We start from the raw sequence: 144179 nt of genomic DNA, 5'->3' as shown, positions 1-144179 counted from the left end.
AGTAACAAACACAATTGACAGTCTTCTCAGGAGTAGATACCAAGGTCTTCTGGGCCAAGTGGAAGAATGGTCATCATGTCCATCCTTGACAATAAGATCCCTTGCAGGACTCTCAATATTATCCATACTGGAGGAAAGATGTAAGCAAACAGACCCTCCCAACTCTGGGAGAAGGCATCAAGTGCCACAGTCCCACACAAGGGACTCTGAAGAGGAAGATCTGAAGATTGGAGTTCAGATCTATCACCATCATATTCAGCTCTGGACAGTCCCAATAGATGCTGGCTGAGATAATCTGCCTCAAGATATTGCACTCCTGGAATGTACAGAGCATTTAAATCTTGAAGGTGGATCTAAACCCATTCCATGATTGGGACAGTCTGCATTTAAGAACTTGCTCCTTGTTCCCCTTGATTTCTAAAATAAGCTGCAGCCACTGCATTGTCTGATCTTCACTGCAGTCCCTAGGAGAACCACAGTGAGCTCCAGGATATTGGTCAGTATCTAGGAAAAGGTCTTCTACCTGCCCCTGAGGCATCTGTGAACACCTATCCAAGCTGGTTTCCGAAGGGGAAACGCCTTGCAGGGATTGTTGGGTATTTTCCACCAGGCTAGATGTCTCTTGCACTCTTGTGTTGACCTGAATTGCCAGTTTCAAGCTATAGGATCCTACTACCTGAAAAAATAACTGAATAGACCTCATCCTCCATTTGGTCCATTTCACCAAGTTTATAGTTGAAATCAGAAGGCCCAGATTGATCACGAATTACTTCGCAGATGTGAATGACTTCTCCCAAAATTGCGTTACCTGAAGGACAGGTGTCAATTTGAGCTCCAAGGTATGCCATTTTCTGGCATGGTATCATCTGACTTTTGGCTACCTTATGATCCAGCCAAACTTCTCTAAAACCTCCTTTTTATGAGATGGATGGTGATGTGGCTGGTTCACTCACCCCTAAAGTAAATCATCCAGGTAATGGTAGATCTCTATGTTCTCCTGCCCTTTAGCTTGGCTATTATCACAACAAGAACTTAGGTAAAAGTTCTGGGAGAAGTAGCATGGTCAATGCGAAGACAGCAAAATTGGAAATGTTGGTCTTAGAGACAAAATTGTAGAAATCTGTGATGTTCTAAAGCAATGGACACATGCAAATAAACATCTTTAATCTAAAGAGGCTAGCCAATCTCTTGGACAAACTACAAACTTTATGGTAGCAAGGGTTAAAGTTTGGCTCTTCGGGAAACTGTTATTCCTCAAGGTCTAATATGGGACATAAGTCTCCAGTAGCAAATAGCAGAGAATAGAAAACTCTTCCTTCTTCCTGAGATGGAACCACTGAAATTGCTCTCTTAACAACAGCCCTGAAAACACTGGCAAGAAATGTCCTTTTCCCTACGTCTTGAGGAACCTTTCTAGCCGAGACTTCCTGAAAGGTGAGCAACCTGGGGTAGGCTAGACGGAGTGACTGTAAATGAGCTTTTGAGGAAGGTTTGGGAGATCTTGGGACTCCAACTCTGGACCTGAAAGAACCTTGTCCTGATCGCCAAGATGAAAATCTAAATTATTCTCCGGATTGGAAATTTTTGGAGTCCCGCCTTCTTCTGGAGAAGACCTACAAACGTTCCTGTAATTGTCATGGAACTGCCTTGCTTGGGAAAGAAAAGTACTCTTCCCCCTGAAGACTTGGAGACCATGTCACCTAAGGCTTTCCCAAATAATCCTTTCCCTTCAAAAGGCATCTTGCAAATAAATTCCTGGAGCCAGTATCTGCAAACCATGTTTCAACCCAAAGGGCTCTGTGCTGCAACTTCAATGACAAAGATCAAGCTGACAGCTGGACAAGCTCTAGAGAGGCTTATTCTGAAGTCATCCAGACCTTTTAAGTTTTATTAAATATTTTTTTTTTTTTCTGGGAACTTTATCCTCAATGACTTGTTACAGATTATTTGCCCACATAGAAAGGGCCTTTGTAACTGCCACAGAGCTACAGTAGGCTATAGGCCATCCAGAAGACATATAACATTTCTTTAATTCCTGGGATGTTTCAGTGCTGAAATGTCAACTATTGGTAAAGCCGCCTTCTTAGCTAATCTAGCCATTGGAGTCTGCCATCATATCGACTCGTCTCACCTGAAAAAAAAAAGGATACAGCTCTTACACTTAGCTCTCAACCAGAACTCTTTTGGAGATTTTAAACTACTCTGCCTGAATAAAATCTGGCACTTAAGTATTCATCAAAGGATCACAGCCGGTATTCAAACTCAAAGCTCCACAGCCGTAAACCAGGCGCTGTGCAACAAGGACTGAGCTCTTGGAAAAAGAAGAGAAGTGGTTAGATGGTCAAACTCCTCCAGGTTGAGGGTACATTTAACAGTCTTAAGGCGATTAAAAGCTTTTGGTCAAATAGCGAGATCTCTCTCTCAGCCCCTCTTCATAAGCTGTATAAAAGGTGCATCTTTGATTTTTCTACAAGGCAAATGAGTACAGCTGTAGGCTTTCTTTAATAGCTGACCATGTCACTGAGCTTAGCTGCTGGCCCTATATTAAAGGAAATTTACTAGATAGAGAAAACCTTGATAAGCACAGAGAGATCTTAAAGGGGACCCGTCACCCAAGAAAAATTATCCAAATCCTATTTTATCATGTTAGTCAAGCAAAATGAACTTTAATTACACTGTATAAATTAATGAATATTGTTTCCATCAGTCTGGGAACTCATAATTATAGCAACCAGGAAGGAGCCATTTTGTGGACACTGTTATTAAGGCAAGCCTTGTATCATCTCAGAATCTTGTTTGTGCACCAGGGGACAGGGACCCAATGTCTATCCCCATGCCCTGGCTACACAATTAAATCGTTAAGAGAGCTGGGGGAATGTAGGGAGAGCGGTGACATCTTGGAAGTTCTGAATGGAAAGTGAAAGTAATTGCTTGCCCCGCCTCTATGCCTAAGGCATAGAGGCGGGGTAGGCAATACTTGATTGACAGCTGATATTTTTAAATGAGTTTACAACAGCTATGAATGCTTTAATAAAAAAAAAAAATTGGATTTCATATTTAATTTAAGAAGGACTTTTATGATACAGATTTTTATGTCTGGGTGACGGGTCCACTTTAAGCAGATGCACTGTCTCTTTAAGAGTTTGGGATACTGCACTCTTAATTAAAGACTCCTGATCTGGCAAGGAGTTGGAAGGAATGGCTGCATGATTTGATACAATTCACCTTCTTAGAAAGATATTCAATGAAAATGTATTACAAATTCTATGCCCTTCATTGCAGACTTGTTAAATGCTTCTGAATCTCACTTACCCACTTTTACTGGGCTCTTCAGAAGGAGCAGAGGCACTTAAACCAGTAGGAGAATGCATAATAAGCATAACACTCTGGAGGTTCTTATTTTTTCAAAGTGCACATCATGGTACTCACTCGGCAGCTTTTGGAGCGGCTCTTTTAGATGCAGCCAGATCCCTCATAGTGCAGATTGGTGCCAGGCAGGCACTGCAAAGCAGCAGCAATAATACCCCAGCCGCACAGGGTCCCCTTCCTGACAACAGCGGCTACAGGTGGAGAAAGAACCTCCAGAAACAAAACTGCACCGGTAATCTACAACTTGACAAATAAGTGAGTACTTTCTTGTCCTGTAAAATAAAGAAAAGAGAGTTAGTTTAAACTGTTAACCCTCTCACACTATGCCCAGACTGTGACAGAAGAAAAAGACTGACGTGAGCCAGGAGGGGATGAGCTTTGTGGTTTCTTAAAATTAACTATCTTCTGTCCAGGCTGGGAGTAGCAGGAGATCAACCCATTAGTGAATTTTCATGTTGACGGGGGATGGCCAGGAAATAAAAATCTCTCTAATGATTTATTTACCAGTAGGTCTTTCCAGCTGACACAAGGTCACCCATTCTGATTAGAAGAAAAGAGGTTCCGCCTAAATATTGTGGAAATTGCTAAAATGACTCCTGCCTAAGTGTATAGGCCACACAGCTTGGAAGGGACTTGGGCTATTGTAGCTCCATGAGAAGCTTCTCCTGGCAGAGACACTTTAATATGGAGGTGTGAGAGGTCACATTTTCTAGCTCCTGTGTGGGGTAGTTTCAGCTATAACTTTACTATTTATTTTGTTTCTTTGCTCCATTTGTTGTTGAACCTTTGCAGTGGTCAATAAATCCTCTTTCTGGCACCCAGTCGTTTTATACCATGCTGCATCGTTGAGAGTTACAGTTCAGCTTTTTTAAAGACCTTCCTCCACTCATTTGTGAGGACCCAGCTGAGAAAGAGGGTTGCAAATGTATTAGTGTTCTGCCTAGAAGCAACCAAAAAGTTACATGCAGTATCTGTTCCTTATTTTTGAATCAGCCTTGTGTTAGCCACTCAGCTTTCTATGAAGTCACAGCTAGGGGGCCTCTCCCAAGTATTTATCACAAGAAGAAGATCCTATAAGAAGTGAACTGTAGTATGATGTACAGTATTGTATCTCCTACTTCAATTAATTCAGCCTTCAGACTGTCACTCAACAGCATCTACTGGTGTATATTAAATATATAGTGAATAAAGTACCCCCTCTTGTAAATTATAAGGATCTTATAAGTTACCGAGGAGTTTCATGAGGTAACTTCTAATATCCTCATATTTTGCAACAGGGGGTACTTTATTTATTCTAATACACAAGTTTCAGTGAGTCATGTGACAGAAATGACATCCCTACCACCGTTTATAAGTGATGACATCACTACTCACTTTTATAAGGATATAATTTACACGATATTCATGGCTTTTGTGTATTATATTAAATATACACAATAGCCCACTGCTATGTAGACACCTAACCAAAGGCTTTAATATAAAGTTGCCCCTCCTGCTGCTGTAACTGCCCCATCTCTTCTGAGAAGGTCCCACTAGATGTTGGAATATTGTTAGTTGCATTTTCTTCCATTCAACTACAAGAACATTAACAAGGTTGGGCACTGATGTTGGGGGTTGGCCTCACATTGGAGTTCCAATTTCTATCACAGGGGTTCAGTTTGGTTGAGGTCAGAGATATATTCTTATGGATGATGCCTTATGAATCAGCCTTGTGTTACCCACTCAGCTTTCCATGAAGCCACAGCTAGGGGGCCTCTCCCAAGTATTTATTTATTGATGATGATGTAATCCTTTTCGTTATTATGTCTGGTTCCACCTGCAGGTCTGGTGGGGCCTTTACTCTCATGTGGAACCAGACATAATAACGAAAAGGATTACATCATCCATAAGAATATATCTTTGAACATTTCCGCAACGGGTAAAGTATCCAAATACTATCATGTCGTTTGACACTATTGCTGGATTAACCCAAGAAAGAGCCTCAACGTTTGGCTATACTGATGATGATATAATGAAAATCATAACCACAGCAGACACTAATGCTGGTCTACATATGTTACAAACTAATACGGAACTGCAAAATCAACTGATGAATCTATCACGAAAAGAGATATCACTAACACTACATAGTACAACGCTAATAGAATATGTGAAGGGGAAACGCATCCCAAGAGGTTTGCGGAGTGGACTACAAGCCCTGTATTGCCTTACTGATCAAGAGTTTCAAGACAAATGGGAAGGCATCTGGAACAAAGCCAGTTTGGATGCAATGGTCCTCACAGTACAATATCTACAGCCTGAGATTGCCAAAGTACAGAAGGAGATCGCTACTGTTAAAGAGCGCATGCAACCACAATATACAGATCAAGCCGCATTGGAAAAAACACTAAGCAGTGTCCAGTCAGCCATGGATAAGTTTAAAACAGACTTTCTTGGCAAGAAACTTCGGAAATTTTAACGTGATACAAGAGATTATGCAGCCGGCAAAGTCTATGCCCGGAAGGAAGGTTCCCCGAAGCAGCAACGCGCTACTGAGTTTGGAGTGCCGGGATACCGTAGACCACGTGACTCGCAGGCAGCAAGACGCCATTTTGGAAGGTCCCAATGGAGCTCCGGTGGAAGCGAGTTGGATGACTACTCCTACAGCGATCTCGAGGACCGCAACCAATGACCACATCCTTTTTCCAGCCGTGGCAGGCAGGGGAGAGATGCGGGCGGCGGAGGGGAGCCCTTGTACACGCAGGAATGTACCATCACAGGGGCTACCGGCGCAGAGGAAGGCATGCTGCGGAAATCTCAAAGGAAACAAACACAGAGGCAGTTCTACCGTCCCTAACTTCAGGGAACTACGATTCTAAGGTAACTAACTCTGATGTAACATCGCTGTGTACTGGTAACAGTGTGGACTTGATCATTAATTTATCCAATCATGTTCTTAGTGAAGGTGAGAAAGATCTTATTAACAAGGGGTTAGGATATATCCCCACTTATAAAACGGATTTTGTTGATTGGAAAATTGACTTTTTCAAATTTACACGCAGGCTGAAACTTAAGCTTTTTTTTGAAAAATCTGCAGATACAACTGTAGTGAATTACGATAATCCTGGACTGAAATTTAAACCTAAAAGTGCCTTTACACCTGATGTAACCAATAACGCCCTTGAACTGTTTGAAAATATTGTGTTACATGAAGCAGGGAATAAGTGGCGTAATGACTTCTGCAATATACGTAATAATGTTACTAAACAGAACCGGGAAGCATTGAGGGACTTAGAAAATAATGCAGCTATTGTTATTAAAAAAGCTGACAAGGGGGATGGCATTGTGGTTTTAAACAAATGTGACTATGTATCTGAAGCACACCGACAACTGAATAATACTGCACATTATGACTAATTGCAGAATGACCCTACTTGGCAGATAAAAAAATTAATTGACGATGTAGTACTGGGAGCGTTTGAATCAGGGATTATTACAAAAAAAAATAAAGATTTTTTAATTACTACACATCCCCGTACACCTGTATTATACTTACTCCCTAAGGTACACAAAAGCCTAGTTAACCCACCAGGGAGACCTATAGTCTCAGGAATGGGGTCGGTATTACAACCACTTTCGCAATACGTTGATTCTTACCTTCAGAACATAGTTAAAACAATCCCTGAATGCCTTAAAGACACTACCGACTTTTTATGTAAGTTACAAGATTTGACACACGTGGGGGAGGACTGGGTACTATGCAGTATCGATGTCCAATCTCTGTAACCTCAATACCACATGAGGAGGGCATACACTTTATTGAGGAGGCACTACTTACCACTAATATTCCACACAATATGATATATTTCTTATTAACTCTGGTTCTGAAGAAAAACTATTTTAGATTTAATGATGAATTTTTCATCCAAACACAAGGCACTGCCATGGGCAGCAATCTTGCGCCCAGTTGTGCAAATATTTTTATGCACTTTATTGAACAAAAGATCATTTTGGGTCATGATGAATACAGCACACATATTAAATGCTATCTACGATATGTGGATGATTGATTTCTATTGTGGGGGTCGACTGATGAAGCAAAACTCTGTGAATTTATTGATTACATTAACACACAACATCCAACTATTAAGTTTACAGCTGAGTATAATACTAAAATGGTGCATTATCTGGATGTAAATGTGATTACAGAAGGTAACAAACTGACAACTGACTTGTACAACGTAACAATATGTTGCTTAGGACTAGCTACCATACACCTAGCACCCTTAAAGGTATACCTAAGGGACAATTTTTGAGGATAAGAAGGATAGCGTCTGATGACCTAAAGTACCTCAATAGTGCCAATGGGTTAATAGAAGAATTTGTAGCTAGAGGTTATGAAAGAAAGTTATTAACCCAAATACGTGACAAAGTCCTGATGGTTACTAGGGATTCCTTACTTCAAAGAAAGGTCGGTAAAAAAGAAACAAACCGTTTCCCCTTCGTTACTACATATGGCCCTAATAGCAAGACTTTGCAAAACCTAATCTATCAATTTTGGCCCATAATTCAGAAAGATCCCTCTTTGGGCAAATACTGTAAGGACCCTCCTATCTTTTCGTATAAACGGGGAAGAAATCTGGCTGACAGACTGGTTAAGTCTGACATAAGAGGCAAACAAAAAACGACAAGATTTCTAAGCACTCCCAAATTAGGTACTTTCCCCTGCTTAAACTGCGGATGCTGTAACTCCATTATTAAGGGTGAAAATATAACTCATCCATTACGGGGAAATAAAATAAAGGTAAAACAATATGCTACTTGTAATACAGAATTTGTCATTTACGGTTTGAAATGCCCTTGTGGCAAGATGTATGTGGGGCAGACATCTAGAAAGGTACGGGTGAGGTTCAACGAACACAAAAGGTCCATAACAAATTACGATCCAAATGAAATCAAAACCCATACACCAGTGGGGAAACATTTTTTTGAAAATAAGCACAATAGTGCTAGCCTGAGATGGCAGGTGTTGGATGAGGTCCCTGCTTCCAGTAGAGGTGGGGATAGAAAAAAACTGTTACTCCAGCGTGAAGTGAAATGGATAGATGCATTGAATACACTGGAACCATTGGGATTAAATGATGCGTTGAGTTATAAATGCTTTTTGTAAAATAATATAACAAACTTCTTGTCCTTACAGTTTAACAATACTGCAGGGACTGTTTTACTTGAAGGTAGGAGGCTGCCTGCAACCATAATGTTGTATCTCATAATGATTGCTGACATGTATAACAGTATTGTATTCATGGTGTAATATCGGAGTAGGCCACAAGATGGCAGTACTCTGCAGGTAAAATTTGTTACAATGTAATTGAATGTGTCTAGCCACATGGGAATGGACATGTTGTTTGTTTTTGATGTTTTTAAAGAGTTTGGGTTACCCACAGCATTTGTATAAGCACCTGAGGAAGAGCTAGTTGGCTCGAAACATGTCGTGCACTGTATGAATAAAAGGAATCACTGAATCTATATTTTGGTTCTCCAGAGTCCTATGTTATAATTGGTTTAGGTCAGGGCTCTTTGTCATCAGGTTGTTCCCAACCCAACAACCCCATTCTGTATGGACCTGGCTCTGTGCATGGGTCAATTTGCAGCCCCCCCCCCCCTTGAAATTGTGTCCACAAAATAGGAAGCACAGAATTGTCAGGAATGTCATTGTATGATGTAAGTGCAACTGTTTTGGAAATGATGTCTGTGGCTTAACAATCCAATTCCTATAATTAGAAGGTATAGTTTTGGTCATCTAGTGTGTTTTAAATCAATATATCCAGTAGGAAGGACAACTTACAGCAATGATAAACAGGAGAGTTGGAGGAAACAGTTCACTTTAATTCCATAAAAACACAAAGAAAGTCACAATGATTACAGTTTTATTGAGCAATTAATAACAAGTTAATTTTACACCTAGATAAGAATATCTTCCACTGCCATAACCAGTGCCGATTCTGGGGCTGCTGCCCCCCTCCTCTCCCACTCCGCGCTTAAAAATTAGCGTCGGAGCGGTTTTAAGGGGGCAGTATCGCTAGGGCATTGAGCGCAATGGTGCTCTTTGCACTAGCGGAGCCGAATTTCCAGGTTAAAACCTGGACGTTCGGCTCTTAACGTTACAAGAGGTGGCTTTTTGCCGCCCCAAATACTGAAATTCACAGCAATCGCATTTGTACAGTATGAATTATACAGGATAAGGACTCATGTTGTAACTACAGGAAAATTAACTTTATTATAGTTAAGAAGGGAAACCTATTTATTCTGTTTAAATAAGTCTACCTTTATGTGAAGTAAAATTCTTATTAGCCTTGTCACAGGCCTAAACAAATACACATTTGCTCCAAAATAGCAAAATAAATAGGAATCAAGTGCAGGGCCAGATTTACATAGTAGGCACCCCTAGGCCCACTGCCATTCGTCGCCTGTGTCCCCTCCCCTTTATTCAGGCAAATTTTTATCATCTGGACAGGAGCAATGGGGATTGCTGCATGGGAAACTAAAAAGGAATGTATCACAAATTCAAGAAGTGAACATATTTTAGTGTAAAAAAACACTTCTATCTGTTGCGATGGTGATCCTCAGTTTTAAAGAGTTACTGGCATAGAAAAAAATTTACAAAACAGAACAATAGGCAGTGGTTTTAGGCAAGTTTCACCGCAAAAATGATGCCCATAGATTCCAATGGGTGAAAAAAATTGTTGTGCGTCAAACAAATTTGTCAAAAAATGTTTTGTCGCCCATAGACTTCAATGCATTTTGGCAAACTGTCGCTGTTTTGCAAATTTTTAGCAAAGTGAAACAATCAGATTCACCAATCACTACTCGCCAGTTTACCAGATAGCAGTTCCCTGACACTTGCATTGCTAAAAAAGCTCTCATGCCCCACCTAGTGGTAGATAGGAGAACATCACTCAATATTGAAAATCCAAGTCCAGCTAACATAAGTCACAACTCAATTAAATTGAGTAGGAAAAACAACAGCTTATCTGAAAGCAGTTCCATTGTGAAGTGCTGGCTCTTTCTGAAAGCACATGACCAGCCATAATAACCTGAGATGGCGCTTATATTACAATTAGAAAAATGTTAGAATAAATGACTTGCAATGTACATAGTGTAATTTAGTATTAAACCATATAAAACACCATATACTATAGATATACCATAAAATATAGAGTGAATGTAGCACAATGATAATAGATATAAGAGCTTTATGCAGTCTACTATTAGGAAATGGAAACTATAAGACTCACATTAAAAGCTCTTGTTTCTATAGTTTTTATGTTAAATTCAACCTCCCATAAACACCTGTTTCACAAAGCTCCAGAAAAGTACCAGAGAGTAACCATGTCTAGTGCTGGTGAAAACATATGTCATTTAGTCTGACTTCAATTTATAATGAAATAAAAAAGAGAAAGTAATGAGTGAACAAGGGTTAAACTGTATGCTCCACAGTGGCCTGTCTGCTGGAAGAGGTTCATCAGCCTTTGTACAGATTTAATGATACAGGTATTGGACCTAGAGTTAAATAGAGAGAAGATCTAACTATTGGTTCCTTACAGTTGATTAAAGAGAGGGATCTGACTTGTGTCAGTGAGTTGAGGATTAGTACTTAAAGGAAAACTATACCCCCCAAACAATGTAGGTCTCTATAAAAAGATATTGCATAAAACAGCTCATATGTAAAATCCTGCTTCATGTAAATAAACCATTTTCATAATAATATACTTTTCTAGTAGTATGTGCCATTGGGTAATCATAAATAGAAAATGGCCATTTTAAAAAATAAGGGCCGCCCCTGGGATCGTAGGATTCACTGTACTCACAAACATACCAACAAACCATACATGTTAGGTCACATGAGCCAATTAACAGACAGAGTTGTATCTTTTGCTTCCTCACTTCTTCCTGTTACAGTTAGTTAGTTGAAGTATTTCTGGTCAGGTGATCTCTTCCTGTTACAGTTAGAGCTGCAGTATTTCTGGTCAGGTGATCTCTTCCTGTTACAGTTAGAGCTGCAGTATTTCTGGTCAGGTGATCTCTTCCTGTTACAGTTAGAGCTGCAGTATTTCTGGTCAGGTGATCTCTTCCTGTTACAGTTAGAGCTGCAGTATTTCTGGTCAGGTGATCTCTGAGGCAGCACACAGACCATCACGAAATGGTGGCTCAAGGCAAGAGATGTAAAAGGTCAATATTTACTTAAATATATATTACAGTTTGGTAAGATTCTTTAATATGCCACTTAATATGATATGAACTATCTGTTGCTTAAGTGTTCATTTTGGGGGTATAGTTTTCCTTTAAAACAAAGAGATATCCCTGCCTGATTTATATAGATGGGTTGTGCCATTTTTATAGAAACCTTGGGGTTTTTTTAACAATCTTTCTGAAAGTGATCCTTTCTTTGCTTTTGCTCAGAAATCGTGTCTACAATTTCTTTAATCTGTTTTCTCTCTTAAGTTCTCTGAGATTTGTGGTTTTATAGGGACATTAGCTCTTACAATAGACAGACAAGGTAAAACTTGAGAGCACAGTCTCAAAAGTGCTGACTTCTCCATGTTTGTGGGGTCCTGAAGATAGAAAAAATTAAGATAGTAATAACGGGACTTCTCCACCTCCTTACAATTCCTTTTCTTACTCATCTATGAAATCTGAGCAATTACATTAATTATACTGGATGAACTGTTACATTGGCACTTATTCACTTTATAATTTATTAACTGGATATTTAATCCAACCCAGCATCATTTAAAAGTTATATACAACTGTGGGAATTAATTACCAGTGATTGGAAAGTTTATAATTAATTCTGATTTATTTATTAATTTAGCACTTCAAACAGAGCACTTTGTAACTTTAAAGCAAAGGAGAGTATCGCCATTACAATTTTTGCACTAGCACTTTACAAACAATACATAGGTTTTTGAAGTATTGCGCATGGAGGCCGATTTTCTGGTTGGAAGAGCAAACATGACAATGAGTGGTTTGTACAGATGCACCCGACAAGTGAAGGACGGTGTCATAAATTATAATTATACTAGTGAAGAACAAATTGCTGTAAAAGGTAAACTTAAATAATTACAATTTTAATTTGTATTTATTTGGGTCAAAATCCCTAATAAAACTAATGACCATTTCATAAAAACTTTTGAACTAATAAAATCTGAAAGACTTCTGGCCATAGAACATAATGGTTTATGCCTTCTCATTTCAACCCACAAGTGAAATAAAAAAAAGTTTATAAATAAATATTGGGAGAATGTGTTTTTGGGAAAAAAAAACTGTGAGCCAGGAAAAGTATTCAACCAATCTGGCCCATGAGAAAATTTTATTTTATGCTTTATCACGTGAAAAATGATGGGCGAGATTCAGTGAGGAGAGAAAACTTTTGATCTATGTAGTTCAGGTCCAGTTTTTTCTATGGATACACCAAATCCAAGCAATTTTTCACAGGATTCGGATTTGGCCAGATCCAAGAGCCTGGCTGAACAGAATCGGAACCTACATGACTTAATAAATTTGCTGTGTGTGCTTCGCATATGTATATTTTATTTACCGCAGTGTGTTGGAAATGTATGCCAGTCACAAGGGTTTGTATTTGGTTTGGTATTTGGCTAAATCCATACTGGAGAATGTGGGGAATCAGCTGAACCCTGAAAAGCAGGATTCAGTAAAGTTTTTTCCCATAGACTTCCAAAGGACGTTATATAGGAAGGCTGGTATTTTTTTCTAGAAAAGGTGGCAATTAGGGTTGCCACCTTTTCTAGAAAAAAATACCAGCCTTCCTATATTCTTATTGTTTTTTTCCTATTAATAACATTGGCATCAAACATCATTTTTTACCAGCCAGACCAGTAAAATACCGGCCAGGTGGCAACCCTATATGCGATAAACAGTTTTCCTCACTGAATTGCATCTGGCTTTATGAGAAAATCTGAAATTGAACTAGGAGATGTCTTTCTCATCTAATTGAATCACCCTTTTGGGCCAGATTAAATTCAATGAGAAAAAGGTTTATCACGTGAAAACTCAATATGGGATGCAATTCAATTCCGAAAAACTTATCTCACTGTTAATCACATGAAAACTCAATTTAAGTCTAAGGGAAAAAAACAGAAGCATTAAAAAAAAAAAAACATGTTTTCCCACAACAGTATCCCTTTAAGTGGGTGCTATACCTGAGGTGCTTGTTTATATCAATGGCAGTAATAAGGCATAATAATTTGTATTTCACATTATTATTTGATACTTTTTTTTCTAGAGCTGTTCTCCAAACCAGTGATGAAAGTGAATCCCAATCATCTGACAGAAGGAGATCACATGACCATAACATGTGACGCAAAGCTCAGCCCATGCAGGAGCATTTACGACTGGCATTAATATCAAAGCATATTGGGATCTTAAGATCTACATTTCTACATCTGTTTGCTATTGGATTTGGAGTGGATGAAACTGATGGACATTTTTTCAGCCGTTATTGTGCTTTTGTTTTTTGATATCAATAGATGGGAGTGAAATCTAAAGGGGTGGTTTGTGTGCCCTTCCCATTTCAACCCAGATCCAGTGGAAAAATTCACAAACTGGCAAAATTTTTGCCAAAATTTGCAAATGCATTAAAGTCAATTTGCTTTTTTTTCCCCCTCAAATTAATTGGAGCCAATGGGTGTTTTTTTCTCAAGTTGGCTTTAAGTCCTATTTCAACCCAAATCCCGTGTAAAAGGCCACCACATCCGTTTATCAGGGAATGAAGATGCCCCAATAGCCCCTGATCTTATTTTCTGCTGACTCCCAGCACATGCTCTGGGTTGCTGTCACTTACCTGTTCTTATGGACCGACTCATTATATACTGTGTATATAGAATATAACAGTCCCAATCATGGCATTGGTAATTAATACAGATTCTCATTACATGGCAGCTCAAACACCAGCATCAGAATTTAATATTCAGCCAGGTAGCATTAATTATGATTTCTTGATTATTTCCCACACTGCCTAAGCTTAGATTCCACATAGCTGGCCAGGGCACATGGAGCAAGTGATGGCTCCTGTGTACAACGGTGAAGACCTGGTTCATTACTGTTATAGAAGTGCTGCGCTTTTAGGCTGGTGCATTTCTAGCCTTATTTTCTTTTAGGGTTTAGTTCTCCTTTACAAACTCCTTTTTTTACACATGAGCCACATTCAAATGTAGAAAGTTGGAGAGAAACTCAAGCATGAAAAAATGTTCCTGGGGTGCCAAATAAGGACTGGGACTGGGTATTTGGTAGCCCCTATGTTAGAGTCCTCCATCGGTGCCCGTGGAATACACGCAAGGTTGTCGAGTTTTGGGCAGAAAGATTGCTGTCCCCTCACAATGCAGGCTGTCGGTGAGTACCCAGGCTGATTGCAGGCTACATTCCCCCCACTATCTGTTGTTAAAAAAAAGGATTCCCCCCTGACCTGGTTAATATGTGCTCTTCCACCTACCAGTGATGTCACTTCCAGTTCTTGCGGGCCCTGGGTCTGGCCTAAGATTGGGGCATTGCCAGTAGGTTCCGGCACTTGGAAAAGTGGGATTTTTAGATGGCCAACAGTTCTGGGTTTGGCTCTCACCTAGTAGGTCTGGGGTGGGCGCGGGACCCACACAGAACTCTACCCTATGTGAAATTGCAGCCTAAAGGAGGTTGTGTTTGGCAGTGTAGGCAACCAAGTCTTGTTTTCAAAAATAAGCAACTGCTTTGAGGCTACTGGGAGCAACATTCAAGGGATTGGTGAAAAACATGTTGCTCGCTAGCCACTGTATGAGGACCACTAGTTTAAAGCAAGATTGGGCCCATAACCATCGTATGGTAGGAGGGACCAACTGAGTGATGTGACTTTTGAGTTATTTTTTCTTCTCTTCTTCTTTCGTTTTTTTTTAAACCCCCCCTTTGAATTACAACTACCTATTGTATCATAATCAGTGTCGGACTGGCCCACTGGGATACCAGGAAAAGTCCCGGTGGGCCCTTATGCTGCTAAACATTTGGCCTATTTCATGATCATTCCCTGTTTCTATGAGATCAAAGAGGCTAAATAGGTGGAATGGAGTATAGTATGAAAGGAGACTTGGAGAATAGAGGTGAATGAGGAGAGGAAGAATAGCAGTACTAAGATTGGTCCCTGATCTAAGATTAATTGGTGAACCCCTGGTCAAAGGTTTTTGGGTGGGTCCCTGGTGTTCCAGTCTAACACTGATCATAACTGACTAACAATGTTTTACTTTCTTTTAATAGAGAGAAGCTTTGAACCAATAGGAGTAGAAATCACTATGGCTTTGCTGATGTCCTTTCTCACTGTGGGGCTCCTTGTCTTTGTGTTCAAAAGTAAAGTTGCCTTATCCTTCTTCAACCATCACTCTTACCCAACAAGCTCAGGTAACACTGCATCGTCATCATCATCAACATCCTAGATGTAATGAAATGAGTGATAATAAAATAGCTGAGCAAGCACTCTTAACTGCACTCACACAGTGAAACAAACTTTGTCTTAAAGTCTTTATGTGCCCACTAATCCCTATGGCACAACAACAACATTTATTTTAAAAGGTGGGTTAAGGTGGGGCACTTAAGCTAAATATTTAGTTTGTGTACACATTGTATCAACAAAAAAATAATGAAGATTTTTTCCTTTAAAAATACTCAGGGATATTAATGGAGACTCCCTGTAGATGTTGACTGGTCCTTGTCTGTGTTTCAAATGAGGGGTGGGCATGTTCTATCGATCCCTGTCAGAAGAACAGTGGGAGGGGGACAGCCAATCACAGCCCTGCAGTCACAAAAGCAAAGCCAGGCTTCAGTTCCCTATCAGGTTCAGCTAGCTGCTGATTGGTTCCTGTCCTATAGTGCAGTGAGCTGAGTGCTGCACAGCCTGGGAAAGGAGGCAGCAGGAAGAGGAAGAGATGGGCGGGACTAGTAGGGTTTCTGCAGAAAGTTTCAATAAAGTAGCCAGAAACACAACTTTTTCAAGCACATTCCTTTTATATCCAAATGAGTAAAATGCACTCGTACATTCTTGTTTTGCACAAAAAATTGCACCTTTAAGAAAAAAAATAAATAAACAATATTTGACCATATTGATTACTGCCTGATTGACCCTCAAAAAAAAGAAAGAAATGAAATGGTTAATGTGAGAAAGATTTTGACAACAAGTAGGTACTATCTCCTCACCTTTTTCAGAAAACGCCAGTCGGTCCCAATAAGTATTAGCCTGAAATTTTGGATTCCATGTCTGTATATGTAGAATAATTCAGCAGCATCCTAAATCTAAATGCAAATACAGGTGAAAATGTATTGGGTGCCAGACAATATTGTCACGTTTATACATGTTATACTTCTGAATTATTCTACATACTGTCAATCTGAAATGTCAAATGGGTCGATATCCTGCTTACATATACAGGTATCCCAACGGATCACCCATTCCTAATATTCCCACTAGTGATGGGCGAATAAATTCTCCTGTCATAAATTCACTGATTCGCAAATTCTGCGGCAAAGCTGGAGAAATTCGCCCCCATCACTGATTCCCACCTCCCAGTTGGTAATGACATTGTGTAATGAAGTCTCACCCTGGTGGTCTAGTGGGGGGACGGCAGGGACGCCTGCCGCCCCCTCGGCGGGGACGCCCGCCGCGCTGCGCCGATCCTCTTCTTGTGCCGGCTCTCTCCTAGTGCGCGCGCATGCGCACTTCCGGATTTAAAGGCGCATGCGCGCTGACGTAATGACGTCAGCGCGCAATGGTGCCAAATTCAAAAGTATTACAGGGGCATTCCCACAGTTTGTCATTGCCCGTGATAGGATTTGTTCCTGGTTCTATTAGCTATTGCTATTCCGTTTGAATCTGTTCCTGATTATCTGTTTTGACCCCTGCCTGCCTGTTTGACTATTCTGATCTCTGGAACCTGACCCTTGCCTGCCTTCGACAACTCTTCCTGCTAAATCCCTTGATTGACAACCCGGTTTGACCCTTGCCTGTCTGACGATTCTCGATATCTGCCTGCCTCGATCCTGCCTGTCTGACGATTCTCTTGCCTGCTCCATTTGTACCGTGACCATTGGCCTAACTGACTTTTACAACAGTGGTGCCCCTTTGCTTGCCAGAACTCCTCGCTTTGCTTCTCTCGAAAAGTCCAGGTGGCATCTGAGTACGCTGAGGGCTCCTCCCGAAGCCAAAGGCGGTCACACTACTGGTGAAGCTGAGCCGAGACCAGGGAGCTTGGCATTTGTTCTGGTTTAGGGTGCCGAACGTGACACATTGGCACAGAGAATTTCCACATTTTGGCACTGGCAAATAAATCTGTGAATCTCCCGCGAAAATTCACCTGTGTTGAAAAAAAAATTGGACGCACGTCCGAAAAGTCGCTTTCGTCAAAATCGCAGCGCATCAACTCGACACCCATTGACTTTAACGCTAGTGTCAAAAATGATGCAATCGATTTTATGGACGCAAGTCCAATTTTCAATTTCTATTTTCATGATTTTTTTCGCGAATTTTTTGCTGTTTCAAGAGTTTTGCGGGAAATTCACAAATTTTTCAGCAAAGCTGGAGAAATTCGCCCCCATCACTGATTCCCACCTCACAGTTGGTAATGACATTGGCACAGCGAATTTCCACATTTTGGCACTGGCGAATAAATCTGTGAATCTCCAGCGAAAATCCACCTGCGTCAAAACAAAAAATTGGATGCACGTCCGAAAAGTCGCTTGCGTCAAAATCGCAGCACATCAACTCAACACCTATTGACTTTAACGCCAGTGTCAAAAATGATGCGATGGATTTTATGGACGCAAGTCCAATTTTCAATTTCTATTTTCATGATTTTTTTCGCGAATTTTTCGCTGTTTCAAGAGTTTTGCGGGAAATTCACAAATTTTTCGGCAAAGCTGGAGAAATTCGCCCCCATCACTGATTCCCACCTCCCAGTTGGTAATGACATTGGCATAATAAAGACTGTTGAGTTGATTAGGAGAAAATCTCCAACCTGGCTGAGGATTTCTGTTTCAATTGTCCCATGACCTAAAACTGAACCAAAACTCAATCTGATAATATCTGAACACAGGATGAGCTTTAGAAAACTCCGCTTCTCACAATGCATTTAGGAAAACATCATCTTACCTATAAAATAAGGATAACATTAAAATTCTCACTGCTATTAAATTTCAGAAAAATTCCAGATGATTCATTGAAGGTTTAAAATGATTGTATTAATTGTGTCCATCCATAGGAATGAATATTCTTTACTAGACCTGGAGATGAGAGAAAAATATTCCATTAAAACAGTGAGGAATGACCCAAATGGGCAGAACAGAAATACACTTATGGCAGATTTTAATTAAAAAACAAAACAAATAAACCCATGAAATTTGACAACATACGGTATTTTAGCCTTTCAGAAAGGACCTGATTGGTTTTCAATTTCAAACAGAGGCTGAGGCAGGTGTCCTATTGGCTGGTGCATTATTAGAAGATGTGCAAGGGCTACAATAAACTTGACTTTGATCTCTTAACCTGTGTGTTGTACCTCTCTACCTTATTTTTAGCATCAGTGGAATCCAGTGGAAACAAAAAGGATATGAGTTACAAGTACATAGATGTCTAACCAGCTCCAAAAGGTCAGTCCAAGTCAAGTTCTGTACAGGAATGGGACTTGTTATCCAGAATCCTCGGCACCTGAGGTTTTAGGGATAATTTCCTTAATTTGGATCTTCATACCTTAAGTCTACTAGAAAATCATGTAAAGATTAAATAAAGCCAATAGGCTGGGTTTGTTCCGATAAAGATTAATTGTATCTTAGGTGGGATCAAGTATAGGTATAGGACCTGTTATCCAGAATGCCTGGGGTTTTCCAGATAACAGATCTTTCAGTAATTTGGATTTTCATACCTTAAGTCTACTAGAAAATCATGTAAACATTAAATAAACCCAATAGGCTGGTTTTACTTCCAATAAGGATTAATTATATCTTAGTTGGGATCAAGTACAAGTTACTGTTTTATTATTACAGAGAAAGAGGAAATCATGTTTAACAAATGTAGATTATTTGGATATAACAGAGTCGCTTTTCCATAATTCCGAGCTTTCTGGATAACGAGTTCCGGATAACAGATCCCATAAATGTATAGTATATTTATGAATCTCCATTGTGCCCTCAGTAGGGTAGATGAAGTGGGGTTTTACATGTGAGCTGTTTTATGTGATACTTTCACGGATACACCGAATCCAGGATTCGGTTTGGGATTTGCTTCTGCCCGACTGAACTGAATCCAAATCTTAATTTGCAAATTAGGGGGGGGAATCACGTGACTTGTAACAAAACAAGGAAGTAACGCATATGCAAATTAGGATTCAGATTCGGTTCGGTATTCTGCCAAATCTTTCGCAAAGGATTTGGGGATTCGGCTGAATCCAAAATAATGGATTCGGTGCATCCCAAGATATTTTAGAGAGGCCTACATTGCTAAGGGTATAGTTTCCCTTTGATAAAGTTTGTGGTGGGGGTCAAAGCCTTTAATAGTATAAGAATATTAACATTATTTTTATACACTTCCAATTAGTGCTGAGCAGTTATATGAATTGTCTGTTATATAGTGTAGATCGTTAGTAGATCGTTAGCAGTGCTGATACCTGAGCTCTTAGATATACTCTACATTTTAAGTAAATTTAAAGGACTTTCTATTAAATTAAAAGAATGTTTCTTTTGTTTTACATATAATTTTGCTTTTTGTTTGTTGCAGGATGAGAACAGGGTGTTGTTTATGCCCCAGTGAAGAGAGAGAAATACCTGCACAATATCCACAACAAGAGACTTTTGACCTTTTGCCTTCATTTTCTCTGTCCTCCCAGGAGACTCAGGGTTTATTCTTTTTCATTTTCTTCTTTGTTTTTAACTTAGAGTAAATCATTTCAATGTGTTTTTCTATGAGAAACTGTAATAAAAATAAAATGCTTTTCCTTATACCCTAAAAGAATGTGTAATATTATAGAATTCAGTCCAGTTGTACAACATCAGTTCATTATTAATTCATTTCTGATAAGAAGTCACTGAGGGGTTGTTCTGTGACCATATAAAGGCACAAGGCTGCAGGCTGAGTTATACAGGGAACTCTGAGTATCACTCATGTATTATAAGGGATAATGTACCCCCTACTGTAAATGATAAGGATATTAGAAGTCACTGAGGGGTTGTTCTGTGACCATATAAAGGCACAAGGCTGCAGGCTGAGTTATACAGGGAACTCTGAGTATCACTCATGTATTATAAGGGATAATGTACCCCCTACTGTAAATGATAAGGATATTAGAAGTCATTGGGGGGTTCTGCGACCATATAAAGGCACAAGGCTGCAGGCTGAGTTATACAGGGAACTCTGAGTATCACTTATGTATTATAAGGGATAATGTACCCCCTACTGTAAATGATAAGGATATTAGCAGTCACTGAGTGGTTCTGTGACCATATAAAGGCACAAGGCTGCAGGCTGAGTTATACAGGGAACTCTGAGTATCACTCATGTATTATAAGGGATAATGTACCCCCTACTGTAAATGATAAGGATATTAGAAGTCACTGAGGGGTTGTTCTGTGACCATATAAAGGCACAAGGCTGCAGGCTGAGTTATACAGGGAACTCTGAGTATCACTCATGTATTATAAGGGATAATGTACCCCCTACTGTAAATGATAAGGATATTAGAAGTCATTGGGGGGTTCTGCGACCATATAAAGGCACAAGGCTGCAGGCTGAGTTATACAGGGAACTCTGAGTATCACTTATGTATTATAAGGGATAATGTACCCCCTACTGTAAATGATAAGGATATTAGCAGTCACTGAGTGGTTCTGTGACCATATAAAGGCACAAGGCTGCAGGCTGAGTTATACAGGGAACTCTGAGTATCACTCATGTATTATAAGGGATAATGTACCCCCTACTGTAAATGATAAGGATATTAGAAGTCACTGAAGGGTTGTTCTGTGACCATATTAAGGCACAAGGCTGCAGGCTGAGTTATACAGGGAACTCTGAGTATCACTCATGTATTATAAGGGATAATGTACCCCCTACTGTAAATGATAAGGATATTAGAAGTCACTGAGGGGTTGTTCTGTGACCATATAAAGACACAAGGCTGCAGGCTGAGTTATACAGGGAACTCTGAGTATCACTCATGTATTATAAGGGATAATGAGAGGTTCTGTGGCAATATAAAGGCACTATTCCAGATGTTTAAATAGAGCCAGACACAATTCAGTGAGAAGTTATTCTCAATGTTTATTGAAGACTGAAACAAAACTGAAACTGAATTAGGAGAAAAGTTTAAAAAAAAGGATGAAATGGAGAAATATGGATTTAATAATCTCATTTAAAATGGACTGAGTTCCCGAATTGGGAAGCAGATGAAATCCTCTATCAGTTCCCAAATGATAAACAAGAGAGGGTGCAACACAGCGGGAAACATGGCCCTTGTCTAACATGTTACTCAATATGTCTCAGTTTCAACTTTTGATCATTTTGGCAAATTTCCGCCATTTTGCAAATTTTCAGTGAAGTGAAATGGGTTAGATTCGCCCTGCACTAGTAGCTGAATAGTTTTAAGTTAATTTAAAGGGATACTGTCACAGGAAAAAAATTTTTTTTCAAAATGAATCAGTTAATAGTGCTGCTCCAGCAGAATTCTGCACTGAAATCCATTTCTCAAAAGAGCAAACAGATTTTTTTATATTCAATTTTAGAAATCCGACATGGGGCTAGACATTTTGCAAATTTCCCAGCTGCCCCAAGTCATGTGACTTGTGCTCTGATAAACTTCAATCACTCTTTACTGCTGTACTGCAAGTTGGAGTGATATCACCCCCTTTCCTTCACCCCCCCCAGCAGCCAAACAACAGAACAATGGGAAGGTAACCAGATAGCAGCTCCCTAACACAAGATAACAGCTGCCTGGTAGATCTAAGAACAACACTCAGTAGTAAAAACCCATGTCCCACTGAGACACATTCAGTTACATTGAGAAGGAAAAACAGCAGCCTGCCAGAAAGCATTTCTCTCCTAAAGTGCAGGCACAAGTCACATGACCAGGGGCAGCTGGGAAATTGACAATATGTCTAGCCCCATGTCAGATTTCAAACTTGAATATAAAAAAATCTGTTTGCTCTTTTGAGAAATGGATTTCAGTGCAGAATTCTGCTGGAGCAGCCCTATTAACTGATGTGTTTTGAAAAAAACCTGTTTTCCGATGACAGGATCCCTTTAAGGACCTTCACCAGTGCACTTGTTTTTTTGTGGTGCTAAATGTATATCAATACAATGTATATTGCTGAGCATAATCCAATATCTCATCTTAATAATGTATAATATGTATTTATTCTCTGTACCTTCAACAGTTACGGTGACTATGGAAAATGCAGGTGAGTCTCACATTATTTGGTTTCTTCTTTTGGCATTATGAAAACCTGGGGTTTATTGCATGATTTTAGCAGTGTAAGAAGGGCTAATATCTTGAAATACTTTGGTTATATGTCTCTTTAATGTCTTTTATGGGTAACCATCACTACTGTTCTGGATTAGTAAAAATGTCCCAACACAGTATTTATGCTTTTGTTTTTTCTTACTCCTTATCCAGAAATTTTGAAATTACAAGAAGACCATTCCCCATAGACTCCATATTAAAGGAGAAGGAAAGTGATTGTATACTTGGGGTGCCAAATGTTAAGTACCCCCAAGTGATTGTATTTACTTATCTGACACTCGGGGTCACTGCTCCTTTCAGCAGAAAACTGCACCAGTCCGGGGTTTTTCCAGTGAGTGATCTTCTTCTTCTTCTTCTTCTTCTTTTTTCAAATTTCCTGGGAAAGTTGCCTAACGTTTGGCACCCCAAGTCTAAAATGACTTTCCTTCCCCTTTTAAGCAATTAATTCTAATTCTTTAAAATGATTTCCTTTTTCTCTGTAATAATAAAACAGAACATTGTACTTGATGGGAACTAAGCTGTATGAATCCATACTGGTGGCAAAACCAGCCTATTGGGTTTAATTCTTCTTTAAATGACTTTCAACAGACTTAAGGTATGGTGATCCAAATTATAGAAAAATCCCGTATCTGGTCCCAAGTATTCCAGATATTATATTCTATACTTGTATTTAACAAGTATAACCAGAACTCTACAAATTATATAATGGTCGTCCATATACTCCATTTTATCCAAATAATCAACATTTTTAATTGATTTCCTTTTTCTATATAATAATAAAACAGTATCTTGTACTTGATCCCAACTAAGATATAATTAATCCTTATTGGAAGCAAAACCAGCCTATTGGGTTTATTTAATATTTATATGATTTTCTAGCAGACTTAAGGTATGAAGATCCAAATTACAGAAAGATCCATTATACAGAAAACCCCAGGTCCTGAGCATTCTGGATAACAGGTGCCATACCTGTAATAGAAAAAAGTGTTAGGGTTGGGAAAAACCCAACCTAAAACTATGATAAAAAACTGAAAATGATTTGGAGAAAATGATTCAACATTCAGTACAGTTTGGGTGCATGTTTATATCAATGTCATTTTGTCTTTAAATTAAAATGAGTTGAATAGTGCATTACTGCTCATAATAACTTTGCAGCTTATAGGAATCTAAATCAGTATATGGAAAAAAGATCACTCCATCTACTGAATATATGTATCATCCTTAAATGGATACTGTCATGGGGAAAAAGTTTTTTTTCAAAATGAATCAGTTAATAGTGCTGCTCCAGCAGAATTCTGCACTGAAATCCATTTCTCAAAAGAGCAAACAGATTTTTTTATATTCAATTTTGAAATCTGACATGGGGCTAGACATATTGTCAATTTCCCAGCTGCCCCCAGTCATGTGACTGGTGCTCTGATAAACTTCAATCACTTTTTACTGCTGTTCTGCAAGTTGGAGCGATTATCACCCCCTCCCTTTCTCCCCCCCCAGCAGCCAAACAAAAGAACAATGGGAAGGTAACCAGATAGCAGCTCCCTAACACAAGATAACAGCTGCCTGGTAGATCTAAGAACAACACTCAATAGTAAAATCCAGGTCCCACTGAGACACATTCAGTTACATTGAGAAGGAAAAACAGCAGCCTGCCAGAAAGCATTTCTCTCCTGAAGTGCAGGCACAAGTCACATGACATGGGGCAGCTGGGAAATTGACAAAATGTCTAGCCCCATGTCAGATTTCAAAATTGAATATAAAAAAATCTGTTTGCTCTTTTGAGAAATGGATTTCAGTGCAGAATTCTGCTGGAGCAGCACTATTAACTGATTCATTTTGAAAAAAATTTTTTTCCCCATGACAGTATCCCTTTAATAGAAATAATTAAGCCGGAGTTACAAAAGAACCCGGCTTTACTGATGCAGCTGATACATGGAATGCACAAAAATGAAACTCACTGGGGCAAAAGAATTCAGCCGAATCCTGGTGAAAAAAGGCAGAATCCTGGCTATATTCCGAACCGAATTCTGGATTCGGTGCATCCCTACTTTCATTTAGGGGCAGATTTATCAAGGGTCGAAGTGAATTGGAGGGAATTTTTGAAATTCAAAGTAATTTTTTGGATACTTCGACCATCGATTAAGACACTACGACTTCGAATTTTCGAATCGTTCAAATATTCGACCATTCGATAATCGCCAAATTAAACCTGCCGAAGTGCTATGTTCGCCTATGGGGACCTTCTAATGCATTTTTCAAAGTTTTTTGTAGTCGAAGTAAAATCGTTCGGTTGATCGCTGAAATCGTCCGATTTTACTTCGACCGCAAAACGGTCAAATTTGGTAAAAAAAACTATAGCCATTCGATGGTCGAATTTCTAAATATATTTCACTTCGAAATTCGACCTTTGTTAAATCTGCCCCTAAAACTTGTAACTGTTAAATACTTGTGTTTTAATATTTATTTTAAACCAATTTGAGGGTCATGACACATTTGTTTAGGACATTAGAGGATCTTTTGTCTTTATTTTGCTTCCTTGGACATGTGTAATAATAAGTGACCACTTCAAGCATTTGCACCAACATCTCTAATAAAGACATTTATATATGATCTATATGTACCCGCCCTATTCTAATTGACCTAAGTGTAAGTGAACTAACAAAGTCTCACTAGGCAGAAATGAACGTTAGCAAAAGATCACTTTGAAATGCTCCCGCTAGTGAATTAATGCTAAAGAAAGTTCGCCAGCGTTCAGCTGCCGAGACACAACTTCACATTTTGATGAATTAGCGTAGTGGTAACGAATTAACGTCTGACAAAGTGTGGCGAAAAAAATCCAAATTTTGTGAATTTGCCCAACTAAATGTGTTGTGTGGCAAAATGCTAAACTAAGTCCAGGGGGCACATTTACTAAGGGTCGAATATCGACCCTCAAATTCGACCCTCGAAGTAAAATCCTTCGACTTCGAATATCGAAGTCGAAGGATTTACCGCAAATACTTAGATTGATCGATAAAAGTAAAAATCGTTCAAATCAAACTCGAAGGATTTTAATCTAACAAACGATTTTTCTTTGATCAGAAATAGCTCTAACATTGTAGCTCGGTAAGTTTAAAGTGGCGAAGTAGGTAGTCTAAGTTTTTTTTAAAGAGACAGTACTTCGACTATCGAATGGTCGAATAGTCGACCGATTTCTAGTTCGAATCGTTCAAATCGAAATTTAAGGTCGAAGTAGCCTTTTTCGATGGTCGAAGTACCCCAAAAAAATCCTTCAAAATTCTAAGTTTTTTTTAATTCGAATTCTTCACTCGAGCTTAGTAAATGTGCCCCTATCTGTACTTTGTAATGTGTTCATCATGTATATTTGCTGTCAAACTCACATATTATTTGTTCCATTACAGGAGAGGCTTCTCACAGAGCCTCAGTTTTCACATCTGAATCTGTAACTCTGACTTGTAATGTAGATTCCTCAGCACTAGGTGATCCAGGTTATCCTTGGTATAAAGATGCAAAACCAATAAAAAAACAAGACAGGAGAAATATACAATAGTCACTGCCAAAGTGAAACATAATGGGGAATACCAATGTAAATCCCATAGCAGTGATCGGAGTGAAGCCGTTAGACCGGCGGTTAGTGACGGTGAGTTTTTAAGGACATTTTTTCTGATATCAGACAGTTCTTTGTGTTTCACCTTTTATCTAATTACTGTCTTATTACATGTTACATGTGTGGTTCCTACACATGTAACAGACGAGTACAGCATACTGGCTATTATTATGACAAAAAATAGCTTATATCTGTAAAAGGTAAAAAAAGAATTGATTTATAGTCACAAACTTGACCTTCCTGTAGACTTCAAGGCTGTACTTCAGCTCCTCACTATTGCTCCCACCCTTTGGGCCACCAATTTAGTAATAACCACTAACTTTAACTTATAGTTTAACACTAATAACTAATATCTACGCAGTAAGGAATTTGTTGGTCTTATGAGTCAAGGGTTAATACTTGATTACTAATTTTGTATATTGGTGTGTTCCTTGCATCTGGTGGAGGGCAGAATTATGGCCACAAATAGGTGCCCTCAATGTTGGGGGGCGCTAGGCACTCACCTGCTTAACCTGCGTTCCCCTAGTTCCAGCCGTTGTGTAGCTTTGGAGGCAGCCGGCTGAGGCAGTTGTGAATTTAACATTGCTCCATGGTGACGAGTGGAGGGTCGAGACTTCATCCCCTACTCCTCGCCTCGTGCAGAAGGGGAGGCGATTGAGGAGAGATTTGCCTTGGTGCTCCAATTGGTTTGGCCTTGAAACTTTTATTCTGGGGAAACACTCTAAATTAAAAGTAAAACAAAAGACAATGTTGCTCATTTTTGCACTTCCCTGAACCTTGTCTAAAGTTAGTAAATACGGCCTTGTGTCTTTACTGAATAATCAGATAGCCCTAAATCAATAATCACCATTAGCAACGTATTATAATTTAACTTGCCTCTTTCCTTTCCTAGAGCTCTTCTCAAAGCCAGGGATATCTGTTTATATGTGGTATCTTTATGAAGGGGATCACATGACCATAACATGTGACACAAAGCTCAGCCCACACAGAGAGACTACAGAGCTACAGTTTGTTTTCTACAGAAATGGGCACAATGTGCAGGGATTCAGTTTATCCAACCAATATGGAGTCCCCTCAGCTCAGCTGGAGGATTCTGGGAATTATACCTGTGAGGTACAAACTCCAACCGGCAGTGTGAGGAAGACAAGTGACTCAAAAAATATCCAGATAAAAGGTGAGCAATGCCTTGAACTGTCAAATATTTGGGTTTTCTTCTTACGGCAAAACAATTTGCTAAATAAATTTGTCATGTCATTGGAACTCATTGCCAGTCGTTTATTAAACATTTGAAGCTCTCTCTATAGGGGAATATCCTAATGGGGTTTTTAAATAAACTAAAAAACATTCGTTTTTTTTAACTAAGCTTTGTAAATCTTTTTGTGTAGTATCACATCTATAAAAGGATGCAGGGCTCTAAATAGAGATAAATATTTTTTTTCATAACATGGAGAGATTTATCATATACATTTAATTTGATGCACAAAAGTACAACTGGTATGGAAAGCCATATGTCTCCCAAGTGGACCCAAAACAAATATGTTTTATGGAGATTCCTGACTTGTAGTAAAGTACCATATCTTCAAAGAACTGCTCCAGAAAACAGTAGGTTTACCACTTTTCCAAATGTCATCTAAAATGGGTACGACTGTATTTCTACTCAAACTTAGCAAACTACTAAAGCTTGCAATTTACTGCTTCTATTCTCCCACATATCATTAAGTATCAATAGATAACACCATAAATATGAATGCCATGTGGTCTGTTCAGAAGTTTGATGCCCATTGTGCAGAGAATTATCAAAGAATACGCCCTACAGAGACACAAAATACAAAAACAGTGCATGTGAATTGTCATGATATTTTAGATGCAACCTGTATGAATATTATGTGTCACAAGACCCCACAACTGTCAGAAGTCCCCAGAAAACCATATCTTTTATCAAGTGCACACTCTGACCAATCCCAAATGAGCAAATATGTCTTTCTTCTCCACTACTCCACTACTTTGGGGAACTGAAGTAACCCTTTGTTCGGGCAATCTCCTAAATTCTGGTCAATTAAGTGGGTCCTAAGTATACATGGGAAGCTGTTTCCTTATCCTGTGTTAAAGTATATTCCCAGCATTTCAGTAACTTACCAGTTATTGTTCTATATATATAAAAAAAGGGATAGGAAAGGGCCTGTGTGGAGGTAGACCCAGTAAAACTTGTGTTAGGATAGTTATGTAATAACAGACTCCAGAAGTGAGAGATAGGATCAGGTTATATAGTGATCAGCCTGAAGCTCCATTGAGAAGATTAGAAGGAGTCCTGGGTGCATCACCCTCAGGATAGGGAAAGTGTACAGACAGTATACTGAATATTGACACTTCATCTATTGTAACTGTCCTCCAAGTAATAATTCTACTGATGATCATTTTATTGAGAGTTGTAGCTCTGCAACACTTTTCCTCCCACATTATGCAAAATGTGTTTAGATATGTGTGTGGTAAACTGTTAGCACCTGGAACAATTACACTTCCAAGTGTTATGAAAAGTACACATGCCCCCAAATCTAAAATGGGTGCACGTCTTTCTACTCCTAAATACCAAACCACCAAGCTTTTCTAATGTTGGCGATTTTGATGACATTTTTAAAAAATCAACCTATTTTGCAGCATATCTTATATTAAATGATGGTCATATATTAAAATGGTCTAAAAGACATATAGGCATATTTTAATGAAGAATTCAATTATGCTATTGAATTGAATATTCCTTTAAATATTACATAACCCTCTAAGAGTTTCACATGATAAAGTTTTATATTTATTCTCATAGGAACTGCATCTTTTTATAGCACAATGTAACAATCTTTATGTTCTAACATGGTGATCCCCAGCCAGTAGCTCCCAGTGGCTTCAAAGCAGGAGCTTATTTTTTAATTCCAGGTTTGAAGTAAAATTTTGGTTGCATAAAAACCAGTTGTATTGCCAAACAGAGCCTCCTGTAGGCTGCCAGTTCACTTAGGTTCACAATAGTTGTGCTCAACAATTTGCAATTTTAAACCATTAACTGACTGTGCAGATTTCATACATGCAATGAAAGAAAAGAGATCCACTCACCTGAACGGAACTTCTTTAAAGCAGATTTCATTAGATTAATTTGCTGAATTATTATACCACTAACATCTTCCCCTGTCCCCCAGATCTCACTCACAGTTAACAACATCACCCTTCAATTGACCACACAGGCACACTGTCTAGAAACCTCTAAAAATTAAAACTTTTGGTCAATTAGAAGAGGAAATAAAATCCAAAAACCTCTAGTGTTAAAAAAAAGGTCCAACAGGTTCAGCGCAGCTCCTAAAAACTTCTATTGGTGAAGTTTTGTATTAGAGTTTTTCCACTAATAAATCTAGAAATGTTAGCATTTTATAGAATTAAAAAAACAAGAATTTTTAGATAAAAAATAGGATTTGTGAAAAAAAGGAAATCCAAATGCTAGTAAATACCCTTAGTCTCTTATAATTTTCCACCTTGACTACTGTAACTTACTCCATGCAGGTATTCCTTTACCAACTCCAATCTGTTCTAACACTGCTGCTAGACGCATTCATCAATCTCACCTCTCCCCATCAGCTGCTTCCCTATGCATATCCCAATCCTGGCTCCCAATCTCCTCTAGTATCAAATTCAAGTCACAAACACTTAAGATTCATGGCCCTTAACAGTGAAGTCCCTCCCTATATTTGAGTTTTGATCGCAAAATACTCTCCTTTATGCAACCTACATGCTCCATCTTTTCTCCTCTCATCACATAATCCCATTCCCAACGTCAACACTCTCTAGCATCTGTTTGTCTATAGAACTCTCTGCCTTGAGCTATCAGACTCTTCTCTTCCTCCCAAACCTCTGAACACTCCATAAATACCCACCTATTTATAATAATTTAACAAACAACCCTACAGATTAAAAATAGGATCAGAAGTTCCTGCTCACAAAATCTTACAATCTAAAGAGTTTTTATAACTATTAAAACATAAGGAAGGTGGGTTATTATGAGTTGATACCTGTACAATCAATATGCAATGAATATGTTTCACTAAACAGTTGTGTCTTTTGAAAGCATTTGAAACTTTGGGTCATGTAGAAATGTGGATCTTTGAGATGTAGGAAAACATTTTTCAGGTGGTAGTAAGTGTAACTAGGGAATGTGGCCTTTAGCCATAGGGGATTATCTGAACAAAGAGGCTGGGCAAAGGCTTTATAGAGTGAGATATGATAAATCAATATTAGTTTAGATACCTTGTAATCCCAAAGGAAAATGTAAGCGTAAAGTGACCCTTGAAATTCACAGTACTAAGACAATTCATTATGGTTTTGCAAGCAACAATATTTGTTACTTTAGGACTTAGTGTCTAAAGCTTTTCTTTCCTTCAGCTTCTTCTCCTTCAATCCATAAAAATTTGAGTATTTTTACAAATTATTATTAAAAATTCAGACAGGTCTACACAGATATTCCAAAATCTGAGTGCAACCAAGGTTCTTTTTCTGTAAGTCTTTGGCTACAATTAGAGAAAGAGGGAGTGAACTTCAATCTGTGGAATTTATTTGATTATAATGGAACTAGGACAAAGAACAAAGTCAAGGTTAATCTTATAACTTTATAACTGTGAACACATACTAGAAGACAGTATGTGGCATTTTTTTAACCAAGAATGTTCCATGTGTTCTGTACTGCAATGCCAAATAGTCCAGACACTTATGCTGCCATACAGGTTCAATAACTAGTAATAGAATAATGAATTTATTACATATATAAAAACATAGACGAAAATAAGATAAGAATATAATAATTATAACTACAGAAGGAAGAGGTTTTACAAAAGTAAGTATTAAGAGCTTATTTAATTTAAGTTTTTTTCAACAAAATACATTTATCATTTGTTTGTGTTTATTTTATGTAGGTTTATTTAGGTTGATGAAGCCTCCATGGGAGGTATTTTGAGTTGAATCATATAGTAGACTGATTATCAATGGGTAAATTGTGTGGCACAGTTTCTCTAACTATGAGCTTTACCCAAATAATTTGCTCTGGATGAGACCTTAATTCCCAGTGGTTGAGCCCTTGCAACAGTGTGGAGGCAGTGTGTTGTACAACTGTAAATAGATGATGTGCACAATAATTGAGCACCAGTGGTTCTTGCAACTTAACCAGAGAACTTTTATTTATTGAATAGAGTAATCCCCAAAGGAGTTCTCATAAAGATGAGCAGGAACTTGGAACAACAGAGGATTGGTATATACTCACACGTACAGTGGTCAGCATAAATCCCAGTAGGGATGAGAACATAAGCAGCACTTGAAAAGGTACACCCAGCTTTCAGCCATTATCCTAAGTGGAACCTAGGGGAAGTACTACAATCCCTAAATCTGTATAATTAGTCTCTACTTCTGGGTAATTGGTACCTGGGATATTAATCCCACTCACACTCCTTGGTGGAGCGTCAAACTGCTCAGCTAAATAGCCTGACTATATGTCACTCCTAGAGTGACCTATGAAAGTGTGTAGCCTATCCTTACTTGATCTGACCTGTCTAGGTTCCTGCCTGCTCAGGTAAGGGAATTAACAAAATGGACACTGAGCACATGGCTGCTCAGGACTATATACTGTACTTTAGCATAGTGCCCTCTACTGGACACATTGAACCACAGGGGGCATAGTTATATGCATGATCAGGAAACAGTCCCCCCCTCCTAACTGCATTTTAGTACCCAGTTTAGGAGTCTATACCATTAGGGTAATGCCATTTAAATAATAGTGGGGCTAATTTACCAGTCCCCTACATTTAAATTCAGACATTTGACTTATCTTTAGTTTAAAAAAGTTAATGAGTGTCCTGAGTGCATGCTCAAAACTGAGTTTATCTTTGATTCACCAGGTGTCAGGAGTTAGTAGTCAAAGTTGTTAAACATTCATCAGAAATTTAAGATGGGAGTGAAAGAGCAGGACTGTGTTTGGGCATAAGTATCTTAATACATTGATCATTATGCTCTCTCCGTTGCATCCAATTTATAGTGCCCCATCCTTCACGGTGCATTTGTAAATGACCCTTACTATCAACAAGAATATATCTTAAGGATATAGGAAAAAAAATTTGGATGGTTCCAAGAATCAGTCAGTGGGGTTACAATGGTAACTTTTTCTGCTTTCCACCATCTCACCAGCTACAATTTATTCATAAACAACAAAACTTGCTGTCATAATAATTTACTCCATAGATTTAGGGGGTTATTTATTAAAATCAGAATGCCAAAAATGAAAAAAATTAGTTTGTTTTACTATAAAATCAGATTTTTTTTCATAAAACTCGAATATTTTGAGATTTATTATACTCTGAGGCTGGAAAAATTCAGATTCCGAAAATACTCCATCCCCTGGGTCCTGTAGAAGTCAATTGCAAAGGTCCTATTTCAAATTTGAAGATATCATGCTTTGCACTGAATTTTGAAGGATTTCCATGAAAAATGCAAGTGTTTCAGGCATAAACCCCCCAAAATTCTGTTTTGTTTTGTTTTTTTGCAAAAATAGAATTTCTCGAGTTTTTTTCCAAACTGATTTTATTACGTTTTTTGATAAATAAGGTCAAATAAAGTCAAATTGTGGATTCTAGTTTCGAAATCAGATTTTGATAAATAACCCCCTTAAACTCTCATGGTGCTTCATTGTGTTAAATGCATATGTGCCTTCAGGAAGTGTAAGACACATTTCTATCAGGTATCAATGTATTAAAGGATGCATGGACTTTTGAGGTACAGATTTGAGACAACTGTTCCCCTGAGGGACTATGGTTCTGCCATGCTTGTGCTGTAAGTTTTTGGCAACAAAGTGAGTGACCTGAGTCTGTGGAACTTATTTGACTATAATGGAACTACAGTAGAATAAACAATGAAGCTAAGATTAATATTATAACTTTATAATTATAATCACAGTTCAGGCATGGACTTTTGTGGTACCGACTTAAAACTATGGTTCTGCCAAATTAATAACATACATTAGACACTGAACAGAAAGCAGAATTTGCATTCATTTATTGCATTAGAAAAGGAAATGAATTATAATAAACACTTGGGTTTCTAGTTTAGTAAGGCGTAAAAATTCCAACCTCAGAGAAAAAACATGAGCCTATTTACCATGTAACAAATAACAGTTGCAAATAAGTGTTATATTGGCAATAGCCTGTCACTAACACTATATAGAAACGTTGTGAACTCTGGTGCCGGTGTGATGATGTGCTGAAATGTAAAACCATTCTACCATGTGCAGAGCTGAATTTGACCCAAAAAACAAACATTCTCAAAGCTCATCTATGGGGACCTGAAGTCAATCAAATTATTTTCCACATTACTAAGAATCTGTAATAATGCAGAAACTGATTTGTGAATCTGAACTAAATGTTCTTTTTATGATGAGCAGCAACAGTTATCACCACTACAAACACTTTATAAACCTGGCGCTGAATCTCAGTTTCTTTGTCCAGGAGGAAAATTAAACTATTGCAAAACATGAAAATTTAATATGAGCTTTATTTCATGGAAATAATGGGCTTTTTAATGAAACAATATAAACATATTACTTTTCATAGTGTCTGATTTTGATTACCTCCATTACTCCGGTCCGTGCTTTACTATAAATGTATTCGGCACAAATAAGAACCCAAATCTCCACTAACTGAACTTCAAGCTGGGCCCCCATAGCTCATAACAAGGTTACAGATATATAGAAACATTGGGGTAACAGTCACCCTGCTATAGTTCCAGGGGTACCCAGGGTACAAATAAACACTCACCCCAAAATCCCCCTAACTGGCCTTCAGGCTGGGCCCCCTTAGCTCATAGCAAGGTTACAGATATATAGAAACATTGGGGTAACAGTCACCCTGCTATAGTTCCAGGGGTACCCAGGGTACAAATAAACACTCACCCCAAATCTCCCCCTAACTGACCTTCAGACTGGGCCCCCTTAGCTCATAACAAGGTTACAGATATATAGAAACATTGGGGTAACAGTCACCCTGCTATAGTTCCAGGGGTACCCAGGGTACAAATAAATACTCACCCCAAATCTCCCCCTAACTGACCTTCAGACTGGGTCCCCTTAGCTCATAACAAGGTTACAGATATATAGAAACATTGGGGTGTCACCCTGCTATAGTTCCAGGGGTACCCAGGACACAAATAAGCACTCACCCCAAATCTCCCCCTAACTGGCTTCAGGTTGGGCCCCCTTAGCTCATAATACAAATACCAAAACAACCTGTTCCTCCTCTTCAGGCCAAGAGTCCTGTATTATACTGACTTCAGGCACAGATGTTAGTCTTGCATGAGGGTCCTAAGGCCTATCTAATCTCAGCTTCCCTTTTCACTGGGCTCTATCTGACGAGATGTCGCCGGGGTAACTGGCTCTTCTTTACTTCTTAGTAGAGCCATTTTTGATCAAATAGAGCCTACCTCTATCTCCCACCACCTACAGTGATATCTAAGGGTCAAAACCTACTACTAGCTTTCTTAATTGATTACTCAATGAGGAGGCAAGCACTTGGCTCTCAGGCATCATTCACTTTTCTGGCATCATTAACTCTTCTTCCCACTTAACTAAACTCCTGCAAAATCCCCTCTAAGTGCCACAGAAGAGACCCTGCTCTAGAAGCTCCTCAAGTGGAATAATACATAAAACTTTTTCTCAGGGCCGGGCCAGGCACACGACATGTTTCGGGCTTCAAGGACCCTTTCTCAAGTGTGTGGACATCCTAGGCAACCTGGCCGGCCTCCACACCCCCAACGGAGCAAAGGAGGGGAGGGAGGAGAACGCAATAGAGGAGAGGGGAGGGTAACAGGAGGGAGGGGAGAGTGACGGAGGGGTGGGTGACAGAAGGAAGGAAGGGAGTGAGGGGTCCAAAGCCGGCTAGGGGTAAGCAGAAGACAATTTTAGAGGTAGCTGCCAAGCGCCCACCTATCATTGCGCCCTAGGCAGCTGCCTCTTCTGCCTACCTCTAGTTCTGGCCCTGCATTCTTACAACATGGCTGCCTCTACATTATTCATGGTAGTCCTGTCTTGCTTTATGGCATACAATCCTAATTAAGACTACCAGAAGACTCCTAATAAATACACTTTGCTTGGGTTGCATTAGTAGTGTCGACCTAATAATTGTGCAAGCCTCAAATCACTCTTTTTTGGCAAATGTTTTTTTTAGTTTTTGAGTTCTTCATTGTGTATTACAGGCAGAGCCGTCATCTCAATGTGTAGTCAAGAAAATAGAATTCCAAGCTTGCAAAATAAAACATAATTGCGTATGTGCTACTAACACCTCTTTTAATCCTCAAATATAATCAGAAATTCTATAGTATCAGCAATATTCTCTCTGTGGGATTAAAATAGCGACAAGGAAGTCTGATGTATTTCACTTGTGCAAGTCACAATGTAATGTGCCAGAGGCAGAAAGGAAGTGGTTGGAACTCTAGAGATCACTTTAGGCTTTGTGGTTCCTTCACAGAAACCTGCAGTGGTTGAAGTTCCCTTTACTCTTGCCATTAACCCTTGAAGGGGGGTGTCAATCAAAAACCCACTTTTTGCATAATAAAAGCTAAGCAACTTTCTGCCTATTTTATTGTATATTGCACACTACCTTCCAATTTGATTTGCTGCAGGTTTCTTTCTTCTGTTTTGGGGCACAATGACCCAGGGTTTGACTGGGGTGTGCACCTATCCCAGGGGCACCCACACCCCCTCTTTGACCCCATCACCCACCTACTCATTTCCACCCCCCCGTGCTCTCACCTTAACTTACATGATCAGGGGAGGGAGGCCAGGAGGGTGATAGCAGAGGTCAAGTTGGGGAGTGACAGTGGAGGCTAGGCAGGGATTGGGTCTGGCTTAATCAGGCCCAAGAGTACTGGGATCCCCTGGATTTTTTCCTGATGTCCCATTGGCCCAGTCCAACCCTGGAATGATCTGTGCCCCCACATGAATACAGCACTTTCGGGATCCAGAAGCTCTGTATTCATGAAGGTCAGGACAGGAATAATGTTGGAGTCCCCCTACCCAACCCCTACCCATCACCTGACTTTTGCAGCATTCAGATGCAGTTATGAAGCAGTGATGGATATAGACTATAATGGGGCCATGTTTTAAGGACAGGACTGGCCTGTGTTCTGCAAGAAAGAATGTGCATTTAGGAATGGCCTCTTTCCCATCACCCTGAATGAGTAAACAAGTGATAAACAAACCCTATTCTTTCTGAAACGAAAGAGGAAGTTGAAAAGGGAAAATAGTTTAATTTTCTTGTTTAGAGCAATACGTAATAAAAATCATGGCTATTTCTTCTGGATAGCAGGTCTCATACCTGTAATATAATTTAATATAAGGGAACTAAAGCCACATAGAAATATGCAGGAAGTCTCAGCTCTGTAAATCCCCCCCATACCCTTAGCAGAGAAATATAAATTGGTAAATACAGAAGTTTAAAAGGGGAAGTAAAACTGAGGTTTCTGCATCTGGAGCTTTAGCTACAGACCATTACTTGGGGAGCTGCCTGCCGCTACCATGTCTCTTCTGCTGATCCTGCTCTGTAAGTAAATTGTGTTATTTTTCTACTTTATTCAATACAAGGAATGTTGCCCCATTGTAAATAATCTTCATCCTCCAATTAGCCCCTGTACTAATTTAGCAAAAATTAATTATTTAGTAACTGTGAATTAATTACAGTCACCAAATATAACAGCTCAATGTTATGATGCACTGACTGTACTTGGATTCCTAAATGTGACAGATTTTATTAGACTATTTAGATGAGTATTTGGCTGGTAACATAATAATATTAATGCTTCTGCTACTTCTAGTAACCAATCACAAGGAAGCATTTATATTTAATAATTTTTGAGTTTTGTTTCACTTGTGCTGGAAATAAAGTGCAAAAAAACAACAATCACATTATTGGAGTTTCTCCATGTATTTGCTGGAAAAAACACCCATTGACTGATTTTTTTTGCAGTTTTGTGAATGTATCCCCTACTGTAAATGATAAGGATATTAGAAGTCACTGAGGGGTTGTTCTGTGACCATATAAAGGCACAAGGCTGCAGGCTGAGTTATACAGGGAACTCTGAGTATCACTCATGTATTATAAGGGATAATGTACCCCCTACTGTAAATGATAAGGATATTAGAAGTCACTGAGGGGTTGTTCTGTGACCATATAAAGGCACAAGGCTGCAGGCTGAGTTATACAGGGAACTCTGAGTATCACTCATGTATTATAAGGGATAATGTACCCCCTACTGTAAATGATAAGGATATTAGAAGTCACTGAGGGGTTGTTCTGTGACCATATAAAGGCACAAGGCTGCAGGCTGAGTTATACAGGGAACTCTGAGTATCACTCATGTATTATAAGGGATAATGTACCCCCTACTGTAACTGAAAAGGATATTAGAAGTCACTGAGGGGTTATTCTGTGACCATATAAAGGCACAAGGCTGCAGGCTGAGTTATACAGGGAACTCTGAGTATCACTCATGTATTATAAGGGATAATGTACCCCCTACTGTAAATGATAAGGATATTAGAAGTCACTGAGTGGTTGTTCTGTGACCATATAAAGACACAAGGCTGCAGGCTGAGTTATACAGGGAACTCTGAGTATCACTCATGTATTATAAGGGATAATGTACCCCCTACTGTAAATGATAAGGATATTAGAAGTCACTGAGGGGTTGTTCTGTGACCATATAAAGACACAAGGCTGCAGGCTGAGTTATACAGGGAACTATGAGTATCACTCATGTATTAAAAGGAATAATGTACCCCCTACTGTAAATGATAAGAATATTAGATGTTACTGAGGAGTCACACGATCATAGAAATACACAACGCTAAACACTGAATAATTTTATACAGACGATGGAACTCTAAAGTGACTTTTTCTCTTTAGTACATTTTAGTAGGGATTATATCATTCATTTATTGATTTACTACATCGGATATATAATTTTAATACACAAGTTTCATCTGTCATTCAAATCACTAAGCACCATATATAAGGAAACATTTACAGGATATTCACGGCCGTTGTATTTTATAAGGGGATAATGGATTACAGAAGTCATGTGACACAATTAACATTACTTTGCACTGATTATAATCATACAGAACACTAAGCACTGTTTATAGGCTGTTATGGAGGTGATTAATGGTTTGCAGGTTTTATTCTCTGAAGAGTTCTGTAATGTGATAAAATCACATACCAAATATTAATATTAAAACAGTTCAGGCCATTTATTTTGAAACTTGCGACTGTAATTTTAAATGTAATAGGTATTTTACTGTAACCGCACTTGCAATTATCCATAACATATTTCTCACTTCTTTTTGTTTCTCTCTAGTGAGATAATCAATTGGTAGGAGGCTATTTGTGTGTATATATATATATATATATATGTGTGTGGCCATTTTATAAAATGCTGGATATAATTCTTTATTAAACTGAATTTTAGTACTTAAAATATCAATGCATAATAATTATTCTTTTCTATCCTTAGTTTTAACAGTCATGTCGACAGAAAATGCAGGTGAGTCTCTTATAATTTTTTTTTTTATATATATATATATACAGGTATGAGACCTGTTATCCAGAATACTTGGGATAGAATAGAAAAGCATTTAAAGACTAAATAAATCCTAAATGAAGACAAATTGTATCTTAGTTGGGATCATGTACAAGCTACTGATTTATTATTACAGAGTTTTCTCTTTACAGTTTTAGAAATGTTACAGTTTTAGGAATTTGAATTATTTGGATGAAATGGAGTCTTTGGGAGATCTACTGTGATTCAGAGCTTTCTGGATAACAGAAATATCTTTATATTTATATTGATATGATGATAAAATCACTGGATGGGGTATCTGTGCTTCTGTCTGCCGACACTAAGGGGCAGATTTATTGAGGTACGATTTTTTTTTTGGTGTTTTTGGGTTAAAAAAACTTGAATGATTCAAGTTTTTTTTTAAAAAAAAAACATCAGATATATGAGATTTATTATACCCAAATAGCTCAAATCCAACAATACACCATCTGAAACCTGTCAAGGTCATGTAGGAGTCAATGTCAGAGGAACCATTTGAAGATCATAACAGCCTCCATGATGTTCGAGTTTTATTCTGAGGGTTAACATTTAAATGATTCGAGCAATCAAGTTTTTTTTTTGCAGAAAACTTGATTAATTGGAGTTGCAGGTTTTTGCCATTCGAGTTTTTTCTTAAATAAGATACCATTCGAGATTCGAGGTCATTTGTATACATGAATCTCTAAGGTTTCCTACTATATTAAGAGAGACTTGTAGTAAATCTGGTACAAGATGGGAATGTGGGGGTCAGGTGTATTGTGGCCAAACATGTGTCCTCTTAGAACAGGGATCCCCAACCTTTTGAACCTGTGAGCAACATTCAGAAGTAAAAGGAGTTGGAGAGAAACACAAGCACGAAAAATGTTCTTGGGGTGCCAAATAAGTGCTGTGATTGGCTATTGGTAGCCCCTATGTGGATTGTCAACCTACATTGAGACTCTGTTTGGCAGAACATCTGGTTTTTATGAAACCAAAACTCCAAGCCTGGAATTCAAAATAGGCACCTGTTTTGAGGCCACTGGGAGCAACATCCAAGGGTTTGGAGAGCAACTGGTTGGGGATCACTGTCTTTCTATACTGCCACTTTCTATACTGCCACTTTCGTAAACAAAACATCTGCTGTAGGCTATGTTTAATATATTACATTATGTAAACATATTAGGGATGCACTGAATCCAGGATTCGGTTTGGAATACAGCCAGGATTCTGCCTTTTTCAACAGGATTCGAATTCTGCCAAATTCTTGTGCATGGCCAAACTAAATCTGAATCCTAATTTAAATTTAGTGATGGGAAGGGAAATCACGTGACTTTTCATCACAAAACAAGGATTAATACGTTTTAATCATCTTTATTTGCTACACAATAGGGTATTTTCAGATATAACTAATAATATGTTCCATTACAGGAGCGGCTGTCAGACCCATAGTGAACTTTTCACCAAACTGGGCCACAATATTCACATCCGAATCTGTAACTATGACTTGTAATGTAGATTCCACTGCACAAGGAGACCTGGGTTATTCCTGGTATAAAGATGGCAGCTTGATCGGTTCAGGTCAACAGAAATATACAATAGACACTGCCCAAGAGAGTCATAGTGGGGAATATAAATGTAAGACCCGTGACAGTGACCTGAGTGAAGCTGGTAAACTGACAGTTAGTAGCGGTGAGTATAAAAGCACATATTTACTGATTTAATTGTTAAATGTGGCTTTTTTCCTATCTATGGTCTTTATTCCTAAAAAAAAATGTAATAGTAAAACCTGTAGCATTAATCGAATCCCTCTGTTTAAACATTTCCATTATATTACCCCATTGCTGCTGATAATCCTTACTTTTACCTTTTTTTTAACCCAAATACTATTAAAAAAATGATTCTCCCTTCCAGATCTGTTAAAGGAGAAGGAAGCTACCGGAGCAGTTTATTTCCAATAGATTAGCCACAATAGTGCAAGCTATAAAACTATATTTATTTATATTTATTCTGTAAAAATGCTTTACCATACCTGAGTAAACCGCTCTAGAAGCTCTCTATTTGTTTAGGATAGCAGCTGCCATATTGGCTTGGTGTGACATCACTTCCTGCTTGAGTCTCTGCCTGCTCACTCATAGCTCTGGGCTCAGATTAGAGCAGGGAGGGGAGGAGGGAGAGAGGAGCAAACTGAGCATGCTCAAGCCCTAGCCCTGGAGGTTTAAGCTGAAAACAGGAAGTCTGATACAGAAGCCCATGAGTACACAATAGAAGGAAAGAAATGTGCTGTTTCTTTTGACAGAGGACTCAGAGCAGCATTACTTTGAGGGGTTACTTGTGTATTTATACACTTTCTGATAAAACTTACTGTACTTAGTTTTAACCTTTCCTTCCAACACCAAAAGGCACAGTCACAGGCAGGCAGTAAGGACAGGGTCCTATTTCAGGCTTCACCTCCTGCTGCTCCATAACTTGCATTTCTGAATGATGCTCTACTCATAGGATGGGTACAGTGTGTGCCTCCCAACTGCCAGCCCCTCACCAACACAGCACTAACTAATATGGTCAACAATGTATTCATGGGAGAAGCCGTTGGTCTTTGCATTTCAAAAATTTGTAGAAAAAAAAGTTGAGTTTTTAGTAAAATGTTATTGAAATGAATTGTTTGTCTGTCTACTTTATATTAGGCAGGAGGTATTTGATGAACAAATATGTCTTTTTTAATTTCCAGGTTACCTCGCCCTGAAAGTTCCACCCTTTGTGTTTGAAGGGGACATTTTGGAATTGTCCTGTGCCGCGTATCCTGGGTACAGCGCTGGGGAAGCTGAACTGCACAAAGGAGATCAGTCTATAGGTTCCTCGCACTCTGGGAATTTCAACATCGGAAGAGTAAACATGAAAACTAGTGGTTCCTACACGTGTTATAGATCAGTAAAACACCATTTAATTTATTATGGTAAAAAGAGCAGTGTGTACATTTCTGTAAAAGGTAAAAACTTTATCAGCCCCTATACCAACAATTTATTGAGGGGGTTTTAAGAATTTAAAAAACTATATTTTTGAGAATCTGTTCTTCTCTTGTGATTCAGCTCTGTCTATTTACCAAAGTTCATTGCAAAGATCAGCAGTCAGGGAACATATGATGTGTAAATGGGAACTAAGGGGAACGTTCTTGCAGCACAAGGGTTTTTTAATGACCCATTTTAGGGCAAATTCACTAAGATCCGAAGTTGCGCCAGCAACAGCTTCGCCACACTTTGCCAAGCGCAGTTTCGCCAGTGCTACGCAAATTCACTAAAAGAATTTGCGCTCAGGGAGGTGAACGGTAGTGAAGTTGAGCTAGCATTAATTCGTCAAGCAAATCGAAGTTAAGCTTGCGATGCCTAATTTGCATACGGCGCCAAGTTAAAGTACAATGGACGTATATGTTGCAGCAAATACATTACACTACACAAGCCTGGGAAAGCTTCATTAAATAAAATATAGTTGTTATATTGCCCTATACATGTGCCCACTGTATAGTTTAGGTGCCATACGTTAGGAAATGTAGGGGCGAAGGAGAATACCCCAAAAAAATTTACGATCTTTTTCAGCCTATCACCCTTAAAAAAAGAAAAGACGCCAGCGTTTTTCGGGACTTAGAAAAAATCTCAACTTGTTTTGAAGCAATCCCTATCTACTCTATTGCACTTCACCTGGTCTGAGGTGGTGAAGGCAAGTCTGGCGCAAGAGGTAACGTTCAGTAAAATGCGCAAGTTAGTGAATTAGCGTAGTTACGTCCCTTAGCATAACTTTGCCTGGCGTAAGGGTGCAAAGTAGCGCTAGAGTAGGTCCACTTCGCTAGTGAATTTACGCCAGTACCCATTAGTAAATTGGCAAAGTAATAAAAAATGACGTCACAATGGTGAATTTGCACTAGCTTTAGCCGCTTCCCACTTGAATGAATTTAGTGAATTTGCCCCTGTGTATTAACTGAATTATAAGGTCCCCTAAATCAATGGGCAGTAGTGATGGGCGAATTTATTTGGCAGGCGCAAATTCGCTGCAAATTTACCCGTTTCGCCACCCGCAACAATTAATGGACACCAATTGACTTTAATGGGCGTCACCTTCGATGCCGGCGTCAATTTTGCTGCTGGTGAATTGTCACCGGACTCAAAATTCCCGTTTCGGGAATTTTTTGCCCATTTTGTGAATTTTGCAGGAAATTCACAAATTTCGTGGTGAACCGAAACAGGACAAATTCCCCCATCACTAATGGGCAGCGTTAGATATGTTTTTTTTTTTTTAAATTAAACTTGTCTTTTTGCTTTTATAGAGCTCTTCTCAAAGCCAATAATATCTGTGAATTCAGGTCAAATTCAGATCAATGAAGGGGGTCACATGACCATAACATGTGACACAAATCTCAGCCCACACAGAGCGACTACAGAGCTACAGTTTGTTTTCTACAGAAATGGGCACAATGTACAGGGATTCAGTTTATCCAACCAATATGGAGTCTCCTCAGCTCAGCTGGAGGATTCTGGGAATTATACCTGTGAAATAAAAGATCAATCTGGGGGTGTGAAGAAGGAGAGTGACCCAAAAAGTATCCAGATAAAAGGTCAGTAAAATCTTGAACTGCCAAATATCTAATTCTTACTAAGGGAAAAAAAATCTCGGATGCATTTACTATTATTAACTTAAATGGTGCAAGATTGTCATTTTTAATTATTCAAGTATTGTTCGGCAGATATCGATTTTTGGCATATAATGTTTTTTAATTCTGTATTTTCATTTTATCCATTCAGCACAGAAGCTTTCTGGTGTGAGTGTGAGGCTTGAGTCGGCAGGAGGACAGGTTATTGCTGGGGAGAGGTTGGAGATTATCTGCTCAGTGGAAAAGGGGATGGGATTATTGAGTTATTCCTGGTGTAAACAATCCAGTCCCAGCTGTGACACCAAAGAGTCTTCAGCTTCGGAGCAACGGTTTGTGGTAGAAAGAGTTCCTGAAGATTATGGAGGAGAATATCAGTGCACCGTTACCAGAGTTGCTACTGGGAACTCCATGCGAAGTCGCAAGTTCTCCATCTCTGTCCAAGGTACCCCCTCCTATGACCTACATGTTGGTTCCCTCTCTGGGCAACAATACCCATGAGAACCAAGTCCCTCTAACATTCCTTGGTGGAGGCTAAACTGCTCAGCTACATAGTCCTGAGCATATCTGTCTCTCCTAGAGTGACTAGGAGATCGGAGATAACTCACCACTTTTATCTGGGATTCCACTCTTGATTCTAATCCCCTTAACATCAGTCTCTGGCAAAAAGCCTTTTGAAATACATGGCTTTCAAATATATATAATTTCAATACATTGCCACCTTGAAGCTAAACTGGAGAACTCTATTGGGATTATTTATTAAAAGGTTGATTTGTGTTTTCACAAAAATGTGAGCTTTTCTAGGGTAGTTTGCAGTAAAAGCTTGATTTTTTTTTTCAGGTTAATAAAAACCCCACAATGCTTTACAACTAAACTTGTAAAGCTTTATTATGCCCTGAAGCTTTAATTTAAAGCTTCAGGGCATATTAAAGCTATAGCTAGATTTTGAAAACAATCCAAAATTTATTGAGGTTGTGCAGAAGTCAAAATGCAGAGGTCCCTTGAACCATTTGCAGATGTTTGTAGCCTTCATGATGTTTGGGTTTTTTTAGTGGGTTTTGCTCGGGAAATTCGAGCGATTCAAGCTTTTTCCCCGAAAACTCACAAATTCAGTCTTTGGTAAATATCCCTTTTAAAGTCAGGAATTGACCCAGGAAAAGGAGCCCTTCTCCTTCTCCTTTGAGATCTCCTTCACAAACTTTATTATTTACCAGTCCCTTACATACAGATGAAGCCTTCTGGATTTTATCACACCATTTAGTGCCTCTAGATGGTGCTAGAGTGCAATGGCCTTAGTCCTCTAGCTCGATCTAGAGACAGTATTTAGCACTTAAAAATTATATGGTGCGACAAAATCCTGATGGCAATAAAAAAAGGTGTCTGGACAAAATCCAGATGACTTCATATGTATGTATTTAGATAATATACTCAGTAAATGCATTTACTTCACCCGAATAAGCCAAAAACAGTGTACTTAATGTTCTGCTCTGTCCCATGAGACACATTACAGTATAGGTAGAGATAGGGATAGATTTTCCAGTATTTACAATCTCATTTTAAAAATAAGAAAATTGCAACAAAAGTAGTTCCCCTTTGTGCTGTAGCACTGTCCATATAGTATATTAGACTATTTTGAGTTTCTCCTACAGTAGCATTGGTTCCAACTCTACACTGGCTAATTGTAACAAATCCTCACCCTGGTGGTCTAGTGGTGGTGCGGCAGGAAGGCCCGACGCGCCGGTCCTGCTCCTTCCATACTGGTTTCCTAGTGCGCGCCGTGCGCGCACTTCCGTATTTTATAGGCGCATGCACGCTGGCGTGATTACGTAAAATTCAAATGGTATTTAAAGGGACATTTTTTCTTTAGTCATTGCCTGTGATAGGTTTTGTTCCTGGTGCCTTGTACCTTGTGCTGAAAAGCTTCCAATCTGTTTGATTCCTGTTTTTGACCCTGCCTGGCTGTTTTGACTACTCTGATCTCTGGAACCTGACCCTTGCCTGAAACCGACCTGATTCTGCTTAACACTCCTGATTGACGTTCTGGTTTGACCTCTGCCTGTTATTTGACTCCGATTCTGCCTCATCCCATCTGATTGATTACCCAGTTTTGACCCTTGCCTACCTGACGATTCTAGCTATCTGCCTGCCTCGACCCAGCCAGTCTGACCACGAATCTGTCTTATCCTGTTGTACCGCAACCTTCGGCCTAACTGACTTTAACAACTGTCGTGCCCCTTTGCTTGCCAGAACTCCTCGCCTTGCTCCTCTCGAAAAGTCCAGGTGGCATCCAAGTACGCAGAGGGCTCCTCCCAAAGCCAAAGGCGGTCACACTACTGGTGAAGCCGAGCCGAGACCAGGGAGCTTGGCACTAGTTCTGGTTTAGGGTGCCGACCGTGACACTAATCTTTAAACATGGGTTCCTCAGATTTCAGTTTATATATACTCAGGGGTTTAGCTGTGACAGCTCTTGATCTAGCACCCACTCTGCTACTGGAAGTAATAAAAGAAAAATATGGACCACATTTCTTCCATATTTACATTGTTTATATAGGGGGACAAATAGTTTTTTCTGTCACATGGGACACTAGAAATTTCTAGACAAGATCTGACATTGCTGTACAACTATTTGTCTTAAACTCTTCCACTACTTCTATTTGTAGCACTGGCACCTGCATTCACGGTTTACCATTTTCCAATGCTGTTCATTGGTTTTGTGGTCTTATTCTGCCTTGATGACAATTTATTGGTTTTACATGCTGACCATTTGAGTGCATGTAGTATTGAATAATTTCTGCCAGATATATGAACATTTGTTTTTCTTCTCCTCTGTTAAAGTGAAGTTGGGCAAACCGGAGCTAAAACTTGGTCCTGGCAAAGTAGCTGTGGGGGATTCTGTGGATCTTTTCTGCGAGTCCAAGAGTGGATCTTTCCCAGTTGATTATGAATTCTATCACAGGAATGATTCAGTAGGGAAAGGTAAAGCTGAAAAGAAGGAAGATGCTAAATACCGGGTGACTGTCACCTCCATCACCATGACTGGACCTTACTCTTGTGCCTTGCAAACTGAGGTCTCCAGCAAAATGCAGCTCAGTGAGGGACTTGTTTTGTCTGTAATGGGTGAGTACTTTAACCTACATACTTAACAATAAACCTAAAAATACTCTTTATGAGCTTCAGTCATAAAAATTACACCATAAAACTTTCTACGTTAGGTTCGATTTAGTAGGGAAAGCCCCCTAAGCTTGCAAACAACTTGTACTGAGACCATTAAATATATCAGCTTAGCTTGTTCTCAAGGTATGTTCATAGTCTGGAAAGAAAGTATAATTATTTGTTTTTATTCAGTACAACTCAAAAATTCCAGCTTTACTGAAGGTTTTCAACCCTTTATTTAGTCATAGACTTAATAGAGAGACCCAATTCCCTAAAACTCAGATGTATGCTTGACCAATCCAAACTTAACGGTCTTGTGACCCTTATTTTATTTGCCTGATTTTGGTTCTAATATTGTTTTTAATTTTACTCGCTAAAAACAGGATTTTGGTGATAGCTCCAAGTCTTCTGTTAAAGGATGGTAGTTGCTGGTCACTGTAAGTATAGAAGTGCATTAGATTGAATAGAATACTTCTCAGCTGAAATTTTCAGTATGCCTGCAGTTAGCTTCCAGTGACCTCTTCTAATTTTATTATATTGTTTTAAACTTGGGAAACCTGATCCATTAGATGGAGAAATATTATCAGACGCAGACATTCAACAAATCTTAAAAATTTGAGTTGCTTAAAGGACATTTAAAAGGACAAGTCAATACTTATTTGTTGTGGACCAATATGTAAGATACCCTCTAGCCCCACATACTATACTTTTAAAAATGCATCATTAATGTCCCATTGTTTCTCTCACATTCCTGAATACTTCACTTGCACAAAATAAAGAGTAAAATTCCAAACATTCATTTTAGATTTTAAATTTTTACTCTACTTAGAGTTAAAGAATTAGCCGATACCAGTACATAGAGATGCTAAAATTATGGTGTGGGGATCACTCTTTTCCTGCATATCTTTAAAACGGGCACATTTTGTAGGTACTCACATTTTGTTTAGAAGTAACAAAATGACTACATCTAAAAAAATACTTTTTGTAAAAAAAAAATTGTAAATAAAAATATTTTTTGTAAATAAAAATTTTTTTGTAAAAAAAAAAATGATATATGTAAGAAGAATTCTGTACAATCAACTGTAGACACAAAGAGCTTTATGTTATAAAGTACAGTTGCAGTTCAGGGAATATGACAATCTTAATGTTCTAACAGAACCAGTGGCAGATGCCAGAATTACCCCTGGGGAAGATGAACTTGCAGTGACAGCAGAAGACAATCTGTGCTTAACCTGTTCTGTAGCAAAAGGCACTAGTCCCTCGTTCCTTTGGATTTATAATGAGACAATTGCAAATGAATCAGGACTGTTCCAGGTCCAAGAATCTGGGAAATTGCTTTGTATAGAGTCAGCACAGCTTCACCATGCTGGGACATACAGGTGTCAGGCCAGCAACCAACTTTCATCCAACAGGATCTTCTCTGTTACCAGCAACAATGTCACCATAAGCATCTCAGGTGGGTTCTGTTCATGGAAACTATCAACACTTTCCTTGTATGGAACTTCTATTCCATTAATGCCTTACTAAGTAGTAGATTGCCTACTAAGGAAGGTGGTGATGATTTTCTAGAAAGAAAGGTCAAAACAGCCATTGCTGTCCTGTGGAATGTCCAAGACAGTAACTAAGCACTAGTGATGGGCGAATTTGCGCCGTTTCGCTTCGCCGAAAAATTCGCGAATTTCGCGCGAAATTCGCGAAACTGCGAAAAATTCGCGAAACGGCGCTGGCGTCTCGTTTTTGACGCCGGCGCCCGTTTTTGACGCCGGCGCCCGTTTTCGGCGCCGGCGCCCGTTTTTGACGCCGGCGACTTTTTTCCAAAAAAATAAATTTTTTGACGCCGGCGAATTTTTACCGCGAATTTTCGCGGGCGTTTCGCGAATTTATTTGCTCGGCGCGAATCGCGCAAATTCGCCGCGAATTCGTGCATGGCGAATAAATTCGCCCATCACTACTAAGCACTCATCCCCTTGTAATGGTTGAACTATTTTGAGCAGCACTGAGGGGCTTGGGTTTTTTTCAGTATAAGTTAAAATGTAAAGTTTTTTCAAATTCTAAGTTTCTGAATTCTAATTTTCAGGATCTACCAATTGAAAAAAATTTCAAAAACTCGAATGGCAAAAAACTGCAAAGTAAAACATGTTAAGCTTCTCAAGAAGCCAATATCGGGTGTTTTTTTTTTTAATTCAAGCCAAAAATTAGTTATTGATGAATGATTAACAATAAATTGAACTATGTGCTTTTTTTCTTGTTTTTTTACAATACTTAAAAAATCTTTTTTTAATTAAGAAAAATACCACAATCACAAAAAAAGCTCATTGAATGTTTTTTTCCTAAAGAATTCTTTTAAAATTCAAAATTTCATAAATCTCTGCCTACTTTAGGTGTTAAAAAAGCATTATTTTCTAATGCATTATTATAATGCATAATTATAAAACATTAATTATATTTAATGTAATAATTACATGATAGCAGTTTGCCTATAAGGTTTCTATAGTATGATATAAGTAAAGTTGAAGAAAATAGGAAAAACATTCCATGTAAAGCTATTCTAGGAATTCTAGTATTCTAGGAAATAATATTCTAAAATTAAACCTGGCAAACATCTTTTAGTTATAAATTCAACAGTTCACAAATGATAACATAATAGGAAATAGGAAGAAACCTTTTGTTAAGCAAAAGTATTCTAAAATAAAATATTCTAAAATTAAACCTGGCAAACCTGGCAAACATTTTTTAGGTATAAATTCAACAGTTCACAAAGGATAATATAATATATTTCACCTCCTTTGGGGGGTTATTTACTAAGCTCTGAACACCCGAAATTCCAAATTTTTTGTGTTATAATAGGCTTTTTAAAAAAATCACAAATTTTTCAGAATTTATTAAACCCCGAGGGCTAAAAAGCCAGAATATAAAAACACGGCATCTCCACCCTGTCAAGATTGCATAAAAGTCAATGGGAACTGTCCCACTGATTTTTGGTTGTGTCGGGGGTTTCGGGCAATTTCACAATGTTTTCGAAGCTTTTCCGGTGAAAATTTTGAGTTTTTGAGGTAATAATAAATAAGTGTTAAAAATCCGAGCGGCTTAGATCGGAGTTTGTAGCAGCTGATATTGAGATAAATTCGGACCTTGATAAATAACCCCCTTAGTGTCAAGATACCTCAAAAAGGGGGTCATTTATAAACTTTGCGCAATGCAGATTGGTTTGCAAAGTGAAAATATTTGCCCTGTGCATGGTTATATTTATAAAGCTGAATAAGTGTGCTGCAAACAGAATTGGGAAAAAAATTTCACAATGTGAATGTCTATAAGAGCTTTTAAAATATGTAAAAAATTGCAAATTGTCAATATTTATGCGCACACTCTGCGACTGAATTACGCCACTACTTTGGTGGTGGAGAACATATTCACAAAACAGGTTTGCAAAGTGCAAATTGAAGTTACTGTCAACGCTATTTTCGTGCACAACAACCTCGCACATTGGGTGCACTCGTGCAAACTCCCGTCTCATTTGCGTGCCATTTGCGAAAATTTATTCACAATGTGAATTTGCAAAAACCGAAAGACGGGCAGAGCAGTGCAATATATTAGTGTCCAGGAAAAAACATGGGCAATACAACCGTTTGCGAAAAAATATGTGCTGCACAAATTTTATAAATGACCCCCAAAAAGTTTAGTTCTAGAAAAAAAAGTTTAATTTACATTTTTTTCACAATCAATTTTGGAAAAAAAATTGAAAAATTGATAAATATCGCTCTAACTTTGCTATTATGTATACTGAGAAAGTAATTCTAGTAAAATGTATACAGTGAAAATTTGATGTGATTTGATGTGGGTTTGAAGATTTTGCTTTTCAAATCTGCCTCTCCCTATGAAATGCAAAAAGTTATATTTTGTCTAGTGTCCCTAACCTTTTCCCCCAATCCTGGGACTAGATTTGTATTGCTTTTCTTATTCTGGGTTGCTTATCTCTATATTCATACCAATTAAATCACAGTCTGGTTTTTAATTTAAGTGAGACAAGTAGAAATTTTAGACCTGCAAAACAAAAATTTAAATAGTTAAGACAAATGATGAACTAGCTGCAACCACTATCTACATTACCATAAACGTTCCTTTAGAAGGGAATAATATTTGGAAAATATTTGGGATCCCTGTATTACTTAATTGACTAACCATGTGTTTCTCCCTAAAGAGAAGAACTATCTAGTGATGGGAATTGGAATCACAGTGGCTTTCCTGGTTCTACTTTTTGTTACTACCATTGTTGCCATTACACGCAGGAGCAACAACTGTTACCATTTCCCAAAAAGCTCAGGTAACACTACATTGTTCTAGTTGTGTTACCGCAGTACTGTCTAATTGGAGACCTCCCTATGAGTCAGATGTGGCCCTCCAAGGCATTATTCATTGGTCTTCATAGTCTAAATAATTACACAATGTACTTCTATAAATTACATTATCTGGTTGTTATAGTTCTGTTACGAGTGTGTCATAAAATTGACCAAGAACTGGCTTACTATAGTCTAAGTCCATTTTTACACTGGTGCTGTTAAAAAGTTTCCATCCTGCTTTTCTATCTCCATCTTGTGCTACTGTCTTCATCTTCTCCTACTATCTCCATCTTGTCCTACTGTTTCCATCTTTTCTTTCTGTTTCCATCTTGTCTTTCTGTCTCCATCTTGCCCTACTGTCTCCATCTTCTCCTACTATCTCCTTCTTGTCCTACTGTCTCCATCTTGTCCTACTGTCTCCATCTTCTTCTACTACCTCCATCTTGTCCTTCTGTTTCCATCTTGTCTTTCTGTCTCCATCTTGTCATATTGTCTCCATCTTGCCCTACTGTCTTCATCTCGCCATACTGTCTCCAAATTGTCCCCATCGTGTCCTAATTTCTCTATCTTGTCTTACAGTCTCTATCTTGTCCTACTTTCTTCATCTTACCCTAAAGTCTCCATCTTGCCCTACTGTCTCCACTTTGCCCTACTGTCTCCATCTTGTCCATTGTCTCCATCTTGTATTACTGTTTCCATTCTGACCTACTTCCTTTCCTGCCTACCACTGTTGACCAGCAGGATCCCACTATATTTAGGGTTTGGCAGTGGTCTATTTTTCACCCCTGCATCTTGTTTATAGTAAAGTAAGGACTAAAAATACTGCTGTCATTTGTTTACAGGTGGTTTAGTAACTAAAGATCTGGACCGGTAAGTTTTTACAAGTATCAAAATAAATTCCAATTTATACCGCTACTGTCTAAATCATACAATGAATTAATGGTTAATCATGATTTAATAGGACTGCTCCGAGACAACAAGCTCCTGACCATTACACGACAAATGATGTGACACCCCGTGCAGAACAACCAGTGTACGGCAATTGTGAGTTTATTCTAAATTTTGTCAAATACTTTCCTCAGGATACAAAGGTTTTATATTTGTCTGAAATTGTCATAAATCAATTAACGTCAAAATCATATCATTGTATATACTAGTGCCATGTCAGAAAAAAAATTTAAAACTTGAGCTACAAAAGTAGCTGCAACCTTGTGTACTGTATGTATGCAGGAGTCTAATTGATGGGACTTGTAATAGTGTGTCTCTATTTCTGTTTCCTTTTTTGGCAAGTAAGAACAGTTCTGCCATGTTTTATGGAAGGGATTTTATGAATACTGATAGGGTTACACCCACTGTCCAGCAAGATCTGAATGGCTTATTTACATTTACTGCCCTGCAGCTTGGCTATACACGTGGCTGACAGTTAAAGGACCAGTAACATCAAAAAATGTTACAAAAAAATTCGTTACAATACAACGAAAAAAAAAAATCAAGACCAATTAAAATTTAAAACAGCAAATCCTTTATTAAGATATAACTTACAGAAACTCCACTTCCTGTCTTCTACAGAAACGGGCGAAAGGGCGACCATCCATCCTGTTGTGCTTGATTGCTCTTCCCTGGCTCTTCCCTGACAGCGTGTCGATCTCCTCCAGCTCTTCAGAAGGCTGCAGCGGTGTTATTATTCCTGTCCCCACTGTAACATAGCAGACCGCCAGCATACAAGGGTAACCCAGAACCCCCTTCCCCTGCATTATTTTAACCCATGTTTGTGAATGGCAGGCCACTGCCCAATGCTGTCCAGCTCTCTCCGCACATCCCCAAGGCGAACTGCTGCCTTTGCGATGGCAATCACCTAGCAGCCTAGTTCCCTATGCCAAGACTCCGCAGCTCCAGCCTCTCGTTTCCGGATTCCTCCAGAGCGGTTACATCAGTAACAAAACCAGAGTGATTCCGGCACCAAAAGGAGAGCCTTGCACACAATAAGGAAGCCCGAGCGGGACAAAAGGCTGAGGATTGTATAACCTCCGCTCTGGAGGAATCAGGAAACGAGCGTCGGGAGTCTTGGTGCTGCTAGGTGATTGGAGCCATCGTGAAGGCAGCAGTTCACCTTGGGGATGTGCGGAGAGAGTCGGACAACATTGGGCAGGGCCCTGCCGTCCACAAACCCGCCGGCCAGCTGGTTCACCTTCCGAAGGCAGGCTCTGCAGAGACACAGCTCCCTTTAATAATCCATACATTGATTGCGCATCTCCCCAGCAGCCCACAGCAGCAGGCAGAAGGAATCCTCCCGGTGCCAGGAGGGTTGAAATAATGCAGGGGCAGGGGGTTCTGGGTTACCCTTGTATGATGGTGGTCTGCTATGTTACAGTGGGGACAGGCATAATAACACCGCTGCGGCCTTCTGAAGAACTGGAGGAGATCGACACGCTGTCAGGGAAGAGCCAGGGAAGAGCAATCAAGCACAGCAGCATGGATGGTCGCCCTTTCGCCCGTTTCTGTAGAAGACAGGAAGTGGAGTTTCTGTAAGTTATATCTTAATAAAGGATTTGCTACTTTAAATTTTAATTGGTATTGATGGTTTTTTTTTTCGTTATATTGTAACGAATTTTTTTTTTTTTAAAAAATTGATGATACTGGTCCTTTAAAGAGATAATGAGGCTTAGCTGCGGTAGGCAAACAGATACACTGAAAAATTATAATTAACATTATTAAATGCCGTTAAAATAATGACATTATTCCTTAAGTAAGTGTAATGACCGCAAATTCATGGGTTCATCGGGAGACCATGGGCAAAGACTATTTTTCGGGAGAATTTCCTGCCTCTTTTCTTTAGGTTTTCAGAATAGAATCATTTGAAGGTGCATGTGTTATTAGGTGAGTCTAATAGGGAGTAATGGAGGCAAGTTCTGATGTTTTGAAACCACTCCATGCTTCCATAATGTAACTCTCTTATTTCTTTTAGTAGGTATTGAAGATGTCACTCATGGAAAAGATGATTGTTATGGTTACTATGTTAACCATAAACCAACAGGTACGTCATTTTCTCATTGGTTATATGGCTTAAAGAATGCAAATGTCTTATCCCCTTAGGCAAACGTGGAGCTTAAGGCCCCAAAAGTGTTTAGGACACTTGCTCTTTGGCACTACCTAATTATACATATGCTGATAGGCTACATGATCACTACAGAAAATGGAGAATGAGCTAATAAACCCTAGACATGCCAGTAAGATCATTGCAGAATATGAAAAGGTTAGCATATTAACCACAGGCATGGATTATGTGCACATTAGTCCCAGACATGCCAGTTAAATCCCTGTAGAAATTAACTATGGAACTACAGAGTTAAAAGCTCTATAAAGAGTTATAGTAAATCATTTTAGTATGGGGAAATGTTCTAAGCAAAATAAATTGTATAGTGGTGCTTAAATTAGGGGGCCGATTCACTAACTTCGAGTGAAGGATTCTAAGTAAAAAAACTTCGAATTTCGAAGTGTTTTTTGGGCTACTTCGACCATCGAATGGGCTACAACTTCGACTTCGAATTGAAGGATTCGAACTAAAAATCGTTCGACTATTCGACCATTCGATAATCGAAGTACTGTCTCTTTAAAAAAAACTTCGACCCCCTAGTTCGCCATCTAAAAGCTACCGAACTCAATGTTAGCTTATGGGGAAGGTCCCCATAGGCTTTCCTAAGTTTTTTTGATCGAATGATATTCCTTCGATCGTTGGATTAAAATCCTTCGAATCGAACGATTCGAAGGATTTAATCGTTCGATCGAAGGAATAATCGTTCGACTGTACTATCTGCGATAAATCCTTCGACTTCGATATTCGAAGTCGAAGGATTTTGATTCCCAGTTGAATATCGAGGTTAATTAACCCTTGATATTCGACCCTTTGTGAATCGGCCCCTAGATGTGTAACTGCACTACGGCTACACAAGAAACATTCTGTAACTGTTTTAGGACTTGACTTCTAAAACTTTTTCTTTCAGCATCTACTTTTCCAAAGAAGAATATTGTGAGTATTTCAACAGGTCCATATTAACGTTCTTTATGGTTTGCATGTGAACACACTAGCACGTCAGCATGATTAATAGTACTCTGTGGAGTCTGGTTGGTTATGACCAAAACTTGTGAGGCCTAGAATAATACAATTCCTTTAATATTGTAAATACACAGTTGACTAAGCTAAATATTCAGTTCAATAGGCAGGGCTGTGTACTACAGATTATTCACTTAAGAATGCTTTAGGGGTCTCATTTACCACTATCATGGGCATAAGCGCTAATTGTTGAGGAGTGAAAAAAAACACAGTGCTTTGTTGCTGTATTTTACACTTCACACAAGGTCTCATTTATGAAACTTTGGGTATTCTATACATAATCAATTTGTTGGTGCTAGTGTTAAGTCTTATTATTTTATATTTTATTCAGGATGGAGCTTCTGTTAAATACACTAAGGAAAAGAATAAATCCACTATAGCTTTCCAGCATCATGAAGAACCTGATTCTTCCATCTATGAGAACTTCAGTGCCTCATAACTTCATGTAAAATTACAGCACAATCACTACTACATTTTCACAGTCACGGCCCAGGAATCTGTTCTTTTCAGCTGAATAAAAAATAGACACAATTGAACTTATTCATGAAATAATAATTACTCCCCAGCTCTAAATTAATGAAATAAGAAGGAAGTTCAGCTTTATTTCCTTTCTTTTTTTTTTTTTTAACTCATTATATTTCCTCCAAGATCTTCCCCTGTCCCTCAGATATCACTCACCGTAAACAACACCACCTTTCATTCCACCACACAGGCTGCCTAGGAGTCATCTTAGACTCTCATCTGTCTTTTTCACCACACATTCAAACACTTGCAAAATCTTGTCATATTGAACTGCGCAACATTGCTCGAATACGACCCTATCTCAGTTCAGAATCAACTAAAACACTGATTCAGTCTCTCATCATCTCCCGCCTTGATTACTGCAACTTACTCCTCACAGGTATTCCAACAAGTCACCTTTCACAACTCCAATCTGATCTAAACGTGGCCGCTAGACTCATTCATCTATCTCGCCGCTCAACATCAGCTGCTCCCATATGTATGTCCCTTCACTGGCTCCCAATCTCTTCTAGAATCAAATTCAAATTACTTACACTCACATTCAAGGCCCTTAATAATGAAACCCCTCCCTATATTTCATCTCTAATCTCCAAATACTCTCCTTCATGCAACCTTCGTTCTGCTTCTGATCTTCGCCTCACTTCTCCTCTGGTCACTTCTGCCCATTCTCACCTACAAGACTTCTCTCAGGCTTCTGCTTTTCTCTGGAAGTCTCTGCCTCCAGCTGTCAGACTTTCTCCTTCCTTCCAAACTTTCAAGCGCTCCTTAAAGACCCACCTGTTTAAAGAGGCCTATTCGTTGTACCTTAATTTATCATTGCTGTATCAAAAATGACAAAATGTTTATATAATCCTAATGTCTCAATTGTACCCTAACCTTTAGTTTGTAAACTCTAATCTCTAGGTCCTTCTAACCCTATTGTACTCTGTAATCCTTGTTTGTTATCCACCATTTATTCCCTGTTTGTTATAACTGCAGTAAAGCACTGCGTATCTTGACAGCGCTATATAAATAAATGATGATGATGATGAGGATTCTAATATATTCAAAGCTGCCAAATTAAAAGAATGAGCCCAACTGTGTGAAATGAAAACCACAATCTCGCACATTTTGACAAATCGTATGCATCTCTCCATCACAGATGAAATTACAATGGAATATGAACATTATATGCTGCACTTGCACTTGTAAATAAACCCTTAGATCTTTGTGTTCAGTTTATGGGGGTTTAGTTACAGTAAGTTTAACATTTAGATTTATGAGACAGATGAAACCTCACACTGATCATGCAGCTTTACTCTCTACTCATAAAGCAGTAAATAGCAGCGATCATACTGAGAATGGTAAGTGTCATTAACTTTAAGGGGCCCGTTCACTAAGCTCGAGTGAAGGAATAGAGGAAAAAAACTTTGATTTTCGAATGTTTTTTTTTGGCTACTTCGACCATCGAATTGGCTACTTCGACTATGACCTTCGACTTCGAATTGAACGATTCGAACTAAAAATCATTCGACTATTCGATAATCTAAGTACTGTCTCTTTAAAAAAAACTTCGACCCCCTAGTTCGCCACCTAAAACCTACCGAGGCCAATGTTAGCCTATGGGGAAGGTCCCCATAGGCTTTCCGAGGTTTTTCTGATCGAAGGATTTAATCGTTCGATCGAACGATTATTCCTTCGATCGTTCGAACTAAGGAATTGCGCAAAATCCTTCGACTTCGATATTCGAAGTCGAAGGATTTTAATTCGGCAGTCAAATATCGAGGGTTAATTAACCCTCGATATTTGACCCTAGGTAAATGTGCCCCTAACTAAGTGTTAATGATTATCAGGATTTTCCTAACAATGATGTTGTCGGTCAATGGAACTCCAACTCTTCCATCCATGAAAACTTCCATGCCAAGCAATTTCAGACACTGCTATCTCTGACATTTCCAAAGCTTATCCCACTATATCAGCTCTACTGAGACATGGTTCCAGAATAGACATAAAATTAAAATATTTCTCTCACCTTATATTCTCCAATATATAGGGGGTTATATATCAAAATCCAAAAATATCTCGTTCTTTATCAAAATCCAAAAATATCCCATTCTTCTCTGAAATCGGACCAAAAATTGTGAATGTCGAACAAAAATTCAAATCGTATAAATTTTTAGAATTTTCCACCACAAAATCTTCGGATTATTGCACAAAACCCAGCGCAGGATATCTTCCGGACTTCTTCCATTGACTTTTATACAACCTTGGCCCAACCCCCCCAGTCCTAAATGTAATTTTCTAACTGAGTTTAGATCCCAAGGCCTTTTCACAATGGAACATGTAAGTAATCAGCCAGCACTGGTCAAAGACTTAATTACCTACCCATTTAGATTGCAAGCTCTATGAGGCAGGGACATCCTTCCTTTTCTCTCATAACAGTAAGCAATTAATCTTGAATGCAATTGTATTTTTATGTTTATTTTTACTATGTTATTGTACTGATCTCTGTCTGTCCTATTATTGTACTGTTTTAATGTATGGTGTTGCGAATGAAATCGAAAAAAAAATGATATATATATATATATATATATATATATATATATATATATATATATATATATATATGCATAGAATGGACCAGCACACCGTTTTCTTCAATCAAACGTGTTTATTCAATACACACTGTGCATCCAACGTTTCGGCCCGCATCCGGGCCTTTATCAAGGATGTATATATATATATATATATATATATATATATATATATATAGTTTAAAAAGATGTTCCTATAACCCTCAGACAGATGTACATATATGGTTTAAATGGACTAAATGACCCATTATCATTTAGAAAAAGATCTAGACCGTTGGTCATACTTCATTAAGAGAAACTCAGTTATTGAGAATTAATTGCTACTTCATTTAATTTACATTGCCAGAGCACAAGTGCCAAAAATATGGAATCATTGGAGTTTCTTCAAAAAGGACAAAAAATTGCAGCACCCTTCCATCATATTGTACTTCAACATCTTGACTACCCAACCCAGCTTTCCTTGTGGTAATGTTCCTGTGGACAGTTAAAGGGATACTGTCATGGGAAAAACATTTTTTTTCAAAATGAATCAGTTAATAGTGCTGCTCCAGCAGAATTCTGCACTGAAATCCATTTCTCAAAAGAGCAAACAGATTTTTTTATATTCAATTTTGAAATCTGACATGGGGCTAGACATATTGTCAATTTCCCAGCTGCCCCAAGACATGTGACTTGTGCTCTGATAAACTTCAATCACTCTTTACTGCTGTACTGCAAGTTAGAGTGATATCACCCCCTCCCTATCCCCCCCAGCAGCCAAACAAAAGAACAATGGGAAGGTAACCAGATAACAGCTCCCTAACACAAGATAACAGCTGCCTGGTAGATCTAAGAACAACACTCAATAGTAAAAACCCATGTCCCACTGAGACACATTCAGTTACATTGAGAAGGAAAAACAGCAGCCTGCCAGAAAGCATTTCTCTCCTAAAGTGCAGGCACAAGTCACATGACCAGGGGCAGCTGGGAAATTGACAAAATGTCTAGCCCCATGTCAGATTTCAAAATTGAATATAAAAAAATCTGTTTGCTCTTTTGAGAAATGGATTTCAGTGCAGAATTCAGCTGGAGTAGCACTATTAACTGATTCATTTTGAAAAAAACATGTTTTCCGATGACAGGATCCCTTTAAGTAGAAGGTGCCTCGTCCAAAACAAATGCTTGTGCCCAGCATGGAGGGTCGACACTAGTGATGGGTGAATTTATTCGGCAGGTGCGAATTCACGTTGAATTTCCGCCAATTCGCAAATTTTTCGCCGCTTTGCGAATTTCGCGGGAAACACTGATCAAATTATCTTTTATATTTTTATGAGAAAAACAGGATTCTGATACCTATTAAAGGGGATCTAAGCCCCCACAATTAATTGGTGTACTCAGACCACTTTTGCAATTTACATTAATTTTCTATTTTAAGTATTTTTTTTAAATATTAGCTGTACATTTGCTATATACTGTACTGCTAGGCAGCCTTTCAGCTTAACAGATCTTTTTGAAGGACTAGAACAGAGTTCCTTCCAGTCTGCACTGCCTCTGCACTTGACTTGAGTTAACCCTCAGATTTCTGACTTTCAGTTGATCTAAAAGCCTGTTATTAGAAGTCTTAATTGTAAATATCTCGGGAAACACTAACAATTGCAGATGGATTTCAAAATGCTCCGAGAATTTCTCTGAGACGGTTTGTATCAATTAATTGCTTGGGTTTAGATCCCCTTTTATGAAGAATACTCACGTCTTTGGAAATGGCCAGATAACAATTGAGGAAGCAATTGACAAATTATTCAACTAAATAACTGTCGTGATGAAACAATAGATCGGTTATAATCTACAGTTTCCTTATTAGTTCTCAGTCAAAAATAGAACCTCTGGGAAAGAAATCACAGGAAATAGATTTGAAATTGGATGATCTTGAGACCATATTAACATAGTAAGTTAGTTTAAAAAATGACACACGTCCATCAAGTTCAACCTTAAGTCTATATATAACCTGCCTAACTGCCAGTTGATCCAGAGGAAGGCAAAAAAACTCATCTGAAGCCTCTCCAATTTGCCTCAGAGGGGGAAAAATTCCTTCCTGACTCCAAAATGGCAATGGGACCAGTCCCTGGATCAACTTGTACTATGAGCTATCTCCCATATCCCTGTATTCCCTCACTTGCTCAACACCATCCAACCCCTTCTTATTCCTATCTAATGTATCAGCCTGTACCCCTGATTCACTTCCCAGCTCTCCCTGTAACACCCCTTTCCCTCCCCTAATCTCATTGGCTCCATCCTGTCTGCTGGGAGGAGCTACTGGTGAATAAGGCATCCGGCCCTTCCTTGTACCTATCTAATGTATCAGCCTGTACCCCTGATTCACTTCCCAGCTCTCCCTGTAACACCCCTTTCCCTCCTCTAATCTCTTTGGCTCCCTCCTGTCTGCTGGGAGGAGCTACTGGTGAATAAGGCATCCAACCCCTTCTTATACCTATCTAATGTATCAGCCTGTACCACTGATTAACTTCCCAGCTCTCCCTGTAACACCCCTTTGCCTCCTCTAATCTCATTTGCTCCCTCCTGTCTGCTGGGAGGAGCTACTGGTGAATAAAGCATCCGACCCTTCCTTATACCTATCTAATGTATCAGCCTGTACCACTGATTCAGGGAGACAATTCCACATCTTCACAGCTCTCACTGTAACAAACCCCTTCCCAATATTTAGCCGGAACCTCTTTTCTTCTAATCGGAATGGGTGACCTTGTGTCAGCTGGAAAGACCTACTGGTAAATAAAGCATTAGAGAGATTATTATATGATCCCCTTATATATTTATACATAGTTATCATATCACCCCTTAAGTGCCTCTTCTCCAGCGTGAACATCCCCAATTTGGCCAGTCTTTCCTCATAGCTAAGATTTTCCATATTTTTCTTCTAATCTCTCTTATGGAAAGCACCCTCTAAGTGCCACAGAGGAGAACCTGTTTTAGAACCATCTTGTGAACATCACGATTCAGAACTGATCTCTCAGTCTACTAATTGGCCTGCCCCATTGATACATATCTGAAAAATGATTTTTTATCTGTTGTGCTGGTTTGAAATTGTGTTTAGAGAGGACTGCTTTGTGAAATGGAACCAAGATCTGCTCCTCTGGCAACTTTGCCGAATGAACAAATGTCATATATGTAGGCCTAGCTTAACAAAATAGTTGCAGCATGAGTTGTAAATCACCCAACAGCAGGACTAACATTTTTGCAAAGGGAAACACAACAGAGAGATGACTAATTTTATCATTTCTGGTCCGTACCACTGCGCTATGCACACAATTAAAAATAAATATGTATTTTATTGCCAGCAGAAGGCAGTCTGGATGTGAGGAACCAAATATTTTTTGGGGTGGTTTTGGATATTTTTCCAGTATCCTCAGTATGTATTATAGGGAAATTTAAAATATGTAAGAGACAATTGAGGAAATTCTGAATTACAGACATCTACAGTTAAAATAAGAGAGGGAAATAAGTCTTTCAGACTAGGAAACTGTACTTCCTGGCAATAACACAATGATAATCTTACTTTGCTGGACATATTTAGTAATACAATTTTTTTAAAGGGAGCTAAAGCCCGTAGAAAGATGTAAGTAAACTGTGCTACATCTTCTCTGTGTGGCCTTTCAGTAGGGTGAATCAGTGGGTGCACAGGATTTGCAGTACCCCCAAATATAATCAGTTTAGTGCCCTAAAGTTGACCATCATTATGTTCGTGCAACAGCAAGTTGGGATAAATAACAGTAAGATATAGGCAGGAAGTCTCGTCTTTGTAAATTTTATAGCAGAAATTGCTAACTTTAAAAGGGGAAGTAAAACTGGTGTTTCTGCATCTGGAGCTTTAGCTACAGACCATGACTTGGGGTGCTGTCTGCAGATACCATTGGGCAAATTTACTAAAGGGCGAAGTGGCTAACGCTAGTGAAAATTCGCCAGCGTGACGTCATTTCATTACTTCACCAATTTAGTAACGGGCGCTGGCATAAATTCGCTAGTGAAGTGGACCTACTCTAGCGCTACTTCACACCCTTACGCCAGGCGAAGTTGCGCTTTGGCGAAGAGACGTAACTACGCTAATTCACTAACTTGCGCATTTTACTGAACGTTACCTCTTGCGCCAGACTTGCCTTCGCCACCTCAGACCAGGCGAAGTGCAATAGAGTAGATTGAATTATCGGCGCCCTGGCGAAACTTCGTCTGACGAAGTGCGGTGAAGCCAATGCTGGCGCAACTTCGAAGGTAAGTAAATTTGCCCCCATGTCTCTTCTGCTGATCCTGCTCTGTAAGTAACTTGTCTTATTTTTGTACTTTATTAAATAGAAGGAATGTTGCCCCATAGTCTTTGTCCTCCACTGAGCCCATGTACTGATTCTGCTAAGATTCTGTGTAATAATAAAGCACTGACTGTACTTGGATCCCCACATTTGACATACTTTATCTAACATCTAATACATGATTATTAGGATGTTCAAAAGCATAAAGTTAAACCCGTTGCACACATATTGATTTATAACCAATGAGCCGTGCTTTATACACCGCTGAAGAATTGAATACATTGTGAAATTCAAAGCATACAACTCATAGGTTGCCATGACATGTGAGTTTAGGAAATAATAAAAGAAGGAGTTAAAGATAAGGCACTTATAAATTCAGTAACTAGATAGCTATAACCAAGGGTTATCCAAGCATTCTGGATAACAGGTCTGATCTCTGTACTTGAAAAGCTTGGTGTATAATATATACAGTAATATATTTTTTCTCCTTATCTTTATCAGTTATGGGTACAGAAAAAGCAGGTGAGTCTCTGATAAAATATATAGTGAATAAAGTACCCCCTCTTGTAAAATATAAGGATATTATAAGATACCGAGGAGTTTCATGACCATATAAAAGTACGAGGCCGAAGGCCGAGTGTTTTTATACAGGTCATGGAACTCCGAGGTTACTTCTAATATCCTCATATTTTGCAACTGGGGGTACTTTATCCTATATAACAAAATCCAAGTGTCTCTGCGTCCAGTCCGTCCCTGTGTCCGTGGAAATGCGCTACTGCGCATGTGCCCCACGGACCGTCTCTGGCGCATACCTCCCAACTGCGCATATGCTGCATATATGTAGCCAATGAGCACGCCGTACGCTCCCAGCCAATGAGCGCGCAGCACATAGACGTACGTGTAAAGACTGGCGAATGTAGAACCGAGGGAGAGTCAGCACCGGGTGTGATGGGACGTTCAACTATAGACTCCAGGGATTCAGATGTGAGAGCTGCTAATTTACTTAATAAAGCCCACAGTGCCGGATCGCTGCTGGAACTTACCGCAACGCCGTTAACGTCCAGCTCCTTGGCTCATCTCGCGAGACTACGGCGTCACTGCCATGCGTATAAAAGCGCAGTGACGCGACACGTACAGTAACCGCCTTTGAAGGGGGGGAAGTGACGCGTGAGGTCGGAGTGGCTTCATTGTTACACAATCACAAGCGGGCAGCAACACGCGGTAGTTTGGTGGGGGCGGCGGCTCTTTTTGCTCTGTTCGCAAACCGGTATAATAAAATAAAGTGATTTTTTATGTTATGCTTAAGGATGCTACAAAAGTGATAGAAAACGGGTGTAATTGGCATAAGTAGTCGCGTTTTGTGAGCGACTCTTTGTTTACTCTGGTCCTTATTCTAAAGTGGGCAAATTCCCTGTCAGTTTTGCAGCAGAAAGTTCCAGGGCCCCAAAAATACATCAGTGAAGAGCAGTTCTGGCAGGGGCTTCCCATGTTTCGGAGTTAGATCACACCTGCTGTCACCTGTTGCTTATAAACAGAGTTTTTAGATTGACCTATACTAGATAGGTCCAGAATATAATGGATAAAATCCACAATCTTTAATTTTTAGGATTTTCATGGTGGTGTCTGAGGATAGCCCCCCCTCCCTTTATACTACGTCAGCAGCTTATCTGCCTGTGTTTGGGCCATCCCTAACAGCCTATCCAATCCTATCCTATATAATAAAGTCCAAGTGTCTCTACGTCCAGTCTCTGTGTCTGTGGGATTGCGCTACTGCGCATGTGCCCCACGGACCGTCTATGGCAGGGGTTCCCAGGACGTCGATCGCGGTCTACCAGTAGATCCCCGTCATGTTCCTGGTAGACCGCAACCTGGGGCCTGGCGTGGGAAGTGCACTGGCTGGGCTGACAGCAGAGGGGAAAAGAGAGCGGAGCTGACAGCAGAGGAGTATCACCACAGTTACAAGTAGTGCTGATGCCTCAATCTCGCGTGATGAGATTTGTGACGTCGGGCTTGGCTGTCAGACTGGAGGCAAGGAGCTGGATAATAACGGCGTTGCGGTACTGCGGGCTGTGTGAGTAAAAACAGGACAGCTCACAGATAGCGGGACTGTTGGGCAGTGACACAATTGCTGGGAACATGGCAGAGAGCTGGGAATGCGAGAAGAAAGGAGGGAGCTGAACCACAGTTATACAGGGACTGCTTTTGTTGAGCTCCTGTATTTCACGGCACTCACAGCAGCAACTGCCTCACCTTTACTTTCCCATGGACTTTCTGGCGAGTGAGTGACTGAATAAGTGAGTGAATGATTGAGTGACTGAATGAGTGACTGAGTGACTTACTGAGTGACTGTGTGAATGAGTGACTGACTGAGTGAATGAGTGACTGAGTTAATTGAATGAGTGACTGGATGAATGAGTTAATGAGTGAGTGACTGACTGAGTGAATGAGTGGCTGAGTGAGTAAATGAGTGAATGAATGAGAACTGGGCTGACAGCAGAGGGGAAGGGAGGAAGGGCGGGCTCACAGCAACAAGCATGTATGTTCTAGCGCCCGTTAATTTAACGGACTTAATGTCTAGTTTATTATAATACACAAGTTTCAGTGAGTCATGTGACAGAAATTACATCAGAACTCACCGTTTATAACTGATGACATCAGAACTGACCGTTTATAAGGAAATAATTTACAAGATATTCATGGCTTTTGTGTATTATATGTTGATATGCTTATAAAAGCATTGGCTGGGGTATCTGTGCTGATATCTGCCAACACTCACTTGTTGATGGAATTATCTTCTTTTATACATGAAACTCCAAGGTTTACTGGTACATTGTATAATGCGGCACAAGGGTAGAATTTGGGGTCTGCTGCATTTTAAGCAAAAATGATGCCTTTTATTATTTACACCTTTGCTTCCTTTTCTATGTCTTCATTTAAAGGGATGCTTTATCTTTCAGTTTACTTGTATTATGTTATAGAATGGCCCATTCTAAACAAGCTTTTAGATGGTTTTCAATATTTATTTATTTTTCATAGTTTTTGCATCTTTAGATTTCTTCTTCAGACTCTTTTCAGATTTCAATGGGGATCACTGACCCCATATAAAAAAAAAACAAATACCCTGGAAATCTACAAACATATTGTTATTGCTACTTTGTATTACTCATTTTTCAATTCAGGCCTCTCCTATTCATATTCCAGTCTCTTATTCAAATCAATGTATGGTTGCTAGGTTAGTTTGGACCCTAGCAACAAGATGGCTGAAATTGCAAACTGGAGAGCTGCTGAATCAAAAGCTAAATAATTCAAAAACCGCAAATAATAATAATTGTCTCAGAATATCATCATCATTTAAAAGTTAACTCAAAGTTGAGCAACCTTTTTTAATAAAGGACTTAAAAATACAGTTTTTTTGTTTTCAGGGGGCTCAATAACTGAAGTCCAATACAGGTGAGTTATTACAGATTACACAGAGTAACGGTAAAACTGCCATTTTGTCTCCAGCTCCTTCTTTTCATCCTGGAATGTAATATTGTATTCATTTGTTATGGACAGTGGCACCTCCAGCCAGAAATCAGGTTAACGATTAACCTTCATTTTTATGTTTTTAATTTAAATGAAGATACCCACCTGTTTTCCTTTCTGACACTTTAAGCATTGTCTGGTTGCTAGGGTCAGTGAAACTCTAGCAACCAGATAGCAGTTATAAACTCGAATTTATACCGTCATTGACTGCAATAAATCAGTGCCTTCCTCTGGATCAACAGGGTTTTTTGTCTTCCTCTGGATCAACTGGCAGTTACTATGTTATTATGTTACTAAGATAATTGTTAATTGTATTTTACCAGGGCTGGTCCAAAATGGTAAACGACAACTGATGTGACACCCAGACTACAAGCAGTTATTACTGTATATACTTGAGTATAGCCGAGTTTTTCAGTACTCATAATGTGCTGAAAAAGTCTACCTCGGCTTATACTTGAGTCAGCATGTCAGTTGTTTTTTAAGGCTTGCCCCTACCCAAACGCTAGGTTTTTAGGTAAAAAAACCCTTACCCCCGTGATTTAAGGCTCCTTAAACTTCAGAATCCTCCCTGCATGCCTGGGCTTATACTCGGGTCGGCTTATACTCGAGTATATATGGTAAATCCTTGTGTTGACATCTGTGGGTAGGTTGTATAGTCTATCCCAGGGCTGTATTGCCAGGTAACGTTAGAAATCGAAGACCCTTGAATGTGAAAATTACTAGGATAGACCTTGCAATTAAATTTGTCATTCCATATTCATTCCATAGCATTGCATCACTGCCTACCTGCATGACTTTGTATTTCTTTTTATTTTTTTTGGTACTTATCCAAGATGCCACTCATGGAGAAGACGTGTGTTATGCTTACTTAGATATTAATCTTAAACAAACACTATATCTGGCAATTCTTATTGGTCGCAAGGTTTAGAAATGTGAGTTTAGTTGCTCTGTTGGTACATTCTAGTTTTTCTGAAAGATTAAAGGCTGCATACTATTTAAAAACTAAGAACTACAGTTTTGGAAATGCCTGTTGCAACATACATAAGCCCTTCAATTTTTATCTACACAGATCTTTAAGACAATACATACAGTGTACTAGATTGTACTTGGTCTCTTTGCATCTAGGGCAGGGGTCCCCAAATGTTTTTACCCGTGAGCCACATTCAAATGTAAATAGAGTTGGGGAGCAACACAAGCATGAGAAAGTTCCTTGGGGTGCCAAATAAGGGCTGTGATTGGCTATTTGGTAGCCCCTATGCGGACTGGCAGCCTACAAGAGACTCTACTTGGCACTATACTTAGTTTTTATGCAATTAAAACTTGCTTCCAAACCTGGAATTCAAAAATTAGCACCTGGTTTGAGGACACTGAGAGCAACATCCAAGGGGTTGGAGAGCAACATGTTACTCACGAGCTACTGGTTGGGGATCACTGGTCTAGGGCAACCCCAGAAACCTGTCATTTTTGAGAATATTGGTACTCTTCTTAAAGTAAAAGTGACATTTTTTTTTATAAATACAATGGTAAAAGTCCACTATTTCTCTATGTATTATTTGTATTAAACTAAATATTTATTTCCCTCTTACCTGTTTAGCCCTAGCTTCTATGAATGTGGTTACAACATTGAATAAGTCTCCACAGGAGTATCCGAAAGATATCTAGCACAACCTGCTCAACAATGAGCATATGAACCCCTAACATGGCAGTATAGGAATGGGTAGAGTACTTCTTTAACCCCCTGAATGCCAATATAATCACTGCAGAAATGGAATATGAGTACAACTGAATATGAGCACACTTACCCCAGACATGCATTACCTATAATATTTTACTCTCCTAGTGATCCCATGCTGATTATGTTGTGCAGTCTGCCATGGAATGTTTTCATCTTGTTCCAAGTGAAAAAATTGGTTTTGGGCTGTGAGGCAGGACCATCCAGAAGCAGGGCCCATTGGGATTTCTCCCATTATCCATGTTAATGCCCAGTTGATGTGTTGGTTTTGTACAATTCCAAGAAAATTCCAGTTGCTAGCAATTCTGCAAATACCTTATAAAATGCCAATTGGAGTCATGGCCTATTGGCCATATGGGATGATCTGACAAAACCAGATAATAATGGAATTACAGAGGTATAGTTCATATAGAAAAATACTGTATAGTACATTAATATTAGCATGGATACATATTTTAAGAATAAAACCAAAGTAAATTATATAGGGGCCTTTGAATGGAGATGAGCAAATACAATGTGGCTAAAGGTGGCCATACACATAGAGATCCAATCATTTGCCAATTTCGCATAAATTTTCGCATCAACAAACAGATGTGGTCTCTGCAATCCGACCGGATTTTTACCCTGGCCCGATCAACATTGGTCCGACTCTCAGCCAGATATCCATCAGGTAAGCCCACCAGAGGACCCCACACACGCGACAATAAGCTGCCGGCTCAGTCTGTTGCAGATTTTATCAGCCCGTATATGCCCAGCTTTAGTAAGAAAAATTCTGTAACTGCTTCAGGATTTAACCTCTAATACTTTTCTTTCAGATTCTTCTTATCCAGTCAATAAAAATGTGAGTATTTTGATATGTGTATATAAATACAGAGCTCCCCACTACACTACTTAGCTTGAGGCCCTCGTGCCACTATCTTCCTGACCAATCTGCATGTGGCCGTGCTGAACATACAGTAGACCAGGGATCCTCAACCTTTTGAACCCGTGAGCAACATTCAGAAGTAAAAGGACTTGGGGAGCAACACAAACATGAAAAATTTTCTTGGGGTGCCAAATAAGTGCTGTGATTGGCCACTTGGTAACCCCTATGTGTATTATCAACCCACATTGAGGCTCTGTTTGGCAGTACATCTGGTTTTTATACAACCAAAACTTGCCTCCAAGCCTGGAATTCAATAATAGGCTCCTGCTTTGAGGCCACTGAGAGCAACATCCAAGGGGTTGGAGCACAACATGTTACTCACGAGCTACTGGTTGGGGATCATTGCAGTAGACAGTAGTGCAGGTTCCCACAGCAGCTTGTGCCAATAGAAACTGTAATTTTGATGCCAAGTGCTTTAAGTGATGCAGTCCTGACAATTAAAATATTGACCACAATACTTTTTGTCTTATTTAGAAATGAAAGCACAATTAGTTTTGACATATATTGTACACTCTAGGTGAGGGATCCCCAATCATTTCTACCCATGAGCCACATTCAAATGCAAAAGAAGTTGGAGAGCAACACAAGCATAGAAAGCTTTTCTGAGGGTATCAGTTATGGGCTGTGATTGGTTATGAAGACTGGCAGCCTACAGGGGACTCTGTTTGGCAGTATACATATTTTTTTATGCAACTAAAACTTGCCTTCAAACCAGGAACTTAAAAATTAGCTTGAGGCCACTGGAAGCAACACCCAACACCCAATGATCACCTACCCGAGGGGTAGGTGATCATTGCTCCCGACAGTCTGAGGAGCAGTTTTGTGCTAGACAGTGGATATTATATATTGGGGCGTTCCCCAGGCATCACCTGTAGGAAGTGTAGACACTCCAGTAGGTAGAGTGTAGGACCCCGGATAGATGTGAAATTCTTGCCTCAAATGGGGAGATATTTATATACCAATAAACAGTGATTCTTACCTGTCTTTCATTTTGATGAAATAACACCCCCTGCCCTCCATTCCAGCTACAATGGACCAGCACCTTTAAGTACTTAAGAGTGATAATCCACAAATTCCTAACTAAATATGTGGCAGACAATGTAGACCCTGTCCTACAGGAGTACTGTAGGAAAACAGCTTCATGGGTCAATCTTCCTCTATACTTAGTTGGGAGAGATAATTTAGTTAAGATGATCTTTACTAGGAGGAGGTGAAGCTTCTGATGCAAATAGAAAAGGCTGCTAGTTTGGGTAAAGTAATGATAATGGGGGATTTTAATTACCCAGATATTGACTGGAGCAACAGTACTGCCAGATCAGTTAATGGGAACAAGTTTATAAACTGTTACATGACAATTTTATGGCACAGGTTGTTGAGGAGCCAACCAGAAAAAATGTTATTCTGGATCTAGTGATCTCAAATGACCCAGAACTTATAGCAAATGTGCAAGAAATTGAACCCCTGGGTAATAGTGACCATAATGTTATATCTTTTAATGTCTGGTGCAAAAAACAAATATATACCGGGGCAACAAAAACCCTGAATTTTTCAAAAGCTAATTTTAGTGCCTTGAGGGCTGCCCTACAGAGCATTGATTGGGGCACTAGGTTTTCAGCTAAAAACACAGAACAGAAATGGTTCTCAATTTATTCACTTAAAGGGATCCTGTCATCAGAAAACATGTTTTTTCCAAAACACATCAGTTAATAGTGCTACTCCAGCAGAATTCTGCACTGAAATCCATTTCTCAAAAGAGCAAACAGATTTTTTTATATTCAATTTTGAAATCTGACATGGGGCTAGACATTTTGTCAATTTCCCAGCTGCCCCAAGTCATGTGATTTGTGCCTGCACTTTAGGAGAGAATTGCTTTCTGGCAGGCTACTGTTTTTCCTTCTCAATGTAACTGAATGTGTCTCAGTGGGACCTGGATTTTACTATTGAGTGTTGTTCTTAGATCTACCAGGCAGCTGTTATCTTGTGTTAGGGAGCTGCTATGTGGTTACCTTCCCATTGTTCTTCTGTTTGGCTGCTGGGGGGGGGGGAAAGGGAGGGGGTGATATCACTCCAACTTGCAGTACAGCAGTTTTTTAGAGCACAAGTCACATGACTTGGGGCAGCTGAGAAATTGACAATATGTCTAGCCCCATGTCAGATTTCAAAATTGAATATAAAACTATCTGTTTGCTCTATTGAGAAATGGATTTTAGTACAGAATTCTACTGGAGCAGCACTATTAATGGATTCATTTTGAAATTTTTTTTTTCCCCATGACAGTATCCCTTTAAGAAGAGTTCCGTAAGTTCAGTAAGAAACAATCATATATTTGTGAAATGGAGTTGTTACTTTTGTTGATTGCTAAACATTTAGGAGTGTCTTTGGGGTTTGGCAATCTAAAAATTTATTTAATACAGGTATAGGATCCCTTATCCGGAAACCCGATATCCAGACAGCTCCGAATTACGGAATGGCTGTCTCCCTAGCCTCCATTTTATCCAAATAATCCAAATTTTTAAAAATGATTTCCTTTTTCTGTATAATAATAAAACAGTAGCTTGTACTTGATCCCAACTAAGATCTAATTAATCCTTATTGGAAGTAAAACCAGCCTATTGGGTTTATTTAATGTTTAAATGAATATCTAGTAGTTTTAAGGCATGAAGACCCAAATTATGGAAAGATCTGTTATAGGGAAAACCCCAGGTCCCGAGCATTATGGATAACAGATCCCATACCTGTCATATAATTATTACAATTAAAGTGATTCCAAATGCAAGGCAGACAGCAGTCACATTAAAATGTCTAGAAAAGCAGGTTGTTCCAAGCCTATAAAAAAAACTCTATATTTTTGCAGATTGAATGTAAAAAGATCTTTATTTTTCAAGACAATGTACTTTTTTCTAGCCAGATTAAACTTGTTGCTCCCTACAGGATCTACAAACCATTAAAGGGGCGGTTCGCTCTTATGTTACATTTTACTATGTTATAGAATGGCTAATTCTAAGCAACTTTTCAACTGACCTTATTTTTTTGTAACGTATAGTTTTTGAATTATTTGCCCATTTCTTCTGACTCTTTCCAGCTTTCAAATGGGGGTCACTGACCCCATTTAAAAACAAATGCTCTGTAAGGCTACAAATGTATTGTTATTGGTACATTTTATGACTCCTCTTTCTAGTCATACTAACAGTTCATTTAAGAGACTTCCTGTGTGGTTCTTTAAAACACTGTCTTCCTTGTGATTTGTACACACTTGAAAAATACTCCTTGTTGCCCGAAGTGTGTCGTGTAGATGCACAATAAACATTTAATTAGCAGTTAGTCTGCTCTCAGCCTGTGATTCTCATATTATGCATTTGAACAGGTTATACCTGTATATAGAGTTAAAGTTGAACTTGATGGACGTGTGTCTTTTTTTTGCGTCTGACGGACACAAGGATGCAGATCTCAAAGGGGTTGTTCACCTTTAAATTAACTGTTAGTATGATGTAGAGCAGTGATCCCCAACCAGTAGCTCGTGAGTAGAGATGTCGCGAACTGTTCGCCGGCGAACTTGTTCGCGCGAACATCGGGTGTTCGCGCTCGCCGGAAGTTCGCGAACGTCGCGCGACGTTCGCCATTTTGGGTTCGCCATTGTTGGCGCTTTTTTTTGCCCTCTCACCCCAGACCAGCAGGTACATGGCAGCCAATCAGGAAGCTCTCCCCTGGACCACTCCCCTTCCCTATAAAAACCGAAGCCCTGCAGCGTTTTTTCACTCTGCCTGTGTGTGCTGAAGAGATAGTGTAGGGAGAGAGCTGCTGCCTGTTAGTGATTTCAGGGACAGTTGAAAGTTTGCTGGCTAGTAATCGTTTTGATACTGCTCTGTTATTGGAGGGACAGAAGTCTGCAGGGGTTTGAGGGACATTTAAGCTTAGGTAGCTTTGCTGGCTAGTAATCTACCTTCTACTGCAGTGCTCTGTATGTAGCTGCAGTGGGCAGCTGTCCTGCTTCTGATCTCATCTGCTGACTGCTGCAATAACAGTAGTCCTTGTAAGGACTGCTTTTATTTATTTTTTTGTTGTTTTACTACTACTACTACTACTACTATAAGAGCCCAGTGCTATTAGTCTAGCAGTGTTGGGGAGTGGGACTGGTGTGCTAATCTGCTGCTCCTAGTAGTTCAGCAGCACCAACTTTAATTTTTTTTTTAATATTCATTTTTTTTTTATTTTACTTTTTTTTATTTTACTACCGCTGTAGTAGTGTATAAGTTGACCTTTTAGGCATTATTTGCCCTGTAGGCATTATTTGCACACTGTTTTCTTCAACCCGCCATCTAGCTGTGTGACCTTGTTCACATTCTGTCTAAATATCCATAATATTACCGTCTCCAGAAAAAACACCGGAGTGACTTTTTTCAAGCAGCCATAATATATTTTACGTAATCCGTATCCACCGCTGTAGTAGTGTATACGTTGACCTTGTAGGCATTATTTGCACAGTGTTTTCTTCAACCCGCCATCTAGCTGTGTGAGCTTGTTCACATTTTGTCTAAATATTGATAATATTATCGTCTCTAGAAAAACCACTTGAGTTACTTTTTTTCAAGCAGCATTCATATATTTTACGTAATCCGTATCCACCGCTGTAGTAGTGTATACGTTGACCTTGTAGGCATTATTTGCACACTGTTTTCTTCAACCCGCCATCTAGCTGTATGACCTTGTTCACATTCTGTCTAAATATCCATAATATTACCGTCTCCAGAAAAAAACACCGGAGTGACTTTTTTCAAGCAGCATTCATATATTTTACGTAATCCGTATCCACCGCTGTAGTAGTGTATACGTTGACCTTGTAGGCATTGTTTGCCCAGTTTTTTTGGCCGCAGCCACTGAAGCACAGAGGCCAGAAAAAATATGCCATATAAATGCTGAAAATAGTCATTTTTTGCCATACGTTGACTCAACGTATATGGCAAAAAATGACTATTTTCAGCATTTATATGGCATATTTTTTCTGGCAACTGTGCTTCAGTGGCTGCGACCAAAAAAACTGGGCAAACAATGCCTACAAGGTCAACGTATGGCAAAAATGACTATTTTCAGCATTTATATGGCATATTTTTTCTGGCAACTGTGCTTCAGTGGCTGCAACCAAAAAAACTGGGCAAACAATGTCTACAAGGTCAACGTATGGCGAAAAATTACTATTTTCAGCATTTATATGGCATATTTTTTCTGGCAACTGTGCTTCAGTGGCTGCGTCCAAAAAAACTGGGCAAACAATGCCTACAAGGTCAACGTATGGCAGTTGTTTAAAGAGAACAGTAGATTACTAGCCAGCAAAGCTACCTAAGCTAAAATGTCCCTCAAATCCCTGCAGACTTCTGTCCCTCCAATACAGAGCAGTATCAAGCAGATTACTAGCCAGCAAACTTACTATCATCTGTCCCTGAAATCACTAACAGCTCTCCCCCTACACTATCTCTTCCAAGCACACACAGGCAGATTTTTCAGATACATTTTTGCCCTTGATCCCCCTCTGGCATGCCACTGTCCAGGTCGTTGCACCCTTTAAACAACTTTAAAATCATTTTTCTGGCCAGAAATGTCTTTTCTAGATGTTAAAGTTCGCCTTCCCATTGAAGTCTATGGGGTTCGCGAACCGTTCGCGAACCGCTCGCGTTTTTGCGCAAGTTCGCGAATATGTTCGCGAACTTTTTTTCCGACGTTCGCTACATCCCTACTCGTGAGTAACATGTTGCTCTCCAACCCCTTGGATGTTGCTCCCAGTGGCCTCAAAGGTGATTATTTTTGAATTCCAGGCTTGGAGGCAAGTTTTGGTTGTATAAAAGCCAGTTGTACTGCCAAACAGAGTCTCAATGTAGGTTGACAATCCACATAGGGGCTACTAAATGGCCAATCACAGCACTTATTTGGCACCCCAAGAACATTTTTCATGCTAGTGTTGCTCCCCAACTCCTTTTACTTCTGAATGTTGCTCACAGGTTCAAAAGGTTGGGGATCCCTGGTGTAGAGAGTGATATTCTGAGACAAATTAGAATAGGTTTTTATTTTTTTTATTTATTTTTTTATCTAGCTTTTTTTTAACTTAGGGGCAAATTTACTTAAGGTTGAATATCGAGAGTTAATTAACCCTCGATATTCGACTGCCGAATTGAAATCCTTCGACTTCGAATATCGAAGTCGAAGGATTTAGGGCTCTTACTCACGAGCAGTTGTAGCTGCGCTCCCCTGCGTTCCGTTTTTCTGCGTTCAGCCACAGGGGAGTGCAGGAAAAGACTCATTACATTTTTTCGAATGGGGCTGTACTCACACAGATGCATGTTGGCGCCGAACGCAGGTTGATACGCAACATGCTGCATTTTTCCTGCGTACCTATACGCGCCTGTGTGAGTACAGCCCCATTGGAAAAAATGTAATGCAGCTACAACCGCTCGTAAGAGCCCTTAGCGCAATTTCTTTGATTGAATGATCGAACGAAAAATCTTTCGATCGAACGATTAAATCCTTCGAATTGTTCGATTCGAAGGATTTTAATCCATCGATCGAACGATTTTTCTTCAACTAAAAAAAGACAGCAAAGCCTATGGGGACCTTCCCCATAGGCTAACACTGACTTCGGTAGGTTTTAGGTGGCGAACTAGGGGGTCGAAGTTTTTTTTGAAAGAGACAGTACTTCGACTATCGAATGGTCGAATAGTCAAACGATTTTTAGTTCGAATCATTCGATTCGAAGTTGTAGTCGAAGGTCGAAGTAGCCCATTCTATGGTCAAAGTAGCCAAAAGAAAACATTCGAAATTCGAAGTTTTTTTTCCTCTATTCCTTCACTCGAGATAAGTAAATGGGCCCCCAAATGTAGTAGCTCTCCACACCATTTCAGCAATCTGGTTGCTACGGTCCAAATTACCTTCAAAGATACAGAAATATGAATGGGAGAGGCCTAAATAGCATGATAAGTAATAAAAAAGTAGCAATAACAATACATTTGTAGCCTTATAGAGAATTTGGTTTTAGATGGGGTCAGTGACCCCTATTTGACAGTTGGAAAGAGTCAGAAGAAGGCAAATAATTTGAAAACTATAAGAAAGAAAACAGGAAGGCCAATGGAAAAGTTACTTAGAAAGACACATTGTATAGCAAACTAAAAGAAAACTTGTGAAGAACCTCTTGTGTGATCCACCACCATGGACATGCGCACATGCGTGAACTCATGGCCCATACGCGCATGCGTGAATATAGCTACGCAAGAGCAAACACCAGAGCGTTTGCACAATTGCGAAGTCCGAAGCGCACTGCTGCAGTTTGTTTTTTGGGGGGGCAGCAGATCAGGGGAGGGGGTCTGGGCCAGCGGGGTCCTACCCTGAGAGGGGTTATAGGCCACATTAGCTTCCTAGAGCTGGACAACATAGAAAGCTAGAGCAATCAAACTTAATTAATAAAATACAATTGAGTGTAATATAACAGTATTTTGGCTATTAGGGCTCATTCCCTTGGGGATGGGGAAACAACAATAGTTTATCCATTTGTAACTGGAGGTGGGGCTGCCATTAGGGGGTCTTGTTAGGGTCTAGACTGCCATGAAATGGTCAGGTTACCCCAAGACAGTAGGTTTGGGAGACTTGAGGTAGGAGTTGAGTAGGTCAGGGACTTGGTCAGAGCACTAGGACCTTAACATTAACTTTTAGTACAGATATGGGATTGGTTATTTGGAAACCCATTATTCTGAAAGCTTCGGATTACGGAAAGGCTCCATTTCATCTAAATAAACCAAATTCTTAAAAATTATTTCCTTTTTCTCTGTAATAAGAAAACTTGATCCCAACTAAGATATAATTAATCCTCATTGGAAGCTAAACCAGCCTATTGGGTTTATTTGATGTTTATATGATTTTCTAGAAGACTTAAGGTATGAAGATCTAAATAACAGAAAGATCTGTTATCAAAAAAAACCCCAGATATAGGGTCGCCCCTTTACCTATTTATGGCTATGGCTAATTAGCAATTCATTTAGATGCATGCTGCAAACTGGACTGATTATGTACAGCCATGGATCTAAATGAATTGCTAATTAGCCATTCGGGCTGCGGATTCCATATGTGTTCTGTTTTCTTAAAGGGGTGAGGTGGCAACCCTACCTGCATAGTAGGTCCCATACCTGCACTTTATAGAATAACTAATTATAAGCAACTTTTCAGCTGGCCTTTATTTTCTCTTTTGGGGTCACTGACCCCATGTAAAAAAAAACAAATGCTCTGTAAGGCTACAAATGTATTATTATTGCTACTTTTTATTCCTTCTCTTTCATATTCAGGCCTCTCCTATTCATATTCCAGTCTCTTATTCAAATCAAGGCATTGGTTGCTAGGGGGACAATTGCTGCAATTGCAAACTGGAGAGCTGCTGAATAAAAACTAAACTCAAAACCCAGAAAAAATTAAAATTGAAAAGCAACTGGAAGTTCTCACTCTCTACAGCATACTGAGAGTTAAATTAAAGGTAAACAATCCCTGTAAGTGCAGGTAAGACAGTACAGCAGGGGAAACTGAGCGTGTGAATAGTGAAGTCCGTGAGCTGTAGGTGACACCATAAGGAATTCAAGGAAGAAATGGCTCTGCCTAACACACCTTTCAAGCTTCCCAACTGCTCTGGAACAGGGCTAGAGTTACAGGACTTTAAAGGAACAGTAACGTCAAAAAATAAAAGTGTTTTAAAGTAATGAAAATATAGTGCAGTATTGCCCTGCACTGGTAAAACTGCTGTGTTTGCTTAAGAAACACTACTATAGTTTATATAAACAAGCTGCTGTGTAGCCATGGGGGCAGTCATTCAAGCACAGGATACACAGTAGATAACGGATAAGTACTACTATAGTTTATATAAACAAGCTGCTGTGTAGCCATGGGGGCAGCCATTCAAGCACAGGATACACAGTAGATAACAGATAAGTACTACTATAGTTTATATAAACAAGCTGCTGTGTAGCCATGGGGGCAGCCATTCAAGTACAGGATACACAGTAGATAACAGATAAATACTACTATAGTTTATATAAACAAGCTGCTGTGTAACCATGGGGCAGCCATTCAAGCACAGAATACACAGTAGATAACAGATAAGTACTACTATAGTTTATATAAACAAGTTGCTGTGTAACCATGGGGGCAGCCATTCAAGCACAGGATACACAGTAGATAACAGATAAATACTACTATAGTTTATATAAACAAGCTGCTGTGTAACCATGGGGCAACCATTCAAGCACAGGATACACAGTAGATAACAGATAAGTACTACTATAGTTTATATAAACAAGCTGCTGTGTAGCCATGGGGGCAGACATTCAAGCACAGGATACACAGTAGATAACAGATAAGTACTACTATAGTTTATATAAACAAGTTGCTGTGTAACCATGGGGGCAGCCATTCAAGCACAGGATACACAGTAGATAACAGATAAGTACTACTATAGTTTATATAAACAAGCTGCTGTGTAGCCATGGGGGCAGCCATTCAAGTACAGGATACACAGTAGATAACAGATAAGTACTACTATAGTTTATATAAACAAGCTGCTGTGTAGCCATGGGGGCAGACATTCAAGCACAGGATACACAGTAGATAACAGATAAGTACTACTATAGTTTATATAAACAAGCTGCTGTGTAGCCATGGGGGCAGCCATTCAAGTACAGGATACACAGTAGATAACAGATAAATACTACTATAGTTTATATAAACAAGCTGCTGTGTAACCATGGGGCAGCCATTCAAGCACAGAATACACAGTAGATAACAGATAAGTACTACTATAGTTTATATAAACAAGTTGCTGTGTAACCATGGGGGCAGCCATTCAAGCACAGGATACACAGTAGATAACAGATAAGTACTACTATAGTTTATATAAACAAGCTGCTGTGTAGCCATGGGGGCAGCCATTCAAGCACAGGATACACAGTAGATAACAGATAAGTACTACTATAATTTATATAAACAAGCTGCTGTGTAGCCATGGGGGCAGCCATTCAAGCACAGGATACACAGTAGATAACAGATAAGTACTACTATAGTTTATATAAACAAGCTGCTGTGTAGCCATGGGGCAGCCATTCAAGCACAGGATACACAGTAGATAACAGATAAGTACTACTATAGTTTATATAAACAAGCTGCTGTGTAGCCATGGGGGCAGCCATTCAAGCACTGGATACACAGTAGATAACAGATAAGTACTACTATAGTTTATATAAACAAGCTGCTGTGTAGCCATGGGGACAGCCATTCAAGCACAGGATACACAGTAGATAACAGATAAGTACTACTATAGTTTATATAAACAAGCTGCTGTGTAGCCATGGAGTAGCCAGGGGTCACCAGAGGTCTACCTAAAAGCCAATTTATAAGGGCACGGAGAATAACATCTTCTGATATAGCCTATGTACAACAAGCTAATGACCTAGTTGATAAATTTGAGGAGCGAGGATATAAAAAGAAAGAACTAAATGAGGCTAAAGAAGAGGTATTACAAGTTAAAAGGAAGGATCTACTCAAAACGAAAGACCAGATACATAAAAAACATAATACTGTATGTGTCACTACATACGGTCCCCACTCAGTCTTTTTAAAAAAGGTCATTATGCAACATTGGCCAATACTGCAAAAGGATAGGACTTATGGAAAATTGTTTAAGGAGCATCCCTTGTTCAGTTATAAAAGAGGGAAAACTATATCAGACGGACTGGTGAGAACTGATTTTAAGGGGAAACCGGTTAAAAGACGATTGTACAACCTTATAGGAACTTACCCATGCCATAAGTGTGGGCATTGTACAGGCATTATAAAGGGGGAGACTTGTAAACATCCTAGTCAGGGATATGACATCAAATTAAAATCCTTTTCAACATGTGACACTGAAGGGGTGGTGTATTTGTTGAAGTGCCCATGTGGGCTGGCATATGTGGGACAGACCTCGAGGACTGTTAAAATACGTTTAAATGAACATAAAAGTGTAATTAGGAACTTCAACCCAGAGAATATGACAGGGAGTGAAGAGATGGAGACAAAGAAACAAAAGGGCAAAGAAAAATATAAAAAAGAAACTTTATTGGCAAAGCACTTCTTTGAGGCCAAACATAATGTGTCCCAGTTGAGATGGCAGGTTTTGGAAGTAGTGGAAAGGCAACAAGGTAATGATATTAAGAAATCTTTATTGAAACGTGAGGCCTTTTGGATTTGGAAACTAGCAACACTGAATCCAAGGGGCCTCAATGAAAATTACAGTTTAACATGTTTTTTATAATGTTTTTATGGATGTTTTTAAAGATGGTGGTTCTTTCTCATTCTCAATTTTCTCTTTCCTTTGTTCTTACCCCTTTTCTTGTTTTACCTTTATAGATGAGGCACATGGAGAATAAACAGAGTATCAATACATAATAGAACATTATTTATACAGTGAGTAATTGATCCTGTAATATTTAGTAAGCACATATGCACTTTCCACGTTTTACTATGTGTATTGAGAATTGTTTAAATATTTATCACTGTTTTTTAAAAAAAAAAAATTAAAAAATTTTTTTTAAAAAAATTTTTTCCCTTATATATATAAAAAATCTCTTATGAAAATTTTTTTTTAACCTGATTGTATAAAGTAAAACTGGATAAATTAAGTATATATTTGCACAGTAATGTAACTGGCTATATTGAAAGTTTCACAGTTGTTTGTTAATTGATTAATTAACCCACCCTGGGAAGGGGAGGGGTTTCACCAATATAGGGACTGTTCACATTTGTATTCTTATCCTGATGAAGGGAGGTTTATCCCCCCGAAACGTTGATCACGAGGTGATATAATAAAGAGGGGTGTCCCCCCAACTGCTGATCATAGCGTGTGTGCGGATCCGTTTCTTGTTTGCTGTAGACATGGAGGCAGCCATTCAAGCACAGGATACACAGTAGATAACAGATAAGTACTACTATAGTTTATATAAATAAGCTGCTGTGTAGCCATGGGGGCAGCCATTCAAGCACAGGATACACAGTAGATAACAGATAAGTACTACTATAGTTTATATAAACAAGCCGCTGTGTAGCCATGGGGACAGCCATTCAAGCACAGGATACACAGTAGATAACAGATAAGTACTACTATAGTTTATATAAACAAGCTGCTTTGTAGCCATGGGGGCAGACATTCAAGCACAGGATACTCAGTAGATAACAGATAAGTACTACTATAGTTTATATAAACAAGCTGCTGTGTAGCCATGGGGGCAGACATTCAAGCACAGGATACTCAGTAGATAACAGATAAGTACTACTATAGTTTATATAAACAAGCTGCTGTGTAGCCATGGGGGCAGTCATTCAAGCACAGGATACACAGTAGGTAACAGATAAGTACTACTATAGTTTATATAAACAAGCTGCTGTGTAGCCATGGGGGCAGACATTCAAGCACAGGATACTCGGTAGATAACAGATAAGTACTACTATAGTTTATATAAACAAGCTGCTGTGTAGCCATGGGGGCAGCCATTCAAGCACAGGATACACAGTAGATAACAGATAAGTACTACTATAGTTTATATAAACAAGCTGCTGTGTAGCCATGGGGGCAGTCATTCAAGCACAGGATACACAGTAGATAACAGATAAGTACTACTATAGTTTATATAAACAAGCTGCTGTGTAGCCATGGGGGCAGTCATTCAAGCACAGGATACACAGTAGATAACAGATAAGTACTACTATAGTTTATATAAACAAGCTGCTGTGTAGCCATGGGGGCAGCCATTCAAGCACAGGATACACAGTAGATAACGGATAAGTACAACTATAGTTTATATAAACAAGCTGCTGTGTAGCCATGGGGGCAGTCATTCAAGCACAGGATACACAGTAGATAACAGATAAGTACTACTATAGTTTATATAAACAAGCTGCTGTGTAGCCATGGTGGCAGCCATTCAAGCACAGGATACACAGTAGATAACAGATAAGTACTACTATAGTTTATATAAACAAGCTGCTGTGTAGCCATGGGGGCAGTCATTCAAACACAGGATACACAGTAGATAACAGATAAGTACTACTATAGTTTATATAAACACGCTGCTGTGTAGCCATGGAGGCAGCCATTCAAGCACAGGATACACAGTAGATAACAGATATGTACTACTATAGTTTATATAAACAAGCTGCTGTGTAGCCATGGGGGCAGTCATTCAAGCACAGGATACACAGTAGATAACAGATAAGTACTACTATAGTTTATATAAACAAGCTGCTGTGTAGCCATGGGGGCAGCCATTCAAGCACAGGATACACAGTAGATAACAGATAAGTACTACTATAGTTTATATAAACAAGCTGCTGTGTAGCCATGGGGGCAGCCATTTAAGCACAGGATACACAGTAGATAACAGATAAGTACTACTATAGTTTATATAAACAAGTGCTGTGTAGCCATGGGGGCAGCCATTCAAAGGAGAAAAGGCTCAGGTTACACAGCAGATAGCAGATAAGCTCTGTCTGTCTAATGGTGTTATCTGTTATCCATTTAACCTGTGCCATATAGCCATTTTTCAATTTCTGCCATTCTCCACAGCAGCTTGTTTATATGAACTATAGTAGTGCTTCTGAAGCAAACACATTAGTTTTACCAGTGCAGGGCAACAGTACATTATATTTTCATTACTTTAAAACACTTAAATTTTTTGGTGTTACTGTTCCTTTAAGAAGACTCCCATGGCAGTTAATTAGTTACAGCAATAAGAGGTGCTGCAGCTTCTCTGATGCTTTTACTTTTATACAGTATCTCCAATGTAAACACAGTATTTCCTGTAGAAATAACAGCAGCAACATGACTGTCGGTAAACAGGATTCTAAGTAATTAATATTCACGCATCAGTACTTTGTAACCTGAGATCGTCCTTTTATTGCCCTAACCTACGTGATTATAAGGAAACGAAACAGTTGTACAGTTCTGTACTGGGAATAGGGACGTGTTTTGTTTGTGTTCCTACATAGAATCTCACGTACAATCAGTATGGCACCTCTGCAATTTCTCTTCTTCTTCCTCTGTGAGTAACGTTTTATTTCTTATTATTTTGTTATTCTGCCAAAATCTCTTGGTTCAGGGGGATCCAGTTTGCAGGTGAGAGTTACAGATTCCTTGGTGAATACAGTGACCCGATTCGGATCAAGGCTCACAAAGGGTTTGCTGGAAGATCCTGATTTCCTTTTCTTCTGATCCTTCTTTGCTTGCTATTCCAGGGCTGATGCATGAGCAATAAAGTGAAAAAGCTGGGGGGTTTTTTTTGTTAAAGTTTGGCTTTTCACTCTACTGCGCAACCATGCAAAGAAAGAAAAAAACAGGTAATGGATTGCTCCATGGTACCCATTGAGAATTCCCTAGGCTGGTGCAGATTTCTCTTGATGGGATCTCCAGCCCTGGGTATCAGGTATTTGAATACAATCACTGGGAGGTGCAACATTTTAGTGTTCTAGTGGAAACGTGGAATATAGACTCATTTATAGTTTCATAAAAAACCAGAAAACATATCATTTATTGTATTGCCCTACAGCCCTGTAATGTTAAGTATTTCTGTTTCTTTTTACAGCAGTGATTACATCAAATGAAGGTAAGGTATTAATTCTTCTAGCAACTAGTAAAGTATGTAGAGCTATAAATCGTTACCCATGCTCCTTCCATCGTAAATGCATCTAGCATAGAGCTGTTACCATGTCCAGTAACAACTGGGCACAAACTGTTTTAAAGCTAAAATTTTACACACAGATTGTCCATCGCCTAGTGTGTTCAGATGGAGATGTGCCATGTAATTGCCTTTATGAAGGTTTTCATGTGTCTTTTTAAGGATGAATGGATGTGAATCCATGTCAGACAGAGGAAACACATCATTGTGATGTTAGTATGGTGCCACTTTTATGGGATCCATCTGTTTAGCCCATGGGATGATTGATAGGGAGGATTAGTTAGTTAGTTTCTACCTTCAGGCTCAAAGTAGAGGAATTTCATGAAATGTTTTTAATAATAAAGGAAGGGTCATTGTAAGGTTTTTTGTTTCCCGTTTCAGGATCTTCCATCAAACCCTTTGTGAGCCTTGATCCGAATTGGGCCACGGTATTCACCAAGGAATCTGTAACTCTCACCTGCAACGTGGATCCCCCTGAACCAAGAGACCAGATCTATTACTGGTACAGAGACAACCAAATCGTCCCATTGTATCTTGGAGCAAAGAGTGTTAAAATTGACCATGCGAAACAGGAGCACGGGGGAAGCTATCAGTGCCAAACAGCAGAAAGTGATAAAAGTGAACCAGTCAGACTGCAAGTTACTCACAGTAAGTTTTGTTTACATTTCTTCTATAATATATACTTCTAGTTATTATGTTTTATAAAAGACTAAGACCCAACATGAAGCAAAGGTCCAGGACTGGGCAGCATTCATCCCAGGGTACTCAAAGAGCTTAGCTCTGTCACTGCCAAACCAATTTGCTTCACTTTACTGGATTCTTTTGTGCCTGGAATGGTGAATTGCTAATGACTGAAAACTATAGGCCTGTTAGTCTGACATCATTGGTAGGAATTTGGGGGGAGGGGGGTATAATAGATAAAATACTGGAATATGTAAGGAACTTACCCTGGTGGTCTAGCGGTAGCGGGGTCCACACCACGTCCTCGGCGAGGACGCCCGCTGTGCTGCCTTCTTCTTCCTTTGCCGGTTTCTCTAGGGCGCGCGCGCATTATTTAAAGGCGCAGTCGCGCTGGCGTGATGACGCCAGCGCACAATTGGCGCGAAATTCAAATGTTTAAAAGGGGAATTTGGCTTTCAGGTAATTGCCCGTTGTTAGGTTCAATTAGTTTGCTCCTGGGTGTTTGTTTTGTGTAATTCCTGATTGATCTACTGTGTCTTGACCCTTGCTTGCCTGCTGACTACTCTGACCTCTCCAATCCTGACCTTGCCTGCCTGAAACTACGTTGTTCTCTCCAATCCTGACCTTGCCTGCTTTCCGACTATTCTACGATCTCTAATCCTGATTCCGGCCTGTCTGACTATTTTAACTGCTTGTGCTGGCCCAGCCTGCCTGTTCCTGGTGGCTTCCTATCTTCCAGTATCCTTGTAAACAGTCATGCCCCATTGCCTGCCAGAACTTATGCCTTGCACCTCTCGTTAAGTCCAGGTGGCATCTGAGTATGCCGAGAGCTCCTCCCGAGGCCAAAGGCGGTCACTTAACTGGTGAAGTCGAGCCGAGACCAGGGTGCTTGGCATCTGTTCTGGTGTAGGGTGCTGACCGTGACAGAATACGTTTGAAATCACCGAAGTTCAACTTTTCCCTTTTATTTGCCAGGTGGGCTTGCACATGTGCAGCTGTCAGGAACAACTGGTTCTATAGTGGCAGCTGAGAGTCACCACATAAAAAAGGGTCTAATACAGTAGTTTAATAAAATCTTTAATTTGTAATATACTGCACACAATCCTAAGCTTACATATTTTCAGTTTTAAATGGGGGTCACTGACCCCTTCCAAAAACAAATGCTCAGTAAAGCTACAAGTTTATTGTTATTGCTACTATTCATCTTTCTCTTCAGGCCTCTCCTATTCATATTCCAGTCTCTAATTCAAATGAGTGCATGGTTGCTAGGGGAATTTCCTGAAATTGCAAACTGAAGAGCTGCTGCATAAAAAGCTAAATTACTCACTAACCACAAATAAAAAAGAAAACCAGATTGTCTCAGAATGTCACTCTCTACATCATGCTAAAAGGTGAACAAGCCCTTTAAAGTATTTTGGGGTTTATATGGATAACAGACTGTGCAGCTCTAGGCAGTGTCAGTTGGTGGCTACTAAAGCAAAGCAAATAAAGTTCTGTCTTGCATTAAAAAATGAAACATAATTTTGCCTCTTTATAGGTCCCCAATAAGGCCTCGTCTGGAGTAAAGGGGAACTTGTGAATCATTACATTACATTATGTAATTCTCTAAATATAATGCAATTTAAAATTGTATACCGTTTTTAAAATATTTCCATTTTTATGGTGGACCCACTTGCAGCTGCTTCTCTCCTACCTGCTTCTGGCCAGCTCTGAGGTCGCAGTCAGATCATTTGCATAACAACTCTATCCTCACTTTCATTGGCTGCTGTGCTGTTAATCATAGGCCTTTTACCAAATACCAAGCAACGTTCCCCTTAGAAGTCTTCAAAGCCAGCATTGGTAGTACTGGAGAGGTTTGAAAAGCTCCCTTCTCCATTCTGTTGCCTAAAACACAAATCTCCTGCCTTCTTTGACTCCACCACTCCCAAAATGTCATGTGAAAAGACCACCATGCTGCCTTTTCACATGCCCTTTGGGGGGGAGGGAGTAGAAGAAGAAAGTGGAATTTGTATGTATAGGGAGGGAAGCTTTTCAAGCCACTGCACTACCAATGGTCAAGGAGGAGATAGGAAAGTTAAAATTAACACTATATAGTGCAAATATCATTAATCCCAACTGTGGCAAGATAGATAATTATAATAAAAGCATACTTCATTAAAGTACTCTGTAAGCAATTTTAAGATGGGTTAAAAAATTAAAAAATACTTTCTTTTCAAGCTTTTAAACTCAACATACAGGTACCCTCTATTCACAATGACGTGTACAATCACCTGATGCATTTCATGCCTCATTCTGGCACTTTATCACCTCTGAGGTAAACAGGCATCTGGCAGGGAATTAGGAGAGAGGGACCAAAGGGAGTGACCCAAATGGAGTTTAAGCACAATGGAGAAATATGGACATTTAAGTTGATGGACATATAAATACTATAGTCTAAGGGCTACATAAAAGTGCAACGATAAGGGTAAAACATAGCATGTTGGAAATTGGGACTAATCATTTAATTGGAACCTCACTCTAGAGGAAGAGTCTCAGCCCACACTTTACATGTACAATATAACTTTCAATGTGTTGAAGGTGAACTAAACCTAAAAATGTGTATGGCTAGACATGTCATATTTTATATAATTAACTTATTGAACCAGCCTAATGGTTCAGCATCTATACTATAGTAATGATCCAGGACTTCAAAGTTGTCACAGAAGTTCCCCATCTTGGATTTTCTTAAGCATTCTCATGCTCAATGGGCTCTGAACAGCTGTTGAGAAGCTAAACGTAGTGTTTGTCTCAAATCATAAAGCAGAAAATTAGGTTTTGAGCTCAACCATGGAGGGTTTAGAGCTTGTAAGCAGCGGAGAGAATGTGTAAAGCCGATTTGAAAAGGAGCTTGTGATGGGCTTGCACTTTGGATAGTGCTGAGAGCTTTGCCCTGAATAATAAAGCAGGGTTTGCATGTTACATAGTTACACAGTTACATAGTTAAATTGGGTTGAAAAAAGACAAAGTCCATCAAGTTCAACCCCTCCAAATGAAAACCCAGCCCCATACACACACCCCTCCCTACTGTCACATAAATTCTATATACCCATATCTATACTAACTATAGAGTTTAGTATCATAATAGCCTTTGATATTATGTCTGTCCAAAAAATCATCCAAGTCCCTCTTATAGTCATTAACTGAATCAGCATCACAACATCACCCGGCAGTGCATTCCCCAACCTCACTGTCCTGACTGTGAAGAACCCCCTACGTTGCTTCAAATGAAACCTCTTTCCTTCTAGTCTGAAGGGGTGGTCTCTGGTATGGTGAAAAGCTTGGAAGCCCAGCCCAAGAATTGAGTTGCTGTAATTATATATACAGTATATAGACTCCCATATGTTCTACACAAGAATCCTTCACTTTTAATCATTTTTCTTTTGGTTTCAGGTTGGCTCACACTGAAAGTACCACCATTTGTATTTGAAGGGGATGAATTATATGTGTCCTGTGCAGGGTATCCTGGGTATTCTGCCAGAGACGCTGTGTTGTACAAGGACAATGAGGTTATAGGATCCTCTCCTTCTGATGCTGATTTTCTGGTTGGAACAACAAATATGACAACGAGTGGTTTGTACAGATGCACCCGACAAGTGAAGGACGGTGTCGTATATTATAGTTATTCTAGTGAAGAACATATTTCTGTAAAAGGTAAAATATGAAACATTTCCATTCTGAATATGTATGGTGCAATTCTGAACATTCACAGCATTGTTTTGTTTGATGATAAAATGACTTTATTATACTGTATTCTAATTTCTTTCCACCGATCCACTGGAAAAATAAAACAATGAAAGAAAGTGTTATGTTTTGGGTAGCCGAGGATGAGTACAGTATAACAGTGCTTTATTAGCAGGCTCATGCAGCCATTACACAACAGTAAGCAGCTCTAACACCACAAGCTGTACAGAAAGTATGCAAAGTATAATAAACATTATTCACATCACATAGTCCTCGGTCCATGCAGATAGTTTTCTGATTCTCTCAGTATGCCTTATAGGGTCACTTTCTTCAGGTCTATTACAGTTGGCATCAGGAGTAGGAAAATGTCCTTCATCAAATGGAGCTTCTCTAAAGTCATATCTAACAGGAGCAAGATGACTTGCATTACACATGCGACCATCAGACAGTTCATATGTGTATGGTCCTCGCTGGCATCTCACTTCAAGTGGTGTAGTAAATTTAGATTGTCCTTGTTTCAGTATTCCTAGTTTCTTAATTCTGAGTAAAGATGCAGGCTGAAAGTTTACTTCTCTGGCACCACATTTTCTGTCAGTATAAGCCTTCCATTTGGTTTGTTGACATTTGACAATGTCAGCAGTAGACAAATTTGTAGGCACAGTATTTTGTGGAAGATTGATGTCTGCAACATTTAACTTAGTGTGCAACTGTCTGCCATATAATAATTCAGCTGGAGATGCTTGGGTTGTTGCATGGCATGTTGCTCTGTAGTTATGTAGGAACTCTGTTGTAAATACTTTCCAAGATTTCCCAGTAAGATTTGCTGTCTGTAGTGCTTCTTTTAGACTTTGTTGAATTGCTTGATTTCTCCATTTGCTTGTGGGTAATACACTGAATTTTTCCTATGCACAATATTCCTCTCTCTCAGAAAGGATACAAACTCAGACGAGACAAACTGTGGTCCGTTGTCTGATATTAACTCCTTTGGATTACCTTCTCTGCTGAAGACTGTAGACAGAAATGTTATTACTGTAGCTGATGTTATACGAGAAACAAATGCAATTTCAGGCCATTTACTGTAATAGTCTATCAAGGTTATAGCAGCTGGACTGTTCACAATTACTATTTCAAAGCTATGTTGAGCAGACTCTGACCACACCAGTCGTTCCACGTCGTAGTGCACTAAGTGGTTCCACAACTGAAGCATAGTTGGGAATAAACTTAGAATACCATAAAGTAAGACCTAAGAAAGCTTGTAAGGTCTGGAAATCAGATGGAGTAGGTGCTTGTGTAACATCGTTGACACAGTCAGGGTCAGGCGGTAATCCATCTTGTGAAATGATATGACCCAGAAATGACAGCTGAGTTTGTCTGAAGTGGCATTTGGAACGGTTCAGTTTCAGTCCTGCAGAATCAATGCATTTCAGAACATTTTTTAGGTACTTGTCATGAAGATCCATAGTTGGAGCGTAGACAATTATTTCATCCAAGTAGCATTGTACACCAGGTATGTCATGGAGTATAGAAGACATCAGTCTTTGAAAACAACTCAGTGCTGAAGCCAGTCCATAAGGTATATGCTTGAACCGAAACAAACCATCATGTGTGATATATGCAGTGAGGTCTCTATTTTCCTCATGCAGTAATACTTGATGATAAGCACTCTGAAGATCCAGATTAGAAAATAAATTTCTATAAAATCGAATACCTCCAGTTTTCTTCATTGTTACAACAATTGGTGAAACCCATTCAGAGGATTTTAATTTTTCAATCACATCTTGCTCTACCAGTTTCTTTAGTTCCTATAAGACAGTCTCCCTTATAGAGTAGGGCAATCACCTCAATTTCTGGCGTACTGGTTTTACATCTGGTCTCAACTTAACTTTGTGTACAAAGTTCTTTGCACAACCCAGTGAAGTGTTGCTTTGTGGTGAAATTTTAGACACTGGCTGTGTAGCAGGCACTGGTGCTATATTAATGAGACCATCAACTAATTGTAGGTTTAATGCAGCAAAGAGATCCCTTCCAGGTATAGCAGTTCCCTTATTCACAATGTAAAAGTCACATTTTGCAGTGTTTGATTTAAAATGTACAGTCACTAGTTATCCACACCTTATACTGTGACATTTGTAGTAGTGACTTCATGAACATCGGCAGATCTTAGCAAAATGTCCTATCTTTTTGCATTTGCGGCACTGTACAGCTTTTGCAGGACATGTAACATAATTTGCAGTGTGTTGTGTTGACCCACAGTGAAAGCAATATTTTTTATTTATATTTGCTACACGGTTTTGCAGTGTAGGTGAATCCCTTTCCTTAGCACTGTATTTTGCCTGTGACTGTGCATTATTAGGCCACAGTGCTGAATTCACAGTCTGTACATTCCCAGCAGTTCCCTGACTGAGAGTTTTGGCCTCTGCCACTGCTGATTCAATTTGGCTAGCAACTGTAATAGCCTTTGCAAGGGTTAAATCCTGCTCTAGGAGCAGTCTCCCTCTAATGCGAGGTGAGTTTGTTTTTTCCACTATTTGGTCTCTTAGCATTTTATCTGTTAGATTCCCAAACTCACAGGTAACAACCAGCTCTCTCAAAGCTGCTACAAATTGTTCTGTGGATTCGGAATTATGTTGTCCACGTTGGCGGAATTTATATCTTTCAGCAACCACATTTATTCTTGGCACAAAAAAGTTCTTTATAGCAGTAAGAGCAGTTTCATAAGTATCATCAGGTAATGGTAATGTATAGGATATACCCTGTCCCTCTGATCCCAGGCAGTGAATAAGTAAAGCTTTCTAGCAGCAGAAATCTCCCCTTGGTCAGCAGCAATAATGTACTTTTCAAACATACAGATCCCAGCAGTAAAAGGTATGGTAGGCTCACCAGGGTTTGGGAGAAAAGGTGCAGGCTGCTGCAGGGGTAGAAGAGACATCTCGCTGCCAATTTGTTATGTTTTGGGTAGCCGAGGATGAGTAGAGTGTAGGGATGTGAAAATCTTAGACACCCTTACACTTTATTGACAGGCCCATCCCTAGCTATTTGGATACCTAAGTGGGTCCTAAAATACAGTTGGGAGGGGTATTGTGCTCCTGTCTTATGTAACCCTTGCAATTCACACGGTGACCTGAGTGGCGCTGTGCCAGAGTATAAAAGGTTTAGGAGCCATGTGCTCTAGGTCCATTACTTTAGCCCAACCAAGCAGGCTGGAAGGGAATGGGTAGTGCTGACCCTAGAGCCCAGCATCCTAGTAAGTAGATAGCTATACTTGTTCATAGATCACTCTAGGAGTGATAGAGAGGTTAACTAGTTGAGCAGCTCAAGGCTCCTACGAGGAGATTAGTGGGATTAAGATTCCCGGGTAATACTGACCCAGAGAGGGACTAAAGTGTTGAGATTAGGGATGGTAGGTTTCCCCTAAGAGCAACCAGGAGTTCCTGAGTACTGAAGATATATTAATACCCACACCTGTTGCAACTACTCTCTGCTGTTATTCCCTGGCCTGTGGGGATTCAGCCTATGCGTGCTGTGAGTATAAGCTCCTTTAATGCTGCTGTGGTATTTGATGCTCCATTGTGGATAATTGTACTGATCATCTTCATGCTCTATTGTTCAATAAATATTCTTTTGGTTTACGGTTAAAGAACTACTGGCGCCCATCATTGTGCTATTGCACCGAGTTACAGTTGCATTACATCCTTCCTCCACCTCGTTGCGAGGGCTTGCCCCTGAGAAAGAGAGCTCATCTGTGGTGAGAGTCCACAAAGGAAAGTAGCTATAACTGCTAAATAAGAGGCAGTTTACTATAGCGCTACATTTTGGCGCCCAACGTGGGGCTCTAAAGGGTTAACTGTAACCATTAATTGTTATACTGCACGCAGCCTAGTGTGACAGGCGCTGCGTGTGCGGACCCAGTAGGAAAAAGGCACCTTACTGTGGGGAAAGTCTGTAGTTCTTATTCCCCCAGTGCTGCCATACTGATTCCAGTGAGAAGTGTATTGTTTGCTTGGTTCTGTCCTTATTAAACATTATGGCTCCCCTATCTGAAGCTGCAATGTGGGATTGGTCCCTGGATATGGGAGCGGATCCTGAATACACATTTATGGTCGATGATGTACCTGAGAAATGTCCCATAGACGTTGTGAATCAATCGCTAATGGGAAATTCTATATTTGATGCGTTTGCTTATGTAGCTAGAGAACCCTCAGACAAGAAGGGATTTGTTCGGCTCTTATATTGGGTTCCTGCAGTGCCCCAGAAAAGCACCTGGCCTTCTAGAGTCTATCCGATGGGAGTACAGAAGGAAGGGTGCCCTTGTCGGTACCAGAGCCCGCCAACACTCCCTCCATTTGGGTTTCCGCTAGCTCCTTTTAGTGACTGTGTAACTGACTCTTTCAACTGCTCGAGTTTATCGGGAGAACAAGAGGGCTGCAGTACTAAAGTGTCTGATGATTATGAGATTAATGTGTCTACCCCTGGGCTTAATCCGTTCCTAGCTGATGATGTCAAGGACTGTAGTGACAGTTTGCCCGTTGAGGAATGTCCTAATATTGCCCAGGAAAAAGACTCGTTGGTGGATAGCTGTTTTGCTATACCGCCACCTATTCCCCCTCGCACAGGAAAAGTGGCTGTTAAGAAATTTTCTGCTGCGCCACACCCTGTGTCCTTGACCTGCCCAGAAGGGGTTAAGTCGGAAAGCCCGCGAAGAAATAAGGGGCGTGCTCACTCACCTCTAAGAGGCGTTATTGAGGAGATGTCGCGACGTCCTAATTTAAAAGATAGCTTGGCTGGGATATCCTGTTTGCCGTTCATGCTGCTAGGATCTTCGGAGCTAGTAGACCGGGACCTGAATTCTGTTATGGAGCCGATTTCCGAACCCGGTGTTCCAGAGTTGCCCATGGAGTCTTTGCCCCCTCGAGCGAGAGCTGATTCCGTTCCTATCCGGGTGGAGGCTGAGTGGCAGTATATATACCAAGGAACCTTTACCCCAAGTGAATGGGGAACCATGATTCCGGGCTGTGGAGTGTGCGACTTGGAAGCACCCGACGCCTTGGAAGATCCGGAGAGTGTTTGTTTCCAGTGTGAAGCTCATCTGTGGATGGGACCATTCAAGCGGGCTGATCAATCCCCCTTGGTGGACCGGATACGGGACAAGGTGAGCGGCAAAACTATTCTCATCTATAACGAGATAGAGGGTGCCCCCGGGGTGTCAGCGGCTGCGGGCCCCATATCTGGAGCTGCACCCAAGCTTGTCTCCGACTCCGCTCCAGAGCCTGTCCCTACACCGGTCCCTGAGCCTGCTATGGACTTTGTGTCTATGCCCGAGTCTGTCTCAGTGTCTGCAACAGTGCCGGCCTTAAAACTCAGTGAGGTTAAGCTCATGTGCGATTGTGCTTCGCAGACTGATCTGATTCTACCAGGGGGAGAGGAACTTGTGATCGCCACTGCGGGTCACGAAAGAGTGCCGTCTTGCCGGGCGGCTGATGTGACTCCTACTACCCCCTTGCTAAAGTCCGAGGGTGAACAAAATATTCTGGCGTGTCCTGCGCTTTTGCCTCTTAAAGTGTCTTCCCCAGTTTCAGATGTACCAGGGGGAGATTTGGATCCCTTACTAACAGTTGAGGATCCTGACTGTTGGGTCCCTGGCACACCCCAAGAGAACTTTCCAGAAGGGGTGTGGCACGTGTTAGAGCCTGATGCAGCTTGCAGGCCTGAAGCTGCTCTTGTATCCTCAGAGGAGGAAATGTTTCAGCCGTTCATATCTAGCTATGCTGAGTCTGATGTTTCGTGGGAGGTGAATTCAAATCCTGAATTGTTCCATGCCTCAGCAGAGGAGAATGTTGGAACTGACCAGGAGCCTCTTGTGACGATTTGCCCCAAAGATGATCCTTTGCCCCGCAAAGTATTGCTCAGTGGCATGGGACCTCATGGGGATTTAACAGTGACTGTCTATACAGCCCTAGCTGTTCCTGCACCACTTCCAGTCCTTAGTTCTGATGTGGAATGGAGGAAGTTTTCTTTTGGCAGGTTGGGGACTATTGCGCCTGTTGCACCAACCATCCGAGATCCTCCAATCCTGGAGGATGAGGAGGACCTGTTAGAAAAGTGGATCTCTGCCAGTGTGGACAGTGATGGAGTTTCCACATTGGACCTTCCGGCTCAGGTCAGATGTCAGAGCCGACGATCTGTGGCTAGTGAGCCAACAAAGAATGTGTGCCCCAAGGTGACCGTGTTTCAAACTCTTAGTGAGCCAGGAGAGAGCATTCACGTGTCGGAGTTGTACCATCACGAGTGGGGTAAGATATCCCTAGAGAGGGAGGAAGGACTGGTTGCTATCATTCCTGTTGTTGCTGATGACTCCATCCTCAAAGAGCCCCTGGATGGGAAGAATATGAAGAGGAAACTCCCGAAGCCGTGTCTGAGCCAACACCTTCTATAGAGAGACCTTCCAGCTTCACTGCACCTCCCATCATTGGCCCTGAGGAGGAAAAAGATTTTTGGGTGCTGCCAGGACGGGCAGACCCCAATGTATTCACCTCTGTATCCAGAGTACAGAGGGTGATAAATTTTCATGTTCATAGAACTTGGGGATATTTCATGCCCTATGCACCACTGTGGGTGTATGAGAAGGTGGCGGCATCTTATGAAAATTGGCTCATAGATGAGATTCTCCGCAAAGAAAAGATGCACCACAGTTGCCTTACCAATCCTGACAAAGTGAGGAGAGAGAAGGATTGGCAGTATCTGCGTTCCATAGAAAGGGAATGGTGGTATGGCCGCACCATTTTAAAGAATGCCGTGAAAAGCTGTGGCAAGTATAACCCCACCAAGTACTTCAACTTGGAAGTCTATTTGGGAGATGGACAGTGGGTGGACAAACCCCATCCCAAATACTACATCCCCTATGAAGATACCAAGGCAAGATTTCTTCACATGATTTAATCTGCTGATACTCCATTGGGAGTTTGTTTGTAGCTATTTTTTTTGAGCTATCTGCCTATTTTCCTGTCCCTTCAAGGTACTGAACTTTCTACAGGGGAAGATTGTTTTTCGTTTTACTTCAGTTGGAGTTATGCCCAAGGACTGTTTTAGGTAATACCTGTCCGTTGGTAGGTTCATCCAATTTCTCCTAAGTGCATTTTCAAAAAGGATTGTGGGTTCGAATGTTTGATGGACTAGAATACTGATTGTGTTTGAACTGCAGTATTTCTAACTTGTGTTCTTTTATAGGTGTACCAATAAAAGTTTACCTGTTCATGAAGGAAACTGTGCTATTGATATGTTTTCTTTCAGTTATGCCATTGTACCTGGGTTTACTCAGGAGAGTTACCCCGAAGAGGTTATAAGGTAATGGTGTAGTAATGCAATGTGTTCTTTGAAAAGGTTTCTTGCATGATGTGCCTTAACTGCTATATTTTCAGTATTGATTCTTTGAAGGTTCCTTGCCGGGACGGAAGGAATTCACCAGGGGGAGAATGTAGGGATGTGAAAATCTTAGACACCCTTACACTTTATTGACAGGCCCATCCCTAGCTATTTGGATACCTAAGTGGGTCCTAAAATACAGTTGGGAGGGGTATTGTGCTCCTGTCTTATGTAACCCTTGCAATTCACACGGTGACCTGAGTGGCGCTGTGCCAGAGTATAAAAGGTTTAGGAGCCATGTGCTCTAGGTCCATTACTTTAGCCCAACCAAGCAGGCTGGAAGGGAATGGGTAGTGCTGACCCTAGAGCCCAGCATCCTAGTAAGTAGATAGCTATACTTGTTCATAGATCACTCTAGGAGTGATAGAGAGGTTAACTAGTTGAGCAGCTCAAGGCTCCTACGAGGAGATTAGTGGGATTAAGATTCCCGGGTAATACTGACCCAGAGAGGGACTAAAGTGTTGAGATTAGGGATGGTAGGTTTCCCCTAAGAGCAACCAGGAGTTCCTGAGTACTGAAGATATATTAATACCCACACCTGTTGCAACTACTCTCTGCTGTTATTCCCTGGCCTGTGGGGATTCAGCCTATGCGTGCTGTGAGTATAAGCTCCTTTAATGCTGCTGTGGTATTTGATGCTCCATTGTGGATAATTGTACTGATCATCTTCATGCTCTATTGTTCAATAAATATTCTTTTGGTTTACGGTTAAAGAACTACTGGCGCCCATCATTGTGCTATTGCACCGAGTTACAGTTGCATTACATCCTTCCTCCACCTCGTTGCGAGGGCTTGCCCCTGAGAAAGAGAGCTCATCTGTGGTGAGAGTCCACAAAGGAAAGTAGCTATAACTGCTAAATAAGAGGCAGTTTACTATAGCGCTACAAGAGTATAACAGTGCTTTATTAGCAGGCTCATGCAGCCATTAAACAACAGTAAGCAACTCTAACACCATGTAGAAAGTATTCACAGTATAAGTCTTGAGCACAGTGACATCTACAAGCCATTTGTATAAACACCACAGAAAGTTCGAAAAATAAATGTGTTGTTGGACTGTACAATGTGATCAAACATGTGTGTGTCTTATTTCCTTGTGGTTCCTCCGTGCTGCAACTCTGCTAAATAAGCAAAACCAAAACCAAAAAGGAATTAAAGCTCCACACAACCTGGTAGTGGTTACACAAACCACTACCTGTAATAAATGGTTTGCGGTTTATTTGCTGGAGCTTCTTCCTTCCTGGTTTTGGCTTTGCAAACAATGAAAGAAATAAATGAAGCTCTGTGCTTTCCTCCACTGGTTTTATTTACTCTGTTGCTTCAGTATACATGAGTGTGCAGATAAAATTTAGCCATTAAACATATACATTTTAAACATAATAAAACAATTAACTACTGGGGTAACACAGATGTCTCAAGATGACCACAAGCTCACTTAATAACTTCTATAACCACTCCTATTTGCGCAGGGGGTCGTAATTTGAAACCACTAAGAACATAGCAATGTAAATGGAACCATAAAGAGAGGGTTTGCTCATGGAATGTACAGTAAAAAATATCATGTGTATTATCTTTATTTTCAGAGCTATTCTCCAAACCAGTGGCAAAAGTAACTGAAAGTCACTCAAAGCAAGGAAAAGTACTGACCATAACATGTGACACAAAGCTCAGCCCACGTAAAGCGACTACAGAGCTACAGTTTGCTTTCTACAGAAATGGACGCAATGTGCAGGGATTCAGTTTATCCAACCAACATGGAGTCCCCTCAGCTCAGCTGGAGCATTCTGGGAATTATACCTGTGAGGTACAAACTCCAACTGGCAGTGTGAGGAAGAGGAGCAATATGGCACATATCCAGATACAGGGTGAGCATTATACTTAACTTTATTTCCTACATTATTTCCTAAAAAGAAAACAGCTTAGACCAACATTTGGAAAACACCTTAGAATGATCACAATGTTCATGCCTCATGGAATTAGCCCAGGTCTCCCCCCTTTAGTAGCCCTGGACTGTCCTTTGGATCTGGCTTCAACTGCGCCTGCAAGATGGCACCTACAACCCCACTGAGAGAGGAGCAAACTGAGCATGCTCAAGCCCAAGCCCTGGTGGTTTAAGCTGAAAGAAGGAAGTCTGATACAGAAGCCCATGAGTACACAATAGAAGGAAAAAAATGCTGTGTTTCTTATGATAGAGGACTCAGAACAGCATTACTTTGAGGATTTACTGGTGTATTTATATACACCTGCAGTAACAGAAGGTTAGAAGGTGCGCACTCACATTACAAATTACGAGGTCTCCATCAGGGGTAAAAAAGTAGAAAATTAAACAAAAAAGGCAGAACGAATAGTATTTACATTTCATATTTATAACCAAATGTCCTTGTGTTTGTCTCGCTATAGCAAGCGAAACTAAAAGGCGTTTGACATCACAGCCATTTCCTGAAGAACCGGAAAACCAGTAATTGCATTCTGGGGTATAACTTGGAACGCAATGTGTTCCAATATGTCAGCACTGAATGAAGCTTCACTGTCTCCTCCTATGAAGCCAGGAGACCAGCCTGTACTCTATGCGACAAAGATTGGAATGAAAGGCATTCCAAGACATCTGCGCCTAGTGTCTAATGCGCATGTCAGTCCTCAATCTAGCCTTCTGAAGCAGCAAGATTGCTATCTTGAAGGTTACATAGAGCCTATTGTACAAAAGAATATAACTCCTGAGCAACTGTCAAAACCCCATTATCATATTACAATGACCAACAATTTAATAAGCCCGTTGAATGAGGGTCAACGTAAAAAAATTTATTTTTCGACATGAAAAGGCTAGACAGGCCTGGTAAAAAGAACAAAAATTATGACAGCAATCAGGAGAATCCATATTGATGGTCATCAGTGATCTATAGGAAAATAAAAATAAACATATATGAATCTATTAAAAAAAGAATGTATTCATTCAACCTGAGAGTGCAGTTATACATACCCAAAGGAGAATGACAGTCTTATTGTGCATCTGGAGGCTGCGCAATTATAGGCCACAGCAGGACAAATTATGCTGGTCATTAAATCCTATGATAGTCACAGTATTCAGGCAAAAAATCCATTCAGCTTCCCTTCTCAGCAGTAATGTGTTTCTATCCACCCACCACTAGTAGCCATCACCTGGTCAATGCCCATAATGCATAGAGATGAAATAGTGTGTTTTTGTTCATTACATTGTAGTTCCAAAGGGGTAGTTTCTTTCCCAATTTTTATTACGTTCCTGTGTTTAAGAAATCTATCTTTTAGTTACTGTATGGTCTTCCTTACATAATACAATCCAAATGGGCAAATAATTATATATATTACATGGGTAGTTTGGCAAGAGATCCCGTATTTGATATCAAACCTCTGTGAGGTCCATGGGTGAGAAAATGATGTCCCCTGTTTCATACTATTACATACAGAGCAGTTATAACATTCATAATTTCCAGGTTGTGGATTAGAAAAGAAGTGTGAGGTCAAATAATGGGATTTATTGTCAGCCATGATCAGGAAATCTCCTAAATTCCTACCTCTTCTGAAAGCAAAAATAGGAGGATTTATACAGTTTGGTCCCAGAATGGCATCTGCTCGTAAATGATGCCAATGTTTGTGCACCACATGTTTAATGAAATGACTAGCTGTGGTAAATTTGCTCTTGAATCCTTTTCTATCATCATTCAATTTCTGCTTAATAGTTTCTAAATGTTTGAAATAGAGGTTTAACATAGCAACGGTTAATGCAGTACAAAGTCCAACACCAGGAATCAGTTGAGGGCATGGTGTGAAGCAGTAAAGTCAGGCAGAGGCCAAGGTTCATATAAATGAATCAGAGTAGATCTCAGCAGGAGTGCCTACAATGGGTAGGGTGCCTAACAATAGGATAAGTTGAGGAACTGGTCCATAGGCATCAGAGCAATGGGGTCAAGCAGGTAATGCACTCAGCATGTAAACACTGATACCTTTATAATACATCAAATAAAAAATCAGAATATAATCAAACACAAATAAGGGAGCGCCACCCTAAGTTGAGAGAAACAGTAGATGGTGTGCAGGGTTAAGGAGATAAGTAGTAATTCAAAAGAAAGAAAAAGTTAACACTTGAAATTGCACCACCCCATCATGGAACCCGATAACTCAGGGAACAAATTAAAACTTAACTTTTACTAATAGATTAGATAAAATCGGTTAAGTGATATATGCAAAGCATAAGATGAGTATTAGGCTGATACATTAAGTCTGTAGTGAAACACTACAGTGGTAATGTGGTGGCAATAAAGACAAAAATATTGTAGTCTATAGAAAATGGGTATCCAACCCACCTGCCAAACTTGGCATAAGTTCTCTTATGAGTCTCAATTGGTCTGCCACCCCTTCACCCTAGTTTACACCCTCCCAGTTTTCTGGTACGAATAGACGGGTAAGTACAGTGTAATTACACAAATTTGACAAAGCCTACAATATGCGGGTGAAACGCGCCTCAGGTGCATTTTAGATTAGCTAGGTAGGGGGACTGAACCATCATATAATTTTATAGGCCACTGCTTCACAGCTGAAACGGGAGGGAAGCTCTGTGGCTGAAGGGGTGGGCGATCGACGGAGCCTCTTTCTGGGCTAGAATTTAATGCAAACTTTGATGTGAGCCTACTTAGAATACTTTAATTCAGTTCTAATAATTGAACAGTGGGTCAACTTTTGATACCACCCAGTTGTACTATCTCCTTCTATGGAAATGGGAGGGTGCGTCTGAGGGTGAAGGGGTGGTGGAAATATTAAGGCTGGAAAGTGATGGTGGAATGTGTAGTTTAATCTATGACCCTGATTGGCAGGTTGTGTGCAACCGATTTGTGTAATTGCCACTGTACTTACCCGTCTATTTGTACCAGGAAACTGGGAGGGTGTAAACTAGGGTGAAGGGGTGGCGGACCAATTGAGACTCATAAGAGAACTTATGCCAAGTTTGGCAGGTGGGTTGGATACCCATTTTCTATAGACTACGATATTTTTGTCTTTATTGCCACCACATTACCACTGTAGTGTTTCAGTATAGACTTAATGTAGCAGCCTAATACTCATCTTATGCTTTGCATATATCGCTTAACCTAATTTGGGTTCTTCGTCTCCCTGTTCCTAACTTTATTTTAAATGTTCTCCTGGACTCACGATTTTATCTAATCTATTAGTAAAAGTTAAGTTTTAATTTTGTTTCCTGAGTTATTGGGTTCCATGATGGGGTGGTGCAATTTCAAGGGTTAACTTTTTCTTTCTTTTGAATTACTAAATAAAAAATCAGTCCTGCACTGACTTAGGGGACCCATGGCTAACCGCCAAATAGCAACAAAGCTATCAGGTTTTATGGAGAAAAGCCCTGATTTCCTGACCCTTTCGTGGTCTGACTTCACATGCCTACATTGGACATAATGGGTGGTAGGATCCAGGAAAAAATAAAAGATGACCCCTCCACAATACACAGCCCCTATCACATAGTGATGCCACTTCCAGATAATGAGAAGAATGAGAGGTTGGGGTGGAGGAAAGTTGGCAGAGGAACCAGCCCCGTGCAGGTCTCAGTTCATGGTGCTGCATAACCGATATCCGCATAGAGCAATTAGAAGCTGGATTATCAGATAAACATAATTTAACCTAGTTATGTAGGTTGAAAAGACACACACATCCACATTCCAGTTCAACGTTTTTGTCTAAATAAAACCAGCCTAGCAGCTATATAATGTCATACGGTGTCAGCCAGTCACAAAGTTACAGGGAACATTCTGAAAAGAAACTGAAAGGAGAAAGTGAAAAGTCCTGAAACTTTGCTGTGATTATCATCTCAGTTGGCACATAAATTAATAACCATTGCACTACTTTGTTATGCTCCATATCCAAACTGTTCCCCTTTATTGTAGTGTTATTCCTACCTCTGTAGTGACTGAAGATAGGTACAAAAAAAGCAGGATTTTCAGACTTTGGTATAATACTTGGACCTAGGGTTGCCACCTTTGTGGCCTTTGATCTGACCTTTGATCTGGGCAGAGGATGACATCAGAGGGGCAGATCAGTGACATTGTGGGTGGAACATGCTACATCATGTGGGTGAGGCAGCAGGATTGGCTGATTGCCATGTCAATCAGGAGAGATCTTGACTGCCCCTGATTGACATCAACCGGGCTGTCCAGGTCAAATCCATACAGGTGGCAATTCTACTTGGACCTCATTGTCACATACTGTATTATATCTAAATTCGATGGTTTGTTTTCTCTGCTTTTTATTGAATAAAACCCCTTTGTATTCTAACTAAAATAAACTATGGGTTACCTATCCTGCCATAACTGACTAACAATATGATTTACTTTCTTTTACTAGAGAGGAGCTATGCACCAATTGGTATAGGAGTCACTTTGGCTTTGCTGATACTTGTTATTATTGTGGCTTTACTTGTCTACGAGTTCAGAAACAGAGTTGTCTCATCCTTCTTGAACCGTCACAATTGCTCAATAAGATCAGGTAACAAAACATCGTCCTAGATTTTGTGCACCAGAAGTGACACTAAGCACACTCTGAAAATGCTTGTTACAACTTTCACTTGATCTGCATCAAAATGTCAGCACAATTGTGTTCATTAATGGCAGAAGCAACTAACGCCACAGCCACAAATGATGCTGAAATTCTGAGACAAAAATGCTGCATTATGAGTAACAAACACAACAATTTGATTCTGACACTAGCAACAGCTCAATAAAAATGACAAGAGGAAAGACACCAACTAAAGGGAACCTAACCGCAAAAAATTAATTTATATGAACCCATTCACATTTGTTTTCTATTTTATATGATTTTAAGGGTGGGAAGGCCCATTCTCAATAACATTCTCATTTTAGAGGTTTTTGAAAACAACAAAAAATTGGTTCAATAAATGCAAGGCCTATGGCAGTCATACCGCAATTTCTAGACAAAGGGAGAAAAACTGTTTGTTTATATGATAAAATGCTCTGCAGATAGAATGTAAAAGGATTATTGTTTTTCAAAAACACATTTTATTTCCCAAAAAAAAGGAAAGTGTTTGCAAACACATGTTATTCCCTCATTCTTAATTTCTCCTTCATGTATCTAGCAAGAATAATCATGTTGTTGCCTGTAGAATCTTGTATTTACAGATTAACTAAAAAGATTTCTTAGTTTACTGAATTTTTTGGGCAAAACATGAAATGAATAAATCTAGCACTTCATTGGCTGTAACCATGGTTGAAATTAAAGGTCATTACCTACCAAATGATCACATCGTTTTTTTTACATAATATAATTTGCAAAACTCAGTGTGATAATATAGGAGAAATTAGTCACTTTTATAATGCTCTGGTATTAATACAAATTTCTGATTCTAATATCCCTAATAATCCTTATATTTTTTGGTCATTCCCCTCACTGTTAACAGGAATACCTGTATTTTTGAAGATAATAAGTGATAGATGGGATCTATGCTTCAAAAAGAACACAGAACATTATGATGACATTCCTCTTCTTTGGGACACCTGGAAATCTGTGAACAATGGTGAGATATTACTATTAAGATCCAAATTTATTGCAAGTTAAATTAAATATTTTTTACTTTGAGTAGGAAGCAAAGAGGTTCATATTTATATGTGCTTATCTAGAACAGAGGTTGAATATTGTTCATGCTCATCAATCAACAATTACCGTATATACTTGAGTATAAGCCGTCCCGAGTATAAGCCGAGGTACCTAATTTTACCTCCAAAAACTGGGAAAGCTTATTGACTCGAGTATAAGCCGAGGGTGAGAAATGCAGCAGCTTCTGGTAAGTTTCAATCAAAAAATTGAGGGTTTCTGCTCCCATTGGAGGTGCCGGCGTCTCGTTTTTGGATGCCGGCGACCATTCTTGGACGCCGGCGAATATTCTTGGAGACTCTTGGACGCCGGCGACTATTCTTGGATACCGGCGACTATTCTTAGGCGCCGGCGACTATTCTTAGATGCCGGCGACCGTTTTTGCGCTTGACCCGAGTATAAGCCGAAGTAGAGTTTTTCAGCATATTTTGGGGGCTGAAAAACTCGTCTTATACTCGAGTATATACGGTAATGGCTGGGTTAGAGGAGCAGTGACCTCTTTCCAGTAATAAAAATGTTCATATAATATTAAGCCATATATATACTGTATATATAGTTCATAATCATCTTAAGGTGATGTTACAGGATTTGATGAGTTTTTTGTAATTATGGAATTTTATTGTGTTAGATACTTTTATAAGTAAACATTTATGGTCCTAAAAGTTTTTTGAAAACCACGATAAAACATGAATGCCATGAAAGTTATTAAAAGATCTGAATATAAAAATTTCCAAAAAAAGTAAAAAATGCTGAACGATGCACTAGCTAATAGTAATATCTGTAAAACTTCTATTTATTATATAATATTTATTATTAAAAAAACGTGATTTAATTGGATTAGGGACAAATGTGAGAAAACTGAGGGAAATTTAGAATTTTCCACTAAAAAAAACACATTTTTTTTTTGTTTTTTACATTCAGACTTTAATAAATAACCCCCTTAAATCTTGACATTTTAGAGTTTTACAGAAATCGAAAAAAACGAGTATTTTTTAAAGGAAAATACGATTTGTGAAAAACAGTATTTTAGTAGAATTTTAGTAAATAGGCCCCATAGAGTAAAATCTTACATAAAAAATAGTAAACATCTGCCCGCTGACCAATATTTACACAAAATGCAGTTGCACCTTCCGGGCGATACAGCAACATTGCAAATGACAGCTCTCCAGTGTATATCTAAAATATATTGGGCACAGCAATGTTTCCAGTTCTTGTCAAGCCAATCATACATAATGTAATTACCATTCCTTTATACACTGCACATATGTATCCAGTGCCATCCAGTGGCCACTTCTACTAATTCCAATCTCATACAACACACATACTATAATTGTAACAGAATTTGTCAGTTGTTGAAAATTTCATTTTTTTTTTTTTCAAAAATCCATCCCATGTTGTTGTTCCCAACAACAGAATAATAATAAAATGAAATACTCAGCACTAAAACAACTTCAACAATACGTACACAGATCATAATCCATGTTCAAGCCTAACAGAGCTAGACTATCCAATCTCCTTAAAAGTATCTCAACTTTATCTCCCTCCTCTTCTCAATGTTGGTACCACATCCAGCACCTGAAAGTTAAGTTGGTGAACACCATGTCCCATACCCGTAAAATAGATTATTGAGATTATATCTGTGGAGTAATTAAAACTTTTGTTCAAATTCTATAAATGTTTGGAATGATCCCAGCGGTCTAAGCAACTGAGAAAGAGACAATTGAGCAACAAATGTGCATTTTTCCCATTTTTGCCATCTACAAGCAGAATCCTAAAAGATGTACAAAATCAGGCAGAGGTTGAGAGGTCTGTCCTATTGCATTATGAAAAGATTTCCAAACGAGAGTTATACCCTTTCTTTGTTCACTGTTCTCTGTTTTGTTTTTCTTTAAGAATCAGTAGAATATCCCAGAAACAGACAAGATATGAATTCCAAGCATATGGAAGTCTAAACAGATTTAAAAGGCCAGCCAAGTCAGGTACTGTATAGTTTATTTGTGAATGACTATTGTGTACATGGTTATTGTAAGAGAAAAGAACATATGAGGTTAGATAATGGTTCTCGGGTTAAAGGCATTAACAGCATTAGAATGTTCCCTTCACTTAGGGTAGTAGTCCATATAACTCTTTGCAACAGCCTTGTTTTTACTACAGGGTCTTACCACACTCTACCTTGCTTCAGAGAATTCCCTCACAGCCTCCCAGTCTTTCAAACGTCCTGCATTCCCCTGAATATTACATTCAATATATTACATGCTGGTTCCCCAGCCTCTATTATTCTGCTCACATGCTCGGTCTGATTCTGGAAGAGGTCTACCTTCCCTCTAGTTTTTTTCCCAGACACTGTGCTACATTAGCTAGTGTTCTGGGGGCAAATTCACTAAGATCCGAAGTTGCGCCAGCGACAGCTTCGCCGCACTTCGCCGCACTTCTCCAGGCGTAGTTTCGCCAGCGCTATGAAAATTCACTGAAATGCAAAGTTGCGCTCAGGGAGGTGAACGGTAGCGAACTTACGCTACCGTTACTTCATCAGGCAAAGCGAAGTTACGCTAGCGATGCCTAATTTGCATACGGCGTGAAGTTAAAATATAATGGAAAAAAAAAAAAGCTCCACTGTAATTGTAAGCTTATTGGGACAGAGACTGATGGGAATATGACTGGGACCTTAGATTGTAAGCTTCACTGGGGCAGAACTGATGGGAATATGCTAGGTACCTTAGATTGCAAGCTCACTAGGACAGGGGCTGATTGGAATCATGTATAATCTTATAATATTTTAAATATTAAGACAAATAGAAATATGAGAAATTGAATTCACCTATTTGATGCAGCCAGTGCCATAAAAGGAGAGAGTGTCTCCTCACAGTCATTTCATTATTACATTAATCCTGAGATCAGATAAAGATGCAGTTGAACCTACTTAAGTGTGATGTACAAGTGTAACTACTTGCAAACATCCAGGGTACCAGAATGTAGAATGTATTGGGGGTGATCTAAACTGTCCAATAGACAAACTCCAGGACTTGGATGGGGCTGTGGACTTTATACTATACAGAAATGTATTGGTTGCCCTACACTATACTGACTTAATGCTGTTTCCTACAGACAGACTAGCACTGGGTTTTGGTACCATCTTCTATATTTAAACCTAGGGGGTGTATTTTCTGCTTATTATGTCTTGTGAAAGGTCCAAATTAGGACAGAAACATTGACAATGAAATGTTTCCAACGTTTCACTGCATTATGAAGTCCTGGAGTTCGTCTATTGATGGAACCTGCATGTGTGAAGCTTGAGACAGCACCTAGGCATGTGAATACTACTTCATTCGGAGAGCACACATGGGATTATATACGGTTTATATATATATATATATGGGGCAGGTGAGGTGGCAGCAGAAGTTTGCTTGCAGGGAGGGAGTGGCAGACACATTCGCACATTCTTATGGCTTATTCTCAGCACTGTCAGCAACTTATTCTGATTCTATAAAGGACGTCACAGTGAACCATATTATGAAAGGCCAAGGAACGCAACTCCTGTCCTGCAAATAAACTGGACAGGTGTCCAGGAAAAAGGGATAACTATGGACCTTTCTGTCCATTGTCACGGCCATAATTTCTTATGTCTATGGACCTGCTCTGATCCATGGCATGATAGTAGAGAAGTCCATGAACCACATCTTCTCATTGAGTCATCAACGTTGGACTGTTGGGAACCTCACAGCTGGGCCCCCATTCTAGTCCCTCGTGGAGCCCCTTGATGACATCCCTTCATGTGCTGATATTTGATAATGTACCAAGCCAGGTATTGCTGAAACCAAATTCTAAAAACAACTACTAATAAAAGAGATTTATATTTACCTGTGACTGAAAGATGTTCCTCAGCAGATGTGTAATTGATAGTGTAACCCACAGACTTATCATATATTTCTGTTCTACATCTGTATGAACCCGACATATGTGTCTGTGCTCTCCCAAGCACTAAATAGTCTGAGCCCAGAGACTGAATGGTTGAATTGTTCTTGTAAAAAACTAATGTGTTTGTTTTTTTATATTCAGGGCGAGTGTAACATCTGAGAGTCAGTCCCTCCCCCTCATGGACACCAGGGGGCGCCTGCAGGACGACTTTATCTGAAATAAAGGAAATGATGTTTCTATTAACACGCTTTTTATTTGAACAAACACTTAAAATCAGCAACAGAACAATATTATGCAGCTGCTTTAGATGGCCAGTATAGGTCTAAAGTGAAGGGACACTAAGCAGTAGGGAAGGGGGACATACAGAAAAACGTAATAGGAAAAAGTAATGAATGGCAATGAAGGTGTGAGTGTGTGGAAAATAACAAATAAAAATAAAATGAAAAATATTGTAGAAGTGATACCTATATTGGCTAACAGTAAAATAAATAGATTGCAAGCTTTTGGAGCACCAAGGCCCCTTCGTCAGGCAAATAGAAATGAAAGCTGAAAGGCACCGCATATATTCTGTTAGATCAGTGACAGGGATTCATGGGCAATAAATTAGGAGGTTACAGATAGAGATCAAATGTAGAGATAATACAATGAATTGGGGTTGTAAATAGTCCAGGAGTCTGGATTCAGTCAGGTCACATAGTGTCACATGAAACCTGACCCTAAATGAAGGCCCTGTCTTAATGTGTTAAATAACTCCATACATTTGAATTCATAAATCTTCCTTTCCCGTTCAGTTTTAAAGTTGCCTTTTAGAATTAAGACCTTCGTGTCCTGAAGACTGTGATTTTGACTGCAGAAATGTTGCCCCACTGGTGTATCACATGATTTGCTGTTGATTTTATGTCTGTGATGGTTCATCCTTGTGCGCAATCTTTGTCCTGTTTCACCAATGTATCTGCCTCCTGTAGAGCACCCAGTACAGGTATAGGATCCCTTATCCAGAAACCCGATATCCAGAAAGCTCCGAATTACGGGATGGCTGTCTTCCATAGACTCCATTTGATCTCTATCCATCTGTAACTTCCTAATTTATTGCCCATAAATCCCTTTCACTGATCTAACAGAATATATGCTGTGCCTTTCAGCTTTCATTTGTATTTGCCTGAAGAAGGGGCCTTGGTGCTCCGAAAGCTTGCAATCTATTTATTTTATTGTTCACCAATATAGGTATCACTTCTACACTACTTTTTGTATTTGTTTGTTTTTTTATTTGTTATTTTTGCTACTGGCTAACACAGTACCACAGTTGTTGTAGTGTGGGAAAGTGACAGTAGACACAGTAATAGGCAGAGTTATGAACTAACAATCACATACAGAAACATTAGATGAACAAGACCTGATTGGCAGACTCCTACCAGCAGCAAACTGACCAGCCAATCACTGATTCTCATGCAACGTGGCCAATTGGAATACAGAAGCCTTTAGTGGTGCCACACTGGCACTTTATTAAACACCCAGGGCCTCATTTACACAATATGGGACAATGTACAAGATGACTAAAAGCCTGTTCCTCAAAACAAGACTTTTATTATCACATTTGCATATCACAAATATCCACACGACTCCTGATTTAGAGCAGAAATCTGATTATCCTTTTTAGGTATAGGATGAACTGTCTTAAAATTACTAAAATGTATAATTGGAATTAGGGAAAAACTCAGGAGACTCTCTCCAGTGAATTCGATTATAATCTGCACTGTAGGAAATGTAAAAGGCAACTATTTATAGGGAGTTCTGGAGTATCAGAGAAAATGCTTTATTAACACTTGGGAAACATTAACCCTCTAAACTCAGTGATACCAGCCCTTTCTCCTATTTTGTCACCCCCATCATTCATTTATTGATACAGTGATGACCATTTACACATGGCTTTAGATTAAAGGACTATGTCTATGAAGATTCTCATTTCTCCAGGTCACAATATGCTGTCTCTAGTAGAATTAAGTCAAAAGCAAATGGAAATATAGGGAGTGTAGATATCAGGGTTTTAGAACTAAAGCCCAACTAAAGAAGTAGAGCCAGAACAAGAAGGGAATCAGATGGCACTTGCGCATGCAAAATGTGCTAAATATGTTTGGTTTATTGAGATCTCCACACCACATTTCGGAGGATCTACCCTTCTCAAAGTAAATGGGATAAAAGGCACTTTAGCAGTAAAGATCTGTGTCTCCAAAGATGCCCCAGTAGCTCCCCATCTTCTTTTCTGCTGATTCACTGATTCACATGCTCTGTGCTGCTGTCACTTACTGAGGTTAGGGACCCACTCACAATATACAGTACACATAGAATAGAAATGTCACAATATAAGGCTGATTAGTAATTAATACACATAATTACTAAATGGCAGCACAGAAACCAGTGCAATTAGCATCAGAATTTAATAATCAGCAAACCTGTAGCATCATCTTATATTACAGCCAGGGAAGCTCATTTTCTGCTGGATAATTAGTGACGAGCCCTAAGCTTAGCTTCTCAACAGCCAATCAGAGCCCACTGAGCATGTGAGTGTCACAGACACTTTCCAAGATGGTGACCCCCTGTGACAAGTTTGAAGTCCTGGATCATTGCTGCTATTGACAAGCTCAAACTTTAGCCTCGTGCAATAAGTTCACTATATAAAACATGACAATTTTAACTAAATTCATTTTTAGGGTTTACTTCTCCTTTAACAAGAAGGCCAGACCATGGACATGAACAGCATGTTTGTCATAGCTTAGTCTCAGATTACTCTTTCTGTTCTGGCAAGTTCCAGGCATACATACTATGTATACTAATAAGTCATACATTAAGGGGCAGATTTATTAAGGGTCGAATTAAAAATTCTGACTCAAATTTTTGATTTTTTTTTATGGTCAAAACTGTCAAATCCAACTAGGAAATTAGGGGAATTTAAAACTCAATTCGAGTTTGATTGAATTTGATTCCAGTTTTCAGATCATTTAAATTCATCCAACTTTTTAAAAATTAAAATGTTTTAAATAAATTTTGAATTTAAGGGAGTTTTAAAAAATTCCCATGAATTCGAATTGATAAATGTGCCTCTAGTAATAACATTATCTCTACATACATGAACAAACCTCAGTGCCAGCTATTGGCATGTGATTCAGCTGATAATGAGAGTGTAGGCGGGACTGGTACAGAACTGGCAGTTGTACAGGGGAAATAGACATACAATAAAGAGAAGGAAACTATAGGGAAATAAATGAGGAATTAAGACATTTCTATAAAGCATCACATTTCTTATCATTTCTTGAGGTCTCAGAGCTGGGGTGGGAAACTCACCATCACTAACTGTCAGCTGGAGGGCAACACTTCTCTCACTGATCTGACACTTGTACCTCCCACTGTGTTCTCTCTGGGCCCTCTGGATAATATAGTTCTTCTGTTCCTCTCCTGGTATTGGGTTATTGTCTCTGTACCAGGAATATTTCTCATTCCCTTGTGCAGGAGGGGCCCCGTTACAGCTCAGAGTTACAGAATCACCAGTGAGTATTGGGGTCCAGTTTGGGGAGAAGGAAATCACCGGTCTGGCTGCAGCTCCTACACAATAACACAAACAGACAGAATAATCAGCTCCTCACATTATCCATCAGTTCTATAAAATAAAGAAATGAATACAAAACACCTATTAAAATGAGTTGGAATAAATATAAATACATTTAAATCTATCATCATACATAGAAATTCATTCAAATAAAAAGTATTTTCGGCATCCAAGAGGAATGTGACCATTTGTCAGTAAATACATTTGCTATATTTTTCCCTTGGCTGGTGCTACTTTTAGGAAAATAAAATTGATCGGCCGTGGATAAAACCAGTGCAGGTTTTGTAGTGTTTCCATCACATATATAGATCTGTCCCTCTATTTATACTGCATCCTTTAGATTAATAGTCAATAGAGAAAGTAACAGTAATGAATAAACAGGGTAATAATAAACCAGTAACCTTTGCTGCTTGAACTTCACTTGTATTAAAAAGAATTCAGACTGTACTGTATATGTATATATAATCTACAGTCTGGTCAATTCCCTATGGGACCAGACTGTAAATTATAACCTTATAATACACAAAAGCCATGAATATCCTGTAAATTATATCCTTATAAACGGTGAGTTCTGATGTCATCAGTTATAAACGGTGAGTTCTGATGTCATTTCTGTCACATGACTCATTGAAATTTGTGTATTATAATAAATAAAGTACCCCCAGTTGTAAAATATGAGGATATTAGAAGTTACCTCGGAGTTCCATGGCCTGTATAACTCGGCCTTCGGCCTCGTGTTTTTATATGGTCATGAAACTCCTCGGTAACTTATAATATCCTTATATTTTACAAGAGGGGGTACTTTATTCACTATATAAACAGCGCGTTCTGGCGTCAGAACGCGCCGTTTACAACTTAATGCGTCAGCAGTGGTCAGTGCCACACGCTACCTGCAGTTTATCTTCCTGCCTGTCTGCCTCACTTGTCACTTCCCCACGTCCTCTCTCTCCCTCTGCTGTTTCCATCGTCAGCGTCTCTCTCACTCTTCTGTCCCCCCCCTCCACCTCTGATCTCGCTCAGTCTGCGTGACGTCTCTCTCCCTCTTCCGCTCCCCCTCCAACCACTCCCTCTGCCCCTCCCACACACTTGAAAATAAAACCTGTCAAAAATGACATATGCTGCAGCCCGTGAGCTTAACTCTTACAAAACAGCAACATCCCTTAGTTACATACCTTGTGCTTGTAAGGGTGGGGCAATTATGGATATTTACAGGCAGGTAACCAATGGCTAATCACGTGGGTGTGGCTTTCGAGCAGCTGGAAAAGATCAATTGGTGGATGCCTGTACTGAGGTAAAGTCTTCTAAGTGTTCTTATATAAAACAAGTAGATTGCACGTGCTGCGTGTCTGCTGTGTGTAGTGATGCATTACAACATGTTCTATAAGCGAAAGAAAAAAAGAACCCCAATTGCCTCCCACTCGTACCGCAGTTCCTCAGATATTACACTACTTATAAAGTATTTTGTGATTGCGTGAGGGCAATCACTGAACGTTAAAAAATACTAATGTGCTTGGTTTGCACAAATTACAATTATATTAAAGTGCCAGTGCTATAAGAATTAATTCAGTTAGATATACTTAGACTTAAAGGTTGATAGATACTCAATACAATTAATGCTTTACACAAATAAATAATTAACCTTTTAATCCAGTGTATTATCCAATACCTTATATTTTCACCCACAATCAATCCAACCAGGAATTAACGAGAATAAAAATACTAAAGTGCTTTAAGTGCTAATAGGTTTATTGTAAGGTCGCAATTACTAAAATTTCATAATTGCTTACAAATTAATTAGTTGTAAAGTGCTAAAAAGTGCCAAGTAATTAATGATCAATAATAAATAGTGTAGTTGATATAAAGAGGACCGCAGTTAATGGGATAAATAATTTAAAAACACACAAATTGCTCAGGTTAAAAGGTTTCAAGTAGGAAATAGAAAATTGGAGAGGGTGGAGCTGTCCCAAAAGCTGCTACCTAATTGTTTTCTATCCCTGGGACACCACAAAGATAAGGAGGCAGAATACCCGGGACTTGTGGTCTTGTGTTATTAACTAAATCCTGTTCTGTAAGAGAGCTAAATAAGCCTAAAAAAACCACGAATCCACGGGCTCTTGTGAGCTTTAGCAACAGAGAAAGAAGATACCCGAGCACTAATTAGAAATAGATTTCTTTTCCCACCCCTTCTATTCCGTTTCCCAAAGACTGAAATTATTCTAAAAGTTATAAGTTAAAGGGATTCCAAACGCCGACGCGCGTTTCGCAGTGATAGCTTTATCAAGGCGTAATGAGAGCGTACCTCCAGCGTCGGGTTTAAATCACTTCCTTACGATGCGTCACTATAGGAAATATCGCGAGACTTAAACCCTATTCGCAAAGGCCAGTGTATCTATCGCGAGGATTAGCTACAATGTATTGTCATGGATACCATGTAGCGTGTATGTAACGTTTAATGCACAGAATCATAAACTTATTGCAACTATTTAACTTATATAACGCGAATCACAGATATCACTGCCAGCATTCTTAATGACTCAGGAGGACTGTTCTTATTATATGAACCTATTATTATTAACCTATTGGCTTCCGATGAATTAAATCAATTAATGTACATATATATAAACTGTGATTATTTTAAAATATCATATTTATTAAGTATCAATTAAAACTGCATATTTTATAAAATATATTTATATATCATCAGAGCATCAGTTAAAAATAAACATGTTTCTTGGTTTCTAATAATTAAATGGATTGTAAAATTGATTAAATAAATGATGTGAATAAATTATTTTCATTTATTCCTGTAGGGGATACTGTATTCATTCTGAAGATCCAAAAGCTCTCCCTTTTTAACAGAGCTTGTTCCAGGTTTCCTTTACGTATTCCCAATTCGACTTTCTCCAATGCCCAGAACTTCATAGTAGAGGGATCCTTGTTATGTAGTTTTTTAAAATGTTGAGCCACGGTGGAAATTGTTTTATCACTTTTGTTTTCGTTACCAGCGGTTCTAATTGTACTGCAATGCTGCTGCATTCTTGTTTTCAGCATTTGAGTGGTCATTCCTATGTATCGTTTGTTACACGGACATTCTATGCAGTATATTACGCCTTGGGTTCGGCAATTTATATAGTAGTTGACATTATGAATAGTGCCGAAACGATCCTCGAAGTTGGTGATTTTAGACATCTTACTGCACATGTTGCAATTGCCACAGGGGAAGCACCCACAGTTTTTCTGCCTCTTATTTCGTGATATTTGGAAATGACTCCTGGTCAATAAGTCCCTCAAATTCGGACTTCTCTTGTAGCATATTGATGCACGTTTCTGTAATAATGTTCCAAGAGTATCGTCTTCCAACAGTATAGGCCAATGTTTGTTCAAAATAGTTTGTATCTGTGAGCTATCAGCATTGTACGTGGTTATGAATCGAACCGGATTGTTAGATTGCGGTATTTTATCTTTTGTTATTAATAAATTATTTCTATCTGTAACCAATGCTCTGTGGTATGCTTTTTTGACTATCTTGCCAGAATAACCCCTCTGTTTGAGTCTGGTTTTCAATTCAGTAGCCTGTTCTTTAAAATATTCTATTGTAGAACAGTTACGTTTGAGTCTTAAAAATTCACCAGTAGGAATCGATTTTTTTACAGAGTAATACATTGTAGCTAATCCTCGCGATAGATACACTGGCCTTTGCGAATAGGGTTTAAAAAAAAAGGAGAGCTTTTGGATCTTCAGAATGAATACAGTATCCCCTACAGGAATAAATGAAAATAATTTATTCACATCATTTATTTAATCAATTTTACTATCCATTTAATTATTAGAAACCAAGAAACATGTTTATTTTTAACTGATGCTCTGATGATATATAAATATATTTTATAAAATATGCAGTTTTAATTGATACTTAATAAATATGATATTTTAAAATAATCACAGTTTATATATATGTACATTAATTGATTTAATTCATCGGAAGCCAATAGGTTAATAATAATAGGTTCATATAATAAGAACAGTCCTCCTGAGTCATTAAGAATGCTGGCAGTGATATCTGTGATTCGCGTTATATAAGTTAAATAGTTGCAATAAGTTTATGATTCTGTGCATTAAACGTTACATACACGCTACATGGTATCCATGACAATACATTGTAGCTAATCCTCGCGATAGATACACTGGCCTTTGCGAATAGGGTTTAAGTCTCGCGATATTTCCTATAGTGACGCATCGTAAGGAAGTGATTTAAACCCGACGCTGGAGGTACGCTCTCATTACGCCTTGATAAAGCTATCACTGCGAAACGCGCGTCGGCGTTTGGAATCCCTTTAACTTATAACTTTTAGAATAATTTCAGTCTTTGGGAAACGGAATAGAAGGGGTGGGAAAAGAAATCTATTTCTAATTAGTGCTCGGGTATCTCCTTTCTCTGTTGCTAAAGCTCACAAGAGCCCGTGGATTCGTGGTTTTTTTAGGCTTATTTAGCTCTCTTACAGAACAGGATTTAGTTAATAACACAAGACCACAAGTCCCGGGTATTCTGCCTCCTTATCTTTGTGGTGTCCCAGGGATAGAAAACAATTAGGTAGCAGCTTTTGGGACAGCTCCACCCTCTCCAATTTTCTATTTCCTACTTGAAACCTTTTAACCTGAGCAATTTGTGTGTTTTTAAATTATTTATCCCATTAACTGCGGTCCTCTTTATATCAACTACACTATTTATTATTGATCATTAATTACTTGGCACTTTTTAGCACTTTACAACTAATTAATTTGTAAGCAATTATGAAATTTTAGTAATTGCGACCTTACAATAAACCTATTAGCACTTAAAGCACTTTAGTATTTTTATTCTCATTAATTCCTGGTTGGATTGATTGTGGGTGAAAATATAAGGTATTGGATAATACACTGGATTAAAAGGTTAATTATTTATTTGTGTAAAGCATTAATTGTATTGAGTATCTATCAACCTTTAAGTCTAAGTACATTTAACTGAATTAATTCTTATAGCACTGGCACTTTAATATAATTGTAATTTGTGCAAACCAAGCACATTAGTATTTTTTAACGTTCAGTGATTGCCCTCACGCAATCACAAAATACTTTATAAGTAGTGTAATATCTGAGGAACTGCGGTACGAGTGGGAGGCAATTGGGGTTCTTTTTTTCTTTCGCTTATAGAATTAATTTAAATCTCTGACTTAGGTCAGACCTCTGCCTCCGCCGTGGGTTAAATTCACTTTTGAAAGGATCACCTTGTTTTTGTAGCATTACAACATGTGCCCCTAAACTCTGTGGCTCATGGGACATGATTTCTGGGGCATATAAACCTTGGATGCAGCTGGGTATAATGTCCGATGTTTTCTTATAACTGTAAGCCTGTTAGTTCATAATTGAATGAGCATTAGATATTGACCAATAGTACAGCAACAGGAACTTGCTTTTAGCAGAAAAGGGCTGCATTAGTTGTTGCTGAACTTCAATTTTCACCATATGGGATTTTCTTTCTATTCTTAAGCGTATAACTATATTGCAATACTAGTCAAAATGTACCAGAAACAAGTAAACATCAGAAAAACAGAACAAGCATAAAGAATCCAAAGCCTGAAGTCAATGGGCCCTGCTCTTAACTGCCTACCCAGTTCCAGTCAGACTGAGCTCCCCATGCACCTCCTTTATGGAAGCTGCCACTACATTCTGGAAAACTGTTGTAGAAGGACAGATGAGAAGAAAAATTAGTGTAGGGTAACTTTTATTTTGTACAACAGCTGTTTTCCCTCATGAGGTAAACAAATCTTTTCCTCTGAGGGATGCCACTTTTGTTCAGCCACTGAAACTGAAGACTGAGACACCAGCAAAATAGACTAGTTGGCATTATGTAAAAAGCAAACACATAAATCTTCAGGAAGTAAAAACTGAACTCAGAAACGTTAGATTATAATGCATAATGTACCCCCTACTTTAAATTTATAAAGATATTAATAGTCACCTCGGAGTTATGTGACCTGTATAAAAGCACTCGGCCTGCGGCCTCATGCTATAATATGGTCACATAACTCCTCGGTAACATAATATCTTTATAAATTACAGTAGGGGGTACATTATCCACTATATATCTTATACTCACCCATGTTTCCCATCAGCAGAGCTGCAATACAAGAGAGAAAGTATTGGGCAGATGCACTGAACAGACAGAGGGATTCATTTATAAAATATAAATAATATATTATAATTAATAATTATACGCCCTTTAAATTAACACTTGAATCCCTGTGCCCAGCTGCAGTCACTAGTGGCCCCTCCCAGCTCTTTAGCAGTAAAGATCTGTGTCTGATTAGTAAATGGATGTTACACACAGCATAGAAAACAGGAAATTGTTTTTACTTACCGTAATTTCTGTTTCCTGGTCACCTTCAATGGCAGCATTCACCAATGGGTTAACCTCCCTCCGGACCAATGGACAGGACCTCCCACTAACAAGTTAAAATGAGAGCCCCACCCATACTCACTTGTCTTAGTCTAAAGCCTGACATCTAAGGTGGGTAATTCCCTTGTGAATGCTGCCATGGAAGGTGACCAGGAAACAGAAATTACGGTAGGTAAAAACAATTTCCTAGTTTCCTAGTCACCCCTGGCCAGCATTCACCAATGGGACTTCCAAAGCTACGCAAAAAGGGAGGGATACACAATATTGCAGAAATGAAAAAAAAATATGCTTTATTCAGCAATGTATAACTGACTGCAAGACCTTCCTCCCAAATCTAGCTTCTTGGGAGGCAAGGACATCTAGTCTATAGTGTTTAATGAATGTGTTGACAGACGACCATCTTGCTGCTCTACAAATCGCTTCTGGCAATGCTTTCGCTTCCATTTCCCATGAACTCGCCAACGCTCTGGTGGAATGGGCTTTTAACCCCTGGGGAACCTTCCTGCCCGCTATATTGTAGGTCTTCGCAATTGCCGACACAATCCAGGAGCTTAAAGTCTTTTTGGAAGGAGCTTGCCCTTTCCTGAACCCACAGGGAATCACAAACAGATGGTCTGACTTTCTGAATATCTTGGACCTCTCCAGGTAAATTTCAATGGCTCTGACCAGATCTAATGTGTGCCAATATCTTTCTCTGTCCGACTTTGGAGATGGACAAAAAGATGGAAGAACCATTTCTAATTCCATACGGAATTTTGATACAACTTTCAGTAGAAATTTGAACGCAGGTCGAAGCACAACTTTATCCTTGAAGATTACCGTATAAGGCTCTAAAGCAGACAAGGCAGCCAACTCTCCAACTCTACATGCTGACGTAACCGCCACCAGTAGTATAACCTTTAAGGTAAGGTTCCAGAAAGAAGACTTTTCTAATGGTTCAAAGGGAGCTTTTGTGAGAACATCCAGAACAAACGGTAAGTCCCAAGGAGGTGCAATTTTCTTTATGCAAGGTTTTACTCTTACAAAAGCATCAAAAAATCTTTGGACTAATGAATCCGATGCCCAGCTTACTCCTGTCAATGCTGAAATAGCTGACACTTGCACCCTTAATGTACTCAATTGGAGACCCCCTGGGTCTTGGTTTTTGAGGGTTGCAAATTGCACGAATCTGTCCCAGACTTTATAGTACTGAGATGAAGTGGAATACTTCCTTGACTTTAGGAGAAAATCCACAATCTCTTCCTTGAAACCTTGCCTCTTTAACCTCTCCCTTTCAACCTCCATGCCATTAAGGACAGGGGGTCCTTCTCCTGGTAGAGGAACATTCCCTGGGAAACCAAGGTCTTCTTGGCCAAAAGGGAATCAGTACTATAGCATCGACTGCTTCCCGATCCACTTTCTTCAACACTTTCCAAATAAGAGGAATTGGGGGAAATACATACACGAGTCCCCTGGACCAATCTTGACTTAGACCGTCTATGGCCAGAGCCTCTTCGCAGGGATACCTTGCGTAGAATTTTTCGCATTTCCTGTTTTGGACTGAAGCCATAGCGTCTACTTCTGGCATATCCCATGCGTTCGCCAATTCCTGAAAGATGTTCTCGTGAAGACTCCACTCTCCTGGGTCTAAAGTGACTCGACTTAAAAAGTCTGCTCTTACATTTTCTGTTCCTGGCAAGTGTATTGCTGAAAGATTCTCTAGCCATCTTTCTGCCCACTGGAATATCGGAATGGCTTCTTTTAACAATGTCATACTTCTGGTGCCTCCCTGCTTCTGCACATAGGCGACTGCTGTGACATTGTCTGACATGACTTTTATACTCTTCCCTTTTAGAACATCTGAAAGAGCAAATAGAGCCTTTCCTATTGCCCTTAGCTCGAGAACATTCGAAGGTGTCTGTTTCATATCCCATGACCCTTGACCCGAGACCTTTTTGATAATGGCGTCCAGCTTTTCACCGAAAAGCATATCCCCTTCAAAAGGGAGCTGACATAAATTTGTTTTCGAGGCTGCATCCGCTGCCCAAGGCTTCAGCCACAATGCCCTCTTTGCTGCCACTGAAAGTGCCATGGATCTGGCCATAAAATGCCCTAAGTCGACCGAAGCTTCTGACATAAAGTCAATCGCTAATTTGCAGTCTGCAAGCATCTCCAATAATTTAGGTCTTTTGACATTGGATGAAATTGCTTCCTCGATATTCAGGAGCCAAACTTTAACTGCTCTAGAAACAGAAGTTAGTGCTACAGCTGGCCTGCATGCAACTCCCGCAGCCGCGAACGATTTCTTTAGATTAAACTCCATCTTTTTCTCCGTAGGCTCTCTGAAAACCACTGCATCATCCACAGGTAATGTTGTCTTCTTAGCAAGCCTAACCACGCCTGCATCCACCTTGGGAGGGGCATCCCAAAATTTTGCCTCATCATCATCAAAAGGATACTCTGTCTTCTTCCATTCTGTAGCTATTATCTCTTTTATAGAGGCATGCACTGGAAAGCACAGTGATTTTTTTCTTCAAAGAAGGAAAAAGTTTATCAGCCGAAGACAATTTAGATGGCTCTGTAGGAAACGTCAAAGTTTGACGGACTGCCTTAATTAGTGGTTCCACTATAGACAAATCAATATTTGACTCATCTTCTGAGTCAATCTCCCCTTCTTCTGAGCCTAATGGCGAATGAAAAACTGAAACATCTGAAAGTTCCCCTTCAGACACCTCCGACAGTGAGTCTGTCTGTCTTGAATATGCATGCCTTGGCCTTTTCCTGGAGCTAGCCACTTCTTGAAAACCCTGCACCACTGCCTGTTTTATGACAGCTGCTAAGGAATCCGTAAAAGCTTGATTTTCCTGAGAGCATGAAGTTGTTCGATCTTCTTGAGCTTGTGAAGTTGACGTCTTCTCAGGTGTTTTATCTTTTTTTTCTGTGGCAGGAAGGCTGCATAAAACAATAAACAAGATTAAGACAATAAACCATTGGTGTCTTTTTTTTTTTTTTCACATTTAGGTACCATCTAACCTTTTCCCCTTGGGGTGAGGTGTCTTGCCCGGTACACCAGTATCCATGTTCAAGCTATCCCCTGGAATGTAACACACAGTGACAGGATTGCAGCACACAAACAAATGGATACAAACAGGAAGTACTGTCTCCTTAAATTGCCCACAAATGCACAAGCATGATATAATTCTACCCTATATGCTAGGGTTACAAACTTAATCTATGCCTGTTCCAGGGCTGCACGCCATACCTAGAAGATTTTGGTGCCAAAAGAAATATTTCCGTATTTCACCTTAATGCTGCGACACAGACGCCTTGCCCATATCAAAAATGGCGTCTTTCTCACTTCCGGTATTAGTATAGCATAGAATCGCTCCTCTAGCCCATCCCGTGTTTCAGCATCGCCTCCCTAACCCGCTCTGCGGGAGGCACAGCTTGGCCCATAATGGCAACATCGCACCACCCGGCCTTCCTTAACTAACCCCTCATAGGGGAGTATTTGGACCTCCAGCAATGCAGTGGCTTAAGGAAGCGCACAAACCCCACATGCTGGTAACTCTACAGGGACCTGAACCCTCTGTTGTTTCCATCCATCGGCCTCTGGACAGGACAAAAAAAGAGTATGGGTGGGGCTCTCATTTTAACTTGTTAGTGGGAGGTCCTGTCCATTGGTCCGGAGGGAGGTTAACCCATTGGTGAATGCTGGCCAGGGGTGACTAGGAAACCAGTGTATTCTAGTCATTTAATAATCACCCCTGAAGCATCATATGTAAACTGATGTTAATATTTAGATGTTTTCCCGCAACCTCCAAGACTGAATTCTCAGCAGCCCAGAGCTCACTGAGCATGTGCAGTGTCACTGACCCCAAAAAGATGCCTCACAAGATCAGAAGTATAAGGGCTCCTTTGGGCAACTCCAGGGTCAGACTGGGCTGCCAGGAAACCGGGTGAATACATGGTGGGCTTCACCAACCCAGACCAGCACCTGCCTAGGTCCTGCGCTAACCCCTGATTGTGTCCCGCAAAGGTAACAGAGGGGGAATGGAGGGGCATAGTGGGACATTCACTAAGATTCGTAGTTGCGCCAGGCGTAACTTCGCCCGTACTTCGCCGCACTTCGCCAGGTGTAGTTTCGCCAGCGCTCCGCAAATTCACTAAAATCCGAAGTTGCGCTCAGGGGTAGCGTAAGGTTGCGAAGTTGCACTAGCGTTGATTCGCGAAGTGAAGTTACGCTAGCGATGGTTAATTTGCATACGCCGCCAAATTCAAATTTCAATGGAGGAATACGTACAATCACTACAAATGCCTGGGAAACCTTCAAAACATCAAATAAAATGTTTATTTTGCCCTACACATGTGCCCACTGTATAGTTAAGGTGCCATGAGTTAGGAAATGTAGGGGGGAGGCCCAAAAATTTTTTCGATCTTTTTCAGCCTATCACCCATAATATAGAAAAAACGGCAGCGTCAGCAATCCCTTTCTACTCTATTGTGCTTCGCCTGGTCTGAGGTGGCGAAGGAAGTCTAGCGTAAAAGGTAGCGTTCAGAACAATGCGTGCGTTAGTGAATTTGCGTAGTTACGTCCGTTGCGCAAATTCGCCAGGCGTAAGGGTGCGAAGTTACACTAGAGAAGTTACGCCAGCGTCCGTTAGTGAATTTGCGAAGTAACGAAAATGCCCAACGCTAGCGAATTGACGCTAGTGTTAGGCGCTTTGGCGCATAGTGAATTTGCCCCATAGTGTCTGGGGTGGGGGGCTTCTAAGGGGGTGGTGACAGAGGTATTGGGGCCCAAGAGGGGGTAGGGGGGCCCTGGGGTGGAATCCTTGGAATTAGTTCTATTATGGGGCTGCTGAATCTCTGAGTTGGCACAGAAATGTCACTAGTATTTCTAGCTTTATTCTTGTGCATTAGTTCATGTTTAATCACCAATTAAAACAGTGCTGGAAAGTTACTCCTCTGAAATATTTATCCCACAAAAGACAAATCATCAAATAAATGGATATAATGGTAAAGAGTGAAGTTCTTGTACTTACAGAGCAGAATGACAGACAGAGGGACGGACATGATGGAGTCTCTGGTAGATAGAGAGTAAGTAGAAAAGCAGAAACAACCGGCCAGAGGAGTCTCTTCCTCTTCTAAATAAACTTTCTGCTTCTCTATAATTTCACACATTTTCTGTGAAGGGGAAGTATCTGGTAGAATGTATATATATATATATATATTCTCACTGTGCATGAGTGAAGAAAGCTTCAGATTATACATTAGGAGGGGATGTTTTCTCTACAACATAATTGCTTTATGGACCTCCATCCATCCATCTCCTGAAACAACTGGGTAACACACCTGGGTGGGTATTTATGAAATAAAAGTGCAAATAAGCCCAAATTATTTAAAGACTATGGGGTTATTTATCAAATACTGAATACAAAAATCTCAAATAAGTCAGATTTTTTTTGACCAAAAAAAATATGATTTTTTTTGGAATTTATTATACCCCAAAGCTGAAAAAAGTCTGAATCTGAAAATTTGCCATCTCCAAGCTGTTGGGGTCCTGTAGAAGTCAATGGCAAAGGTCTCGTTTCAATATCATGGTCTGCGCTGAGTTTTGGGCAAAAATCAGATTTTTTTTTTTTGGATTTTGGCACCAGAAGTCCGATTTTAGTGTGAAAATACTATTTTTTCAGATTTTTGCTGAACCGATTTTAGGGAGCTTTTTCTATGATAAATAAGGTCCAATCAGCAATTTGGAGTTGGTCGGACTTTTTTAATAAAATAATGAGTTAAATTCAGACTTTGATAATTAACCATATAATCCATATTGCAGGTGAGAGTTACAGATTCCTTTGTGAATACCGTGGTCCAATTTGGATCAAAGCTCACAAAGGGTTTGCTGGAAGATCCTGAAACGGGACACAAAAAAGAATTCACTGAAACCCAAAGTATAATCCACCCATTTCCAATCAAGCTATAAGGTCCCCATACACTGGCCTGACCTTTACTTCATCCAACTGATTGTCCCATGGCTCTATGCATAATACAAATACCAAAGCAAATATCAATGAAACAGAACAAAGGTACCCAGGAAACTGGGCCTGTTTGATGCCTGCCCTCCTGTCCTACCTCTATCTCTCACCACCTACAGTGATATCTAAGGGTCTAACCTACTATTAGCTTATTTAATTATTGACTTAAGGAGGTGGCAAGCACTGGCATCATTCACTCGTCTTCTCATATCAGCCCAAGAGAACGTGGCCCATTGCTTTTCCCACTAAACTAGACTCCTGGAGAAAGTGCCTCAGAGGAGAACCTGCTCTAAATCCTTCTCGCCAGGTGACTAATCTCCCGAATCTGCCCGTTAAGGCAATTCATTTAAAAGTATCTAAACTGTTTAAAAAAAATCCACTGCACCTCCTAGTTGTCCATTCGTAGTTCCCAATCCTAATTATAGACATTATTAATTTGCCAGGGGTTGTCGTTGTGCTGTGATCTCTCCATGCAGCTGTGTGTTTGCCATTCCATGTGTCTGTGGGAGGAAACAGAGCCGGGCCAAGGTAGTTTGGCACCCTAGGCAAGGACTTCAATCAGCGCCCCCTCCCCCCAGTTCTGTAGGACCATTTACCACCTAATCACTTACAGGTTTTTTTAATAAAGAAACCTTACAACACATTAATGAATTAAACTTTTCTTTTATATAAATATGTAATGTTAACAAACAAAAATAAAGTACACTAAAAAATATCATAAAAACCAAAACAGTAGGATAATTTTATCCTGTTAAACAAAGTGCAAATACTAGAATATCCACAACATTTTACTTTTAACACAACTGTGCCAGCCAGCAGCACCCAAAATATTGCCCCAATCTGTACCTGTGCCAACCAGCAGCACCTAAAATATTGCCCCCCCGAAGTCTGTACCTATTGTGCCAAAAAATGCATTGCCCCCCAGCCCTCCCCAAGTCTGTACCTGTTGTGCCAAAAAATGCATTGCCCCCCAAGTCTGTACCTGTTGTGCCAAACAGCTCCAACTCCAATACCAGCAGCAGCAGATCAGTCACCAGGCACTGCAGGCAGCCACCCACAGTTTCAGGCAGGAGGAGTCAGAGCCTCAGAGGAGAGAACGCCGCTCCCACACGACGCGCCAGGCTAGATCACCTGATCACCACACAGGCGCAAAGCTCCCTCCTAACGTCACTGCGCACGCCTGCGCGCCTCTCTTGCTGCAGGCGCATCATTGGTTGGATGTGCAATTGCGCATTACGTGCGCTGCTGGCCTGCTGCTTCTAAAGAAGCCAGATCCCACGGATCCAGCCAGCAGGGCAAGTAAGAGACTGTCTGGGTCGCGGGGAGGGTGGAAAGCCGAGCGGAACTCTGCTGGGTGCCTGGGGCAGCCGCATTGGGGAACAAGGAGTTTAAAATTTAAAGAAATAAAAAAAAATAAAAAAAATTATTTTCAAAATTGTGCCCCCCTATGACTGCGCCCTAGGCGGGCGCCTACTCTGCCTACCCCTAGTTCTGGCCCTGGGAAGAAATGAAAGCAGATGTTAGTTCCCATCCTAAGTTCCTTGATGGTTCCCTGAGCTCCACATCTGTTTCTCCACACTGAGGGGTATATTTTACAAAGAGTGAAGTTAGAGATCGCCACAGTCCTCTAGAGTGAAATTCCACCACTCTCCAATTTTGAAAGGTGTATTTATCAAAGGATGAATTTTCACTTTCACCCATCGATAAATATTCCCAATATAAATACTCCCATAGAAATGAATGGAGAGTGGCGGAATTTCACTCTAGAGGACTGTGGTGATCTCTGTGGTGGAGTCTGATTTGCACATACAGCCATTCATCTGACCCCAGACCCCCAATAACACAAACCTGTCCCCTTTTGTGTGAGACCCACCCCTTCCATAACAGTCTGGCCCCCCTGAGTTGACTGCCCCCTATTGTCTCACCCTACACTTATTTCTGAAATATTTATATTGCTTTGTGGCAATTGTTAGAAATCTTATTATAACTTGGTTCCCCTCATGCAGCTCCCCCCTAACAGCTAAATAACCATTTGCACCCCAAATACTAAACTTGGTCCTTGGTTCTACAGGGATGGGGGGTTATATCTAAACCTATATAACAATACAGTTTTCCTCTCTAAAATATGTTTTGGAGATGTGAAATGTTTGTTCTACTTATGATGGCCCCTTGGCCTATATTACTAGGCTTCCCGTTAATTGTATTAATTAATTGTAAAGTGTATTTATCTTGTGCCTTTTTTTAAATAATCCACATATTGTGATAAGTCCTGAGAGCTTAGCATGGATCTCAATAACAACAACAGTAGTTGGTTAACTCTAGGAATTGTCCCTCAACCTGAGAGTAAAACCCATAGATTATAATGGTGGCACTTTATTCTATGGAGTAACCTCAAGAACTCATAGACTGGGAGCCAATATATCTGTATACACTTTCTGATAAAACTTGCTGTACTTAGTTTTAACCTTTCCTTCCAACACCAAAAGGCACAGTCACAGGCAGGCAGTAAGGACAGGGTACTATTTCAGGCTTCACCTACTGCTACTCCATAACTTGCATTTCTGAATGATGCTCTACTCATAGGATGGGTACAGTGTGTGCCTCCCAACTGCCAGCCCCTCACCAACACAGCACTAACTAATATGGTCAACAATGTATTCATGGGAGAAGCCGTTGGTCTTTGCATTTCAAAAATTTGTAGAAAAAAAAGTTGAGTTTTTAGTAAAATGTTATTGAAATGAATTGTTTGTCTGTCTACTTTATATTAGGCAGGAGGTATTTGATGAACAAATATGTATTTTTTAATTTCCAGGTTACCTCGCCCTGAAAGTTCCACCCTTTGTGTTTGAAGGGGACATTTTGGAATTGTCCTGTGCCGCGTATCCTGGGTACAGCGCTGGGGAAGCTGAACTGCACAAAGGAGATCAGTTTATAGGTTCCTCGCACTCTGGGAATTTCAACATCGGAAGCGTAAACATGAAAACTAGTGGTTCCTACACGTGTTATAGATCAGTAAAACACCATTTAATTTATTATGGTAAAAAGAGCAGTGTGTACATTTCTGTAAAAGGTAAAAACTTTATCAGCCCCTATACCAACAATTTATTGAGGGGGTTTTAAGAATTTAAAAAACTATATTTTTGAGAATCTGTTCTTCTCTTGTGATTCAGCTCTGTCTATTTACCAAAGTTCATTGCAAAGATCAGCAGTCAGGGAACATATGATGTGTAAATGGGAACTAAGGGGAACGTTCTTGCAGCACAAGGGTTTTTTAATGACCCATTTTAGGGCAAATTCACTAAGATCCAAAGTTGCGCCAGCAACAGCTTCGCCACACTTTGCCAGGCGCAGTTTCGCCAGTACTACGCAAATTCACTAAAATGTGAATTTGCGCTCAGGGAGGCGAACGGTAGTGAAGTTGAGCTAGAGTTAATTCATCAAGCAAATCGAAGTTGCGCTAGTGATGCCTAATTTGCATACGGCGCCAAGTTAAAGTACAATGGACGTATATGTTGCAGCAAATACATTACACTTCACAAGCCTGGGAAAGCTTCATTAAATAAAATATAGTTGTTATATTGCCCTATACATGTGCCCACTGTATAGTTTAGGTGCCATACGTTAGGAAATGTAGGGGGGAAGTTGGGTGCCCCCAAAAATATGTACAATCTTTTTCAGCCACCCTTAAAAAAGGAAAAGACGCCAGTGTTTTTTGGGACTTAAAAAAAATTTCAACTTTTTTTGAAGCAATCCTATCTACTCTATTGCACTTCGCCTGGTCTGAGGTGGTGAAGGCAAGTCTGGCACAAGAGGTAACGTTCAGTAAAATGCGTAAGTTAATGAATTAGCGTAACTTTGCCTGGCGTAAGGGTGCAAAGTAGCGCTAGAGTAGGTCCACTTCGCTAGTGAATTTATGCCAGCACCCATTAGTAAACTGGCAAAGTAATGAAATGACGTCACAATGGTGAATTTGCACTAGCGTTAGCCGCTTCGCACTTGAATGAATTTAGTGAATTTGCCCCCTGTGTATTAACTGAATTATAAGGTGCCCTAAATCAATGGGCAGTAGTGATGGGCGAATTTATTTGGCAGGCGCAAATTCGCTGCGAATTTACCCGTTTCGCCACCCGCAACGATTTATGGACACTCATTGACTTTAATGGGCGTCACCTTCGATGCCGGTGTCAATTGTCGCCGGACTCAAAATTCCCGTTTCGGGAATTTTTTGCCCATTTTGTGAAATTTGCAGGAAATTCACAAATTTCGTGGTGAACCGAAACAGGACAAATTCCCCCATCACTAATGGGCAGCGTTAGATATGGTTTTTTTTCTTCAAAACTAAACTTGTCTTTTTGCTTTTATAGAGCTCTTCTCAAAGCCAATAATATCTGTGAATTCAGGTCAAATTCAGATCAATGAAGGAGGTCACATGACCATAACATGTGACACAAAGCTCAGCCCACACAGAGCGACTACAGAGCTACAGTTTGTTTTCTACAGAAATGGGCACAATGTGCAGGGATTCAGTTTATCCAACCAATATGGAGTCCCCTCAGCTCAGATGGAGGATTCTGGGAATTATACCTGTGAAATAAAAGCTCAATCTGGGGGTGTGAAGAAGGAGAGTGACCCAAAAAGTATCCAGATAAAAGGTCAGTAAAATCTCGAACTGCCAAATATCTAATTCTTACTAAGGGAAAAAAATGTCGGATGCATTTACTTTATTATTAACTTAAAGGGTACAAGATTGTCAGAGACTTTATCCGCAGATATCCATGTTTGGAATATAATGTATTTTTTAATTCTGTAATTTATTTTTATTTCATTCAGCACAGAAGCTTTCTGATGTGAGTGTAAGACTTGAGTCAGCAGGAGGACAGGTTATTGCTGGGGAGAGGTTGGAGATTCTCTGCTCAGTGGAAAAGGGAATGGGATTATTACGTTATTCCTGGTGTAAACAATCCAGTCTCAGCTGTGACACCAAAGAGTCTTCAGCTTCGGAGCAACGGTTTGTGGTAGAAAGTGTTGCTGAAGATTATGGAGGAGAATATCAGTGCATCGTTACCAGAGCTGCTACTGGGAACTCCATGCGAAGTCACAAGTTCTCCATCTCTGTCCGAGGTACCCCCTCCTATGACCTACATGTGGGTTCCCTCTCTGGGCAACAATACCCATGAGAACCTAGTCCCTCTAACACTCCTTGGTGGAGGCTAAACTGCTCAGCTACATAGTCCTGAGCATATCTGTCTCTCCTAGAGTGACCAGGAGATCGGAGATAACTCACCACTTTTATCTGGGATTCCACTCTTGATTCCCATCCCCTTAACATCAGTTCTCTGGCAAAAAGCCTTTTGAAATACATGGCTTTCAAACATATATAATTTTAATACATTGCCACCTTGAAGCTAAAATGGAAAACTCTAAGGGGATTATTTATTAAAGGTTGATTTGTGTTTTCCCAAAAATTTGAGTTTTTCGAGTGTAATTTTCGGTAAAAACTCGATTTTATTTAGGTTAATTAAACACCCCACAATGTTTTTGTTTTTTTAAAAAAACTAAATTTTTAAAGCTTTATTATGCCCTGAAGCTTTAAATAGCTAAATTTTGGAAACAATCCAGCTAAAAACTGTTGAGGTTGTGCAGAAGTCAAAATGCAGAGGTCCCTTGAACCATTTGCAGATGTTTGAAGCCTTCATGATGTTTGTTTTTTTTTTTAGTGGGTTTTGCTTGGGAAATTCACCCCATTTAAACTGATTCAAGTTTTTTACATTTGCATTTTTTCATAAATAAGAAAATATTTGAGTTGTGAGTTTATTAGCTGTATAAAAAACTTCACAAATTCAGTCTTTGGTAAATACTCCTTTTAAAGTCAGGAATTGACCCAGGAAATGGAGCCCTTCTCCTTCTCCTTTTAGATCTCCTTCACAAACTTTATTATTTACCAGTCCCCTATACACAAATGAAGCCTTCTGGATTTTATCACACCATGTATTTTGTAGTGCTGAATCAGAATAACATAGTACATAGTTTTGAAAAAAGACACACGTCCATCAAGTTCAACCTTTTAGTTTTTTTTTTTTTGTTTTTTTTTAATCTGCCAACTGCTAGTTGATCTAGAGGAAGGCAAAAAAAAAAAAAACATCTGAAGCCTCTCCAATTTGCCTAAATGGCAATGGGACCAGTCCCTGGATCAACTTGTACTATGAGCTATCTCCCATATCCCTGTATTCCCTCACTTGCTAAACACCATCCAACCCCTTCTTATACCTATCTAATGTATCAGCCTGTACCACTGATTCAGGGAGACAATTCCACATCTTCACAGCTCTCACTGTAACAAACCCCTTCCCAATATTTAGCTGGAACCTCTTTTCTTCTAATCGGAATGGGTGACCTTGTGTCAGCTGGAAAGACCTACTGGTAAATAAATCATTAGAGAGATTATTATATGATCCCCTTATATATTTATACATAGTTATGATATCTACCCTTAAGCGCCTCTTCTCCAGCGTGAACATCCCCAATTTGGCCAGTCTTTCCTCATAGCTAAGATTTTCTATACCTTTTACCAGCTTAGTTGCCCTTCTCTGTCCCCTCTCTAATACAATAATGTTCTGTTTGAGTGATGGAGACCAAAACTGTACAGCATATTCTAGATGGGGCCTTACCAGTGCTCTATACAGTGGAAGAATGACCCCTCCTCCCGTGACTCTCTGCCCCATTTAATACAGCTCAAGACCTTATTTGCCCTTGATGCTGCTGACTGGCATTACTTGCTACAGACAAGTTTATTATCTACAAGGACTCCAAGGTCCTTTTCCATAATGGATTTGCCTAGTGCAGTCCCATTAAAGGTATAAGTGGATATTTTTACATCCCAGGTGCAGGACTTTACATTTATCAACATTGAATCTCATTTGCCACTTAGCTGCCCAGATTGCCAGTTTATCAAGATCCTGTTGCAAGTGCCACATCCTGGATGGAATTAATTGGGCTGATAGTTTTGTCTCATCTGCAAACACTGATACATTACTTACAACACCCTCCCCTAAGTCATTAATGAACAAGTTAAATAAGAGTGGACCCAATACTGAGCCCTGAGGGACCCCACTAAGAACCTTACTCCAAGTAGAGAATGTCCCATTAACAACCACCCTCTGTACCTGATCCTGTAGCCAGTTTCCCATCCACTTGCAAACGTCTTCATTAAGCCCAACAGACCTTAGTTTAGAAAGCAGTCATTTGTGGGGCACAGTATCAAACGCTTTGGCAAAATCCAAATAGATCACATCTACTGCCCCCCCACTGTCCAGAATCTTACTTACCTCATCATAAAAAGCAATCACATTTGTCTGACATGACCTATCCTTCATAAAGCCATGCTGATTGCTGCTCATAATGCCATTCACTAGGACAGGGGTCCCCAACCTTTTTCGCTCCGTGAGCCACACTCCGATGCAAAACTTGTTCGTGAGCAACGCAAAACGTGAACAGTACGGCAAACATAATATTTTAATAATAATAAGCATATACTCAATTCAAATGATAAAATGTAATATAAATCAGTGTGAAATCTGGCACTGCATGTTTTCTGCCAGTTTCTGAATATCTGGAGTGTAGTTTGTAACAGCCAACCTCATGCATTCTCCCAGATGATCATCATTTAAACGTGTTCTATATTTCGATTTTAAAATTTTCATAGCTGAAAATCCAGATTCGCAAAGGAAGGTTGACCCAAAACAGGAATTCAGCCTTTGTGAGGTTCCTTTTAGGATGGGAAACTTGCAGATTTCTACTAATGACCAGAAGTCATTTTGCAGTGATCTGGATCTCAGCTGCACATCTGTTCTTAATGTTATTACTTCATTTTCCACTTCTAAAACATTAACTTTAAATATGTTAGCAATATGTTCTGCAATGTAACATACGTCAATGCCCATGAATGGATTGGCAAGGAATGTCACAATTGGCTCTATGATACAAAAATCAGCAAAGCGTTTATCAAAGTCTCTCATCAGTTTGTCACAGCTGCCAATATAAGAATCTGTCTCAAAAGTCAAATGCTCTTCCTGCCTTTTTTGTAAGCTGGGAAAGTGATGGAAAATTTTTCTCTTGAGGTGACACAACCACATTTTTAACTTTTCCTTAAAAGCATTTATTGTCCCAATCATTTGTGTAATATTTTTGTCCTTTCCCTGAAGGTCAAGGTTAAGGTTATTTAATTTTGAAGTCATGTCTGTTAAAAATGCCAAATCTGTCAGCCACTGAGGGTCATATAATTCACTGTATAATTCATCTTTTTCTTCTAAAAATTGGGATATTTCTGGCAAAAGCTCTTGGAAGCGCTGCAACACTTTCCCTCTGCTTAGCCACCGTACTTCTGTGTGAAACAGGAGGTCCTTATACTCAGCATCAAATTCATCCAGGAAAGCTTTGAACAACCTGTGCTGAAGTGGCCTGGCACGAATTGAGTTCACAATCCTCACTACAACTTTCATGACGTGATGGAACTCAATAACTTTGGAACAAAGTGATTCCTGGTGAATAACACAATGATAATTCAAAAATGGTGGAAATGCTGGATCATTTCTACATAAAGAAACAAAGCCAAGTTTTGACCCAATCATTGCAGGGGCACCATCAGTTGTTATAGATACCAATTTATGTAGTGGGACATTCAGCTGCTGAACATAAGCTTTAAAAGCTTGGTAAATATCTTCTCCTCTTGTTTTTCCTTTCAATGGTATAACAGCAAACAGGTCTTCCTTTATACTTGCATCCTTAAAAACCATTCGAATAAAGATGTTCAGCTGAGCAGTGTCCACCACATCTATTGATTCATCAAACTGCAAGCTGTAGAAATCACATTGCTGTACATCCCTCTTCATCTGGTGACAAATGTCATCTGACATGGCTTCAATTCTGCGAGTAATAGTGTTTCCAGAGAGCTGCAGGTCCTGAATAGCAGACATAATGTCTGATTTATTTTTAAAATCCTGAAATAAAGTATCGGCAACTGCAACCATGGCATCCTTGACAATTTCTCCATCCTCATATGGTTTCTTCTTTCTTGCAAGGACATGTGCCACCTTGAATGATGCAATTGTTGCTGCTTTTGATTTGTTTGCAGGTTTCTTGAAGATTGCTTGTTGGGCATTTAGAACAGATTTTAACTCTTTCACTTTTACTTTCCGCAAATTCGTGCCAACTGGAAATTCCAGGTCATACTTTCTATGCGTTGTTGTGAAATGGCGTTCTACATTGCATTTTTTCCCAATGGCAACTGTTGCATGGCATATTATGCATATGCATTTCTCTTTGAAATTAGTAAAAAAGTATTTTTCTTCCCACTCTTCATTAAAACTGTATGTGTAGGTACGTCTTTTCTTGTGCAGAGGAGGAGCAGCCATTTTCTTAGTAAAAAAAATCATAAAATGTTTAAAACAAAAGTTTTTATTAAAGTAAAAGTGTTCCAGTTTACAACAAAATGCCAGTTTGTTAGTGACGCCAGTGTGAAATATAGCAAACTCAGCAATCTGTACCCTGCAATTAGTATAGCAAACCTGAAAATACCTAAAATTCCTAACAGTGTACTTTATCTGAGACCAATATAACATACACAGCCGTTACTAGCAACACTTAAGAATACCTATCAGTAGTACAGTGTATTCACACACCATGCACACAGTCCATGCAAGCACAACAAACTGCCTAATGTTATGTGTCATCAAAGCCCCTACACAGGTAACAACAGAGATCCATTTTGGGAACTAAACAGAGGCCATGTGCCGGCCTGAGGGGGGAATGAATGGCACACTGGAGCAATTAAAGTACAGGCAGGAGAAAAAAATCACACACTGGAGCACTGGGAATACGGACGGAAGAAAAAATGGCACACTGGAGCACTGAAAGTACAGGCAGGAGAAAAAATGGCACACTGGAGCACTGGAAGTACGGACGGAAGAAACAATTGCACACTGGAGCATTGGAAGTACGGACGGAAGAAAAAATGGCGCACTGGAAGTACGGACGGAAGAAAAAATTGCACACTGGAGCATTGGAAGTACGGACGGAAGAAAAAATAGCACACTGGAGCACTGAGGGTACAGACAGGGCACAGAATGCCACAGAAGTACCAAGGGTATATGGAGGAGAGAGACGGGAAGGAGCAAAAATGTAGAGAAGATTGTGGCACATGAACATGCGAAAAGGGGAAATAAAAGAAATGTAGGATGTTGAACTTCTTGGAAATGGTGACACAAAGGAGACTGGGCAGCACTGAAACTCTCTGGTGAAAAGTGATGTATGGAGTTGGGAATCATAATGGTACAACAAGGTGATGGGTGATGGAGTAGCAGTTACGTAGAATGTGGAATTATTAAAATTGGCACAGTAATGGCACAGGCTGGAGAGAAGGGATCACTCTGGGCTGCTGCTGGAAAAAGAGGGGCAGAAGCAGTGTGCTGTTATAAGTGCTTTATTCATATAGTTTCTTTGCCAGCAATAAGATTGTTTTTAAGCTGCAGAGTGCTCCCTTTTTTCCAGCCCACACCAGTATTGTATTACCCAGTATGATCGCTACTCAGCAGCCCCGTGTAATAGGAAGCATGTTTAATAGATTCTGCCAGCGAGATCCCTTCTCCCTAGCCCACCGTAAGAAGCGTGAATCACAGTTTCACTCAGTGCGATCCTTTCTCCCCGGCCCTCACACATAAATACCAGCATAGCTTTTCTCGCAGTCCACCCTTTTCCTGCGCCTCCTACTCACCGCTCGCTTACAGGACTAATCACGAACACGCTGTTATATATCACTGATGTCTTTGACAGGAGGTTTACCGAAGGACAGCAGGGGAACGCGCTTGTAATTTATGTGAGACTGCGAGGGCAGGGGAGAAAGGATCGCACTGAGTGAAACTGTGATTCACGCTTCTTACGGTGGGCTAGGGAGAAGGAATCTCGCTGGCAGAATCTATTAAACATGCTTCCTAATACACGGGGCTGCTGAGTAGCGATCATACTGGGTCATAAGTACTGGTGTGGGCTGGAAAAAACGAAGGGTTGGGAAGAAGGGGTCGGCTAGAACTGCAGCTAGAAAGGGGGGAGAGAGTTGAGAGATACTTACAGAAAGATGCAGCGACGGAACGAATTTCGAACATACAGCTCTGCCTCTTTTCCTTGCGATCTGCAGTTAAAACATCCAGAGTATTTTCCTAATGTTTAAATTCCTGCAAGTTGACCCATGACCCAGGTAACACTTTTGATTGGCTGACTCACACAATGTACAGCCCCCAGCTGCCTGATTATCTTATCTAGGATGAGACGGCAGCATGCTTTGTAATGAATGAAGAACTACCTGTTTGCGCTCCAGACAGCACTCCAGACAGTAAGCCACTTTGCTAAATGGACACCTGCTGGTAAGCTTACGCGAGCAACATCAAGTGAGGCTGCGAGCAACATGTTGCTCGCGAGCTACGTTTTGGGGATCACTGCACTAGGACAACATTTTGAATGTGATCCCTTAACAAGCCTTCAAATATTTTGCCCACCACAGATGTCAAATTTACTGGCCTATAATTGCCAGGCTGAGATCATAATCCCTTTTTAAATATTGGAATAAGATCAGCTTTTCTCCAATCCATAGGCACCATACCAGATGAAAGTGATCTGAGAAAATCAGAAATAGGGGCTGGTCTAAAACTGAACTAAACTCTCTTAGAACTCCGGGGTGTATGCCATCAGGCCCTGGAGCCTTGTTTAGAGAAATTTTTATTAAAGCTTTATGAATCATATCCTGAGTCAGCCACTGAGTAGATTGAGCTGAGCCATTAGTGCAGCTATAAAGTGAGCCTGGGAACTCAGATTCCTCTATTGTATACACTGAAGAAAAGAACTGATTTAACACATTTGCCTTATCTGTATCTGTTACAACCACACTGGTACCATTATTTAATGGAGCAACACTCTCAACCTGCATCTTTTTACTATTAATATATTTAAAAACATTTTAGGGTTAGTTTTCACCTCCACCGCAATTAACTCTTCATTTCTTTTCTTAGCCTTCCGGATTGCTGATTTACAACATTTATTACAGTGTTTATATATTAAATGCAGCTTCTGTCCTAACAGATTTGTAGTTTTTAAATGCCTCTCTCTTCTTTCCCATTAACTTCTTTACTTCTGTATTAAGCCACACAGGATGATTCTTAGAGCTTCTACATTTACTCCTTAAGGGAATAAATTGAGAACAGTAATGCTTTAATATCATTTTAAATGACAACCATTTCTGTTCTGTGTTTTTAGCTGAAAACTTAATGCCCCAATCAATGCGCTGTAGGGCAGCCCTCAAGGCACTAAAATTAGCTTTTCCAAAATTCATGGTTTTTGTTGCCCCAGTATATATTTGTTTTCTGCACCAGATATTAAATTATATAACATTATGGTCACTAATACCCAGGGGTTCAATTACTTGCACATTTGCTACAAGTTCTGGCTCATTAGAGATCACTAGATCCAGAATAGCATTTTTTCTGGTTGGCTCCTCAACAACCATGCTTGACAAAGGGGGGTGACCCCGAACGTTGCACCTGCACTGCATTAAAGAATTGCAAGGGCTTGCCCTGCAGCTAAAAATCCTGTGTGCCTGTGAAAGTCTTTTCTATGGAATTTTGAGGTGGCCGAAGCCTCTATCGTTGTGCACCAGGTGACAAGTACAGGAAGGGTGGTGTTGGTGTGCGGTTAACCGAAATTTCTTGGCTCCTCAACAACCTGTGCCATAAAATTGTCATGTAACAGTTTATAAACTTATTCCCATTAACTGATCTGGCAGTACTGTTGCTCCAGTCAATATCTGGGTAATTAAAATCCCCCATTATCATTACTTTACCCAAACTAGCAGCCTTTTCTATTTGTATCAGGAGCTTCGCCTCCTCCTCGTCACTTACATTAGGGGGTCTATAGCGACTCCTACAATTAATTTGCTGGACTCTTTACAATTGGTGAAGAACTCCACCCATAAGACTTCTGCCCCCTCATTTTCTAACATAACCTCCTCCTTTATATGAGCTTTTAAAACCTGCCTAACAAACAGACATACCCCTCCTCCTTTTCTATTGCCTCTGTCCCTCCAAAACAAAGTATAGCCACTGATATTTACTGCCCAGTCATGTGACTCATTCAGCCATGTTTAGGCCACACCAATCATATCATATTTTCCCTCCAGCACCTCCAGCTCTCCCATTTTACCAGTCAGACTCGTTGCATTTGTAAACATACATTTAATACTGGCACCATATTGAACATATGACATGTGGCCCTCCCTATCCTCAAGATGCCTTTAGATGGTGCTAGAGTACAATGGCCTTAGTCCATCAAAAACAATGTACTGGAATTGCACTCTAACTCGATCTAGAGACAGTATTTAGCACTTAAAAATGATATGGTGTGACAAAATCCTGATGGCACTAAAAAAAGGTGTCTGGACACAGAGCGACAAAATGTAAAATCCATGTGGCTTCATATGTATGTATTTAGATAATATACTCACCTGAATAAGCCAAAAGCAGTGTACTAAGGGGCACATTTACTTAGGGTCGAATATCGAGGGTTAATTAACCCTCGATATTCGACTGTCGAAGTTAAATCCTTCGACTTCGATTTCGATCGAAGGAATAATCGTTCGAATGATTCGAAGGATTTTAATCCACCGATCGAACGATTTTCCTTTGATCACAAATTGGCTAGAAAACCTATGGGGACCTTCCCCATAGGCTAACAATGAGATTCGGTAGGTTTTAGGTGGCGAAGTAGGTGGTCGAAGTTTTTTTTTAAGAGACAGTACTTCGACTATCGAATGGTCAAATAGTCGAACGATTTTTAGTTTGAATCGTTCGATTCATAGTCGTAGTCGATGGTCGAAGTAGCCAAAAAAAATACTTTGAAATTCAAAGTATTTTTTATTCTAATCCTTCACTCGAGCTAAGTAAATGTGCCCCTAAATGTTCTGCTCTGTCCCATGAGACACATTCTTGTATAGGTGGAGATAGGGTTAGATTTTCCAGTATTTACATTTTAAGAAAAGAAAATTGCAGAGAAAAAAGTTCCCCTTTGTGCTCTAGCACTGTCACCCCAGGGATAAGTAAATGATCCATATAGTATTATTACTATTTTGAGTTTCTCCTACAGTATCATTGGTTCCAACTCTACACTGGCTAATCTTTAAACATGGCTTCCACAATTTATATATACTCAGAGGTTTAGCTGCCACAGCTCTTGATCTAGCACCCACTCTGCTACTTGAAGTAATTAAAGAAAAATATGTACCACTTTCCTTTCATATATACATTGTTTATATAGGGGGACAAATAGTTTTTTCTGTCACATGGGACATTAGAAATTTTTAGATAAGATCTGACATTGCTTTACAACTATTTGTCTTAAACTCTCCCACTTCTTGTAGCCTAGGGACATATACATTCTGCAGATATCTATCTGTGTAGCACTTGCACCGGAATTCATGGTTTACCATGGTTTAATGCTGTTCATTGGTTTTGTGGTCTTATTTAGTGATGTGCGAATCTCTCCTGTTTCACCGGTACATTCTCAAATTTCCTGCAAAATTCTCGAAACAGCGAACAATTTGCAAAAATCATGAAAGCGGCCGTTTTGGGAAATTTGTGAATTTGTGAAATTCGGACGTTTTCAGCAAAATAAAGCAATTCAAACCTTTTCCCGGAAAAATCGAGCATTTTGAAAGTTTTCACGAAAAAATCGTGAAAAACGGAAATTGCCGCAGGCAAATTTTCGCGAATTTATTTGCCGGTGGCGAAACACTGGAATTCGCCGCGAATTTGTGCATGGCGAATTTATTCGTCCATCACTAGTCTTATTCTGCCTTGATGACAATTTATTGGTTTTACATGCTGACCATTTGAATGCATGTTGTATTGAATAATTTCTGCCAGATATACGGACATTTGTTTTTCTTCTCCTCTGTTAAAGTGAAGTTGGGCAAACCGGAGCTAAAACTTAGTCCTGGCAAAGTAGCTGTGGGGGATTCTGTGGATCTTTTCTACGAGTCCAAGAGTGGATCTGTCCCAGTTGATTATGAATTCTATCACAGGAATGATTCAGTAGGGAAAGGTAAAGCTGAAAAGAAGGAAGATGCTAAATACCAGGTGACTGTCACCTCCATCACCATGACTGGACCCTACTCTTGTGCCTTGCAAAATGAGGTCTCCAGCAAAATGCAGCTCAGTGAGGGAGTTGTTTTGTCTGTAATGGGTGAGTACTTTAACCTACATAATTAACAATAAACCTATAAATACTCTTTATGAGATTCAGTCTTAAAAAATACACCATAAAACTATCTACGTTAGGTTCTATTTAGTATGGAAAGCCCCCTAAGCTTGCAAACAACCTGTACCGAGACCATTAAATATATCAGCTTAGATTGGATATTTAAAAAACAATACTTATTCACTGTGAACTTCCAATATATCAGATATCATCTAGCCCCACATACTATCCTTTTAAAAATTCACCAGAAATGTTCCATGGTTTCTCTCACATTCCTGAATACCTCACTTGCATAAAATAAAGAATAAAATTCCAAACATTCATTTTAGAGTTAACAATTTTACTCTACTCGGAGTTAGAATTAGCCAATACCAGTGCATGGAGATGGGAAAACTATGGGGTGGGGATCACTCTTGCATTTCTTTATAATTGGCACTTTTTGTAGTTACTCACATTATTTTGTGATATAACAAAATTAGTATCTACAAAAATACTTTGTAAAAAAATACATTTTGGAAATAAAAATATTTTTTGTAAATAAAAATGATATATGTAAGAAGAATTCTGTACAACAATGGTACAATCAACTGTAGACAAAAAGAGCTTAATGTTATAAAGTTCAGTTGCAGTTCACGGAATATGACAATCTAAACGGACAAGGAAAGGCAAACAAATAAAATCCCATTTTTTACTTTCTTTAATGAAAAATAAATCTATTTCCAATATACTTTAATTAAAAAATGTGTACCATTTTTATAAGAAACCTGACTGTATGCAGTGAAATTCCCCCCCTCATTTACTGCTGTGGATAGGAATTGTCAGACGGTCCCTAACTGCTGGGTAGGGAAACAATCATACTTATGAACAGCAGGGGGAGCTTTACTTCCCAGCCATGCAGAACTCAAGCAGCTTTGTTTGTTTCCCTGTAGAGCAGTCGGTGACTGTGTAGAGATTTGTATTGAATTTTATTTTTGCCTTTACATCCCCTTTACTGTTTCCAACTCCAGCTGCAGGGACAAAGATTGGGTCAGGTAGTATCTGTATCCCCTCCGTTAGCCGCACTGTAGTATTTTCCTGAATGCAAGATCTGCTTCAACCAGGCGGCCATTTTCTATCAGCTACATGATCATTTATATTTGCATATCCAGTCACGCCTGATGACTTTGCTCAGAACTTTTTTTTTGGTAATGTAACTTTATTAGCAACTATGTTTAATCCTACTGACTCCTACATGTAATCCCACTCACTCATACATAATCCTGATCACTCATATGCATAATTGCACTCATACTTGTAATCCCACTCATGTGTACATGTAATATCTCTCACTCATACGCATAATATGCAACTCATATGCATAATCCCACTCATACTCACAATACCACTCACTCATATGCATAATCCCACTCATATGCATAATCCCACTCAGATTTACAATCCCACTCACTCATACATGTAATACCACTCACTCATACATAATCCTGATCACTCATATGCATAATTGAACTCCTACTTGTAATCCCACTCATGTGTACATGTAATACCACTCACTCATACATGTATGAGTGTGATTATGCATATGAGTAGGATTATGCATGAGTGAGTGGGATTATGACAGATTATGCATGAGTGAGTGGGCGTGAGTGGGATTATGCATGGGTGAGCGGGATCATGCATGAGTGAGTGGTTTTATGATAGATTATGCATGAGTGAGTGGGATTATGCATGAGTGAGTGGGAGTGGGTGGGTGGGATTATGCATGAGTGAGTGGTATTATGCACGAGTGAGCAGGATTATGCATGAGTGAGCGGGATTATGCATGAGTGAGTGGTATTATGCATGAGTGAGCAGGATCTTGCATGAGTGAGTGGGATTATGCATGAGTGGGATTATGCATGAGTGAGTGAGAGTGAGTGGGATTATGCATGAGTGAGTGGGATTATGCACAAGTGAGTGGGATTATGCATAAATGAGCAGGGAGCGGGATTATGCATAAATCAGCAGGATAATGCATAAATAAGCAGGATTATGCATGAGTGAGTGGGATCATACATCCTTACTGTTAACCTTTTAACAGAGTGAGTGGGATTATGCATAAATGAGCAGGATTATGCATGAGTGAGTGGGGTTATGCATGAGTGAGTGGGAGTGGGTGGGATTATGCATGAGTGAGTGGTATTATGCACAAGTGATCAGGATTATGCATGAGTGAGTGGGATTATGCATGAGTGAGCAGGATCTTGCATGAGTGAGTAGGATTATGCATGAGTGGGATTATGCATGAGTGAGTGGGAGTGGGTGGGATTATGCATGAGTGAGTGGTATTATGCACAAGTGAGCAGGATTATGCATGAGTGAGTGGGATTATGCATGAGTGAGCAGGATCTTGCATGAGTGAGTAGGATTATGCATGAGTGGGATTATGCATGAGTGAGTGAGAGTGAGTGGGATTATGCATGAGTGAGTGGTATTATGCACAAGTGAGTGGGATTATGCATAAATGAGCAGGGAGGGGGATTATGCATAAATGAGCAGGATTATGCATAAATGAGCAGGATTATCCATGAGTGAGTGGGATCATACATTCTTACTGTTAACCTTTTAACAGAGTGGCAGTTATCTAAAGATTTCAAAGAGGTCGTTCACTGATTAATTTTTTATTGGGGGTTTACATGTCCTTTAAACAATACAAAAACTATAAAATCCACATTAGATTACATGACAACACAGGACCCAGTGCAGTCTGTATATTCTGATTATTAATCAGTCTTGCTGTATCGGCTTCTGGCAGATATTATTTGACTTGTGCTGTTTTGATCATTTATGACGATCCCTAAGCAGCCCAGATCACACTGAGCATGTGCACAGTCTTGGTCTTGCAAAGATGTTTAAGAAAGTTACAAGATGGTGACCCCCTGTGGCCAACTTTGAAAGAATAAATCATTTGTTTGATTAGGCTTGTGGTGCAGTAAGTTCATGTTTATGTTTAGTATACAAAATACAGCATTTCTAGCCTTATTCTATTTTAGACTTTCCTTGTCCTTTATTGTTCTAACAGAACCAGTGGCAGATGCCAGAATTACCCCTGGGGAAGATGAACTTTCAGTAAAAATGGAAAACAATCTGTGCTTAACCTGTTCTGTAGAAAAAGGCACTAGTCCCTCGTTCCTTTGGATTTATAATGAGACAATTGCAAATAAATCAGGACTGTTCCAGATCCAAGAATCTGGGAAATTGCTTTGTATAGAGTCAGCACAGCTTCACCATGCTGGGACATACAGGTGTCAGGTCAGCAACCAACTTTCATCCAACAGGATCTTCTCTGTTACCAGCAACAATGTCACCATAAGCATCTCAGGTGAGTTCTGTTCATGGCAACTATCAACACTTTCCTTGTATGGAACTTCTATTCCAGTAATGCCTTATTGAAAGGGCCATCAGCTTCATCACCTTCCTTCTGATGAAGGTGGTGATGCTCTTCTAGCAAGAGAGGTCAAAACAGTTATAATCATTTTCAGTAGCTATTAATACAGCATTTTTCCTTTCTCTGGAGTTGCTGAGAGCTGTTGTTGTTTGTTTGCTTTTTGCTGATTTAGCAAGGTTTATTACATTTTAGGGTTGGTCATCAACTTTGCACCCACGTCTGGGCTAGATGATATTTTACCAAGGAAGGATACAACTCTGTAGTTATTGAGATTAAAAAGTAGAAGTTATTGAAAATGGATCTAAGAGAGCTTTCTTTGCCATAGAAATGCAGAGACTTCAGATTTCTCAGGCTCTCCAAACATTGGTTGGATCCTTCTTAGCACATTAAAACATGGCTGTAGCCATTGTTGTCCTATGGTTTCAAGAATTTCCAAGACAGTAACTAAGCACTCATCCCCTTCAAACTGTAAAGGTTGAACTATTTTGAGCGGCACTGAAGGGCAAATTTATTACAATTTGAATTTGTTTTTTTTTACAGAAGTTCAAATTTAAAGTTTTTTCAAATTTAAATTTTCTGAATTCTAATTTTCAGGATTTACCAATTCAATTTTTTTGTAAAAAACTCGAATGGAAAAAAACTTAAATTAAAGTAAAAACAATATCAAAGTAGAACATGTTAAGTTTCTCAAGAAGCCAATATAAAGTGTTTTTTTTTAAAATTCAAGCCAAAAACTAGTTATTGCTGAATGATTTACAATAAATGGAACTGTGTTTTTTCCGACTTAAAAAATCTTTTTTCTTTTTGTTTAATGTGTTCATAATTAAGAAAAATACCACAATCACACACAAAAAACATTCAAAAGCTGATTGAATGGTTTTTTTTTCCTAAAGAATTCTTTTAAAATTCAAAATTTCATAAATCTCTGCCTAGGTGTTAAAAGCATTATGTTATAATTCATTATTATAATGCATAATTATAATTAATTAATTATAATCAATTAAATAATTACATGATAGCAGTATGCCTCTACAGTTTCTATAGCATGATAGTAGTAAATTTGAAGGACAATAGGAAAAAACATTCCATGTTAAGAAAAAGTATTCCAAAAAAAAATATTCTAAAAGTAAACCTGGCAAACATTTTTTAGTTATAAATTCAACAGTTCACAGATGATAATATAATAGGAAATTGGAAAAAATATTCCATGTTAAGCAAAAGTATTCTAAAAAATATTGTAAAATGAAATCTGGCAAACATTTTTTAGGTAAAAATTCAACAGTTTATAAATGATAATATAATATATTTTACCTCCTTTAGTGTCAAGATATCTCACAAAGAGTTTAGCTCTAGAAAAAAAAAAAGCTTAATTCAATTTTTGATAAATATCCCTAACTTTGCTAATATGTATACTGAGTAATTTTAGTTATATATATATATATATATATATAGAGTGAAAATTGGTTGGTCTTTGATTCTTATTTGATGTGGGTTTGAAAATTTTGCAATTTAAATCTGCCTATCCTTATGAAATGTAAAAAGGTATATTTTGTCTAGGGTCCCTAACCTTTTCCCCCAATCCTGGGACTAGATTTGTATTGCTTCTCTTATTCTGGGTTGCTTATCTCTATATTCATACCAATTAAATCACAGTCTGGTTGTTAAGGTAAGTGAGACAAGTAGAAATTTTAGACCTGCAAAACAAAAATTTAAACAGTTAAGATAAATGATGAACTAGCTGCAACCACTATCTACATTACCATAAACGTTCCTTTAGAAGGTGAATTGGCCAATCAGGGAATAATATTTTGAAAATGTTTGGGATACCTGTATTATTTAAATGACTAACCATGCATATTCTTTCTCCCAAAAGAGAAGAGCTATCAAGTGATGGGAATTGGAATCACAGTGGCTTTCCTGGTTCTACTTTTTGTTACTGCCATTGTTACCTTCAAATGCAGGAGCAACAACTGTTGCCATTCCCCAAAAAGTTCAGGTAACACCACATTGTTCTAGTTGTGTTACCGCAGTACTGTCTAATTGGAGACCTCCCTATGAGTCAGATGTGACCCTCCAAGGTATTTTTCACTGGTCTTCATAGTCTAAATAATTACACAAACTATAAATTACATTATCAGGTTGTTATAGTTCTGTTATGAATATGTCATAAAAATTGACAAGGACTGGCTCATTATAGTATAATTCCATTTTAAACTGGCTCTGTTAAAAAGTTTTCATCTTGTCTTTCTATCTCCATCTTGTTTTTCTGTCTTCATCTTGTCCTACCGTCTCCATCTTATCCTACTATCTCCATCTTGTCCTACTGTTTCCAGCTTCTCCTTCTGTCTCCATTTTGTCCTTCTGTTTCCATCTTGTCTT

At 39.5% G+C, this 144179-nt stretch overlaps 5 protein-coding genes across 7 annotated transcripts; 4 read left to right on the top strand and 1 right to left on the bottom strand.

Annotated features, from left to right (window-relative positions):
• Positions 1–12315: 12315 nt before the first annotated feature.
• LOC121397356 (Fc receptor-like A) lies at positions 12316–27889 on the top strand. The gene is made up of 4 exons (XM_041574002.1): positions 12316–12457; positions 13655–13724; positions 27453–27664; positions 27876–27889. Exons 1-4 carry the CDS (start codon positions 12331–12333, stop codon positions 27887–27889), a joined length of 423 nt encoding a protein of 140 aa, XP_041429936.1. The 5' UTR covers positions 12316–12330.
• A 9167-nt stretch (positions 27890–37056) lies between these two features.
• Positions 37057–56913, top strand: XB5897201.L (provisional ortholog of Fc receptor like 3 L homeolog). Its single transcript, NM_001092491.1, is given in 14 exon segments — positions 37057–37097; positions 39067–39096; positions 40558–40818; positions 41855–42112; positions 43442–43729; positions 43917–44207; positions 46598–46879; positions 48072–48371; positions 51114–51236; positions 52095–52122; positions 52214–52296; positions 54221–54286; positions 55254–55279; positions 55695–56913. Coding segments are annotated over 14 exon segments (2169 nt in total). The 5' UTR covers positions 37057–37072; the 3' UTR covers positions 55803–56913.
• Positions 56914–82907: 25994 nt separating this feature from the next.
• LOC108699150 (Fc receptor-like protein 5) lies at positions 82908–107270 on the top strand. Of its 2 annotated transcripts, none has more exons than XM_041573712.1 (9): positions 82908–83025; positions 83569–83586; positions 84040–84306; positions 87769–88029; positions 97059–97340; positions 101854–101994; positions 102923–103039; positions 105010–105095; positions 107173–107270. In XM_041573712.1, the coding sequence occupies exons 1-8, from the start codon at positions 82992–82994 to the stop codon at positions 105066–105068; spliced, it is 1179 nt and encodes a 392-aa protein (XP_041429646.1). In that variant the 5' UTR covers positions 82908–82991; the 3' UTR covers positions 105069–105095; positions 107173–107270. The 2 variants fall into 2 exon arrangements, with proteins under 2 accessions (XP_041429646.1, XP_018086501.2); XM_018231012.2 differs by having other exon boundaries at positions 83566–83586.
• Positions 98254–122156, bottom strand: LOC121397249 (Fc receptor-like protein 4). 2 transcript variants are annotated; one of them, XM_041573726.1, is made up of 5 exons: positions 122093–122156; positions 116769–116789; positions 110371–110628; positions 106975–107244; positions 98254–98369 (listed from the first exon to the last, which is right to left on the bottom strand). In XM_041573726.1, exons 1-5 carry the CDS (start codon positions 122121–122123, stop codon positions 98362–98364), a joined length of 588 nt encoding a protein of 195 aa, XP_041429660.1. In that variant the 5' UTR covers positions 122124–122156; the 3' UTR covers positions 98254–98361. The 2 variants fall into 2 exon arrangements, 1 of the variants encoding a protein (XP_041429660.1); XR_005963606.1 differs by lacking the exons at positions 116769–116789; positions 122093–122156 and adding an exon at positions 111523–111932.
• LOC108699148 (Fc receptor-like protein 2) lies at positions 122122–143816 on the top strand. Its single transcript, XM_041574001.1, has 8 exons — positions 122122–122136; positions 122884–122998; positions 125895–126152; positions 127447–127734; positions 127913–128203; positions 138080–138361; positions 141435–141734; positions 143674–143816. The coding sequence occupies exons 1-8, from the start codon at positions 122122–122124 to the stop codon at positions 143814–143816; spliced, it is 1692 nt and encodes a 563-aa protein (XP_041429935.1).
• The last annotated feature ends 363 nt before the right edge of the window (positions 143817–144179 follow it).

Source organism: Xenopus laevis, chromosome 8L (assembly GCF_017654675.1).
Source record: "Xenopus laevis strain J_2021 chromosome 8L, Xenopus_laevis_v10.1, whole genome shotgun sequence".
Taxonomy (NCBI): Eukaryota; Metazoa; Chordata; class Amphibia; order Anura; family Pipidae; genus Xenopus; species Xenopus laevis.
The sequence above is the reverse complement of the archived record's forward strand: the minus strand, read 5'-3'. Positions and strand labels throughout refer to the sequence as shown.

Bases quoted from the DNA above. Each gene is read 5' to 3' on its own strand.
- LOC121397356 (XM_041574002.1), top strand. From the start codon at position 12,331: ATGGAGGCCGATTTTCTGGTTGGAAGAGCAAACATGACAATGAGTGGT. The intron at 12,458-13,654 runs GTAAACTTAAAT...TTTTTTTTCTAG, and splicing joins AGAACAAATTGCTGTAAAAG to AGCTGTTCTCCAAACCAGTG. The intron at 13,725-27,452 runs ATGTGACGCAAA...CATGACCATAAC, and splicing joins GGAGATCACATGACCATAAC to ATGTGACACAAAGCTCAGCC.
- LOC108699150 (XM_018231012.2), top strand. From the start codon at position 82,992: ATGGCACCTCTGCAATTTCTCTTCTTCTTCCTCT. The intron at 83,026-83,565 runs GTGAGTAACGTT...TTCTTTTTACAG, and splicing joins ATTTCTCTTCTTCTTCCTCT to CAGTGATTACATCAAATGAA. The intron at 88,030-97,058 runs GTAAAATATGAA...CTTTATTTTCAG, and splicing joins AGAACATATTTCTGTAAAAG to AGCTATTCTCCAAACCAGTG.
- LOC108699148 (XM_041574001.1), top strand. The intron at 128,204-138,079 runs GTACCCCCTCCT...CCTCTGTTAAAG, and splicing joins GTTCTCCATCTCTGTCCGAG to TGAAGTTGGGCAAACCGGAG. The intron at 141,735-143,673 runs GTGAGTTCTGTT...TTCTCCCAAAAG, and splicing joins TGTCACCATAAGCATCTCAG to AGAAGAGCTATCAAGTGATG.
- LOC121397249 (XM_041573726.1), bottom strand. From the start codon at position 122,123: ATGTCCGTCCCTCTGTCTGTCATTCTGCTCT. The intron at 110,629-116,768 runs GTGAGTATAAGA...GTTATTGTGTAG, and splicing joins TCTGCTGATGGGAAACATGG to GAGCTGCAGCCAGACCGGTG. The intron at 107,245-110,370 runs GTGAGTTTCCCA...CCTTTATTTCAG, and splicing joins CCAGCTGACAGTTAGTGATG to ATAAAGTCGTCCTGCAGGCG.